General features: G+C 40.3%; 11 protein-coding genes and 2 long non-coding RNA genes across 31 annotated transcripts in view; 6 read left to right on the top strand and 7 right to left on the bottom strand.

Annotated features, from left to right (window-relative positions):
- Nucleotides 1-2,803, top strand: part of LOC307031982 (ecto-NOX disulfide-thiol exchanger 2-like) — a 193,265-nt gene extending 190,462 nt beyond the window's left edge. For 8 of the 11 annotated variants that reach the window (XM_079669625.1, XM_079669632.1, XM_079669630.1 and 5 more), the window contains 3 exons: nt 1-1,829; nt 2,216-2,276; nt 2,359-2,803. The exon at nt 1-1,829 is cut by the window's left edge and continues 2,562 nt beyond it. The gene's annotated coding sequence lies outside the window, so the exon portion shown is untranslated. The remainder of the gene's footprint in view (nt 1,830-2,215; nt 2,277-2,358) is intronic. The other 3 variants (XM_079669629.1, XM_079669628.1, XM_079669627.1) reach the window with 3 other exon arrangements.
- The window catches only part of LOC307031983, a 5,767-nt gene extending 2,416 nt beyond the window's left edge, over nt 1-3,351 (bottom strand). Inside the window, exon 1 of the long non-coding RNA XR_013806132.1 lies at nt 2,869-3,351. This is a non-coding gene — a long non-coding RNA (uncharacterized lncRNA). The remainder of the gene's footprint in view (nt 1-2,868) is intronic.
- A 9,992-nt stretch (nt 3,352-13,343) lies between these two features.
- On the top strand, nt 13,344-17,679 carry LOC307031667 (uncharacterized protein). Of its 2 annotated transcripts, none has more exons than XM_079668957.1 (5): nt 13,344-13,493; nt 14,209-14,308; nt 14,849-15,590; nt 16,204-16,388; nt 16,885-17,679. In XM_079668957.1, the coding sequence occupies exons 3-5, from the start codon at nt 15,331-15,333 to the stop codon at nt 17,043-17,045; spliced, it is 606 nt and encodes a 201-aa protein (XP_079525083.1). In that variant the 5' UTR covers nt 13,344-13,493; nt 14,209-14,308; nt 14,849-15,330; the 3' UTR covers nt 17,046-17,679. The 2 variants fall into 2 exon arrangements, with proteins under 2 accessions (XP_079525083.1, XP_079525082.1); XM_079668956.1 differs by having other exon boundaries at nt 13,345-13,493; nt 16,204-16,422.
- A 77-nt stretch (nt 17,680-17,756) lies between these two features.
- Nucleotides 17,757-22,932, bottom strand: LOC307031666 (uncharacterized protein). 3 transcript variants are annotated; one of them, XM_079668954.1, is made up of 12 exons: nt 22,707-22,932; nt 21,697-21,814; nt 21,450-21,562; nt 21,020-21,329; nt 20,803-20,894; nt 20,362-20,403; nt 20,067-20,134; nt 19,891-19,983; nt 19,474-19,784; nt 18,865-19,037; nt 18,518-18,732; nt 17,757-18,406 (listed from the first exon to the last, which is right to left on the bottom strand). In XM_079668954.1, the coding sequence occupies exons 1-10, from the start codon at nt 22,752-22,754 to the stop codon at nt 18,937-18,939; spliced, it is 1,296 nt and encodes a 431-aa protein (XP_079525080.1). In that variant the 5' UTR covers nt 22,755-22,932; the 3' UTR covers nt 17,757-18,406; nt 18,518-18,732; nt 18,865-18,936. The 3 variants fall into 3 exon arrangements, with proteins under 3 accessions (XP_079525080.1, XP_079525079.1, XP_079525081.1); XM_079668953.1 differs by having other exon boundaries at nt 21,441-21,562; nt 22,707-22,931; XM_079668955.1 differs by lacking the exons at nt 17,757-18,406; nt 18,518-18,732 and having other exon boundaries at nt 18,900-19,037; nt 19,187-19,784; nt 21,441-21,562.
- Nucleotides 22,933-37,804: 14,872 nt separating this feature from the next.
- On the bottom strand, nt 37,805-39,712 carry LOC307034084. The gene is made up of 2 exons (XR_013806750.1): nt 39,457-39,712; nt 37,805-38,513 (listed from the first exon to the last, which is right to left on the bottom strand). It is a non-coding gene; the product is annotated as an uncharacterized lncRNA (long non-coding RNA).
- On the top strand, nt 38,509-64,910 carry LOC307034083 (ATP-binding cassette sub-family C member 5). 2 transcript variants are annotated; one of them, XM_079672810.1, is made up of 29 exons: nt 38,509-38,670; nt 40,525-40,713; nt 41,209-41,364; nt 44,628-44,775; nt 46,070-46,303; nt 46,657-46,830; nt 47,557-47,704; nt 49,086-49,234; nt 49,523-49,630; nt 50,283-50,633; nt 50,726-50,797; nt 50,954-51,078; nt 51,167-51,239; nt 51,386-51,589; nt 52,105-52,230; nt 52,547-52,652; nt 52,748-52,932; nt 53,326-53,472; nt 54,380-54,509; nt 55,409-55,562; nt 58,300-58,428; nt 58,629-58,815; nt 60,027-60,116; nt 60,535-60,727; nt 60,851-61,010; nt 61,872-61,950; nt 62,059-62,172; nt 62,535-62,699; nt 63,573-64,910. In XM_079672810.1, the coding sequence occupies exons 2-29, from the start codon at nt 40,535-40,537 to the stop codon at nt 63,663-63,665; spliced, it is 4,179 nt and encodes a 1,392-aa protein (XP_079528936.1). In that variant the 5' UTR covers nt 38,509-38,670; nt 40,525-40,534; the 3' UTR covers nt 63,666-64,910. The 2 variants fall into 2 exon arrangements, with proteins under 2 accessions (XP_079528936.1, XP_079528937.1); XM_079672811.1 differs by lacking the exon at nt 53,326-53,472.
- A 4,669-nt stretch (nt 64,911-69,579) lies between these two features.
- med12 (mediator complex subunit 12) lies at nt 69,580-100,391 on the top strand. Of its 2 annotated transcripts, none has more exons than XM_079672733.1 (43): nt 69,580-69,752; nt 71,125-71,229; nt 71,319-71,510; nt 73,394-73,553; nt 73,692-73,867; nt 74,204-74,314; nt 74,618-74,890; nt 74,983-75,129; nt 75,719-75,818; nt 75,914-76,050; nt 76,218-76,349; nt 78,544-78,670; nt 78,858-79,087; nt 79,189-79,248; nt 79,363-79,536; nt 79,746-79,890; nt 81,202-81,320; nt 82,585-82,728; nt 82,901-83,061; nt 83,664-83,795; nt 84,125-84,352; nt 84,459-84,603; nt 84,875-84,995; nt 85,620-85,730; nt 86,019-86,132; nt 86,771-86,907; nt 87,502-87,681; nt 87,963-88,034; nt 88,129-88,283; nt 88,428-88,589; nt 89,242-89,443; nt 89,593-89,702; nt 89,828-89,963; nt 90,464-90,613; nt 93,788-94,153; nt 96,942-97,083; nt 97,226-97,440; nt 97,626-97,700; nt 98,018-98,247; nt 98,397-98,577; nt 98,890-99,183; nt 99,799-99,880; nt 99,976-100,391. In XM_079672733.1, exons 1-43 carry the CDS (start codon nt 69,651-69,653, stop codon nt 100,011-100,013), a joined length of 6,573 nt encoding a protein of 2,190 aa, XP_079528859.1. In that variant the 5' UTR covers nt 69,580-69,650; the 3' UTR covers nt 100,014-100,391. The 2 variants fall into 2 exon arrangements, with proteins under 2 accessions (XP_079528859.1, XP_079528858.1); XM_079672732.1 differs by having other exon boundaries at nt 76,185-76,349.
- A 1,087-nt stretch (nt 100,392-101,478) lies between these two features.
- On the bottom strand, nt 101,479-104,689 carry mars2 (methionyl-tRNA synthetase 2, mitochondrial). Its single transcript, XM_079672736.1, has 3 exons — nt 104,047-104,689; nt 103,279-103,613; nt 101,479-102,707 (listed from the first exon to the last, which is right to left on the bottom strand). Exons 1-3 carry the CDS (start codon nt 104,330-104,332, stop codon nt 101,535-101,537), a joined length of 1,794 nt encoding a protein of 597 aa, XP_079528862.1. The 5' UTR covers nt 104,333-104,689; the 3' UTR covers nt 101,479-101,534.
- A 664-nt stretch (nt 104,690-105,353) lies between these two features.
- Nucleotides 105,354-108,713, top strand: LOC307034040 (magnesium transporter NIPA2). Of its 3 annotated transcripts, none has more exons than XM_079672740.1 (6): nt 105,354-105,378; nt 105,670-105,802; nt 106,515-106,571; nt 106,885-106,975; nt 107,117-107,277; nt 107,372-108,713. In XM_079672740.1, the coding sequence occupies exons 2-6, from the start codon at nt 105,670-105,672 to the stop codon at nt 108,004-108,006; spliced, it is 1,077 nt and encodes a 358-aa protein (XP_079528866.1). In that variant the 5' UTR covers nt 105,354-105,378; the 3' UTR covers nt 108,007-108,713. The 3 variants fall into 3 exon arrangements, with proteins under 3 accessions (XP_079528866.1, XP_079528865.1, XP_079528864.1); XM_079672739.1 differs by lacking the exon at nt 105,354-105,378 and adding an exon at nt 105,379-105,414; XM_079672738.1 differs by lacking the exon at nt 105,354-105,378 and having other exon boundaries at nt 105,423-105,802.
- Nucleotides 108,714-108,746: 33 nt separating this feature from the next.
- Nucleotides 108,747-110,812, bottom strand: timm8a (translocase of inner mitochondrial membrane 8 homolog A (yeast)). The gene is made up of 2 exons (XM_079672744.1): nt 110,512-110,812; nt 108,747-109,353 (listed from the first exon to the last, which is right to left on the bottom strand). The coding sequence occupies exons 1-2, from the start codon at nt 110,620-110,622 to the stop codon at nt 109,192-109,194; spliced, it is 273 nt and encodes a 90-aa protein (XP_079528870.1). The 5' UTR covers nt 110,623-110,812; the 3' UTR covers nt 108,747-109,191.
- A 145-nt stretch (nt 110,813-110,957) lies between these two features.
- Nucleotides 110,958-122,195, bottom strand: btk (Bruton agammaglobulinemia tyrosine kinase). Of its 2 annotated transcripts, none has more exons than XM_079672734.1 (18): nt 121,828-122,195; nt 118,096-118,254; nt 117,867-117,971; nt 117,249-117,330; nt 116,928-117,053; nt 116,773-116,837; nt 116,256-116,443; nt 114,415-114,477; nt 114,222-114,276; nt 114,044-114,123; nt 113,609-113,736; nt 113,430-113,501; nt 112,997-113,168; nt 112,569-112,788; nt 112,342-112,406; nt 111,829-111,947; nt 111,544-111,701; nt 110,958-111,414 (listed from the first exon to the last, which is right to left on the bottom strand). In XM_079672734.1, exons 2-18 carry the CDS (start codon nt 118,234-118,236, stop codon nt 111,343-111,345), a joined length of 1,911 nt encoding a protein of 636 aa, XP_079528860.1. In that variant the 5' UTR covers nt 118,237-118,254; nt 121,828-122,195; the 3' UTR covers nt 110,958-111,342. The 2 variants fall into 2 exon arrangements, with proteins under 2 accessions (XP_079528860.1, XP_079528861.1); XM_079672735.1 differs by lacking the exon at nt 121,828-122,195 and adding an exon at nt 119,952-120,200.
- Nucleotides 122,196-122,413: 218 nt separating this feature from the next.
- Nucleotides 122,414-125,112, top strand: rpl36a (ribosomal protein L36A). The gene is made up of 5 exons (XM_079672741.1): nt 122,414-122,462; nt 123,262-123,367; nt 123,773-123,840; nt 123,922-124,044; nt 125,031-125,112. Exons 1-5 carry the CDS (start codon nt 122,460-122,462, stop codon nt 125,049-125,051), a joined length of 321 nt encoding a protein of 106 aa, XP_079528867.1. The 5' UTR covers nt 122,414-122,459; the 3' UTR covers nt 125,052-125,112.
- Nucleotides 125,113-125,686: 574 nt separating this feature from the next.
- On the bottom strand, nt 125,687-132,845 carry gla (galactosidase, alpha). The gene is made up of 7 exons (XM_079672737.1): nt 132,586-132,845; nt 130,365-130,539; nt 129,452-129,626; nt 129,116-129,207; nt 128,197-128,358; nt 126,154-126,351; nt 125,687-126,066 (listed from the first exon to the last, which is right to left on the bottom strand). The coding sequence occupies exons 1-7, from the start codon at nt 132,744-132,746 to the stop codon at nt 125,785-125,787; spliced, it is 1,245 nt and encodes a 414-aa protein (XP_079528863.1). The 5' UTR covers nt 132,747-132,845; the 3' UTR covers nt 125,687-125,784.
- Nucleotides 132,846-140,442: the final 7,597 nt, after the last annotated feature.

The following is a 140,442-nucleotide window of genomic DNA, read 5'->3' as shown; positions in this document are numbered from 1 at the left end:
AATTATGTAATTGGAAATGAGGAGATAACCACATTCTTTTGGGTGATATCATGATGCTCGAGATACCCTTAATTACCTTTTCCTCTCATGTTGCTTCCTTAAGGCTTCCTCATCTAACTCATTGTGATTATGGCCTCCCTTGAGTGAGCAGGTGAGAGCATGCTAGCTGTGTGTGGTCCATAATAAGATCACAACAAAAAGTGGATTAGACAGAGGTTCTCAACTGGTCAGGCCTCTGGACCCACTTTTTTCTTTGTCAATAAATCGCATATATCCCTTCACGGAACTAAAGTAAGCTTTTAAAAAAGGTTTAATGAGATGATGGAATCAAAGATGAACTGTATAACATAAAAAGGCCCACATGCCGAAAACCCAACCCCAGAAAAAAGTCTGGAGGGATTCTCCCCGAGGAGATTTTTAGAAATACTAACATATAAACTAGGCATTCTGGTACACTCTGAGAAGAAAATAAATGCATCTATTACTACCCGACATTTTAATAATATTTTATGCCATTGTTTGTGTTTCACTTTGTTCTGACAGCTGAACTTGCTGCTCCACACAGAGAGAAAAGTAAAGAGGAGGTAGTTTGTGTGAATTACTTTAAATTGTGGGTAGGGTAGACAGCCCCCATTGTTCTGTGACCTGTCAATCATCAAACCGGGGTTCATATTTCATTACGTGTTCATTTTTATCTGAAGTTGTACCCATGGATGTATAGAGTGGCGAAGTCACGCCCGCTTACTTCCGCATCATGGGACCTTATTCCGAAAATATAATACATTGAAGTCAATGGAGAGAGAAAACGTATCTTTTGATCCCGTTTGAATTGTGCCATGAATTACACATATATTGTTTGTCAATCTTAAAAAATCATTTCCATGTCAAAAAATTCAAAGTTTGTCTTAAAACTGTTGAAATATAAGACTATGAAAAATACGCAACTAGAAAGACTACAAATCCCAGAGTCGCGTGAGTGCTGTCATAACTGATGTATTCCCTCCAGATAGCTAAAAATACATTTACTTACTGTACTTACTTACTTTAACAAGATGCCTGTGTGCTTTGTACCAGGTTGTTATCATACCAGTAATACTACCTCTTGCTCGTTCTCGAAGAGCAACTAAAACAAAACACGAGAGTGTACCTTGTTAGCTAATGTTAGCTAGCTGACATTCACGTTACACATTACACTCGTGTTACTCACCGAAACCTTGTAAAGCCGGTCCCGCATGCTGGCTCTTACGGAACCGACTAACTCCCCTTGTGTGTATGTACAGCTCTCAACATGCCCAGACTTGTAGTGATTTTCACCTCTTTTAATACTTTTCGCCTCATTCTGAAAGAAAGAGGTGAAATGTACCAACGTGACGGCCATTTTGGTGTTGGTGACGTGTGCAAGACCAGAGTTGTAGTTCATTGAGCGCTTCACACAAAGAAATGTTAAACTTCACAGTTTTACGACACATTTTAATTTTTTTGACTATCTTTTAAATTGACAAACATCATATGTGTAATTCGTGGCACAATTCAAACGGGATCGAAAGATAATCTTTCTCTCCCCATTGACTTCAATACATTATTTTTCCGATATAAGGTCCCATGGAGGTCCACCGGAAGGGGAGGGACTTCGCCACTCTATAAAGAATAGTTCTACCCAGCGCCGTATAGACTGAGAGTTATGTCATCTCCGTTCACTCCAATGGACCACTTTTTTACAGCAATGGCGGATCGTGGAGCCTCTCAATCGTTCCCCGGAAGTTAGCGCCAAGGCTAGCAGCGCAGTAGAGTTGCAGCATAATAGACCGTTCGTGACGGACTTTTGAAAGGTAAGAAGAAGTTTAAAGATTTATATTGCGGATATTATCAGTACATCTGATTCAAATTAACATGTGTATTAAAGGATGTCAGTGGGTTATCCCTAAATTAGTAGATTTAGGGAACGTTTACAGATAACAGATAAAGCTACCAGATCAAGTTAGCAGCACACGTTGAACAGCCTTTTAATTGTAAATTCTGTTCTCTTAATGTCATTTCGTCCAACATTGTTGAATTAGAGAAGAGGGGCTTATAAACGGGATTGTATGCGGGGGTGGAGGGAGTTAAATATTAGATAAATATAAAGTTTGGTGCGAGTAAGAGTGAGTGTTTTTAGCAGAGCCATATTGTGTCCTTGTGATTATGTTGATTATTACCTGTCTGTATAATGTTGCAGCTCAGCTGATTTTGGATTGATGGCAAAGGGAGAGGGACTTAAGTGAGAATGAAAACACAAGGTAAGTTTAATTCTACTGTTTTATATAAGTAAGCACACTAAACATGTATTCTATCACTGTATTATATAAGTAATCTTGTTAGTAACCTACTGTATGGCAGGTGGAGGGGCAGTGATGTTACAGGTGGAGGAGCAAGACTGCAAACTCACAAGACAGAGAAATCAAAGTTTGTTCTCCAGAGAAGAGGTTGATTTCACTTCAATTTTTTATTTCATATTTTCTAAAGATGTATGATGCCATTTGTCATACTTTGTTAAACTCACAAATAATAAAGTTCCATAACTTCAGTTGGGAACAAAGACCACACCTTATCTCCCCAAGGCAATTTCCCATCCAATAGGTGTGCTATATAGGTGTGTATAACCCTTTCTCCTGTCTGTTACTCCCTCTTTCAGCACAAGAACCAGAGGGGGATTCAATGGAGCCTGAATACCTGCACTGAGACCCTCACCCTGCACCCTGAGTCTCAGCTCTGTGTTTTTCAAGCCTTTCCCTTTTTTTTTGTATTAAACAAAACATTAAGCTTTCCCAATGGTGTGGTTTTCGTTTTGTGAAAAAGTGCAAATGCAGTGTTTGTATACAATAACCTAACCTCACATATTTTTTTGCTGTTGGTCATGAAATTGCTCCTGCTGACTTGAGCCAGCCATTTTTTCCTCCGCTCTGTGTCAGTGGGGAAGCCGTACATTCGTACTCCTTTCTCGGAGCGATTTGAGCATCCCCAGGCAGCACAGCAAACCATGGTGGCGACTAGGAGGCAGCACAGCAAACCAGGACAACACGGAGGAAAAGGCACAGACAAACTGCATGATATGCTATTCAATTTTTATTGAATTCCATGTATTTGCAATGCATGTTCCTAAAACAACACATTTAACATCATCATCATGCTGCTGCTGCTAGTCCTTTGATAGTCACCTGTCGGTCTCCTGTCCTTTCTGAAAGCCATAAAGATGACATTAGTCATTTCGATAACTTGTGTCCTCAATTACCATGGGATTACTGAAACTACCATGAATTTAAGAAAATTGTAGAAATTAATCTAATCTGAATTTTGAAGCATTCCTTTAGATCCCCTCCCTCTAAATATATCAATAAACATTAGAAAGTGATGCTCCTGACTACCATACAAGTTTAAGAAGATTGGTTCGAAAGAATTCAAAGCTATAAATAAACAGCAACAGGCTCTTTAACCAAGGCACTGTTAGCCTAACATGTAAACTAGTTGTTCACACTAATCCTAATATTATCACTTAATATTAGCAAATTCTATTTTATTTTTTAAAACATATTGATGTAAATACATACACATATCGATTTGTTGTATAAATATTGCAAATCAAAACCTTTATTCACTAATAATTACCAAAAGTCGAAGTTCTATCTCCTGTTATCAATGCATTCACATTGCCCGCCATGAACTTCCGGGGAACGATTCTCGTCTGCATGAACCACGTGACGATAACCGTTTTTGGACTTCCGCTGTCGTAACTCTTCTATCTATACGGCGCTGGTTCTACCACAAAGTTATTCTCCGTGGGGACTTCCGGCAACAATCTTGATTCTGATTGGCCAGAAGACTCGAAAAAACATCAGCAAAGATGTTTTATTGAGAAGATGATCACTCGTGACAAAAGTTTTCAAAACCGTTTATGGTCTCCGGTACTTCCAGTCTAACGCCTACTGCATGCACAGCGTTAGAAAATCGGACCTTCAAAATAAAAGTTTGACTTTTTTTTCTTTTAATTTTTTTTTTCACTCACATCTGCGACCCACTTCAAACAGGTCCGCGACCCACCAGTTGAGAACCACTGGATTAGAGGAATACAGATCTCTTCCACTCTGGTCATGAGCCACAGGTTTTCAGTTGTAGAGTCTCTGACACTGCCCTTCTCTCAAAAGCGCGATTTTCTTTGTCTGTCCCCAGATAAACACCAAATATCTAAGTCTCAACTAGATAACAATCCAAAAGCTCATTGACATAAAGAACTTAGTCAACAGCTCCTCCTATTGAGCTCAACAGCAGCTACACCTTCCCCTGCAATCAGTCATCCAGAGGGCCAGCCCGGGGGGGGATTTGCATTGACAGCGGGTGTATGGCCGCGGCGCTAGGAGACATGTTCCAGAGGGTTTCTTTCCCAATAAAAAGCTCCACGGTCCTCATTAATTCATGTATGCATTAAAGCTCCTAAAATCCACTCTTTTTCCAGGGTGCCAGTGCGGCAGCAGCTCCAGAAACATTTGCCTGCAGGCACTTGGAAGGACATCTAAGGAACTAGAAACTATGGAATGTGAAAAACTAGAACTAAAGAGATTTCTATTTCTTTGAGGATTATTAGTTTGGCAGGTAGCAAATCACGTTTCATACAAAACATTTTTGTTTACTGCCATTCGGTATGCTCAGAGCATTGCATGCACTTTCAGCCTGAATGAATGGCAAGTGTTGGAATAATTGCTTTACACTGCTCTCTGGGGTGTCTGGGCAGTGAATATTAAGCTGTGGATTTCAGTGGAGTATGACACACAGTGCATCTCACTGTTTAATTAAATGTCTCTCCTTCCTCCTCTCTCCTATACTGTACATAGATCTCCTTATTAAGAAGGGACGCACAGCAGTGAATGCCCGTAAGGTATTTGCACGCAGTAAGCAGGCTCTGCTCTGCCACATCAAATATTAAGAGCTCACAGGTGAGAGGAAGGGTAAAGAGGGGAAGTCTTCCTGGGGAATTGGGTTCTTCTAAAAAAAAAAATAGTGCAGTTAAATTCTGTTCACTATAATAAATTGTCTTGGCCATCCTTCTGCCGCCGGGTCCAGCAGAGATATATTTCTGGGCGGTGAGCTGGTGAAACAGCAGGACCGGTCGGTGTGTCTGATCTGAGGAGCCAGATCACTGCAGCTCATGCCAGGTTAGATGGGATGGTAAAACTCTCCTAATGAGCGATGGCCACTTCACGCTGCTGTGAATCCTGTGACCTTTTACCGAAGAAGAATTGCTTTGCATCGAAAGCAATTATCTGCACAGTGGAAAGTTATTAAAGAAACGTTTAATTGTAGGTGTAATAATAGAACGAAATCAGAGAATAAAAGTGAACTGGTTAACTGTTACAGTTTATACATGGCACAAGAGGCATGTTATTGAACGCAGGAGTTTATACATGTGTTGTTGTTATGCCCCTAATATGGGGAAAATATAAGACAAAGGAAACAGAGACGATGTTAGCTTGCTTCAAGTCTTATGTATTATGCCCGCCAACAACATGGTACACATAGCACGCTGTATAATACAGAACATGGATTCTTGATATAAAACAACCACTAACAATGCGCGTACTGCAAACATACATCCAATTTAACACACAAGATGTCACTTTTTAAATGCACAGTACAAACATACATATCCAAATTAACACCCAAACTCCCCTTCTTGGAGCTAAACTACACTATCATAGCTAGCTGCGCTAGCATAGCTAACGGCGCTCGCAAAGCTAGCATACACAGCTACAACAATTACAGAACCTAGAGAAACCCTCCAAAAATACCTCTAACAACTATCACTATTCACATTAATATTATACACAGTCAGTCTACATATATAACGTTTCTCACGGATGAACTCACCTAATATGGGGAAAATATAAGACAAAGGAAACAGAGACGATGTTAGCTTGCTTCAAGTCTTATGTATTATGCACCCGCGGCAAGCAACACGCGCCCTCTGCTGGACAGACCCGGAAGGTCATCAACCATGACTTATATCTATTACACACTCCCCTTCAAAACAGATGTCGTCCCGACATTCTAATCCACAATATTATGCCTACATGTCAGCAACATCTATAACATTTATTAAACACATACCACGCTCACTGTTCAGTCTGGCAAAAGTGCACACACTCAATTTACACATTTAAGCCCTTGGCTTAGTAGAAAGTCCATCATTGTATGACAAACATATGTTCACAAGCTCTCCGTTTGTTTTTGTTTTTTTTACAGTCCCTGAATGTATGTTGTGTGTGTGAGTGCTCTACTTCTTGCTGCATATGTGGCCAGAAGAAACGGTCTCCAATATGCATTATTTCAGGCTAAACATGTTTAGTACATTTACCTATAAAGTGCAATGTTACAGTCTGGAACTCTTTTCATACATTTGTTTTTGACCTCCTTTGTCAAACATAGTTTCAACATAGTCCGTTGCTACCTTGTTAACAGTTCTGCCTGTGCAGCATGTCCAAGTGAACTACACTCCTTTAAAACAGGTGAGTGAGATATGATTGACTGTAACAGTGTCATGTAATGATATATTGTGTGAAAACACAGCCCATAAATGTATCTCATGTCAACAATCACTTTGAATGTGACCTCTGCCGTCCATTTTCCTTTTTATGTGTTCTTTGAGTGTAATGTATGTGCATTTACTCAGTTCAATGGTGTGCAATGTCACTACCCTCATATCCATAGTACTGCTGAAAGTGGTATGGCGGTACAGTGTGTGTCCATGGCACCTTTAAGTTTGTATGCAGAGGTGGTGCTTTTATGTTGTAGCAGGCTGGTGAGCCAAGCCTATCATATGTGAAGACCTTTGGTCGTCTGCATTGTCGTCGATGCCCTTGAAGCTCCTTACTACTGGGGTCACTTTGAGCAGGTGATGGGACAGCATTCTCCACAGGTAGATCCTCAACGTAGCTGTCATTCTCCACAGGTAGATCCTCAACGTAGCTGTTTTCAACGTAGCTGTCATTCTCCACAGGTAGATCCTCAACGTAGCTGTTTTCAACGTAGCTGTCATTCTCCACAGGTAGATCCTCAACATAGCTGTCCTCAACGTAGCTGTCCTCCCCCTCCGGCAAGTACCCAACTTCGTGTGCCATTTCTTGTTCTTTCTCTGGCTCAGCTGACAGGTTTTCCTCAGAGTGTATGCATTCAAGCTCCACAGGTGTACTAGTGCACGCAGGATTCACTGTCTCAGGTGGGCATGGATTTGATTGCTGCTTAAGTGGTGCTAGATAATACTCATCATCCTCTTCCTCCTCCCCTGTTTGCTCCGCTTCCTCATTTCTCTCCACACTCTTTCTCTTTGCACGTGGCTGTACTTGAGTTTCCAGCGGCAGGTTGTCACATGGGAGGAGAAGATTACGATGTAAAACCCTTGATCTCCCTGTCCCTCTCTCAGGTCTGAGTTCATAAACAGGGATATCTTGACTCACTTGACGCACAACTGTGTGAATAGCATCTTCCCAGTGATTTCTCAGTTTGCCAGGACCACCGCGAGGTGTCATGTTCCTGATTAATACACGATCACCAGGCTGTAATACTGAGCTTCTCACCTTACTGCCATAATGTGTCTTGCTTCTCATAGCAGCTTTGTGAGCATTTTCTCTTGTGATCTCGTATGCCTCCTCCATGCCCTGCCTCCACTTTTCCATGTAACGATGATGATTACTGTCCCCTTGCTCCACGGTCAAGTCGAACAGCATATCAACTGGCAACCGTGGAGAGCGTCCGTACAACAGGTTGAAGGGTGAGAAACCTGTTACATCACTACGAGTACAGTTGTAGGAGTAAATCAGTTTATTTAGTGAGTCTTTCCAGTTAGTCTTTTGTCTCTCTGTGAGGGTCTTTAACATCTGGAGTAATGTTCGGTTAAACCGCTCGACCTGTCCGTTTCCTTGTGGGTGGTAGGGAGTGGTTCTCGACCCAGCAACTCCACAGTACTTTTTCAATTGTGTGAACAATTGGTTTTCAAATTCACCACCCTGATCATGGTGTATTCTTGTCGGAAAGCCGAATCTCAGCACATAGTCGTTAAAGATTTTTTCTGCAACTGTTTTTCCTGATTTGGAAGTCGTGGCGTAGGCCTGGGCAAAACGTGTAAAGTGGTCAACAATTACAAGAATATATTCATAACCACCCTTACATTTGTCAAGGTGCAAGAAATCAATTGAGACAAGCTCAAACGGTTGAGTGGTGACAATGTTCGTCAGTGGCGCTCTTGTCTGACGGCTTGGTTTCTTGTGCTTGAGGCACACACATCTCCTCATGACATAATCTTCGATTTCTCGTTGCATGTAGGGCCAGTAAAACCGGTCCCGTACCAAAGATGTAGTCCTGTCTGCACCTTGATGGCCCATTTCATCATGGAGCTCCTTTAATACTGTACTTTTGTGCTTTTCTGGAAGCACAAGCTGTGTTCTGTTTGAAGTTTTCCTGTACAACACTCCACTCTCATTCATCTCCAACTTGTCCCACTCTCTTAGCAGACATAAGATTTGTGAACTGAGTTGTTTGAGTTCTGAGCCTGATGGCTTCTTTTCTGCCAGCTTGTACTGAATCACTGCTCCAACATTGGGATCATTTCTTTGGTCATGTTTGATCTGTCCTATTGTCAATGGAATGATGGATGCGTCTACAGTTAATGCTGCACAACTTAATGAGACACCCATGGACCATGACACACTGGATTCATTCTGGTTCTCCACTGCTTGTGTAGCTGCTCCAATCACATCATATGACATTTCCTCTGTACACTCATCCATGAATACTTCCACGTCCAAAGGCATTCTGGACAGACTGTCAGCATCAATGTTTTCCTTACCAGGACGGTATTTAATTATGAAATGGAAGTCTGCCAGTTCTGCTACCCATCGACAACCTGTTGCATTCAGTTTGGCAGTGGACAGTACATATGTAAGTGGGTTATTGTCACTGTAGACGGTGAAGAATGGTGCATAGTATAGGTAATCACGGAATTTTTCTGTGATTGCCCATTTGAGGGCAAGAAACTCTAATTTGCCTGAGTGTAGATTGTAATTTTTCTCTGCTGTTGTTAAAGTACGTGAACCATAAGCAATCACACGAAGCTTTCCATTTTGCTTTTGGTACAATACTGCCCCCAATCCCTGGTTGGAAGCATCGGTATGGAGGACAAATGGCTGTGAAAACTCTGGGAAACCTAGAACAGGAGGCTGCGAGAGACAGTCTATCAACTGTTCCAATATTAACTGATGCATGTCAGTCCATTTGATGGGTGTGTTGGATGAAACTCCTCTACTGTTTCTTTTTGTTTTCGTTTTTTTCAGCATTTCAGTTTCTGTAGGTGCTTTAAGCAGGTCATACAAGGGACAGGCAATACGTGAAAAATCTTTGATATACTGCCTGTAATAACTTAATAGTCCCATTATTGCTCTTAACTCACCGATAGTTCCTGGGTGTTTGTTTTTCAGGGCCGTTACTGCAGCAGTATCGGCAGGGTCCACTCTATTTCCCTCAGCAGACACAATTCTTCCAAGGTAACGTACTTGTGTTTTAAACAGGTCACACTTTCTGGGCTTTAGTTTTATCCCATGCTCCCTCAGCCGTTGCAGCACCCTTCTGACAGCATTGATATGATCCTCAAATGTCCTGCTAAACACAAGAACATCATCAAGATATGGCACACATATTTCATCCCTTAAGCCCTCCAAGCACTCTTCCATGCAGCGCTGGAATGCTGCAGGGGCATTCATGAGTCCAAACGGGATTCGTACCCACTCATAAAGGCCCCAGGGGGTCACAAAGGCTGTTAGGTGTCTACTGTCTTTGGCCATGAAACCCTGGTGGTATGCCTTACCCTGGTCCAGCAGTGAAAAGAGTGTGTTTCCTCCCAGGTTATCCATAATGTCCTGTACTCTGGGGATGGGATGGCGATCTGAGTGGGTTTTCCTGTTGAGCTCCCTGTAGTCAATACATAAACGTAGAGTTCCGTCCTTTTTTCTTACGCAGACGATTGGAGAGGAGTAGGAAGACATGGACTTTTCAACCCACCCTTGTGCTATCAAGTCCAGTAAGTAATCTTTCATCTCCTTGTATAAGGGTTTTGGAACAGAGCGGTAGGCTCTTGACACTGGCTCAGCATCTTGTAGTGAAATCTTCATTTGCAAGTTTTCCACACAGCCTATGTCGTCATCAGACTTGGAAAATGAGTCTGATTCTTCTCTTAGCATCTGACTGACTATTTGTCTCTGGTGTTCATCAAGGTGAGTCAAATCCACAGGAGGATCCCACTGCTCATGCACAGGGGGGCTTTCACTGGAGATCTGGGCGTTGACATGGTGGATTGATGCAGCAGGTTTTTGGTCTGTTTTAAATATGTTTGCAGGATATACTGATCTGACTGACTGTACAGTTCCAATAATAGTTCTTGCTGCCATCGTAATGTCATGATTTGTTGTGTTTTGCACACTAACAATAATTCTTGGGACTGTATCTGCCTTCACGGACACAAGAGTATCACAAAACTCTAATCCTTCAGGCCATTGTGGGTTCTCATTTGGCTCAAAAACCAGAGTTTTATCCTCTTTGAAAAATGGAGCCTGTACTCGACACTCGAGTTGAATGGAGTTACGTTTAGGCACACTAACTCTCTCATTTGCTGTTCTTACGTTATAGTCACATGTCTGTCCTACACTCACAGCATTAATAAAGGCTTTTGCTTTGTTTTTTCGAAGATGAGGAAAGGCAATTTTTACTGCCTGTACAAGCTTCTCTTTATCCCCATGTCTTTTCTGGCCTGGCTGACTGGCTATCACAAGGTGCTCAATGACATTAAAGCCAATAATGGGACACTGCTGTTGGTTACCTTTTAGCACTAGCATGGGTATTAGCAACTCGGTATCACTTGCAGTAAGTTTAAAGGACACTTCAAGCCAACCAACATATGGCATTTCTGTACCATTGGCCGCTTCAATTTGTAAAGAGTCTATAGGGTCAATTAGCTCTGCTACATCTCTTAGCGGTACATCAGTTAGATGGCTTTCTTTCCATACCTCATCTATAGCACAAATTTGTGAGCCTGTATCCCAGAGGGCCTGAGTTTTCTGTTCGTGTAGGAAACACCTGATGAGGCACTTTTTCCCTACTAACTCTCTCACAGTAGCTGTTTTTTCTTTTGCAATATTTTGTTTGTGCTTGGATTTGTCATGTGACTGTGTCGCTTTCTTAATACCTGAACATGTGTATGTCTTACAATGCCTTTTGTGTGCAGGCCAATGGTTCTCCTGACATTCTTTAGAACAATACAGTGTAATTTTGCAAGTTGAACAGTATTGTAGTTCCCTACTCTTTTTCTCTTCATTGCAATTTGCACAAGATTGGGACTTATCTGTGTGGCCGGTTGCTGCATGTCCCATGGGAGCAACCCCTCTTAGTTTAAAGGGCTCCGCCTAGTGGGTCCCTCTACCCTCTGTGCCTTACAACCTGCTCTGAAATGTTCACTGCTTCCACACCTAAAGCAATGCTGACAGTACTCTTCGCCTGCATGAGTACAGGAAACACACCTAAGTCGGGGGCGTGGTGCTGGGTAGTATCGCTGCGGTGCATACCCTTGTTGAAACTGAGCCGTTTCTCTTACTCGTGCCGGGTGGAAGGCCGGTCGGTACTCCTGCACTGCTGCTGGTGGCTGCTGGTGGTACACGCTGTTGGCATTGAATTCAGCCCTATAGGGAGAGGGTTGTTGGGGTGAAAACACAGGATAAGGGGCGGAAATATTAGCTGGTTCTCTGCTTGGTGAGGGATGCTGTGGGGGTGCAGATGTGGCCGTTTGGATCGTTTCTCTGATTTGGGAGACCTCAGCTCTCAGGGCTTGCAACAGCACCATGTCAGAGCGCATTCCTTTGATTTCTGACAGCAGATCAGTGGGCAGAGTAACTGTGTTTTGCTGGCTGGTGCTTTTCATTTCCACCGGAACTTGACTTGACTGTATTCACATTTGTTACTCGTGATGGGGCAGCAAGTTTCTTTTTATCCTGTCTCTCTTTTTCATTGGTGTACGCAATGTTCACTTTCTCCAGCAGCAGCTCATCCGAAGTACTTATCTGCATGAGGAGAGGCTGCAGGTCACTTTTAATATTGTCATTCTGTAGACCAGTCAGGACAGTATGCATGAAGAGACTCTGGACTAGTGCTGGGTCATATTTTAGGTTTGACTCGGCTTCTTGAGAAGCAAACAGGATTTTCTGTCTCATGTCCATAGTTCTAATCAGGAAGTTTTGAGGCGTTTCTTTACTACTCTGAACCTCAGAGGTGAGTTGTTTGTATAACTCTGTGGCACCTTTCTCCTGGTAATGAGACCTGAGAATTCGGCGAAGGGCAGGCAGTGTAAGGTTTTCCTTCCCTTCAAGGTAACTCCGTAACTGCAGGCCTGGTGTGATGGCACGGATTACAGCATCAATGATCTCTGACTCTGGGTAGCCCTTACTAAAGCCATTTTCAATTTGTCTGGCCAGACTAGAAAATGTGAGCCTATCTTTTTGTCCTGGCTCGCCTATTTGGCCTGCGATCTTAAGATCTTTGCGCCACATAGAACTACTGGGGAGTACTTGGGCCAGATTTCTTTCTGGGGGGCTGAACCCGGCAGGGTGGTTCATGCTTGTGTTCATTAGGTCATGCATTGCATTTTCTTTTTCTTGTAATGACAACCTTAGTGCCTCTACCTCCTTCTGGAGATCTTCCCTTTTGACACTGTCATGTACATTTGTTGTAATTTTGGCTTTGTCTATGATATCCTGCACATTAAGAAGTTCGGACATGCCTTCATCCTCTAGCTCGGCCATTTCTTCACGTTCATTATGCTCTGTGACATGAGAAATTAATTGACTGCGAGATTTACCAGTCACATGCACATTATCCGGTCCTGAAATCTCCAGTTCATTGCACACTTTAATCAGTTGTTCTACAGTCAGTGTATACAATGCACCTGTAATGTCCAGCTGCAGCTTCTCCAATTCAGTCTCCATTGTATCAGAGAAGTGGGCAGAAATAGCAAATGAGGGTTTATCTTACTTAATTAGGTTTTTTTGCTGCTCCCTAGTGGTGACTTTTCACACTTCAGGATGCAGGTTACCAACGTTGTCTGAAAACGACCTCGACTGCCTTTCCAAGCTCCTTTCTCCGATGACTGGGTTGTTTAAGGGGATGATTACGGTGGCCCTGAGAGGCCAGGGTGCTGCAAATAAAAGAACGCTGCAAATAAAAAAAACGCTGCAAATAAAAAAAACGCTGCAAATAAAAAACGCCGCGATGCAAATAAAAAAGCCACAACGGAAGGGAATTACCGGGGACTATTATTGCTGATGCACATACGACGGAAGTTAATTACCGGGGACTATTATTGCTGATGCACATGCGTTTTTTTTATGCGAGAGAAGAAGAAGGCTGGGGGATCTCCGGGAAACATCTCATGGGTAAGTTTATAATGTTAAAGTTACACAGGATGTAGATAATATCTGTCGCTGCCGTATTTATGACTTTAAATGACGTTATTTTGTGTGTGGGAGCAGATTATGTGTGTAGTGTATAATGTTAGTAGAACATAGCTACTTTTATCTGCTAACGTTAGCTGTTTTCTAAACAAACGGATCTGAGCCGACCGGGACTTAAAGATGATGCTAAGACACACAAAGTAAGTTGAATATGCCTTTATTCAACAGACGAGCTCGGGTCCTCTCCTCAACATGCTCTGAAGGAACAACTTTTACTGAATTAGGGCTGGGCAAGTTAACGCGTTATAATCGTTGCCCAGCCCTATATTGAATACATACAAGTATAGATCTTCACTAACATCCTGTAGTCAATCTTGACTCCATCAACATGTCATCTAAATGTGCCTGTCTAGAGATAAATGAGGGTCTCTTATCCTGCTTAGAGATAGAGAAGGGTCTCTATCCTATCCAAGACGTGCTTCCTTTGAGAAGTGTACTGGCTTTAAATCTTTCTTTTTTTTTTTTAATGTATTTTGACATTGTAGATGCATGGTTCAGATATTAAGTGATTGCAGCTGATATCTGCTGTTAAATTAGTGTCAGCTGTTTGCAGGTAACATTACCTGCTGCAATAGCTTACCAAGTAGCTGTTACTTAATTGCAAATGAATAACATTCACATTGCTCTTTTTCCACAGGCAATGTATTGTCCATATTGTGGGACTGCTGGGTGTTTTGGGAGGTTTTGCGGCTCCTGTGGCAGCAACATTGAATGTTTGGCTCCCTTTCTCGAAGATGGTAAGCTCCTCCTTAAAAGTCAAGAATTTCACCAGTACAGTGATAATGTCTTATTTGTATATGATTTGTTGCCATTTTAATATATGCTATACACATATTATTGTCAGTCATGGCAATTTCAACATGATTTAGAACTACTGATAAAAAAAAATGCCAACAAGTAAAAAAATCAGGTGAAATACCAAAGTTGACCAATTATGTGCTCCTTCATGTGCTGAGGGTTGAGCCTTCTGATGCGTTTATGCACAAATACAGGCATTAAAAGGGTACCTTTTTGTTTGCTACCTCTAGATTGATATGTATTTTTATCCTTACCAATTATGTAAGTATCCCAATATGTTGTCCTTTGCCTGTTTATTTCTCTTCTTTTTTGCTCCTCATGTCTGGAATTGTTCACGCATTGAACATACTGAAAACATACACTTATGCATCAAACATTTCAGGTATTTTCCTCATTACTGATACATTTTCATTTTTTTCTTAATAGGTTTTTTGTTATTAAGTTTCATTCCTAATGACACTGTTGTCTTTTCCCTTCAGTCACAGCATCTAATGAAGGAATCAAGGCAGGCCTCATCCACAAGTACTTCACGGAGGGACACGCTTATGAAGTGATACTTGATTTTCTAGAAAAAAGACACAACATTTTTCTTAGTCTGAGGACCTTAAAGAGGAGGCTACAGAACGCTGGCTTAACAAGAAGGACAGACTACACTCCCATTGGCACTGTACACCAAACTGTTGCACATGAACTGAGAGGCTCGGGTCGGCTGTTGGGTTACAGAGCTATGTGGCAGACATTGCAACAAAAGTATCACCTGACAGTAAAAAGGGAGGATGTTAGACAGACGATTTCCAGACTAGATCCATCTGGTGTTCAACTTCGTTCCAGGCGAAGGTTTGTCCGAAGGTGATACGTCACAGCAGGACCAAACCAAGTGTGGCACGCTGATGGATATGATAAACTTAAACCCTTTGGTATTGCCATCAGTGGCTGCATCGACGGCTTTTCAAGGAAAGTTATGTGGCTCAGGAGTGGCAGCACTAACAACGATCCGGGCATCATTGCGCAGTACTACCTGCAGTGTGTATCGGAGTTTGGACTACTTCCAGCCCGCCTTCGCACTGACTGTGGAACTGAAAACGGCACTATGGCAGCCATTAACTGCACATTACGATCTCAACACACAGATGATTTTGCAGGAGCCCTCAGTCACATGTATGGTACCTCAACTGCAAACCAGCGCATCGAGAGTTGGTGGTCTTTCTTCAGAAAGCAAAGGTATAGCCTTTTAAGGTCAGGTCCAATAGTGTGTGTGTGAGTGTGTGTGTGTGTGTGTGTGTGTGTGTGTGTGTGTGTGTGTGTGTGTGTGTGTGTGTGTGTGTGTGTGTGTGTGTGTGTGTGTGTGTGTGTGTGTGTGTGTGTGTGTGTGTGTGTGTGTGTGTGTGTGTGTGTGTGTGTGTGTGTGTGTGTGTGTGTGTGTGTGTGTGTGTGTGTGTGTGTGTGTGTGTGTGTGTGTGTGTGTGTGTGTGTGTGTGTGTAAGCAAGCACAATAAATAATATTATTATGAATACATTTGCCTCAGAGTCCTGCATGAACTGTGCATAGACTGTATTTTAACATTGGTCATATGGTGGTACTTGGAGAGCCAACTATTTTCTCAGGTGGTACTTGGTGTGAAAAGGTTGAGAACCACTGATCTGAGGTATTGCGTTTTTTGGATAATACTTGCATACAAATCTATAAATGCCTTCAGGTTTCTAAAATATATAATGTAGCATTTCCCTCCGAATAATGGTCATAGACTTTACTGATCAATTAGAATTTATTTAAACTCCAGAGAAAACGTATAAGAGTTTTAGCCTCTTCGGGGGTTTTGAATTCCACCATTAGGACTCAGTTCTGGATCGAGATCTTCAGTGACCTTAGAGAGAGGCACCTCTTCAATGGGAGCCATGAGCACAAGTGTCTGCTGCGATATGTGTTTTTGGGCATCTTCCAAAAAGACCTCGATGAGTACAGACAGCTGTGGAACAACCACACCATCAGACCTGTTCGCCTGTCTCAGTGTCCATCAGGTAAACCTGATGCCATGTACCACCTGCCTCACAGGTTTGTATTCAAATTGTTTGGTAATATTACTTTAAAATATATCTGACTTCATATAATTTGGTGTATCAGCCCAATATGACAAGTTTGTCACTTGATAAATAACGTGATTCATTTAGTCTGAAAACTCATTATTTCAAAATGATTTCAAGTCTTAAACGACTAAAAATGGATTCCAACACAAAACCTAAATCAGAAGATATCCAAAGCTATTCTGTCGATTTATCTTACTCAATTCCAAAAAGTACCTTGTGTTAGAAAGTGAGTAGAATGACCATATTTGACTGAAAGAGCTGCTGTCAACCTGAGATTAATTTCTCAAGTCAAAGCTCTTTGTTTAGGATTTAATTAACGAAGAACTGACTCAATGGAGTTTTAGTTATAATGCTTATCTAGCATGTTTGGGGGGTTAAATGATCCATTTGTAATCACTTAACTCATGTTTCAATTTATGACTGGTCATAGGTTTGGCGGAAGGGAGTGTGGATTTCCAGTGTCCTGGGAAGCCCTACACCACTTTGATGGCATCATGCAAGCATCATCCCAGTACAATTTGTGTGGTGATGAGAATCTGGAGATGCATTTTGTGGACTTGCAAAGACGGAGTGGGTTGGCTCCACCAGTGAACTGGACAGCTGCTGTTCAGAATTACATTTCCATGAAAAACATGTCTGGAGTGTAGAATACATTGCCCCACCAGCCCCCCAGAACCTTTTTTGTGTGTACAAGTTTCCAATGTAGGTTGAATATTATTTAGAATGCTGCAATTCTGAGTAGATAAGTCCAGTGAAATATTCAGCTTGTATCTTTGCATAAGTCATTAGACTGAAACCTTTCTTTGTTTAAATAAACATACAGCATATTCATGTATTTTGTAAAACATGTTTAGTGTTACATCCGTGTTATCAGTTGAATGGTCGATCGTCAGAAGATTATACACCTAATATTTTGGTAATTGATTTTAATTTTGAATATAAGCAGGTTCCAGCCTCTAAAATGTGAATATTTGCTGGATTAATTTGTTCTCTGTGAGGCTTCACTTTCTGACATTTTAAAGACCAAGGCGTGTCCGAAATCACTCATTCACTACTCCCTACTCCTTATATAGGGAATTCTATATAGGGAGTATTGAGTGATTTCAGACACAGCCCATAACAAATTGATGAATCAACAATAACATTCATTCATTGCATCAGTCACATATGCTACTGTTATTTCTGTTTTCACAGTGGATCTGAGAATAAAATCTTGTGAACCAGCTACAGCTGTGTCATCTTTGTAGCGAGTGTGTAACATATGCTATACGTAGAAAAACAAGTCCTTACGTTAAAATGAAACACTTTTAAACCATTTAATGAAGAGTCATTCAGCTTTACTCTTTCACAAAGTCCATGTAAAAACATGTTGATAAAATGGGCAAAACAAAATTTGCACAACAAGGTGCCTTTTGCAGTCTTTATTTACTGTTTATGTAAATATTTGTAAAACATCTTAACACATGTTCTGAACTCTTGATTTAACCACGGTCTACCTTACCTACCTAACGAGAATACAATAACAATACAATACAAATGTGTGGTGTTGTTCACATGTTAGATATGAAATAGGACAAATCTGCCATGAAAAATACTCACATCTCTCTTACGTCACAACATTTTGGTCTGACAGATCGCAACATGAAAACAACGGACTGTGTAGCTACTGTGTGTGGGAACATTAACTTTTACCACAAGTTATTTAATTGTTTAAAGGCACCCAAAGCCGGGGGAATTATTAATGCCAAAGTTCATGTTGGCTTTGAAGGCACCATAAGTGTCCAAAAGAGGAAGCTTTAAAATGTTGGCACAGGTATTTGTCATTGGGAATGTTGACGTTGTAGAACATAGGAACTGAAGGCGTGGCAGAGGACTCATACCAGCAGGAGGCACACATGGCACACCTGTAGCGAACATTAACACCTCCTCCAAGGTCACTGAGCTGTCATTTTCTAAAAAGTAGAGAACATTGGAATCAATTGACAGTAAATACTATCTACATCAACACCGGAACTCTTTATAATCTGTGTGTATAAAAATCAGACAAGAGCAAATTGACTAACCTTCACAATCGAGAAGATAATCTGCCCAGTAACTCATAGCTTTCTCTTCCTGAGCCCTTCTGTTGCTTCCCTGTTGACTAAATTCAGGCTGGAACAGATTTTCCATCTCTGCAGCAGACAGCTTCACATCGGCATGACAGAGAGCAGGGGTCAGGACCGTCGGATGCTGCTGCAGAGCTGTCAGAAACTGCAAACTTTCAAGTCCAGCCTTGAATCTAAAATACAATTAAAAGATGCATGCAAAGATACATGTGCATCATGTAGAAGTAAGTAAGCAAGAAAATGGGACAACAGCAACACGTTTTTCATAATTATTTTAGCAATAACAATGAAATACAAAAACCTACCTTTCGATTGCAGTGTTGTTCCTGTGGATTATGTACCACTTCAGGTAATCCTCTACTATCATTCTTTTTTCTTCACATGACCTGACATGTCTGAAGCACCCAGCAGTCTGCAACATGGCACTGTTCCGTATCATCAAGTCCTGAAGGATCTCCACTGAGGGTGAATTCTGAATCTAAAAGAAGAGATAACAGAGTCCCACACATTTCAAATATGACACGTAATTATAAAAAATGGTAATGCCAGAAGTATATCTTGAAAGAATGGTTTAAGTGGACAAAACTCTCTCTTTACCTATTCTAGAATTTCACACCCTTCTCATACCTCTTGTAGGACTTTCCCTATCTCCTCATCTGTAATGTCTCCGACAGATGCCTTGAAACTGCTCTGCCCTGAGATGTAGCTGACCAGATCCTCTGACAGAAAATTAGGACCTGGTCCACCATGCACAATGGACACAGCAATCATCTTCCCTGCTAAATAATACTCATCCTCTCTGATAGCTGTCCAAGATAATGCAGAATAAAGAAATATTAAATCAGTTTCTATATTTGAAAACACTGCAAGGTTGAAATATGGGTTCTTTTAAAACATTATACACAAAACAGAACCTGTTGAATTGTAGACCAGGTAGCGGCTCTCCACAGGTCCATCAAATATGGGCCGTTTGTTCAGCTCTGTCATGAGAAGGGAGAGGAATTCTCTCTTGGGGCCACCTGTATCGAGACCTTCCTCAAACCTCCCTTCATCGTCAGAGAATTTCACCAGGATGTCTTTCTTTTCTGAGAATGTTGCCCTTTTGAATCCTCTGACTGCTCCATCCCAGATGTTCGAGCGACAGATGTTAAATCTGCTGACAGCTCGATGGTCAATCTCTAGGGCCAGGTTTGCAGTTATCTCAGAAAGTGATTGCTGGTCCACCCTGTCATCAGATAAATTATGACCATGTTAAATGGTACACCATAGCACACACTTTTGATCAGGAAAAATAACAACCACAGTTGAAGTAAGGGTAACTTTTCTCTTACTTTGTATCCTCTGGAATGTCATGACTGCACTCAACACTGTCTGAGTCATCCTTATCCTCTATTACAATGGGCGCATACAGCTGAGTATATTTGCTGAGAAATTGACATACACAAGTTTACATTGTTGATGTTTTCATATAAAACATACTTGAATTGTAGAAAGGAAAGTATAATACCTATAGCACGCAGTTTCCAGCACACCTCCTGATGTTCCTGGGCCCTCTTGTGAGTCAGAAAATAAGACCTGAATCACAAACCATAACAGGGATAGGACAGGTAAGTTGAAGTATTTTAAATCATGGCTATCTGAAGGCTGATTTAGAAAGAAAAGACTATTCTAATGTACACAAACGTGGATCTCTGGGTCAGTGTGACACGTTATTTCATGTAGTTTAAGACATTAATTGTGTGACAATATTTCCAGACAAGGCTAAATGTGAACAAAAGACAATGTTTTGGAGCCACAATTACCGGAGCTGCTGAATCACTGCCTGACTCTGCAGGTTCCCATACCTGGAAGTAAAAAACAATATATCAGTGTGACACTTCAAATTTGACAGAACTAGAGCTTAACACATTTGAACATAAATATTGAATTCTATTATTCTAACAGAAAGTGTATGTGATTTGCGCCAGGGGGAATGATCCTTCTTACATTATTACTTTCAGTGAAAAACATACACATTATTATGGTGTGATTTTGCAGGGATCTGCACTAAATAAAGTTGTTTTCTTAAGTTTGTATAATATGTGTAAGCCAGGACGCTGCAACATTTACCGCAATTTAAAATGCTATTTTGGGACATGTTTCATCGTAAAAATATGCCGTCTATGTGAAATCTAGAAACATTTTCACTTCCAGATAGAATTTACAATATAAGCGATCTAAGATACAACAAATGTAGTACTCACTAATGTATCAGCTGCATTGAATTCTGCAGAAGTTGGACTCATGATGATCACCTCTGAATCCGATGAGTTGGATTCAGAGCTGGTTTCCTGAGCTGTGAAATACAAGAACAGGTATAAGAGGATTTTAGACTACTCAGAACAACAGAGTGCTTTCCTTGACAAACAAATCAATTTAAAAAGCTCTTCTTGGTTGGTAATTAATTTCACAATTACTTACAAGATGTAAAGAAATCTTCAGCTGTACAAATGTACAGTGTGATACGTTGGTAGGCCTTCCCCACTACCTCTTTGTACTCGTTTAGAGTGAAGGGTACTTCTGTTCCTGGTATATTAGTTATCTTTGTACCGTCAGGGTAGAGCAGTACGTAGGGACCACCATGTAAATTTCTGTCGAAGGTCTTCATTTTTTGCTCAGCAGCTCTCTGCAATTCGTCCGCATCCGACTCTGGTCGCATCAAAAGGGGAAGTACTGTTCCTCTTACAGTCTTCAGTACACCATCTTTCAGCCTCATAAGGCCTACTGAAATCTACAGAGAAACAACGAAATAGGCGACTGTTAACTAGTTCAGTGACACTATAAATACATGACAGAATGGACTGTCGGCAAATTATTAGTCTATCTCAGCAAAAAAATGTACCTTCACAACCTTCAGGTTGTCTTTTGATGGTGTTTTTTTTTTCTTAAGACCTGCTCGTCTCTCCTTCTCTTTTACACTCCGGAAAGTCCGGAATAACTCCAGTGTGCTTTTTCCTGTAGCCTCTGCTTGAAATAAGAGTCCAATCAATCGTCAATGACAAAGAACAGAGAGACATAGAGTGTTCTCACCCATACTCATAAGATATAGAGTGTACATTGCCTAAGCCTAATTCAAAAAATAAAAAAATAAAAATTACCTCCACTTGTGCCTGTTTTATCAACATCACACAGGAATTTGAGGTCCTTGCCACATGAACAGCAAAAGGCTGATTTAGAGTCCTGCTGCTGTCCACAAAAAGGACAATACATTATGACCTGCAAGAAAACAAATAAAGTATCATTAGGTTGCTTTGCGCTTCAATTGCATGAACATCTTTCTATCTATCTATCTATCTATATATAAAGCAAGAAATGTCCGTGTGTGTGTGTCTGTGTGTGTGTCTGTGGCTCGCATATCTCTCTGACTGTTTGTCAGATCGACCTAAGCTTTCGGATATGGCTTGCGGATTGCATGATGATTTGCATCCTTCATTTAGAATTTTTTGGGATTCATTTTTCTAAACCTTTATTTTTGACGAATCTACGCGCTCCGGTACGCCCCCCGGACAACATTGCAAGCAGCAATTATGGGAGCCAAACAATCGGTCCGCTTAGTACAGGCACAAGCTTTGAACGGCCATGCCCCGAACGGGCACTGCACTAGTTTTTAAATAACACTAACACATTTGGAAAGACTAATCAGTACTACTTTCAACGCTGGCTTAATACAAGGAATCTCCCAAAATGGATTGCAAGTGTGTCTTAATCACGACATTCCCCACTGACAAGGGCAAGACAAGTTTCAGGCAGTTAAACACGCAAGAATACTGTGAGTCTGTGAGTGTGTGTGTGTGTGTGTGTGTGTGTGTGTGTGTGTGTGTGTGTGTGTGTGTGTGTGTGTGTGTGTGTGTGTGTGTGTGTGTGTGTGGTCTAGATTTAAAACGGTTCAAGCTGCACGGATAAATCGAGCAGAATCAAACAGTTTTTACAGACAAGCAAACAACTTGAAAATAGCTTTCTGCAGTTTTGATCAAAGCTATGTTCTACTAACATTATACACTACACACATAATCTGCTCCCACACACAAAATAACGTCATTTAAAGTCATAAATACGGCAGCGACAGATATTATCTACATCCTGTGTAACTTTAACATTATAAACTTACCCATGAGATGTTTCCCGGAGATCCCCCAGCCTTCTTCTTCTCTCGCATAAAAAAAACGCATGTGCATCAGCAATAATAGTCCCCGGTAATTAACTTCCGTCGTATGTGCATCAGCAATAATAGTCCCCGGTAATTCACTTCCGTTGTGGCTTTTTTATTTGCATCGCGGCGTTTTTTATTTGCAGCGTTTTTTTTATTTGCAGCGTTTTTTTTATTTGCAGCGTTCTTTTATTTGCAGCACCCTGGCCTCTCAGGGCCACCGTAGATGATTGATCAGAGGATTCCACTAACAACTCAGGGATGGTCCTCAAATCAAATCTCCCAGCAGCGCCTCCAAATGTTATGCCCCTAATATGGGGAAAATATAAGACAAAGGAAACAGAGACGATGTTAGCTTGCTTCAAGTCTTATGTATTATGCCCGCCAACAACATGGTACACATAGCACGCTGTATAATACAGAACATGGATTCTTGATATAAAACAACCACTAACAATGCGCGTACTGCAAACATACATCCAATTTAACACACAAGATGTCACTTTTTAAATGCACAGTACAAACATACATATCCAAATTAACACCCAAACTCCCCTTCTTGGAGCTAAACTACACTATCATAGCTAGCTGCGCTAGCATAGCTAACGGCGCTCGCAAAGCTAGCATACACAGCTACAACAATTACAGAACCTAGAGAAACCCTCCAAAAATACCTCTAACAACTATCACTATTCACATTAATATTATACACAGTCAGTCTACATATATAACGTTTCTCACGGATGAACTCACCTAATATGGGGAAAATATAAGACAAAGGAAACAGAGACGATGTTAGCTTGCTTCAAGTCTTATGTATTATGCACCCGCGGCAAGCAACACGCGCCCTCTGCTGGACAGACCCGGAAGGTCATCAACCATGACTTATATCTATTACACTGTCTGGTACTTTCAGCTCAGGGTCTTTGGCCTGAGAAATGTTGGAGACCCTGCTCTAGCGTACAGGTTCTGTCCTTAGACATTGTATAAAGTATTTCTGTTTTGCAGCGTACTGTATGGTGAATATTTTTCAGTTTCATATTTCACTTTTGTGCTTCAGAGTTGAGGACCTTGCCATTAGTTGACACTACGGTTACTTTAAATTGTGTTAATTAACTTTTATTCATCACATTTTAAGTAATTTATAATCATTACAGAATGATAGAAAAGTAAAGATAAAAACAGTTGTATAGTTTCAGTGTAAAGATACACACAGTATTCGCTGAGGCGACGAGTCTAAATTATTATTATTATTAAATGTGTGGGATATAACTAAGTACATTTACTCAAATCCTGTATTTTACAAATGTAAGGTACTGTTTTGTTTTATGCAACTCTATAACTTCCTCATTATAACTCGAGGAAAACATTGTACTTGTTATGCCACTACAGTTTTCTGATAGCCTTTGTAACTTTTCAGGTTACAAGTATTGATACGATTCCTTGTACCTCAACATTTCTAAAGGATAGATGAGATGAAGGTTGAATGTTTTTCAGAGCAGTAGGAGATGGAAGTAATTCAAACTTCAAAATCTACAGCAATAAAAAAAACGAATGCAGTAGTAATATTAATACAAAACAAAGACTGCCGTGGAACATTTTACTGCAGATGAAGTGCTTTCTGTTGATGAATTTGCTGATAATAGGCTACTTACAAACTACAGTGTGGGATTAGCACTTCACACTAAGGATCTGAATAACATTCCGCAACTGTGAAAAGAAGATGACTTGATGTCTAATAGAAGTTCCTCCTGGAGTTACGTCTTCAGTTCAGAGTGGTTGGAAGAGGCTTTGAGCAGAATATCGGATGAGCTCCTGAATCACAACGAGTGTCTGGATCTGAGGAGCGCTGGAGGTAGAGGGGAGCAGGTGAGGGAGGAGAAGGCTTACATGACAGCTGAAAGGAGCCCAGACATGAACAGTTTAAAAATGTTGACAGCAACAAGATGATTGGATGAAGTGAACAGTGACAGTCAGCTGATTGATTTGACAGCATGGAGATCATTCATATGCATACATCTAACATGTTCAGGGCATTCAAAGTTGGCCTGCTGGGTAAGCTAATTTACATGCAACTTAAAGGTGACCTATCATGCAAATTGCACTTTTGTACGTCTTTTATACATGAATATGTGTCCCCGGTATTCCAGGGAACTCACCAAGTGTCAGAAAACACAACCCTCTCTATTTTCCTCCATACCCAAATCTCAACAAAAAAAAGGGCTGCAACGGATCTGATAAAAACTGATCCAGATGTGAGTACTGTCTTGATGTCAGGACGGTGGCGCTACGGCTATTGGGCCAACTCTCCACCTATCAAGGGAATGTGGGGTTGGGCCACGGCCGGCCATTGCCGCTCAAAAGCGCTGGAGACGCTGTAGTACGTATGCCAGGCCTGTAAGTGGCGCTGTAGTTTGCCACAAAAGCAGCGAAGAAGACTTCCCGCGCATGGTTGCCATCTCTTGCGTCCATTTAGCTTAGGAACCTTCCTAACGGAGTGAAATGACCCGGAAGTACGTCAGTGGCAGCCATGTTAAGTGCCGTTCCAATTCTCCAAATGAAAGGAAAGGAGGTTTCAAACTTCCTTTATAACCTCCTTTAGCTTAGGAACCACTGGACCTCCCTCACCAAAAGGAGAGGAGAAAATGCTGCCCCACAATGCCTTGTAGCCGCAGCATTTGCGTCACACAACAGTCGGCCGTTCACGGAAACAAACGATTATGACGGGGAAATTATATCATGAAAGTTACGGTGCTTATTAAGCATTTTAAAACGTATGTGGTAAGTTGCAAAGTGCTTTGTTTTGAACGTTCATCAGTATTATAATCAAAAAGAGAAATATGAACGTTAGTTTTTACTGAAATGATCAAATAAAGTCAACATTTCACTGAGCTCTGTGGGGTTTGTTCAACTTTTAAAAGATGTTTGAATGGTGATGTAAACAGTGATAGATGTTAAGGACTAACGTTTATAATAAATACATTTGTATTGATTTTAAGATATTTTCATACAATCATACGTATTGGGATCATTTGTATTAATGTGGAGAGGGTGACGAGCATAAATGTCACTTTCCTTTTTTATTTCAATTACAACTTTTGTCATGAAGAATATGTTTCTTTGTTGTCCACGTTCATAAAGCATAAATCAACAACATCAGAGCACGGTGCAGAGTCTCTAGATGAGTCCCTCGTTCTTATTAAACATCCATATATTCCGTTGTATAGAACACTGTAGTTTCCATAGTTTCACCACAGCAGCAGACGCACACAATGACGTCCGCTGCTGTCAGGAATCTGACATATAAAAAAAAAAAAAAAGATTTATTTATTCAAAGGTGGGGTAGGTAATTTTGGAGAAACCAGCTCGAGTGAGCTAGAATTTGAAAATACACAACCGGAAAAAATATGCCACTTCCTTACAGAGCCTTCCACAGATGACATTTTTTTAAGGATTTTTTGTCAAAGCACTTCAGATATTCATTGCTATCGGGATGTTAAGAGCATTCTATGGAATATAACCAAAGTGTAACTTGAGCCGGTTTCTCAAACGTACTTAACCCACCTTTAACCTTTACACATAACACAGACATATAAAATACAGGAAACAGAACTAAGTAAACAAAAAGACGAAAAGCAGTCACTACATTGTGCACATTTGGGACATTAAGGTACACTATTATTACTGCAAGAGCAGCTGATGGTAAGGACCTCAGACAACTTCAATTTAAAACAGGCTATAGGGACAAGTGCCATCAATTTGAGGCTTGATTGAATAACATTAATGACAAAATAAATCATACTATCAAAATACTACAACGAATGAAAATAAGCTTGAGATAATTGAAACTGTGGTTTAAATTAGTTCTAATAGGCTATTGCTGTTTTAAGATTTAGAAACGAAAACATTTTTTTTATTTTATTTCTGGCGTTGCTAATTACGACCTTACTACCCGCTAACGTTGCAAGCAAGCTAAAGAAAGAAGAAAGCTGAATTATGTTAAAAACGTGGCTCAAAACGGGAGGTATTCGGAAGAGAGGTACAGAGGAGAATATTACCAGCGAAAGTGAACAAGTGAATGAGGAGGAGGACAGTCATCAACCGAGCATAAGCGCAGGCTCCGCAAGCAACGCAAAAGTGATATGCACAGCCGCTGTGATGGAGGACAGAAGTGACTCAGGAAGAAGGCATTTGCTCAAATAATGGAGAGAAGGCTGTGACCGATGTCAAACGCTGAAAAAGCACACACTTGTCCTTAAATGTTGTCTTTTTTCTTATCTCTTTTCTTTTTTACTTTGCCACCACAGAAATGGCAATAGCAAACATCAGCAGACTGAAGATGAGCTATTAGCCCTTAGGCTCATCTGTTCCTGGAGGCTTTCATTATTATTGTGGAACTGAATTCCCAATAGGACATTTTCTGTTACGATGTAGGTTGTTGCAGGAGGCCTACATTCACACTTTGGTATAGGTCCAGGAAATGACGTGTGTACAGTTGACATTCGTTGTGTGAGAATAAGTTATTATTTTGTTCTTTACATTCTCACTTGTGGTGAGTGTGAGAGAGAGTGAGAGAGAGAGAGAGAGAGAGTGAGAGAGTGAGAAAAAAATATATACATTTGCCTCCGAGTCCTGCATGGACTGTATTTTAACATTGGTCATATGGTGGTACTTGGAGAGCCAACTATTTTCTCAGGTGGTACTTGGTGTAAAAATGTTGAGAGCCACTGCTTTGAAGTACCGCAGTCTCTTCTCTTAAGTCCTTTTGATTTCTCCTACCCACTATCCCTTAACCCTGTGATATTTCACTCAGAGGTCAAGGACTAGGAGATAGGGTTAGAATTTAGGAGCTGATTTTTGGATTATCGGAACGCAACGCTCTGGTTGCCATCATAGATATGGTTGCCATGGTTGCCCTTCTGTTTATTCTCCGCTGTGGCTCTTTTTCTCCCTCCCCGAGGCAAGCGTTTGCTCCCGCTGCTGTAATTCAATGCAATCTTTCCCCGTCGAGGCAAACACTGTAATTCTCTCCGGTTAGTCCACCAGCAGATGACAAACACCCACCTCTCCGCCTCTTCCAAGGAAGAGGCAGAGTTTCAGTTTTCTTTCGCCGGTCAAGATGTCCGTTAAAGTTTAAATCTTCCGGACAAAATTAGAAAAGTGCCGGTCAAAGGTCTTCTATGTTATTTATTGAGCTTTAAAACAAATGAATAACGACTCTGACTATATAATAAAACAAGGAGGACCGAGATCTATTTTTCTCCCCCTCTTCTGACTTGATCAGAGCACACTCCCCTCTCCTGCAGGGGGGCGTGGTCAGCTGCAGCTCACAGAATCAGCCCCCTGCAAAAACAGGGCTGGAGAACAGCAAATAGAGCAAAATGAGGCATGGCTAAAAATGCATGATCTGTTTGGTATTTTGAAAACAGAAACGTATAAATATACCTTATATAGGTATGGCCCTACAATATATCATTTAAATATAGCATGATAGGTGTCCTTTAAGTGCATTATATATGGTTAACATCGTGTTTTTTTTTATGGTAAATTAGTAGTATAGTACTATACAATTAAAATACTCAAAGAATAAATTATCAGACAAGTAAACTTAAGGTAACAAAATTTAAAGCAGAAAGGCCAAGAATAACATATTTTTTTTTATCAAAATCAGCAAAGTAACTTAAACTGTCAGTGAGTAATATGTAGCCTACAATATTTCATTCTGAAACAAAGAGTAGAAGTATGTTGTTGCAGAAAATACTAAAACTTATATCATAAAATACTTTTTCTACTTGAGACATGTTATTGTTTTATGAATCACTGATTTTATAACATGATTTACACTTTTCAATTCTTCATCTACAAAGTAACTACAGGCTACAGCTGTCAAATAAATAAAATGGAGTAAAAAAAAGGCTTGAATAATTAGCTTTTTCTCATAAATATATAGAAGTAGATGGAAGTAGGCCTACTTAAACATTGGCATACATCAGCAAACCTCAGAAGTGTAGTAGCCTATACCTTTACTTGTGTGCGTAGGCTACCAGTTACATTCCAGCAGTGGACATGACTGGACATATTGATCTTTATCACTTATTTGCTTTATAGTAAACATAGGACTTTGTCTATGTCATCATGATATTATAAGATATAAATAAATGAGGTTATAGTTTGTTCCTAGAAGTTCATTGATAAAAAATAGAGTATTGTTTACACGTACTAGTGCATTATCAGTTTCCATGGTGGTCAACCTCATTTAAAAAGGCGTCGTCTTGTTGTTGTTCGGAGTTATTCTCCCAAAAAACAGCAGGCCATCCCGAAGCATGGTCCCACTGACGGTCTGCGGGATGTGAAGGTAGGGCATTGTTTGCTATAAAGTGATAAATAACATTTTTAAAAGTTATAATGTCGGTGAATTCTAATTAGATCATGGTAGACCGTGTTAACTTTCTTGGACACATGCCCACTGATGACTGGTTTTCAGAACCTCGCAATGTGGAGGTTTTCCAAATAACATGCTGCATTGTTTTTGCCATACACTGCTTTGTTCATATGTTCTAAAAATGTCAACGGACATAGAAGCGACCTTTTCGGTGGTTGTTGTTTGCATGTTTTTTTTAACGGTCCGAATGTGGTAAACATTTCTGGTTAACAGATTATTAAAGCACCACCAGTATTAAAGTGTCGCAACACAATTAATGGATAAACGGCCATCTTGATGTATACCAGAATGTCAGCATATTAGCATTGTCAATTGGTTATGAGCATGTTGACTTACTCTGTTAGCATTGTCATTGTGAGCATGTTAACATACTATACTGTTAGCATTTGCAGAGGTGGAAGAAGTACTCAGAAAGTACTTATTATGCAAATTGGATCAATTTCAGAATCATATGATATGTGTTGACTATAATTATTGATACATTAATGTGTTTATCAAAGCTGGTAAAGGTGCAGCTACTTTTAATGACTGTATAGAAGATAGAATTGGAGGATGAAACCCTCCGATATGTAGTAGGCCTAGCTAAAGGTATACTAAATGTAGTGGAGTAAAAGTACACAATTTACCTCTGAATTGTGTAGAATACAAAGTACCACAAAATGGAAATACTCAAGTAAAGTACAAGTAGGCCTACCTCAAAATTCCCCTACAGTACTTGAGTGTATGTAGTTAGTTACTTACCCACCTCTGTAGCATTTTCACTATAAGTATTTAATTGCTTGGAGCTAGAATACAGCTTTACTTTTGTTGTGTATCCTACATTCAACTGTGGGAAGTAGGCCTACAAATACAAACTAGACCAAAACAAAGTCATTATTAAGGTTTAAATCATTCTTTGAAGCAATCTGAATCATTCTCTAGCATGCTGCATTCACATCTTCTTACAACTATAATGTAATGGTGATTACTGCCCCTGCTATTCATTCACTTGTAATAATGATAGCAATATACATAATATCTGCTTTATCGCTGCAGTTACCCTGAATGAACTATATAGTTGAGGGTGCCATTGTCAATTAAAATACATCAGTCTGCAGTTAATCGCTTTTGATCCTCGCTGCATGGCTTGATCAAGATCCCAGGGAAACATTGTTGGAAATCAGCAGTGACAGCTCACTCAATGCGTGGCTGACCCCTTATTAAACCTAATTGATTGTCAGCTTGTTAGCTCAGTTCCCCAAGTTACTGTCAAGAGTTCTGTCTTTCCTCTAAAGAAGAAGCAGCATCTCAAACATGAAGCATAAAGACACCAAACAACTGAAACTAATATATGTTATTTTCTTCGATGAGGCATGCAGGTGGGTGGTAGGGAGTGGAAGTTTAAAAGTGTGACTGAAAGAAGAAAACTATTATTTAACTAATAAACCCTAATTAGTTAACTGGTACAAAAAAATCATTAGAAAAAACGGTTGGATATTTTAAAACTGCTTTTAACTTCTCAAATGAGGCTGTGACTGTCACACCCCCAGGTTTATATCACGGGTTTTAGTGTTGTCTGTCTAGGTTTGGGTGTTTGCTGTCATGTTTTTCCTCCTGGGTTATTGTCTGGTCCTTTTCCCTGTGTTTTTCATGTCTGTCGTTAGTTCCCTGGTGTGTCTAATTCCCTGATTGTTTTCACCTGTCACTCCTCGTGTGTCTCCTGTGCCAGTGTCAGCCCCGCCCCTGATTGTTCCCACCTGTGCCTTGTTACCCTGTGTTTAAATTCCCCTGTCTCCCAGTGTTCAGTGTCAGTTCGTCTTGTCTCTTGTCATGTTCAGGTCAATGCGTATCGTTTCTTGTCTATTGTCATGTTAGGTCTATGCTCTTGGAACTCTTTGATTTTTGATTCCTCACTGCGTGAGCGTTTTCATTTTTGCTGTTTTGGAAAATAAATGATCCAACAAATACTTTACCTCTGTCTCCCGGGTCTTGCATTTGGGTCCTACATCTTAAGTGTCTGGGATCGTAACAGTGACTGCACTTTATTGTAGTCTTGAGTGTATTTTTTGGCTTCAAATATGGCAACAAAGATCATTCTGTAGCGCAGTGACTTAATTCCCAGTTGTATCTAATGTGGCAAACCTGACAAATCTATGGAAAGTTTACAAATGCAGAAAACAGAAAAAAATCGAATTAAACTGCACACTGAAGCACCGAAAACAACAACTAGAAAATGCATTTTTGGGGAAAATAACCCAGTAATGAGCATAGGCAAACTGAGTTGTCATTTTGGATGTCTTTTACAAATGCAGTACATCTCAGACTCCAATCCAAGTGCCTCAGTCCCTCCCCCCATCACACTGATTACTATAGTGGAGTAACGCATTACCTTCTGCATGATTAATGCGGGTGCCCCCATGTGAGGGGTAAGCAATGTCAATTCTCTTGCACAAACATAAAGCCTACAACTCTCTTCATTATGTAAATAACAAAAACCCTGCATTCTAATAAATGCCAAGTAATTATGATGTGCAATGCTACTGAGTGATTTATGAATATTAATGGCATTTGACACCAAAAGAAACAAACAAGCTGTGCTCTGCATTTATCTGCTGTTACATTTAAATTGTCATCAGGGGAGAAGGAACACAATGCACCGGTAAAGATACTGTGGACAAACAGCTAGCAGTGTATTATGCACATAGTTTGCTGTTTTTTTAATGTATTTTCGTTTATATAACTTTCAAATAGAGACTGTTCATATTGAGATATCCCCACATTAAATACAATAGCTTTAAGGTCTCTCATAATCAGAGCGGAGTCTCACCATGTTGCACCTATGGATAACAATCACTATGGAAGAGGCTGAAAAACATTTTATTTTGGACAGTACCCTCATATTTTTTGCAGCATGGTGAAGGTCCATGTTTACATATGGTGTGAGGACTGTGCAGAAGTGAAGATTGCAAAATTCCAAATGTAGCAGTAACATGTCAAACTCTCAAGTCTACATAGTGTACTTTTCAGGTGTCCTGGGAATCACCGCGCCTCATATCCCTTGTAAAAAAACACTGTGTACAGATAGTTCTTTACCCGAACATGTGGTATGGTTTGAATTTGAACTTCGTTTAATTATATTTCACTTTATGACCGCTTCAAAATTAAAACATTTCATAAACTATAAACCACAATCTGAAACAACATAGTTTACATGATCAAAAAGAAGCAGGGAGAACATTATATCCCACCTGTTTATACTTAATATTCTGTGCTAATAATATTTTAAAAATTAATACTTCATATATATGAGGGCAGAAATCGGAAGAAAGTGTATATTTGGGAAAATGTATCATTTATTTACCTCCTCTGCACCAATCCACCTCAATAAGGGCATTTCTGAACTTATTAACAACTTTAGGCCTACATCCTCATCCTTTATTAGAAGTCAACTTTATCCTGAATTCGCCACCGCATTCCATGTAGTGTAGACTCAGCTGTGGCCAGGCAGTTATCATAAATGTCGCAGGAGTTTGATAGCACGGTGCAGATTCAGAGCGTTGATTGCAGAAGTCCAGCACATTTCCCAGCTCAGTAAAGTGAGACCCTGTCGATGGATTTCTTCACTTTTTCCGCGAAAGGCTATGGCTATTTTCCGTCTGTGAGTGGTGCAGACAAGGCTCGCTGCCAGATGGCATCACAGTATTAAGATATAGGGAATCCAGATACTGCAAGAAAGTAGAGGCTACAAACTTTCTTAGTCTCTTTTTACTTCCAGACAGCATAGCAACTACCCAGGAACGGCTGCATATAACTTAATTATCCTTGTGTCTCTCTTATCAAACCTTACAGTCCTAATTCGATATTGAGTGAACCTGCTTGAACAAAGGCATAGAGCAGGCCGCATGAAATTATCATATTGATAGGAGTTTTCAAACAGCTTCCTAATGTGTAAAGTTTAGTCATATAATTCTCAAAGAGATATTAAACACAGTAAGACATAATTCGATGGCATTGAATTATGCTGTTCACCAGGGGCGGTTCTAGGGGGCGGGCAGGGGAGGCCAGTGCCCCCCTAACACTGACCTCTGACCCCCCTGTGGCCCCCCTAACAATGAAAAGTGAAAAAATGTATGATTTATTACACGATTTATTGAATGAAGGAATAGGCGGAACTAACGTTATTCGTCATTCTAGTCGGACCCATTAGAGCGGTGCACTCACTTTCATTGTCCGGCTGAAGCCCGCGAAAAACAAACACTTTTCATCTCGGATCATCAGAGGCTGTTGCATCCAAGAAAGACTGATTGAAACCTACGTTTCGAGAGACTACCACGATAATTGAAGGTGAGTTAAACTATTGTATCCGTGTAATTGTAGATGTAAAGTAGAGATGTAACTGTTCATTGCCTTTATTTTTATATAAATATGATATGGTGTTAGTGCAAAAATGGTACTATAACTTAAGCTGAAGCTAACAGTAATAACTATAACATATATCTGAAATAAATAAGTGTACTGAAACAAATACCAATAACTGTATTGCATTGTTTTCTTATGCGCAATTACTTCATACTGTCTAGTTCTCTTTTTTGTCCTGCATTTATTGTACCCCCCTCAGAAAATAACTGGCCCCCCAGTGGCCCCCCCAGTCAAATTGGTCTAGAACCGCCACTGCTGTTCACAGAGGATATTGCACATCCCGATGAGGTGTTTGATGGCAAACAGCAGGACCTCTCAACTTAACTACAAGCAGGTGATTTTAATCAGCGCTCAGCTTTTTGTTTAAAGTGAACTCGGTGTATAGACCTAGGTACATGTAGTTCAGTCAGACAACTCACGTGTTCTTAATATGTTTATTATAGCAGCATATAGTTTGAGTTTGGTGTCTAGGCTCGGGCCTCATCACTCCACAGATTTACAAAGAACATGAGTGATGATTAGATAACTATCCCCCGAGCCTACAGGTGGAAGCTGGTGGAAGCTGGGATGGTGGTGGGGCAGGCAAGCAGCAGCAACATGAAACACAGCAGCAGGAACATGAACGCAGCAATAGCAAGTGAACACAGCAGTGGTAGCAGCAGCATAGCGAGGCAGAGGCAGGAAGACCTGGCAGCTTAAAAAGAGCGGCATGTTTAGGAGAATGTGTATGGTTGGTTGTAAGAGGGAGGAGGTGCGTCACATGTTAATGCATCATTGGTGCTCGAGTTGACTGCCTGAACTAGCTCGCAGGCTTCGCCCCATTTCAGTGCAGAGGATGGATTTAGCTGAATTCCCCATACACAGTCTGGACAGATGCTCTACTGCCACGCCTCATGATTCCTCATGATAAGAGCTGTTAATCATTACATTTTAGGATAAAGATTGGTTTAAGGTTAGGTAAGGGTAAGTCTCAAGGAAGCTAATGTAAGTCAATATAATGTCCTCTGAAGCGATATACCCTCCTGCAATTTCATGTTTTTTTGTCACTTTGTCACAAAACAAATATTCTGCTACTTTTTTACCATGGTGTCCATATCCGCTTTATCTTTAGTTTTCTACCTATTGTTTTATTTATAATGCGTGCATACTTTGCCATTTTTTCTTTATTTGTACTATCTGCTATTGTAATCACGTAAATGTCCCCGTTGCCGGACAAATAAAGGATTTCTGATTCAGATTTCTTATTCTTTCTGGGATCATCTTGTACAGTAGATACTCTGTATGTAATTCCTTTTTGTCCAAGTTCATTCCGAGAAATCAATCATTTTCTAAGAATGTAAAGATTTTCTTTGGTTTTCACCAAATGGTTTTCAATCACACAAGAAAAAAAGGCATATTTTGTACTAGCCAAATTTAATTTAATTTGCACTTAAGAGGGAGAAGAAATTGTAGTTTCTCTGACTTATCTGCCCCATTAGGATCAAAACTGCTCAGGAGATGAAGAGTCATATGTTTTAGAGATAGGGCAACAAAAGTCTGTAGTGCCACCATCAGGCCAGTGTTGATTACATGTAACCCAATCTGTGTGCGTTACCAGAATGTATAACTTACATTTTGTCCGATATTTCTTTCAACAAACAGTCTGTATTTCTTATGTTTTGTTCAAAACAAAGTGCATATATAAAGATTTAGTTTGAAAAAAGTTTGTGCATTTGTACCTAAATATTTTGCTGATTCGTAAATGTCAAAATACATATTGTGAGAGTGATGGGTGGATTGGTATTGATAATATCAGATAATCCCTTGTATTATTCTCTTGTATTCTTCTCATATATATTGTAAAATAGAAATGTAAGAGAAGATTGCCGCACGAGGAAGCCCGGTGTGTCATCCAAACAATATAGCTGATAATAATGTAATTTGAGATTTGAGATTCATTTGAATGACAAATAGTAAATCTCGGAGGAAACTTTCGTCCCAAGAGCCTTAGGGAGAAACCAAATCCCTAACACCATGTAGAAAACAAACAAAGAGCTCTGTGTTCATTCATTCATCGCTTCTGCACATTTCTGAATGTATCAGGATTTCTGTCTTGTTGTTGTTGCACCAACCCTGGGAGCTGTAACATTTAAGATAATTGGTCATTTTCATGAATCACAATGCAAGTGTCTTGAAAGATGATGAGTTTCTTATAACAGGGAGGGAACAGCTGAAACGTTCCTGCCGTTGTATCAGGAGCGTCCTTTATTGCAGACCACCTAACTGTGACTGAGTTTGCAGCGAGGACAGAAGCCCATATCTCTACAATTCTATCTCCAATAATGAACATTTGCACAATGTGTAAACAAGCCTCATTTTAAATGTTAGGCTGTATGCATTATTGCCTGCTGATGTTGTAGCTGTTTCCTTTGTGTTCCTGCTGTGGTGTTGTGCTCGGCTGAGGATTATAAATGGCCATTGCTTGGCTGCTTTGGCCCATTAGGAGGTCTCAGTGTGACTGCTATTTGTATAGCAAGCTGAGCTTAAGGTCTTTATCATTAACTTGAAGACAACCTCATGTCCCTGTCGAGGGGGTTTGCTATTTATTTGGCTGCTATGTCTTCAGTCTAACTCCTCCGTGCTTCTGTCAACAGAGTAAACAAAGCTTGGTTAGGATGCTGAAACTCTACCGCCCAGTGACAGTATATTTTTTCAGCACACAGCTTGATAACTCCAGGCTGAGACAACATCTGAAGCCCCTTTGAATGCTTCACTGTTTGTTTTTGTTTATAGTCTCCAGATTGCTGATTTGTTTGTCCTCTGCAGGTTAATCTGCACCATTTAGGGTTTGGTTGACATGGTTAAAACTTTGTATATGGTGTGAATTTATGATGATTTCTTTTTTTACACAGGTACTTTTATTGAATCACAACAAAATACAGACGCTGTGCAATTAATCGTATTTTAATCGCAATTACGATTTTGGCCTACCACAATTACGAAAAAAACCTAATCGGAAAAAATGATTATTTTGCTTTGCTAGGTTGTGACAGAGTGCACCGCAACATATTTGATCTAATTTATTTTAATCTAATTTATTTGTATTTATCATATTTATATATGTTTAGTAGCTCGTTGAAGTGTGCTCCAAAATATTTGTTGATCTTGTTTATTGGTATTTATTATTTTTCATTTATTTTTGTATTATACGTTCAGGGTAATCAACAGTTAAAAAGATACTGTTCAAATTATTATTGGTTTTGAAGTTCAATAAATGGATGTTTTCAAAGTCAATGAATAATCGTATTTAATAATCTTGATATCAATTATTGACCAAAATAATCGTGATTATGACTGTTGCCATAATCGAGCAGCCCTAATGTGGATTGATAGTTGCTATGTGCATATTTAATTATAGTGTCATGCAAATAGAACAACACCCAAACCGTCAGTCACAAAGACCTCTGTGATTTTCTGTAATTTTCGTTATTATACAGAAAATTATAGAAAAAGGCATAATAGAAAGACAAAGACTTGCTGTGAAGCATCATTTTCACTTGGCCAACCTTAGTCAATGACTAGTTACTAATGTCATGAAATCGACAGGAAACAGAGCTGCAGGTGAATATTGCTCCGTTTAGTTTTAATACTGGGACAACTACAAAATAATCATTCATAGTGATGGGAAAGAGTGAAAGCCAGTGTTAGTTCGACAACATTCTAGGAAGAACAACATATACAGACCACACATGACTCTTTTAAAGTAAAGTTAATTTATTCAAACAAACAAAACTAAGTGAGTCAGTGCACCATGAGTGTAGTGTGTGAATATTTAAAAGTGTCAAACAAGAAAGACTAAAAAAGAAACACAGGTGTCAGCCATCTTCAAGAAAGACTGAAAAGCAACACAGGTGTCAGCCATCTTCAAGAAAGACTGAAAAGCAACACAGATGTCAGCCATCTTCAAGAAAGACTGAAAAGCCACAGAGGTGTCAGCCATCTTCAAGAAAGACTGAAAAGCAACAAGGATGTCAGCCATCTTCAAGAAAGACTGAAAAGCCACAGAGGTGTCAGCCATCTTCAAGAAAGACTGAAAAGCAACACAGGAGTCAGCCATCTTTCCTGATTTGGGGGAGTGGCTCATTTGATAATTCAAACATTACCATAGCACACAATCAAAACATTGGCATTCAACGTTGTATGTTTAAATATGATTTGATTCCTTTAATTTTATTTGATCTTTTATTGGACAATTTTACTTTAGATCATTATGATTATATGAAATCATTGCACCTGTTAATATATATATATTATTTTATTTATAAGTATTTTTTATTTCATTCTCAAGTAAAATAACTGTAACCAAATCCAATTTCCCCCTGATGCTGATTCCAAGACTTGTATGAAACATCAGTAGTCTAAATTGAAGCTTATGTATCTGGTCTTACATTATATGTTATGCAAAACATTATAGGGACAACATTTTGCCATCATTGCCACTGTCCCTCTTTAAGGGCTTTTCTCCTTCGGTTGCATCTTCTTCCTGCATCAGTATAGCCAGCAGGCATCTATCCTGAACACATAATACTGTAGAATCTACAGTATTATGTGTTCAGGAGTAGCCAATCAGAGGCCAGTGCGAGCCGGACTCAGACGTGGCCCCGCCCCCTCCAGCTCCTCGCTCCATCGTGTACTTCCTCGTTACTACGGCGACAGTTGAGCGTCGTCACCGGTTGGTGGAGCCGCAAAGTCATCACGGTGATATCGGGAATTCCTCTCCGTGTAGGGCTCCGCGTGTGTGACGGAGAACCGGAGCCTCACTCTCTGCAGGGAGGAAGCAGCACGCACCGAATACACGTGAGGCGTCAACCGTGTACATCTACCATGTTTCCTTCCCGTGTTTTCATCTGAGCCCGGCTCCGCCGCTGGAGGAGGAGAAGGACATGTATCTGTGTGAAAGTGGGAAAGTAGTTGAGGTTTGATGAGAACAAACTTAGAAAAGAGACAACATGGTCAACTGCATCTTCATCTGCATTTCCTGCTCATAAACATCAGATCTGAGATCTGTACTGCTACTAAGGTGACCCCAGCAAGGCCGACTTGAATGTAAGTGTGTTGTGAATTAAAAACTTAAGCTGTAACCCTGACACTACTGGACTGCAACTGCAACTAATTTGCTGCTGCTAGTAATTAAAGTCAGTGGTGCCGTGATTAAGAGATGAACTGATAGAGATATTGGTTAAGTAAACTAACCTGGAAATTAGGCAATATTTCTTGTTGAAAAATGGGCAAGAAGGTACTTGAAGTGATGACCAATTAGCCCTTTGATTTATAAAACTATCTTTAATACAGGAATGTTGGGTAAAACAACAATACATGTTTTTGGTCAATGACCTTTCAAAACTGTTGTGCCTACAGAAGCAGTATTGATTATCTCTTATCATGGCCTTTATGTTTTGGAAACACTTATGGTCAAACAAAAGACTTAGTTTCTGTGTAACTATACACCTTTACTCTACTTATTAACTTTATCTCACGTGTTAGTCCTTTATACATTTTTAGATAAGCTTTTTTCTTTGTACTCGTTATCTGTGTTTTTCCTGATGAAAGTGACCTTAACATGTTCAGAAAACTATGTGATGCTGAAACACCGTATTCGAAAAACACATTACTTGAACAGGGTTTTTCTTAAGGTGTGTATTTATTCCAAGAATATACATTTTGTCGGGAGAAAAACATTGTATGCAAACAAGAATCACCGAAAAGGTGTTGTTACTCTTTAAAATGATAACCCCGGTGATACTCCCTTAACAAATCCCATATAAAACTAAACCCACAAACAGTTTGTGTGTCCATACTGGCAACACTGGGGCCTGTAGTATGTTTACTGACCTTTTGTTGTGCAAGCGAAACCTGTCCAGCAAGTGTTTTGACTATAAAAAAGATAGGTTGTTTATACCTGAACAAAGCTCTGAAATCTTCACAGCCTTATGACAAAATTCACATGATATAGGTATCAAGTTGTGCAGAATAAAAAAAACAAATGTTCATGCTTCTTCTCAACCCCAGCTATTAGTTCCCATCACGCTTGGTTATACACTGACTTTGTTGCTGTATATTTATGAGCCGAACTGATTGTATCCATTTGTATTACCGTATATGACTTTGTTTCTGCTCCTACTTTCTGCTCTCACTATTGACTCTCGTCATAAACCACATTTTCTGGACAGCTATATGCAACCCACTCAGAGTGTCCAACCTGGTCACGAGGCTCTGCGATAGAGGGGATCAGTGACAGTGTAGGGACACACTGGCAGCTCAGATGTCTGCTCCCGAGCTACCGGGGCTGCTGGCAGGTCGTCTTTAAATAGATAAGCACTTTAGTTGTATGCTAGAAAGGGTCCCTGACCTCTGAGCAAGGGGATTTCTCAAGCCTATCTGCGTCTCAAAGAGTGATTCAGCAAAACACTAATTGCTCTCTGGGTTAAATGAGGATGGGACAGGTTTCTTCTGTCTTTCCCAGCTGAGAATCAACTAAAATGTGGTTGTAAATCAAATAAGTGTTCTTCATGAACAAAAAAATAAGCATCTCAGAAAAAAACTGTATGACATTGAAGTAATTTTTGAAGTAAAACTAGCAACGATTAGTGAGTTTGCTTGTTTTATATTGAAGTGCAGATTATATCACTTTGAGCCCGTTTGAAGTGGTGACAACAAAATTCACTATTACTGACCGTTTCTAGCCCAAACTAATAACCGAGGATAGTCTTCAGATTAATCAATAGTGAAACTAATTTCAAGCTGACGCCTAATAATCAATTATGTCTGATCAGATCTCTGAAGTATTAAAATAAGAGCTCTTTCAGTAACAGTATTGATACCAATGGGGATAAACATTTTTACGTGCTGTTGTCACTTGTCTAGAATGTTTTTCTGATAGTTTTGCTTTTCCCTCCCCAGAGATTTTGCCATGTTTTCTGATGCTCTGGACGCTGCTGGGCGGGTGGAGGGCCTGCCACTGTCCTCCCCACCGCCACTACCAGAGCTGGCAGAGGAGGAAGCAGAGGCCTCAGCGGAGAGGGGGCCGAAGAGACGAGGCCGTTACAAGCAGAGTCTGCAGCTTTTAAAGCCCTTCAGGATAACACACAGGTAAACACATTTTAATTTTATTTCTTCGTGTTGCGACTCTGACAGAGAGCCAGATAAAGGCCAACCCAGACAGTTTGAGGCCGGCACATTAACAGGCAGATACCCATTTAAAGACACACTGTCACACACAGTCACAAAAGTTCACATTTGTTGTGTTTGCTGCTTGATGGACTGACTGTGAGGGAGTTGCAGAAGGCCATGATAAGAGATGGGAACTTATCCCCCGCCGGCAGACACATTCATGTTTGAACATTTGTCGACTGATAAACTGCCCTCTGAATTTATTTTTTCGCTGCTCTTTTAAATTTCTGTGAAGACTGTGCAAATGACTGTTCAAACACTGCAGGCATGATTCACCTTTCATTGACTCTGGCAGGCAAAGGCGCCTCTTCTTTCCCAGCGGCCTACGCGGGCCTGCTACCCCAACATAGCACCTCTCTGAATACCTCCCTTTTAGACTTCTCACCCTTTTCAACGTCTTCTCCGCTATTCCAGGCACCAGCACCCAGTCGATAACGCCGGCCTCTTTTCATTTATGACTCTGCACTGGCTCTCCCCACTGGCACTAAAGGCGTTCAGGGCGTCCAGCCTGTCTATAGACGATGTGTGGGGACTGTCTTGCCACGAAGCCTCTGAGATCAACTGCCAAAGGTGAGGTAACTGTGGCCCTTCTGAGGTTTGCCTCATGAAAGTAGCTTGCAATGTTCAAAAAGACTCTATTTGATGCTGCAACACAGTATTGAAATAAGACATTACTCAAATTATTCTTATCCAAGCGGACACATACAAGACCATTTTTTTTTACCTCCAATGTGAATTTTGTGCATTGTGTCCTCTTTTAAAGGATAAGACTGAAACTCTTGACACATACTGATACCACCACAATGAGATGAATCTCGACTAACAAGTTTAGCATGTTTATCTAGACCCTGTGCCAAAGATTTAAATTTTTGTACCAAACATTTTTATTTGTTCCCCTCACTGGGTGTGTCCCTTGGTTACCTTGAACATGGGAAGGTACATAGACAATTCCATGTGCAGTGGCTGGCTTAAATACTAACTAGCGCACCAACATGGAAAACAAAAAACTTTTATAAGAATATGCACTTGTTAATCAAGTTTGAGTTATGTTTGCTAAAAAATAAATGTGCCCAGCTATTCTTTTAAAAAAATGTAGTAATTGTGACACATTTTCCCAGTTTTATGTCCAGTAGTTGTGAGTCTAAACGTGCTACTTACAGGCTGTGGAAGGTGAAAAGACAATACAGTAAAGACAGTACAGTAAATACAGTACAGTATACTGTACAGTAAGACAGTATTAGCTTCTACTATAGGATGTTGCGGGATGCCCAACTAATTTGCAAATAAACAAATGACTCATGAACAGTAGTGAACCAAGGCCTTGTGGGATTGCTGCCTTCTTTGCATGGTAATCCATCATTTGTGGAAATGTCATATTTGCTGAAGTGGGAGAATGGTCAAAATGGTGCTAAAATCCTGTAAAAAAAAGTACCCATGTTTTGTAATGTAGACACGTTATGATACAAAGAGTGATCACTTCAATGTGAACAGTCATGTTTTTTTTGTTTCAAGCACTCAGTGGAGGTTGTTATATCAGGCAGTTTTCAGGTAAACTGATCTATATCACACTGCTCTCACACTGCGATTATTTTTTGAAAAAATATTGAGAAACCTTCTTAGCTTTCCGTACTCTACACGTGAGCAAGTTCAAACTCGGTACAGATCAGATGATTCCCTGCCATGTAAACAACCTTCTGGATTTTGTACGGCTCTCAATCGGTGCCGTGAGACTTAATCGATGAACATCCAGTCTTTCTTTACAAACACAGGATTGTGCTGGGATGGGTGTCTGCTAGGAATAGCTGGGATTAGAGATTACAGTGAGAGTTAGTGCCTGACTTTGGTGGTTATGTCATTATCTCCTGTACCTGTCATGCACTGTCACTTTCATTAGCTGTCATTGACTGGAGCCAGGCTGGAGCACACAATGAAATGAAAAATCCAGATTTTCCTGCCAAACCGCAGCCTGAGAAATGCCCTGTAGTAATGCATTCATTCTATGAATGAACAATAAAGACTCACTATAATCTCATTAGGGGGCATTTAGGGTTTACGACTCACAGAAAATAAAACAAATGTTTTTTCCATCACTTACATGCTGTCGAGTCATGGCGCCGTGACTTGGCGATAAAGAGCACGGGGACTATTTGAGGAAGTTCACTCTTGTGTCTGGTGATGACTGTGTGGGTTGTAAATGACCGGTTCCTTTAAAAGGCTCTGGCTCAGGACCTGGAGGTTTAGTGCTGCCGCTGCTGCTTTGTGTATGCTAAAGAGCACATGAAAGTGAAGCAGCACAGGAGCACAAAGCTATCACATTGGCACGGGTGGGCGATGGTGCGCTGCAGAGCTGCTGGAGATGGGAGGTCTTTATTTGTGTTAACATAGCAAGAACAGTTATGCAACCCCGATGCAAAGCGGAGATGATGATGAGAGAGGGAATGGGAAAAGAACCCTGGGAGAGTTGACACTTGTTGGTGCTCAGTGAGGTGCGAACCTTGAACGCAATGTCCTGGCCAACACACTTGAGAAACATCAGCCTCGCCTGCCATCTGGCAAACTGAGACGATGGCTGTTGGAACATGTCAGCCATCTTTAAAAGCAAATCGCTCCTTTTTTGGATCCCACACTGACGCGCTGATGCGCTCGTTTCCATTCATGTGTGTGACCGTGCACACAATCAGAGGTTGAAGAAGTACTTATACTTAGATTATTTACTTGAGTAAAGGTAGTAACACTACAGTGTGTTACAAGTACATTCAAAGTATACTTTAAGTACCAAATGTAAAAGTAGTCTTTATGCAGAATGACCCATTTAAGCACCATACATTAAACTATTGTATAATAATTAATGATGCAATAACGTGTAGGTTTTATTTTATAGTGGGGTTGGTTGGTTTACTTTTATATAAGACTGGGTTGCATAACATTAATAATAAATGTTAATTCATTATTAGATGTATATTTTGTATTAAAAATCGAAATCTGAACAATAGCTAGTAACTAAATACATAAAATAAATGTATTGGAGTTTAAATATTTGCCGACAAAAGGTAATCGCTTAAAAGTATAAAGTAGCATAATGTATAAGTAGAAGATCCTCAATTTTTTAAATTTACTTGGTTACATTCCACCAGTGGTTGGTATTGTTTTTTTCTTTGCTTAAAAAAAAAAACTATCAATCACATTGGATATAAAGTATATAAAATATTGACCATTTGATACTGTATAGCTGCTCTTTAATACATTGTTCCTTGCTTTGTCCATTGGATTTAGCAACACAAACCACTCACTTAAAAGTCTCATTACGGTGTCTCAAGCTGTGCTCTGTGCAGCTATTAATTTTAATTTCTTAGATTCAACGCCATTTGACTTCAACTAGTAATTATCAGGCTGTGTGAGAGTCTAGTTGGTTTAATGTTCAGTCTATCTCTGATACGTTTTTAATAAAGTCATTAGGGCGTAAATTACTTTCTGCAGCTGCTCTGCTGCTGCTTTATAGCTTGCTTCATTAGCAATGATGCATTTGCCCAACACAATGTTTTACCCTCTTCAAGGGGCATTACACGGCAGTAAAAGTACATAAGCACATCTTCGGTAACATGTTCGGTAGTACCTTTCTCAGTCTAATTATGATCATCATTCAAGATTGTATATTGTAGGTCACCTTTACATTATTACCAACTGAATTTTTCCTTTTGCAATGTTCAAGTGCCATAATGCCTGCAGAACTGCTTATATCTCCCATTGTACTTTCAATAACAAGACATCTTAGTGATGTTTGGTTGAGCTGTGGGTCAATAAATCATTTTGAGCTCCTGGTTTTTTGTTTCCAGGCTTGAATCGTTGTGGCATGACGAGCTGAAGAGTCGAGGGCGTGAGGGTGCATCTCTGACAAGAGTCTTCTGGAGGTTCTGCCAAACCCGTGTATTGGTGGCCATCTTTTCCCTCCTCCTCACAATGGTGGCAGGCTTCATTGGGCCTGTGAGTATCGTCCAAATCCAGCTTTCCCTTTTTATAATCTGCTGATTCAACTAATAGGCCTTTCAGCATGTTCGCTGTCTTGGAATCCCAAGTTGGGGTGTATTTTCTGAAAATCACTTTATCCCGTTTCACGCTGGTGTGGAAATTGAAATGAAAACATACTGAGAGATTACAAAGCTATTGAAACCCATATTAATGCCTTAGATTAGCTGGTTTGTTCCCCGTCACGCTTTGGTGCCACACTTTGGGGTTTAGATTTCCCTCCATGGACGAGCATGAGACCACAGAGAGATTTAAAGATATTTATAAAAATCAGAAATGTCAAAAGTCACCTTAAAATAAAGGCTTATTATGTCTGGAATTCCCAGGTTATAATTTTTCACTATGATTTCGCTAAGCTGTTTATTTTGATGTCAGGTTATGCGAACACTATGTGCTTGCTATTTCCCGCAACTAATAGCATTAACTGGATTTAGTTCTCACACAATGACACGTGCCTCACATTCCTCTGTGATTTATTTAGTACATAGCTCACAAAATGTGTTGTTAAACATTTTTCCTGCAGTTTATAAATGGGTTTGGGTTTATGTATTTGACACATCCAACAATGTTGTTGCTTTTCTTCTGTCATTCCACTCAGGCCTTTTTATTGGCAGCCTATCTCTTGAGCCCCTGTTGTCTATGCTTATGTTACTTATATGTTCTCTCTCCTCTTCTCATTTTTTTCAACTGCCCTTCTTATCTTATCTATGGCATTTTCCTAATTGTACCCTCTCTTATTTGTCTCCTTGTTCTTTCTCCTCCTCCTTGTCCTGTCCTGATTTTAGAGCTCAGTGTCCCTGTTCTGTTTCAAGTTTCAAGGCTTTATTGTCATTTGCACATTAGCTACAGTGTAGATATGGCAGTGAACAAGTTAGGTCATAGGCTCCTCCAACAGTGCAACATATATATATAGGACATAGAACAAATAAAACGGATACAATAGTGCGAGAGAATGTTTGGAGATGTGCAAGTAAATTCAAATAAAATAGAAATAGTGCAAGAAGAGTCTATATACAAGTAAATGGAATGATATATTAGATAAATAATTAGCAAAATAGAATCAGAAGGTTGTTTATGGATGTTCTTTAAAAGGTCCAGGTGTTTAATAGTCTTATGGCCTGTGGAATAAAACTGTCCCTGGGTCTGGTGGTTTTAGACCTGATACTGTACGGTTAGCAATAGTTACTATTTCTCCGCTGATTCTTTTACCTCCGTGTCCACTATTTTGCTTTTCCTCCCTGTGTGTCCCCAGGCTCTCCTGGTGCGAGCTCTGCTGGAGTATTCCCAGAGTCCAGTGAGCTGCGTTCCTTACGGCCTGTCCCTGGTAGCCGGGATCTTCCTCACGGAGCTGATACGCTCCTGGTCCATGGCGCTCATGTGGGCCGTCAACTACCGCACTGCAGCGCGCCTCCGTGGGGCCGCCCTTACTTTTGCTTTCCACAAAATCCTCCGCCTACGCCACACTAAAGACATCACACCGGGCGAGGTAGGTGATATAATCCTGAGGGGGGGGGGGGACTCATCTCCAAAATAAGCGAAATCACCCCTTGCTGCAGGGCGCTACGTGCAGTTGATTGAGATGGATTTAATTTCTGCTCTTACGCCATTTCTGCTTAGATCTCAGTAAATCCCATAGCCTGAGGGAGGGGAGTCTGTCTAAGATTAGTCATTACACAGCTTAAGAGGAATCATTGTCCAACAAGAAAATGTGCGAATAAAGGACAAGTGTTTTTGTACATTTTGATTTTAAGGTTTCAGTGCATCCTGCTTGAAGAGATGTAGGTCCTTGTACATTTTTAAATGTGATTTGTAATCTTCATTCCCTGTCTCTCTCCCTAGCTGATTAACATCTGTTCGAATGACGGCCAGCGGCTGTATGAAGCAGTTTCAATAGGCTGCATGCTGGCTGGGGGGCCCCTGGTGGGAATACTTGGTCTGTCCTACACTGCATACTTCCTGGGCCCCACTGCTCTGCTGGGCTCAGCAATTTTCATCCTCTTCTACCCTACCATGGTACGACTTCAGCCAGAACTTTTGAAACAGTGAGACAAAGGACAGAACGTTTTTTCACCTCAACTTTTGAGGCATTTGCAAAGTGCTGTTGTTACAAAGGAGCCACATTTAGGAGTTTACACACTCACACATTATACTATATTGATACACACACCCAAACACAGACTACTGTCAGAGTTTTTTAGTATAGAGTAAATTGCAGTCAACGACAAAACATAGTTTCATTACAGACTTTTATAAAATGAATACCAAATGATCGCTCTCATTAAAGCAGTGACAAGTGTTTTAATTACAACCATTCCTAAAAAGTTTTACCAAAAGTTATTATCGTAAATTTTACAGCTGAGACAAGCAATTTCATTTAATACATTTCTTAAAGTTTTAACAAAGTTAATCAGATACTCTATTGCTGACTCATTAGTTTCTGAGCAAGGACTTAAAGTAGAGTAAAATCTTTGCTGTAATTCAGGCTGTAGAAGCTTTTTTAAAAGCATCATAACTCTTCGGCTATCAATCTTCTGTCAACTTTGTAGCAGTTACTTTCAAATCACACTCAGTCTGCGTCGGCGCCTGACAGCCGGAGACCCTGGTATTGTTGTGAGAGGCATTTATCACTCTGGTCCCCCGGACAGGCCTGCAGCAGGGCTAATGTGATTGTGTCTGCTTTCATTTCCTCCCCTGCCACTTATTTCTCTTGTCATCATTTCCTCTCTTCCGTCTGGACAGATGCTCGCATCGAGACTGACGGCATATTTCCGCAAAAAGTGTGTGGCAGTGACTGACCGCCGCGTGAGGTTGATGAACGAGATCTTGGGCTGCATGAAGTTCATCAAGATGTACTGTTGGGAAGACATCTTTGCAAAGAATATTCACAGTGAGTGTCTGTCATGTTCCCAAATGACTCGGCTAGATCATAATCACCGTTCTCACAGGTCCTTGAGTCCTCAAATGTGTGTACATTTAGGGACGATGGGGGTGAACATTTAAAGATTTTAAAAATAAACATTATTAGACATGTTTCTCTTGACTGTATATATTTTGTCCAAGAATACAAAGTTATTTGTGATATTTGTTTTAGGAAAGAAGGCCTGAAAAGCCCTTGAATTTGATGTTTAAGAAGGTGTGGGATCCGTTCTTAATACCCTGCTCATTTCACATTTGTGGTCAGGACCCGGGAGCTTTCGAGATGCAAAAACGTATATAATTAAGTTCTTAATTAGGCTTTTTATTCACAACTCGCCTAGATTAAAGAATCACCTCATTTGAACACCTGTCACAGTGGCAAATTAGTAACTAAATGGTCAGTTTATCACATGAAATTAGACTTATACTCTTGGTGAATTGGCAAGATAACCCTGACCCTAAATCTATTTTCATTAACTCATGTTGTTTAAATCGTTCCCGATGCTATCCTCTAATCAGAGGCCAGTCTGAATCCCTTGGCTTCAAGGTTAATTTGCAAGGTTTTTCTGGGCCGTATGATCGCTTGATTGGTTGTCAAGGCTGCTTATCCATGAATTGGCCATGGTCTTTTATCCCTTGCTGTATGTTGTGGACAATATCATTCCCCCATTTTAATCATGCTTCTACAGTAATTAGCCAGGTGGGGCTCGTTTCCATGGCTGTCCTTTGATCACCTGTTATAATGACAATTAATTGCCATGCAGCTTAATGGACAATGAGCTGCTCTTTTATTCCCCTCAATTACTATTGTTGTTAAATTGATGATCCCATTGTTTCTGCCCTGGGCACGTGAACTTCGCTTGGTGATCCTTGCAGAAACACCCATCATATTCAAAGTGAAACCCATGGAGAGTAATGATAATCCTATGGAGTACCAGGAGGAGGGAGTTCTCATATTTCACGCTGTGCTGCAGTGTCTAAATTAAAGAGCACACGCTTTTGGTTCCAGTGAATGCAGCAAATGAACCGGGTGAACAAAGCAGCTAGCAGAGTGCATTTGAGAGATACCAACATGGAGGAGGGGGGGGGGCAGGATTTGGGCATTGCACTCAGTTATCATGGTTCAACAGGTTTTGAAGCCTTCTCCATACCATGTACGGATACAGGGCCCTCACACTTCCTCCTGTTTCTATTTCTGTTTCTACTAGCTGTGTATTGGTTCGTGGCTCTTGAGACGTTGTTGATTGAATTTGAAACAACCATTGGGGGTCAATGAACTCATACTTTATTTCCTCTCTCTTTCTGCCTGTCTTTTCCTCTTCACATCTCCCTCTCTCTCATCTCCTCTACAGAGGTGCGATCAGAGGAGAGGGGAATACTTGAGAAAGCTGGTGTCGTCCACAGCCTCACAGTGGGTGTGGCTCCCATCGTCGTGGTGATAGCAAGCGCATGCACTTTCACCCTACACATGGCTTTGGGCTATGACCTCACTGCAGCTCAGGTATTAAAACATGTTATTCTTTACCCACCATGCTGCATATATCAACTTCCGATTCGTCTTCCTTCACCGGAAACGCTAGATGTGGTTTTCCAGATTATATTTAAAATATGGTTTCCTATTTTTTTGTTATAAAATGAAGATTATTTACATTAAGTGGATATTTTAACAATTTGATTTGATGTTACAAGCCTCTTGCTGTTATGAGCATTTGTACATTTTAAAGTCAGGTATAGCCCCAGGTAACGTGTTTGTGCACAACTGTCTCAATTTCTACACTTCCTACCTCAGGCTTTCACTGTAGTTGCAGTTTTCAACTCCATGACCTTTTCCTTGAAAGTCACACCAATGGCTGTAAGGTCACTGTCGGAGGGTGCCGTCGCAGTTAAAAGATTTCAGGTGAGAACACTTAGACGAGTCTACCTCTCACAGAGCCAACACAAAAATATGTTCCCAAACGCATCACTGATATGTACACAATGTAATTGAACACATCCAGGTATTGTTTAACTTCAAGGTTCAGTCAGTGAGCAAACAGGTTGTACCATTCTTACAGCCAAATGAAAATCTGTCAGTGAGCAAGCAGGTTGTACCATTCTTACAGCCAATGAAAATATGCTGTTGTTGATGCTGAAAGACACCTGCCTACACCCCATGCTGACATAATACTTTCCAAACACATGGTAAAAGTCACATGTTAGTGAGGAAAGGTTTCACTGAGCCAGCTTGGGTTAAGTAAGCAAGAGTTTCTGCCAAGGATGCACTAAAAGCCCTCAGGCATTCTGTGGTTTTAAGTGCAGAATATAATAAAAATAATCACGTAAGCAAGTAGAGAACATGCAAAGCTAAGTAATGTGTATGCACGGTGAACATGTCTCACATAATAGCCAAGGCTCAAGTATGTTGCACCAGGTTTTTCCTTTTTGAATTACGCAATGACAGAAACCTTGAGCTTGTTTTCAATCATTTATTGTACTCATGCATAGAAAAAAAACTGTCCCTTTTTTTTTTTTAAGTCCAATAACATAACCTGTTGTGTCCGTCTCCACAGAGGCTCTTTATGATGGAAGACAGAGAGGTTGTTTTGCTCAAAATGGAGGATCCTAGCAACGCGGTGGAATTTCGGGATGCCACACTGGCTTGGGAAAAGGCTCGCCCTCCTCCTGCTAAACCTAACCCACCTCCGAAGAAACGGGGAGGGATGAAACGCGTGCTGCGCAGGGAGAAGCTCAGCCTGTACATTTCCACAGAGGAAGGCAAAGGGAACAAGGAAGTTCCTAACGCTCAAAGTCTCCTCACTAATATGGAGCAGGAGAGTCCACAAAGCACCATCTCCTCCACACAAAGCATACGGCCTCCACTGCACAAGACCCTGCACCGCATCGACCTGCGCATTAAGAGGGTAACAACACAAGCATATACAACAACAAAGTCGAAGGATATTTATATTTAAACCGGCTGAAAACCTTCAACTGTTTGTATCCCTTTTTGTAGGGCTCACTGGTTGGAATCTGTGGAGGCGTCGGTACAGGAAAGAGCTCTCTTCTGTCCGCTCTACTGGGACAGGTGAGGTTGTTCAGTTCCTGCAAAGACATGAATAGCAGCCCAAAGGATAGTCTTCTTGAACCTTCTGTTTCTTTTCTTACCCAATGCCGCACAATGACCCACAATTTCAAAAAGGAATGTTTCAAGTGTTTTCTCTGCGTCATCCCCTTGTTCCAGATGACCCTGTTAGAGGGGAGCGTAGCGGTTAGCGGCGGCTTTGCTTACGTCGCTCAACAAGCCTGGATCCTCAATGACTCACTGAAGGAAAACATCCTGTTTGGAAACGAGTATGACCCGGAGAAGTAAGATCAACTCCCGTATATTAATGATATGATGAACAAATGCAATAAAGCTTGAGATGAATCCTCATGTAACACATTTCCTCATCAGATATAATGCTGTCCTGGAAGCCTGCTGCCTTCTCCCAGATCTTGCAGAGCTCCCATACGGGGACATGACTGAGGTATCTGCTTGTAAATAATATGATTTTGTGATGAAATCAAATGCTTCTTTTATCGTGCCTGCAGTATTCTTAGTTTATGCAATTGATTGTTTGAAATTCAGTGCAACCACAATGAGAGGATACGTTTAATTACTCTATTTTCCTAGATTGGAGAGAGAGGAGCCAACCTGAGTGGAGGGCAGCGTCAGAGAGTGAGTCTGGCCCGGGCTCTCTACAGCGAGCGGCCCATAATGCTCCTGGATGACCCTCTCAGTGCGGTCGATGCTTGCGTTGGTTCCCATGTCTTCCATAAAGCTATCAAAGCTGCCGGCAAAGACAAGACGGTGCTCTTTGTAACGCACCAGCTGCAAGTAAGCCACCATATACTTCAATAGCTTTAAAGGTCAACTCAACGAATGGTTGAGAAACAAACAGACGTGCAATCACCGCTAAATGCAATTTAATACAGGGCGATCTTCTCTTGCACTTTATATGTCGTTGCTGCTATATTGTATTACCATGTCATAAATACTTGTGTGTGCTGCTCTTGCTATTTAGCACTTTTTGCATATCATTTATTTTGTTATTGCTATGTTTGTAAAATGTAATTTTCTTAAATGTTTTATGTGAGGGACTGCGGATGGAAATGAGCTCAAAGCTAAATCTGGCACTGTTACGCTTGACACATTTTAATGTTTCAAGCGTTCATTACTGTGCATTGTCCCTGCCAAATAAACAATGAAATAAATAAATAAACCATGGGAATTTCAAAAATGTCATTTTTCTCAAATTTATATTTTGTAGTTTCAGCGTTCTTAAAATATTCAATGATTTATTGATGATCAGCTTATTGATATGTGCTTGATTTTTAATCTTATTTTTCTAGTACCTGCCCCAGTGCGACCATGTGATTCTGATGAAGGATGGACAGATTGCAGAGCAGGGCTCCCATGCTCAGTTAATGTGTAGAGAGCGTGACTATGCCAGCCTATTCAACAGCATGCAACAGGAGGTAAGGCCAGAGGCACATGTGGATCCAGGCCAGCTTGTTTTAGTAAGGCATCTTTGCCCCCAATGCACAAAAACATTGAACATTACAAGCTGAATAATTCATAAGACCAGAAAGGCAACCCCAGTAGCTGGAAATGTTAATGCAAACATGGCCTTTCATTATTTATGCGTGCATTGATTTACTGGTGAGAGGCTAAAGACTCTGTCAGCGATATCTCACTTTAAATGACTTGCAGTGTGTTGTTCCTGCTGCTGAGATTTGTTGCGGTGGCATGTTTTAAATCTCACCTCCTTTCCTTTATGTTTCTGTCTCTTAGAATCTGGTGAAAGAGAATTTAAAAAACAAACGGGAAGGTGTAGTAAAGCCTGACAGTGTGGTCGATGTTGCCAAGGCCGTGCCAAAGGCTGAAAGCAAGAAAGGAGGTGAGAGACCCTGACACTTTTCATGCTCCACATGTAGAATAAATTCTTTTTTTTTCTTGAGAATGTTCTACAAGTTATGTTTTTTTTTAATTCAGAGTGTTTGATGAAAGCTGAGGAGAAGGGCTCCGGTGCAGTCGCCTGGTCTGTGTATGCGGCATACATCAAAGCAGCAGGAGGTCCAATAGTCTTCATCATCAACGTATTCCTCTTCCTCTCCACCACAGGCACCATAGCCTTCAGTAACTGGTGGCTGAGTCACTGGATCGGGCAGGGCAGTGGGGTGAGTGTGAAGACGATCCTGCTTTACTACTGTGTAATACACGCCTCTTTTTTTAGTGTGTATCGGCTCCCAAAAGAAAAATAACTACAATGCTCCAGTGAGTTGTGGCAGCACACTGAGCATTAATCTGAATGTGCATGATTACAAAAAGTAACGGCTCCACGGTAAACTTAATTAAACCCAAGCGCAGGCAGTGAAGAAACAGATGTGTGGCAAAGCAGGCGCTGGCTGCTATGAGAAATGTGATTGGAATAGTAAACATCATTGAACTGACTGATTTTCATGTAATTTTTTGTATTCCAAAATGGGCTTTTCACACTCTCATTAGTGGCAAATATCCTTCAATTGGAAGAATTGGATTTGTTGGTAATTTGTTGCTCCATCTGCCCTCAGAACACATCATTAATCTCGGAGAATGAAACGATGGCGAGCAACAGCATGAGACTCAACCCTCACATTCAGTACTATTCCACTGTTTACGTGGCGTCCATGGGAGCTTCTTTGCTGCTGAAGACAATGAGAGGGCTGGTGTTTGTGAAGGTGAGCTTCCTCAGAGACTCCCCTCTTTCCGTCACATGCTTCGTCAGCTGGGATGAACTGCAAAAACAATGGCGGTGTTTGAAAGGAACAAGAGAAAGGTTGATATATTAGCGGTGTACAGTTAAGCAGTGCGCCTCCCTAATTGTCTTTATTGTCCTTTGTTCATGCTCTCATGGTTCTAGTGCTATAATTGAAAATGCCTGTAGGCCAAATCCATTTATCTGTCCACTGCCTTGTCTCACAGCTTAACGTGTTTGTGTGTGTGTGAGAGAGAGAGAGAGAGAGACAAAGGGGCCGAGAGAAAGGAAGGATGTGTGTGCCTGCATGTCAGTGCCCCTTCGGGTGTGCGTCCTCTTTTTCAAGCTAACCCATCCTGACACTGTGTTGCAGAGGTTAGGTCCCCACATTAATGTGTGCCACTTGGAATTGCTAATTCTCCAAAGACGGCTAATCTTTTTCTTACCCCCAGCTGTTAAGAGATCTTTTTGAGTGTTGAATATTCCATTAATAGAATTAATTTGTTCTCTGCTGCCACTTGTAATTTCTGTCTTCTTGGTGAAATGTATCTTGCTCATTAGGTCATGACCTTTGTGTCAGCCTCCCAGAAACTCATTATAAATAAAGATTTGACAGCTTGCCTTGTGCAATAAAAAAAAAAACGACCCACCGCTTTGCACATATTTAGCACACGGTGAAGTAGAGTTTATATCTCTGCAGGCAACATATGAGTGCCACTGTATTTATCCATCGCGTGTGTTGGTGTTTTGAACCAGAGCACATTGACAGGCGATTTCCTTCCAAGCGACTTGTTTATCCGTGCCGTGATGCTTTCCGTATGTCTCCTAAAGTTGTTTGTTTCCATGTGTCAGGTCTCATGTTGAAACATGGCTGTTGTTTGTGTTGACAGTGCACGGTGAAGGCTGCCTCCGTGCTCCATGACAAGCTGTTCCGCCAGCTCCTCCTCAGCCCTATGCACTTCTTTGATACAACCCCCCTGGGTCGTATCCTGACCCGCTTCTCCAGAGACATGGATGAGGGTGAGTCCTGATTTGTCCTGACTGTGAACCGTCCCCCAGGAGAGCTCTCAGTCAGGGAAGTCACGCTGGTTGACAAGGTGTACTGCCAAGAGTCAGTGTAGTTTCTCATAGTAGTATTTTATATTTTATGGGAGCTATGCTTTACTTGTTGATTTTGTGGGTTGATGTTATTTTGGGTGGTTGGATTATTTCTAAGTATAATGTTTTTTAAACTCTTAAAAAAAAACAGCAAAATCCATTTAGGGAGACAGAAAAGTTCTCTTTAAAAATAAGCATTTAGTTGCCATGGGTCTTGCAGGTTGAGCAGATACTAGATGATTGTTCTTTCTCTTACCACCTCCTCTCAAAAAAGTGTAACTACTGAAACTGACATCTGAACAGAGGCCAAAAGATCTGTTTATGCAAACGGATATCTGAAGTAGGACGTCATTTGATATTTATGTAGACTTTAACAAGAGCTTAAATTTGAAAACTTGTACGAATAACAACAACAACTGGCAGGATATTTGTACTTTTTGGTGAACAGCAGGGATCCTAAGGTTGCTGGGAGATGTAAAGAGCTGGAGAGAACCCAGAGGACCTGCATTTTTTTTTTTAATGATAATAGCTTGCAGTTGTGAGTAATAGAGAAAGGTATTCTATGTTTAATTAATTGTTTTATTACATTCGGGGAAGCCAAAAGTAATTTTTTAACAAGGTGCCTTTTTAAAGAATGCCCTTCCTTTGTTTAAGTATTATTTGTTGTACTTGCCTTGTGCCATCATTTTGTTATTATTGTATGTTCGGTTTGAGCTACATGCTATGTGTTGATGGACCTGAGCCAAGTAATGACAGTAATGAGACCGATGGGTCAGACATCATACAGTGTGTCTGATATATAATATGTGTTTTCTCCAAAGTGGATGTGCGTCTCACCATGCAAGCTGAGATGCTGCTGCAGAACCTGACCCTGGTGCTGTTTTGCTTGGGAATGGTGAGCATTGTCTTCCCGTGGTTCCTGATCTCCATCCTGCCCATCGGAGCCTTCCTCTTCGTCATCAACCGTGTGTCCAGGTCAGACTCTCATCACTCCTGCTGTTATCTTTGCTATTGGCTATAAGCCTGGGATTCAAACACACCTTTATATACACCTTTGCACATTATACTTCATCTCCCTGCAGACTTAGCAGTGTAATGTCTTGATAAAGTACTATAGTTACTTTAAAGGTCCCCTATTATACTGTTTTTCATCAATATATTATTGGTCTCAGATATATACAAAACATGTCTCTGAAGTGTTTGGCTCCAAACACCAAACAGATCATTGCAGCATCCCATAATCCCCTCTGTTTCAGCCCTGTTTCCAAAGTGCTGATTCTCTGTCCGTTACTTTAGATGAAAATAAGGAGCCCCTCCCCACGCCCCTCTGAGAGAGATTTGGTTAAAAAGAACACAATGGTGCTCTAGGAGGAGATTCAGGTGATAAGGTGGGGGGGGGGGGGGGTTACCTTGTTTGGTGATTGGCTAATGATTACACAAGTCAAACAATCGTTATGACATCATAAAGTGGCCAAAACCTGATCAGCTCATTTTCAGTTTCTATATAAATGGATCAGGACGAAAAGTGAGTGAATCTTTTTTCCTGAAACTTTCAGAATCTCTTTACACAGAGGGGACACATGTTCATGTGTAAAAGACATGAAAAAGTGGATTTAGCAAGATAGGTGACCTGACCTTTAAGTGATAACTTGTAACTGCGAGCTCCATTAAACACAAGGGGCAGAAAAACATCCAAATAAGACAACAGATACAAACTGACATATAAAGCTAATCGTTAAGTGTTGACAATCAATTGCTGGCAGACACATTTTACATTTGTTTAGTTTACCTTTAGCTTAGTTTAGATCTCTACCATATCCTTAGATAAATATCAAGGTTTAAGCTGCTAGCTAAAGACAGTTCATTACATTATAAATGTACTTAAAAAGAGCTTCCTGTATGTGGTCTATTTAATGAGGTGTCTACTGCTGTGTACGACAACATTTATGGCATCACAACCCATAATGATTATTAATTACATGAAGAGGGGTTATTGGAGGGTACTGAAGGTAAATAACTGTGAAAGAACTGCAGTGATAATCGTTATCTGCGAGGGTGAGGAGGGTTATCAGTCATTGATAACATTTTTTCACAGCTTCTGTTTTGTGTTAAATGTTGCATGAGCGCCCCGGATGATCTGATGACTCCGCTTTAGTCATTATTTATGGTTTTACAGCAATTGTGCAATAAAGGTGAATCCACTGAGGGGAACAGCTCGCTGGTGTCTTGGGAAATAATCACAGTATCTTGTTATTTCCTGTATCTGAGAGAACATAGACATGACTCTGTTGTTGTTGTTGTTGTTGTTGTTGTTGTTGTTGTTGGGCTGGTGTAAAGACAAAATGTAATAGCATGTACGATCAAGTTGAATGTTTTGGGGGAGACCCGCTCACAGTCAGACCCATCTGCGATTTACCCCTCGATATCTTGTCCCCACATGAACTGTAATTCTTGACTTCTTTAATCAGATCTGACACCAGCTTGTCTCTTGAGGGATCCATCCATTTAATTATAAAATATCTTCATGTATATTTTAAGAGAAGCGTAATTTGTAGGCAATGCAAGTGGAATTAATGTGTAACTTTGCTAGATTATTAACCAAACAAGATCTAAGAGGAGAAGATGATCCCCAGCTGGCAACACTTTTAAATTTAGAAAAAGACTATCTTGCAAGTCACGATATACGTATAGATGTTGCATCAAACTGGATCTCCTATGGAAATTACCCACTTTTAAAGCAGCCCTTTTTTTATTGAATTCTGAAATTAAACTGCCCAGGGCATAAACATGTTTGTCTGGATCACCGCCTCCAAGCGGGAAAGTGTCATGTTCCTTTTCCTTCTTTCTTTTGGGCTTTTATGAGAACCAAATGATTCATGGGAGACCCGTAATTCACATGCACCATCCATTTTATCTTGGTGTCTCAAAGTAGAAAGAGAACCCACCTTTATCAACAAACCTCTCTCGCTCACACTACCCTGTTGACGGTGAGGCAGGGGCTCATGCTTCAGATGGTGGGAAACGACCTGGGCTTTCTTAGAAAAATGGGTGCTGTGGACCGTGTTCCTCTCTGTGTCATCATTACCTGCCCCACATACTGTAGCACTGCATCATTAGAGCATTTCTCCAGACGTCATTCTTCAGTCAGATTTCAGCATGCAGGTGTAATGTCTGTGCTTTTTTTAGAATCTTACTAAATAACAAAAGTGGTTGGTGCCAACAATCTCAGTTTGATCAAAATGTGACATGTTAGATTTTGAAATCAGGCCAAGGCACTGAAGAATACCAAAGTTTAGTTTTTTATATTTCACACAGGATTCAACAGTCCTTTATGGGGCTAAAAGAACAGTATTTCTCATGAGTCTTTCCAACTAATTATTATTGTCATTTGTTTGAAGGATTCGCTAATCACATGCCTTATCCTATCTGCACATAATACCCTAGCATTTTCATTCAAATGAGGCAAACTGTATTAGGATTTATTTTCACAACTGCTTAGGGTTACTAATCAAAACAAACAGCATTTCTGGAGTTAGTTAATACCTGCCCCTAAAGAAGCATGCATTTTGAAGACAATATAACTTTCAATCAATCATATGATGTTGACACTTTGCATTAGCACACGATTAATTACATATTTGCAAAATATTGAGAAATAAAAAGAAATTCCTATAGCAGTTACGTTAAATGTTAAATATCTTTCATTGTCCAGGGTTCTGATTCGCGAGCTGAAGCGGCTGGAGAACATCAGCCAATCACCATTCACCTCTCACATCACCAGCAGCCTTCAGGGACTCTCCACAATCCACGCCTTTGGAAGAGGGCACGACTTCCTCCAAAGGTGAGTAAAATAACGATGCCTGTCAGAGAAGGATATGATTCAATTTCAATTTTCTCTCATCTCGTTTTAGTTTTCAGTTTAAGCTGCATTGGGTAAAATTTGCAAACCTCAAACAAGAAAATGTCCTCTCAGAAAAGGCATTGAAATTGGAGGGTTGAGTTGTTCTTTTGGTTGATATGGGTTTATCTCTTTTTTTCCAGATATCAGGAACTACTGGACACCAACCAGGCCTCCAACTACCTCTTTAGCTGCGCCATGCGTTGGCTGGCTGTTCGCCTGGACCTCATCAGCATCACTCTCACCACTGGTGTAGCTCTTTTCATTGTCTTCATGCACAAACAGATACCTCCAGCCTACGCAGGCCTCGCCATATCGTACGCAGTGCAGGTTTGTAAATAAACTCATGCAGTAGCACAGAGTGAATGGAAACAATGGCAGCCCTAGTAGACTTAAAGGGCTTATGAGAGGCTAGTTTCAAGCTCCAGACAGGATTAGAAATGCAGCAGAGTAAAGCCTCCCCAGTTTCTAAAAGCTACTATAAAAGCCTTGTTATAGTATTATAGCCTTTAGCTCAACAGCAGTATAGAATTGTTTACTATTTTCAAGTGGCTTTTGTTTTGCAAAAGTATCATGAACTCGCTTTAAATAATCAACATGGGATGCATCAAAGTAACTGCTATCTTAAAGGAATCTTTTTCTCATTGTTAAGCATTTACATTTTTTGTCTCATCATTATTTACTTAAATACTCAGTAAATCAGTGCATGTGATTATCAGCAGAGCTATTTCAGAATATTATGTAGGAGCTGTATCAGCATATCTGTTTACCTGGTTGTAGATCATTTGACAGTTGTACTGCCTGATGTCGAAGGGCAGAAGTGTTTCATGGTAATTGGTGCGACAGTGTTAATGTCATGCTTTTCTGGTTAGTACCCGTCCCCTTGTGTGTTATGTAGGTTTTTCTGCATGTAAACGGTCTGCAGAGTCACAAACCCTCAAAGCACACCCTGTAGCGAGTAAAACTCTAACACAGAAAATACCTGTCTATGCTGCCCCAGAACGCTTCGTTCGAGATTTATCTGTTTCCATTGTTTACATTTTGGGTATAGTGACGTATTTCGGGTATAGTGACATAACGGCCGCGGACTACCTCACACGCACACACTCGGCGGGAGGTTGCGAGGCTCGCTGCTGCCAGGAGCGGGACACTGTGAGCTGGCTCATTGGTGTGGGGTCGGCGAGACAGCGAGACACCGCAGAACTCAGCCTGGGCACACACACAAACTCCCAGCCAGGCTGCGGGTGTGTGTGTTCGGGCTGGTTTCTGGCTGGGCTTCGCTGTGTCTCGCTGTCTCGCTGACGGCCACTGGGCTCATAGGGAGGGGGGGGGGGCGGGAGCTCCAACAAGCCGTTTAGGAAAGAGAGTGAATACACATACTATACAGAGATGCTGTATGAGAAACCAACGTGAGTTTGGAGAATTGCACAATATACATGTATTTTAGTAGACCTCAACAATGGAATTATGATCAGTAGAAATGGCCATGACATGGGACCTTTAACCATTAACCTCCCACCTCTCTTTTCTCTCACCCCCAGCTGAACGGCCTGTTACAGTTCACCGTGCGGCTGCTCACAGAGACCGAAGCTCGCTTTACATCAGTGGAGAGGATCGATCATTATATAAATGTAAGAGCATCGATGAGTAAGGTGGAGTATTTAGTATATGTTCACAGAGACTGGTATACTGTCTTGAATCCCAGTCGGCTCAGAATAGCTCAGAATAACAGACCATGTTAGCTGGCATGTCTTCACGTCTGTGTGTGTGTATTCTTGTGTGCACTTGATTGTGTATGTGTAATAAACACAGCAGGAGGCAGATAGAAACCCAGAGTGAGGTCTTAACACACTCCAGAGCACATGACAGGGCTTGTTTCACACCACAGTCATCAAACGACAAAGACACGAATATCAAGTCTCCTTTTTTTTTCTTTTCTTCATTTCAAGTGCAGACAAAAGCTCCTTGAGATCAAATCAGTTAGGGAGCTTGCACCTCAACAGAGATTTAGAGATTAATACCAGATACCATCTCCGTTCCTTATCTCAGACTCTCGAGAGTGAAGCCCCCCGACAAAGTCCCTCAGCAGATGCTCCTGCCCCCTCCTGGCCTCAGCAGGGGAACATCACCTTCCAGGATGTAGAGATGCGTTATCGTGACGATCTGCCGCTGGTGCTGAAAAATCTGTCCTTCACCCTCGGGTCGGAAGAGACCATCGGCATTGTGGGCCGTACGGGATCAGGTATGATCCCAAGTGACCTTTTCTGTCCCCCAACCAGCAGAATTTGCAGCTCGTCGTTACATGTATTTTTTCAACGTGAACACACATTCCTTCTCACTGTAGCTTTTCTCTGTGTGTTTGCAGGAAAGTCGTCTCTGGGCGTGGCTCTCTTCAGACTCGTGGAGCTGACTGGAGGCTCGATTATCATTGACGGAATCAATATTGCACAGATTGGTCTGGATGATCTGCGAAGCAAGCTAGCCATCATTCCTCAAGAGCCGGTACTCTTCATCGGGACAGTCAGGTAATCCAAAGACAGTCACTTATATCAACAAGCTGTTTTACTGATGCACTAATCCTGCTTTGAAAAATATAAAAAGCAGAGCCGAGGGAATAATTAGATTAAATAAAGATGTCGTCTCCTAGAGTGTTTTTTTCACAGCCAGCACACGAGATATACACGTAGCAACCTGGTAGCAACGCAGCAAAAGATAGCAACTCAACATATTGATAGCAACATATATACGTGTTGCATCATATAGATATTGACAGTAATTAAAAACGTAATGTATGTATTCATGTTTTCCCAGCTTTTGTTTTGATTGAGAGACCGTACTTCCGTTGAGATTCAAAACATCTTTTAAAAAGCAGTCCTAACAAAGATATCAGCAACAGTTTCACCTCAAAGATCAAACCACAGCAAAGAAATGCTTTTCGTACGTCAATAAGCAGAATATATTGCTCGTCAGTGCCTGTGATCCTGTTTGAATACATTACCCATATGACTACTATTTGCCTGAAAATAGCTTTTCTAGAGATGTTTGTTTTTTACTGGATACCATTTAACTGAGTATGAGTCTAGCAGGGATTTGGGACTATAATGATATGGACGATGTATCTATTAGCGTGAATGTAAAGCCGCACCACCGGGAAATCACTGCAGAAACAAAAATGGTGCTAGGCATGGGAAATGAAAAAAGAGATACGCTAAATTTGACAGCAAGACAAACAAAACATCAACACTGCTTTTATAACCTCTGCGTTAAGTGATCTGAGGGGAAGGAGTGCAGCCTCATCAGTTTATTGCATCGCAGCTCTTAATGGGAATTTGTCATCATGTTTAATCCAGTTAATGACCATCACAACGATATCTTCTTTCCATTAGGACCAATTTAGACCCATGGGATCAGTACTCCGATTCGCAGATATGGGAAGCTCTAGAGAAGACGCATATTAAAGAGATGGTAAGTGACAAGATGGCTGAACATTGTCACGTTACAACAAATGATGCATTACTTTAATAAAATAAGCCCCTAACATTTGCTTTCACACCACCTTTCGGCCTTCCTCAGATCAGCCAACTGCCTCACGCGCTCCACTCAGAGGTGACGGAGAACGGAGAGAACTTCTCAGTGGGGGAACGACAGCTACTCTGTGTGGCCAGAGCCCTGCTGCGCAACAGCAAGGTGCTGATTATATAATGCTGCTTTAATACCACTAGCTCACATTAACGTGGGACACTGTTTGACACGGATGATTATGGCAGCTCCAGTAAGATGTTACCCTCAGTTTATACCAAGAAAAAACAACTTCCCTGTATGGTGTGCATGTGTCAGTGCATGGGTTAACACTGTCACCTAGTGGTCGACACCAGAACTGCACCTCATACACTGGTAAAGCATGGAAAGGCATACAGAATATAACTTGTTGTATTATGAATACAGCAAACACAGGCACCAACACCACGTCTCTAGTTGGATAATGTAACCTCCTCTTTTTTTGTTTATTAATGTAACATTTGCTGTTTTTCCGTTTTTGTTTTTTTTAGGTCCTTATCTTAGACGAGGCAACAGCAGCCATCGACACTGAGACGGACCGCCTCATCCAGCAGACCATTCGCTGTGCGTTTGGCAGCTGCACCACCCTCATCATCGCCCATCGTCTGAACACTGTGATGAGCTGCAGCAGGGTCATGGTCCTGGACAACGGCCAGGTGTGTATAAATGCAACATGATTGGATGATTGCACTGTAGGGCCCCTCGGTTGAAACTCATTCCCAAGTTGAAACACACTTGATTTACTGTGTGGATTGCCCCCTGCGAGGTGATGGATTGGATCAGGCAGCGCACATTTTATCCAGACGTTGTGTATGAAAGCTGACATTTGATGCAAACATGAGATGCACGCAAATGATTACAGCTTCAGTGACACCCTTTAACCCTGTTAATAGGCTGAGTGAGCCTCTCTCAGGCTTCATCAATGTGAAGGGTTTAAAGTGATGGATGCATCCCCATAGACAAGGCTCAGGCTGTAATGAACCACTAATTTGTGACATGAAGCTCTACGGTCTCTATGTGCCAGTAAAAAGGCTGTTTTTACACAGACTTTAATGAAGTTGACTTATTTTATTTATCTTGAGATTGCCCTAAATGGTCTTATTTCTGTAATCGATTGCATTAAGCAGCATTTATTCAGCTTTAATGGCTGCAGCTCAGTTTGCTATGGTGTTAACCATGTAGCCATGACAACTTAGTTTTTAATTCAAGCTCTAAATGTGTTGCTCATCAACTTATCCTTGTTTGTCTGTATTGTGAGATGTAAAAGAATAAACAGTTGAGTGTAAAGTACCTTTTTAAAAATCATTTGGACACTTGCGTCATACACCAAGCATAACAAAGCTGTCTGCAGTCAATATTTTCCAGACATTTGAATTATTTTCATACGCTACCTGCAGTATCCTTAGAGAAACGAATATACCGTGATTTTTGTTCTCTGTTAAAACTTCATGGAATGAGCTAGCTGAACTTCTGATTTGACTTTTGATATGCTGGCACTGATGGCGTTTTATCCTTTTTCATCGTCATAGATTTTGGAGTTCGACAGCCCCACTTCTTTGTTGGCAGACGAAAACTCAAGATTCAGAGCCATGATAGAAGCATCGGAAAACCAAAGCAGATAAAAGACACTGGAGCTGAACTGTGACGTGAGAGGTGACGCTAGTAAATATTCAGTGGAAAACCCAAAATGCACAAAAAACATCACTCAGTCCTGCAGCAGTGGGAGAGTGAGGTGTCGATAAAAACAGCGTCTCTAACAACGGCTTCTTTGTGTAGCAATGTCTGTTTATTTTCAAACCAAAGACCCAGGGACCACATTTTGTGAAGGACGAAGCAGAACCGCTTCCTGCTCTTTGTGGACGCCAAATAATCATCTGCAAGTGAAACAGAGCAACGTCTCCGACAATAGCACTTTATAATTCATGTGGACACTGGTGCTTCCTTTTCCTTATGGAGGTCAGCTGATCAGTAAGGCTTCAAATTAGTTTTAGTCTTTTTATTTCTGTAGCTAAGACCTCACGGTGCAAGAATGTACTGTTAAGGATGTATTAGTTAGTAATGACTTTTCAATACAGTATATCCAGACAAAAAATCCTCTATTCATTAACCATTCCTATATGTCACTTTTTATGTTTATTTTTCAGTTTGATGCATTCTGTTATAATGGAATTTCAGTAAATTATGGCGGATTTGATTTGTGCCTACGCTGTAAAAATTTTCAGGTCATATAATGGAGTTAGCCATGTAAGCATGCCTCTTACACACTGCATGCAATACTGTGTGATGGAGGTTTCCTCTAAATCCAAATGCTGCTTCGTATCGGTCATATTGCAATCTGTGGGGGGGGTGATAAGTATGTGTTTGGGTCATTCGGGATGCAATATTACCAATGATAACAATTTATTTTAGCAGATATTTCTTTCCTTTTCAAACTCATTTAAAGAAATTTGAATTCCGTAACATGTTGAAATATCAACAGTCCTTTATGCAAACCCTTCCTCCTTCAGTAAAGATAAAGATATATAATTATATCTATTTAAAGAGACTAGAGAAATATTCAAAATGCTGGTATTTAAAATCTGCACATTTTAAACTGATGCTCAGGTTTTTAAGAGGATAATACAGTATATAATGTGCAACAAAGCTGAAACTGCTCAACAAATGATGTGTCTTTTTAAATGTGTTCAAAAAGCTGTAGATTGAAATTCTGCCTTATAATCAAGTATATGCTATACAATCATTGATAAAGTGCAATTAGTTTATTTTGCATCGATACGTTTCACGATTGCCTTTTGTAAATTTGAGATTTTAATCTTGTTTTGTTATTAAGGTTCTTGTTTTTTAAATAAAAATATTTTTATATATGATGATGTCCAATTGTCTAAGCTGTTTTACATGTCAAAAGGTAACCCTGATTGCACACATCAGACTGTAGGCAGGGATCAGTGAGTACTTCTGCATTTGATGGAAATAAGTAGTATAAAGCCTTTGGGCACTTCTACAACATTCATTCCTTAACATGGTAGAAGATAGTTGAAAAAAAGATACTTGTTTATTGATTTCTTAACTAAACTGGAGGACTGAACAACACAAAAATTAGAGTTTGTGTGAGAGAGAGAAATAAACAACGGTGTTCACAAACATCTGGACTCAGTCAGTACTTATTTACATATGACCTATTTAGACACTTTAGTGATGAGTAGTAAGCAGCTCTAAGCCTTTGTTTTTCTTCTCCAGGGTTCATCTCAATCGTTTTTGCTACACAACATGACAGTATCTTATTGAATAAGCCCACCGTTACCTTTTGTCTAAGGATGTGTGTGTGGAGACAGTGTTTGTGTTGGCTTGTTTGTGAGGAGACTATTTGGTATATTGACTGCTCATTGTTTTGTTTTGTTTGTTTTTGTTTTTACCTTTATTTAACCATGATAGGTCTCATTGAGATTACAAATCTATTTTTCAAGAGAGTCCTGGCCCAAGAATGGTAACGGCACAGTTACAGACTATTTTAAAATACACAATCACAGCAAAGTCATACAACAAGTTAGCCAAAGCACTTACAGACTCAGCGGCCTGCTTCAAGGTCAGAGTAGCTTGTTTAATTATAATCATTTGTCACTCAAGTTTATTGAACATAATACAGTACATGCGGGAAAATAAGCTGTTAAATCACCTTTCACTTTTGCTGTACTGCCTCCATTTAAAAAAAGCCAAAAGCGATTTGTTCTTATCCCTGGCCACAGACAGTTTAAGCGATCCTAGGAGATTTTGGCACACCATAAAATCCCTCTCAGCTCTCGCTCCTTAGAGCTGCCTCCTAACATTGTTGTTGACTCCACCCCTGTGTCAAATAAGACAGAGATGCTTAATTTTTTTAATACACATTTTATTGCCTCCAGTTCCTTGTTTGACACATTATCTTTTGGTAATTCACCCCCCTCCATCATCAGCAGTCCAGTAGCCACAATTTCTCCTTCAAACCCTTCTCTGTTGGGGAGGTTTGTAAGGCTCTAAAGGGCCTAGACCCCAAAAAATCAGCAGGCCCAGACGATCTCCCCCCTTATTTCTTACGTCTAGCTGCAGATATTATAGCCGAACCACTGTGTCATGTTTTTAATCTTTCTATAACACACAATGTCATTCCAGATGTTTGGAAAACTGCAAATGTTCTCCCCTTATTGAAAGGTGGTGATCCAATGGTGATCAATAATTACAGACCAATTTCCAAGCTCTCTATTTTAGCTAAAGTACTTGAAAGGCTGCTGAATGATCAAATCAAAGAATATTTAAGCTTGAACAACATTCTATCTCCTCACCAGTCAGGCTTTAAGAAGCAGCACAGTACAGAAACGGCTGCTTTGAAAGTATTGATAGACATTGTTGAAAGCTTGGACGCAAAGAGCTACTGTGGACCATGGCATTCTATGCCAGAAGTTATCCCATAGGCCTGTCCAACCAAGCTGTTGGTTGGTTTTCAAACTATCTGTCAAATTTAAACTAATGTGTACAATTCAGCGGTCTCTCTTCAAGCTTTCTTAATGTGCCCAGAGGTGTTCCTCAAGGTTCGGTCTTGGGACAATAAACAATCATTTACAATTTATATAAATGATGTGGGTCAAAGTATTGATGCCTCTGTACATCTACATGCAGATGATACTGTTCTATACTGTTGTGCTAGCACTGTTGCCCTTGCATTTGAACGTCTGCAGTCTGCTTTTGACACTTTTCAGTCACATCTGTTCCACCTCAGGTTGGTGTTAAATTCAGACAAGACAAAAGTCATGTTGTTTTCAAATAAGAAAAAGTTAACAACTGTTCTTCCCTGCATCATGTCTGCACAGCATAAGCCATTGAAGCTGTTAAAACCTTAAAACCTACAGATACTTAGGCATCACTATAGATGAAAACCTCTGCTTTAAACCTCATATTGACAATCTGTTAAGGAAACTGAAATTAAAACGGGGCTTCTTTTTTAGAATCAAGGCCTGCTTCTCCACAAGTGTGAGGAAACGGCTTGTAGCAGCCACATTTTTGCCGCTCTTGGACTACGGGGATGTTGTGTACATGAACGCCTCAGCTCACTCCCTTCATCTGCTGGACGCTTTTTACCATGGGGCTCTGAGGTTCATAACCAACTGTAAACCCCTCACACACCATTGCACGCTGTACTCTTTAGTCAACTGGACATCACTATCAATGCGCAGATCACTGCACTGGTAAAAAAAACTCATCTATACCGCTATGCTTGGACTGCTGCCCCTCTACATATCCACTCACACAAACAGTACAGCTATAGCCTACGATCTAAAAAAACCATCACTCTGTCCATCCCCTCAGTACGCACTGTGCTTGGGAAAAAAGCCATATCATACTCTGCCCCCTCGACCTACAACACACTTCAGCAGGATCTTAAGCTGACCAGTTTGATACCCATCACAGATTTTAAACTCATTTTAAAAAAGCTGGAGAAATCATCTGTGGGTGTTTGCACTTGCAATATCTGACTACTTTTTACGACGTTTTATTTGATTGTTGCCTCTGTGTTTAGTGTCCTGTCTGTATGTAACTTTGTGTGGTAGTGTTACCACTGAACAGGTCTCTCTTGAGAATGAGACATTGTGTCTCAATGAGATTCACCTGTATAAAAAGAAAACACCTTTTGCAGTGTGTATTCTGATTACACATGTTAATATAGGTAAATGCTAAACCAAATGTTGACCCAGAATACTTTAAAACTGGACGTCAAAGGAAATAAAGCAACCAGGACCCACCTAAAAGGGAATTATGATTTCATATGATGTTGTTCATTTTCCAATCGCACATTTTTAAATAAATGTTTACAATGCTGCCAACACTCTTACACTTAGCCTAGAGCTTTCAGCGCCCCTTACATCTGTTTGTTATTCCAGCCTTCCCTCTACTCTGCATGCTGTAAGCAAACCCATCAACCCAGAGCAAAGTTCAAGGCTTGCACTACGGTCTCCTCCATCGACTCAAATGTCCATGAATTTCATCTTTTAAAATGATGTTAAAACTTTACATTAGAAAGGCTTTTTTTTTAACGTGTAGAAATGTTTCACCTTAACAATGACACACATATTTTAGCCTGTGGAAAGAAAAAAAAGAATGTGTACTTGTAACACACAGGATGGCACATCAAATCATCATCTTTGAATCTGTTCCTCACTATTGATATCATATATGCACATTGCACAAACTAACTTTTAACATCAGCGATTGGATGGACTACTACATCCATTTAATAAATAACAAATACAAACATGGAATTATCTTGTCGTTTTTTCAAAGGTTATTCAGCTTGACAAATAAAACATCAGGCTTTGCAATGTCCCTATTTATGCCTGATTAAATGTTAAAGAAGCTGCTTTTTTTGCATAGATAGAAATGTGTGTTAATTGATTGTCGATGTCTTTTGCAGATATTAGTTTAAGCACAAAACAATTAAAAACCATTTAAATACGGCTGGGCAACATTGAGGTTATATTGAACACTGATTTAAGACTAGAGTTTCAGAAATCGGATATTGTAATAATATCACAAATGTTGTCTTTTCTCTTGTTTTGAAGGCTGCATTTCATGAGCGTCACTTTGTTAGGAAAGTGGTGGGGCCAATTTCTCCAGATATAACATCAGCATTGTAGAAGACTAAAGATGTCCCTCCCCTGGTTATTGAACCTCGAGCACCTGCATGAAAAACAAATGCATAGACCTCTGGACCACCACAGTGTTTTCAACAATTATAGGTCTTGCTGTGAGGTCATTTGGAGTGAACTTGTACCTTTATGCACACAACGAGCTCACAATGAATGGAGGACAGAACATGAAATAAGTAAAATAATTGATTAATTCATAAATACAGGAATACAAAAAATACAAGAATAAATAAATGTGTAAAAAAACAGAAAGAAATACATTTGGAAATAAAAATAGGAATAAATAAACACGTGAAAAAATTGGACAAATTGGAAAAATTGGACATTTCTGCATTTCATATACCAGAATATTCCCATTTATTCGCCTGTTTGCCCATTTAGTAATTATTATCCATATCACTTGTCATTATTTATTAAAATTACCATTGAGTAATTATTTTGTAAAAGCAAACTTTTGTAACCCTACTATAGCCGTCACTATATCGATATATATAGATATGTGCTCTTGGTATTTGGCAGTGGTGTAAATGACATACTCGAGTACTGTACTTAAGTACAATTTGATACATCAAAGCATACATAATTATAATTAAAACATGTAATTTATATATTATTCTGGAATGGGAGAATCTGAATAGTTGGTACTTTAAGTGTATTCTGATGCTAATGCTTTTCTACTTTACTTCAGTATAATTTTGCTTGTAACGGAGTATTCCTGTACTCTGGGACTTCTACTTTTACTGAAGTATAATATATGAGCACTTCTTCCATCTCTGGTATGTTGCGTTTCTTTGTATCCCCCAGTTCTACATGTATTTTCCGTGGCTCTTATTTTGAAGTTCGGGGACGAAGCCTCGCAGGAAGTGAGCTCCGTTGTTGTAGCTCTGCTCAGGCTGCTGGGGAGGAGGAAAGCTCTGGCTGTGATGCCGCTGGATGATGGCTGCTTTCGGGATCCTAAGTTACGAACACCGGCCATTGAAGCGGCCCCGACTCGGCCCTCCGGATGTTTATCCACAAGATCCAAAGCAGAAAGAGGTCAGAATTTACGATTTGCGGTCTAAAAACTACAATAACAAGGATTTTTGGAGAAAAAATTCCAGCCAAGAAGCTGCTCAAGCTAACAGAAGCTAGCCTGTGTAGCTAACAGCTATAGACGATTTGGGCCTAGCAATAACAATGAACAGCACCTAGTTGTCAGTTTGTTAGCTAGCTCGCCACTTGGAAAACAACCGGTTCGTTGGACAACATCGTTTGCTAAGCTAGCTCTTGTTTGGTAGATGCTATTCGGTTTGATACAAATTGCAACCAGCATTTAGCTTTGTGATGGAGAAACAATTTTCCTTCTTGATTGTGCGTGACTGGTTAATTGTTTGTTCGCTTGATGTTTTGATCCAACCAGTTGACGTTAGCTTAACCTGCACAGCTAACCATATGACCTGCGAGCTGTACATTAATTTAAGATAATGTCTTATCTGTGCTCAGTTTAAGATTGGAGTTTGGCCTAGCTGTGAAGAACTGCTAGCTCCTGGTCTATAATTAACCTTATCCAGGTCACACTCCAGGTTTTTCCTTCTCAAAAAGACAAATTCTCTCATTTGTATATATCTCTCATTTCTCAATTAAAAACTGTAAACTCAAATGTACATTTTATATTGTATTCAGTGTTTACATTTTGTGAGATTGATAGGCTGGCCTTTAATAATGTACACTGCCTTCAGTCCTGTATATTTATATCGTGTAATCAATAGATATGCTCTATAGATATATATCCTTCCCTATTGATATATATGTTCCCTTTTTTGTTTATCTTTAACTGCTGCTATATGTATCTTTACTGTTTTTTTATTGTATTATATTTTGTATTTATTTATTATTTTATTGGGCATTGGCTTATCTACTTGCTGCTGCAACAAAAAAAATAGTTGGATCAATAAAGTATATCTAATCTAGATGATAGTCTGTTGATGTAGAAGGAACACTTGCTTTACCTTTTGGGGTTTTGACAACGGTGATGCAAAACTCTCTAATGATGACATGTCATTAGAACTGCGTCCTTTTGACACCAGCAGTCTGCAGACCAAATAAGGCACATATGCTGATTTTCTCCAGCTAACACTATTCTGGCCTCAGAGATTATGAGATAATGTACATCAACAATATTAACTTTGAATAAAGTGATTTATTTTTCAAATGGGCATGGCTTTATTTTATATTTTAGCAACAAAGCAATTCAAATGTTTTCTCATAAAAAGGCTTTCATTTACAATAAAAATGGTTAGTAAAGGGTTGAATGGAATAAGAAAAATCGTAGGGTAAACATTAGACAGGTTAAAAATGCAAGAATTTGTATGAATTCAGTTCATAATACATAGATTTTAATGTGCACTAAAATATGTTTTACTTTCAGGATGAGTTGACTGCACTAAATGTGAAACAAGGATTCAATAACCAGCCAGCTGTCTCTGGTGATGAACATGGCAGTGCCAAAAATGTCAACTTTAACCCTTCAAAGGTAAGGCCTTTAGCTCAAGACCTACACTTTACGCCACTTCTAGTTATTTATTTATATTTGATTTAACAATCATTTATGTTTCCCTACAGATTAGTTCAAACTTCAGCAGCATCATCGCAGAGAAGCTGCGGTACAACACATTTCCAGACACAGGGAAACGTAAACCACAGGTCAACCAGAAAGATAATTTCTGGCTCGTCACAGCAAGGTCACAAAGCTCCATCAATAATTGGTTCACGGATTTAGCGGGGACTAAACCTCTGACACAGCTGGCTAAAAAGGTAAGATCCATGCATAAGTCTATAAAGCCTTTTTTGCTATATTATGCATTTTCTTTGTGTTAAACTGCCTGTATACTTTGCAATACGCTGGCCTCCTCTCTGCTGTGCTTTGTTTGGCTGGTCAATCGATGTGATTCTCTTCACATCAGTCTGTTTGCTCTGATTTCCTACTATTTACATTTGGAAGGGGCTGGGATTTCACCGAAACCAAAAATCTTCCAACCATGTCAATGACAAAGGAAATAAACGTAATGTAACTGGTTAGAGTACATAAATAAAAAAAACATTTTAGCTACATGATCACAATCACTGATAAGATCACATCCTACAAAACAAATGAAAATATGTTTAATTTTGGGTTTTTCTGTCATGAGTTAGTTTAGTGGCTGCCAAACCAAGATTAATACGATAATAAGATGCTAACATGTTGAGTGTTAGCATGTTGGATTCAAAGCTAAAGGTAGCATGTTACCGTTCCTAACTGTTGCTACTTTAAGTAAAAGATGCTACAATGCTATCCTGCTGTTGTCACAAGGCTAATAGCATACAGTTTCGCATTAAAAGTGTCTTTATACTGAAGAAAGCTATCCAAGACTAACGATGTGAACATTTGTCCTACCCTAATCAATCGTATAGAAAACATGATTTAGTGTTTGGACGTGTAATGAGCATCACAGCCTCAGGAGGGCCGCTAATGTTACTGTATACTTATATACACACTATACCTATAAATAATGCAGATATATCAGTACACATTCATTGTACAAACACCTCTTTTTTTTGCAACGTCTGCTATAAATCCCTTATTGTCTCTGAGCAAGGCTCAATAAATGTTTGCTGCAGGGACAGCCTGGGCAGATGTTGCTAACAGATTAGGTGAGGAGGGTCCTGAAGTGTATATCACCGCTTTCCGTGTAATTACTGAGAAAGCCAAAAATAGACAATGAACGTATGCGGTGATAAAAATGAAGAATTGCCCCGGACGGATCAATTTTACCATCACAAAAGAGAACAATGCAGAAAGGGTAAGTAATGCAGCGTTTGTTTACTTCTCGTTAAAACAAGTCTATTGTTTGTCTTGTTTGGGTGTATTGACCCAAAATACAATGAATGCTGTTGTTTGTTAGTGGAAACACGTTTTTATAGCTGTGTTGTTTATTTTTTGACTTGGAAGTCTCTTATTAGATTGAGGTATTTAATGTTCTAACAACAAATGTTTACTCTGTAAGTTTTCTTAAGTGACAACAAATAGGTGTTTAATTGTTACTACATCAGTTTAAATTAGAGGTGAGCTTTCTATTCATAAATGTATGAAAGCTCTGTATCATTTACAACTATGCAGTAGTTCATGTATTTTCTGTTGTTCCTGCTTGCGTTTGTACATACATGATGTATACATATTTGAATGTTTTCTCAGTACAATTAACAATGTCCTTTCTTTGTTTATTAATTACTTTGACGGATCACTTCCAGATTTCTCCTACTGGAACTACTCTATTCAGACCAAAGAAGAAGTAACATCAGGAAGTCAAAGCAGATGTGTTTGATTGATTTGTGGACTCCAGATTTTTTTTTTTAAATGGAAACAGGCAATGTTGGAAAGGAAATAAAATAGCAGACAATAACAGAATTGAGACAATTTAGAAGTAACATACACCAAATGTATTTGGTTTATTTCATTTTTTGATTTTCCCCTTTCCCTTTTAGACCTGTCTATTACACTGTCAGCTGTTTGGATGTTGTCTGTATTTTGATCTTCAAACTTCTAAATAAAGGACTTGACCTCGTGTTCTTTGCAGTTATTTTTTCCTGATGTTTGTGTTGACGAATTCCTTGTGTGATCACTCAACATTACTGATGTACATGAAATGTCTTTGTCCCAGGTTCCAATCTTTAGCAAAAAGGAGGAGGTTTTTGGATACTTGGCCAAGTACTCGGTCCCTGTCATGCGCTCGGCATGGATGATCAAAATGACCTGTGCTTATCACGCAGCCATCACAGAAACTAAAGTCAAGAAGAGGCATGTGATCGATCCCTGTATAGGTAAGCAAGAGAACATAATCGCCTGTTTTGAATAAGTGTTTTGAGATGTTTATCACCCTTTCTGCTCCCCTTCTATGGGATATTAGTTATTCAAGTTCTGCTTTTTAAGATGCTTTTTTGTGCTTTTTTCTGGTGTAGAATGGACTCAGATTATCACCAAGTATCTGTGGGAGCAACTTCAGAAGGTGGCCGAGTTTTACCGACAGTTTCCCAGTCAAGGCTGCAGCTCCCCCCTCCCCGCCACCCCTGCTGACGTGGAGACGGCCATGAAGCAGTGGGAATACAACGAGAAGCTCGCCATGTTCATGTTTCAGGTCCGTTCACATGTTTCAGCTGATGCATAGCTTGAATCAGAACGTTTTTTTCCTCCAGTGAAACATGCTCTTGTTGAAAGTTATTGCTGTGCTGAAAATATTGCTAGGGGCATTTCGAGACTTGGTAAGTAATATTATTATTTCTCTATGAGTTACATTACATTTAGCGAGAGTAGTGAAGGAAAAAATGCATAAAGGATAACATTATGTTTCTGATTTATGTTGTCTAACTCTGCCTCTGCATTTTTGACCTTCCTGCTCCCTTCATCCCTGTAGAGTAGACACATGTTCATCTACTTGACATTAAGATGCACTTGTGTTGATTTCTATCTTCAGGACGGTATGTTGGACAGACATGAGTTCCTCACGTGGGTGCTGGAGTGTTTCGAAAAGGTCCGACCTGGTGAAGATGAGCTTCTCAGACTTCTCCTTCCGCTTTTACTACAGGTATTACTCCCTCTCACCATTTAACCCTAACCCTAATTGCTTTTGGGAAACATGCCCTGCTGCTTACCATTCAAGCAGCTAGTCACACACTTGGTGCTGTGACAGACTTCTACAGCTGTCAACACTTCATCATGCACCAGTTGCGTGTGTTCGTCCACGGCACTTTAGTGGTGTTGACCTTTGCTGACAGATGCCCACTGGGGCCATAGCCGCTCATCTTGTTTCTCCCTCCAAAGTTGAGTGATGTTAATGGACACTGAGTGCTGGGGGTAATGCTGTGAATCTCTCTCTCGCCCCCCGCAGTACTCAGGGGAATTTGTACAGTCGGCTTACTTGTCACGGAGGCTGGCTTACTTCTGTACACGCCGCCTCAACCTGTTGCTAAGCGACGGGAGCCTAGGTCCCGGCACAGGAGGGCATCCAACCCATGGCATGTTGACGCAGCAAGGCAACGCCCTGCCCCCAACGCCCACCTCGCAGCCGACCGGAGGAAACCAGCTTCAGACGGCCTTCACAGACTTCTACATCTGCCCGCAGCACCGGCCCCTGGTGTTCGGCCTCAGCTGCATGCTGCAGGTATTCATTGTGACTCATGTAGGAAATATAAAAATAAAACCTTAGTTCATTCACCTATTTAATATTTCCCCCCCCTGTTTTTGTCCGATCAGAGCATAGTGCTGTGCTGTCCCAGTGCTCTGGTCTGGCACTACTCCCTCACAGACAGCAGGAACAAAACTGGTTCCCCCCTGGACCTGCTGCCAATCGCTCCGTCCAGTTTACCCATGCCCGGGGGCAACACTGCCTTCACACAGCAGGTACCTCCATCTCCGCTCACTGTACATCTCACTGTACATCTCACTGTACATTTGTATTTCTTTGTTTTTTTGGAAATGTTCTCAAAGAAGCAGTACAGAGTAATAGATTTTTCCCACCACACTCCATATACACATACTGTACTGTCCTTCCTACTTTCACAAATCTATGTATATATTGACATAAAAGTGATTAAAAGAAAATGGGTACATGTATAATAATGTCCGTATTCTTCCCTTAAGCGTTGCAGGAAATGACAGCTAATGACTGTTGAGTAGTTTAGAAATCAAAAGGAATTTGTCATACTAAAATATTCTCCCTACGGGATTTCCAGCTGTTTTTAAACCCTTCCAGTTTGTTCAGGGAATAATTGCACCGTTGCAAAAATATGAATTTCATTATGAAAACTGAAGTTAAAAATAAGAAACTAGTCAGACTGTTTTTGATTTGCTATGACCAAGTTTTCCTTCCTAAAATAACTTTGTCCTTGTCCCTCTTCTGCCAAATGCATTGTTGACTTCCCATTACAAAGGTGGGGTTTTTCTTGAGGGGTCAGGATAACGATTTCCAACCCTTTTTATTTGAACACAGGTTCGAACAAAGTTGAGAGAAATCGAGGAGCAAGTGAAGGAGCGAGGCCAGGCCGTGGAGTTCAGGTGGTCGTTTGACAAGTGCCAGGAGACCACCGCGGGTTAGAAACCGTTCCTATGTCTACCGCTCATGAGAACAGGTGTGTGAGGACAACAAGGTCAGTGTTGGAAATAACTCTTTGTTATCTGTTGCCAGGGTTCACCATCGGGAGGGTTCTCCACACCCTGGAGGTTTTAGACAACCACAGCTTTGAGAAGTCTGACTTTAACAACTCGCTGGATTCCCTGTACAACCAAATCTTTGGCTCGGGTCAGAGTAAAGAAGGACATGAGGTAAATATTGATTCTTTTTACCCTTTTCATATTTTCGACAACTGTAAATCCTGAGATATGTATATGCGTTTTTTTTTGTCCTGCTGTGATCAACAGATAATGAAATGTGGCTACAAACCTCTCCGTTTTTGCAGGATTGTCTTATAATAACACACGTTTCTGTCCAGATGTCGCCAGATGATGACGCCGTGGTGACCTTGCTGTGTGAATGGGCCGTGTGCTGTAAGCGTTCGGGCCGACACAGAGCCATGGTGGTGGCCAAGCTGCTGGAGAAGAGACAGGCTGAAATAGAAGCAGAGGTAAGAGAACCATTAACCTCTGTGTGACTCCGAAAAAACTGTTATCTCAGTGATTAACTAAATTACATTTCCTATGCTCTGGTAACAATGTAGCTAGTTGAACTCAGATTTCTTTTCTTCAGTGGATCTGTCCTACTATATACAGGGATGCAAACTTGTCACCTTTCGGCGAAATTTGCCGTTTTGAATCCATAATAGGTCGTTTGCGTGATTCATGTAGATTTGCAATAAAAATATTTTTGGGGTATGGGGGGGTCTGGGACCCGTAGTAATCTGCGGCCGTGAGCTGTCATGACACGCATGGTGTTCTTTTTTATATATATTATAATGAAGTGCGAGCTGTGTGCTCGAGTCTTCCTGCCTGTCGGCTCTGCTCATGGATGTATAATAAGCCTCTGCTGCTCCGAGATGATGGTCTAGCTTCAGCAGCTACATTACCTACGGGTGCGTTCGTTAATATTAACTGTGCGTCCGGAGTCACTGTGGCACAGACTGGACCGCTGGTGAACAGCTGTTAGAACGGGCGTTCAGGTGTTCAGAGCAGAGCTCCCTGTCGGAGCGGCAGAGCGTGATGTGAACTGAAAAGTTTTTCTGTGGCAATATTATTTAAGGAATCGTTGAGCTAGCTAGCTAGCATACATTGTCACTATCTGCTAACGTTAGCTTTAGCCTTCTATTTCGAATAGTTTTTTTCATAGGCTATAAACAGAGGTGGTATAAGTATATATATTGTACTTGAGTAAAAGTAGAAGCACTCAGATCTTGTACTAGAGTAAAAGTAGAAGCACACAGATCTTGTACTTGAGTAAAAGTAGAAGTACTCAGATCTTGTACTAGAGTAAAAGTAGAAGTACTCAGGTCTTGTACTTGAGTAAAAGTAGAAGTACTCAGATCTTGTACTTGAGTAAAAGTAATAATACCAGAGTGTAGGAATACTCTGTTACAGTAAAAGTCCTGCATTCAAAATGTTCCTCAAGTAAAAGTAGAAAAGTATTATCATCAAAATATAGTGAAAGTAGCGACAGTAAAAGTAGTCATTGTGCAGATTGGCCCATTTCAGAATAACATATATGATATGTTTTATAATGATTGATCATGAAAGTGTTCTCAAAGCTGGTAAAGGTGCAGCTAGTTTGAATGACTTTGTATACTGCAGGGTAGCTTGTGAATTCACTCCAGGTGGAACTAAAGTCTGATTTAACACTTGATTATATTTCACTTAATTCATCCACATCTGTGAAGTAACTAAAGGTATTAAATACATGGAGTGGAGTAGAAGTACACCATGTACCTCTGAACTGTAGTGGAGTAGAAGAACAAAGTAGCAAAACATTGAAATACTTAAGTAAAGTACAAGTATCTCAAAATTGTGCCCAAGTATAGTACTTGTTGAGTTTATGAACTTAGTTACTTTACACCATGTGGCTATAAAGATAGAAAGACCTAAGCCTTGCACAGAGGCCTGAAAATACATTTTCTAAATGCTCAACAGTGCTGCCAAAATGATAAACTGACTGCTAAACAATTAAAATACATGCTTTTATATATTTCTATTAGATGTGACTCTTTGGCGTTTCTGTTATTCTTAATACTGCTGCTTTAGTTGTTCTGACTGCTAAAATCCTCTATTATTCCTCATTTTAAAGCCGATATTCCGTGGGGTCGGGGGGCTCGGATCCTTGTCACCTTTTTCATACCTGATGAGTTTGCATCCCTGTATATAAGTCTATAACCAGTCATTTTTTTTGATGTAATGTCTACATGTTGTGCAATGGGTCAATGACCTAATTACAACGGGACTTGCTGTAGACGACTCTAAATCTGAATAAGAGAACTGTGATAATGTGTTTTCTACATTGAGCTAGGGCTACTCAATTAATCATATTTTAATCCCAATTACGATTTTGGCTTGCAACGATTATGAAAACAACATAATTGAAATAAAACGATTTTTTATTTTTTTATTTTGTTTTGTTGGTTTTTCAGTTGAATTATACTTAAAGTTCAGGGTAATCAACTGCTAAAAACCTACTGTTCAAATGTTTCTTTTTCAAAGTAAATGGATAATCGTTTTTAATAATCCAGATATCAATTATTGACCCAAATAATCGAGATTATGATTCTTGCCATAATCAAGCAGCCGTACATTGAGCACTCACCGGCTGTTTTCTGTGCGTTATGTGTATGTTTGCAGAGGTGTGGTGAGTCGGAGGTGGTGGATGAGAAAGGCTCCGTGTCATCCGGCTCCCTCTCAGCGGCCACAATGCCAGTGTTTCAGGATGTTCTGCTGCAGTTCCTCGACACTCAGGCCCCCACTCTCAGTGAGTCCTTTTTCCTACATTTCCTGTGGTTGTGATTCTCAAATGTGTCATCTTGATCTGATATTAAAGGACTTTCATATCCCTTTGTCTTCACCTCTTATTTCATTACCCAGGGCATATTTATTATAAATGATTTGGCTGTGGGAACCTGGTATTCAATTATTCAAATCCCTTTTCCCCTCTGCAGCGGAGCCTGGAAATGAAAGTGAGCGTGTGGAGTTCTCCAACCTGGTGCTGCTCTTCTGCGAGCTCATCCGTCACGACGTCTTTTCCCACAACATCTACATGTGCACGCTCATTTCCCGCGGCGACCTGGCTTCTGACTCGCACCTGCCGCGCCCGCGCTCCCCCAGCGACGAGCCCTCCGATGAGTCAGAGCGCAAGGAGCAGGACCCAGGCAGCAACGTCAAGATGGAGGCAAGCATCTGCTGTTAGAGTGTCGTGAGTCATTTGTGCAACAGTACTACAGTCACAGCGTGGTGTAAGAGGCTAACATGAGGTCGTTGCTTGTTCAACAGGATACCGGTCTGTCGGAGTCCATGGAAATCGATGCCAACTCCAGTGCTAATTTTGACGAGGTACACAAATCAGTTAACGTTTCATATTTCTTGGTTTCGTTTCAAATTAAAGTTTTTTTTAATTTTTTTATATATATATATGGAATTCCTCAAGTTATTAAATTTGCCTTGCAGATGTTCTCTCCTCCGATGCACTGTGAGTCTAAGGGGAGCCCCTCCCCCGAGAAGCCCGCTCCAGAGCAGGACAGCAAAGTCGGCATTAAGGACAAAGGCTTGGACCCGGCCTTCCCTCAACTGTATGAACAACCTCGCCACATTCAGTATGCCACTCACTTCCCCATTCCTCAGGTAAGAGAGCTCACTGCGTGGAAATAAAAAAAGAAATGACAAAACAAACTCCTACATATTTGTATGTTTTCTTGAGATAGCAAGGTTGTGGCTGCATTCCAAGTAAATGTCACAATTCTGTTGAATGTATTCCTCAGACCTTCTGTTTGTCCTGCTCTGCTGCATCCAGATAATGAGGATCTTCTCTGTCTTTTTGTCATTGCTCTCAGGAGGAGAGTGCCAGCCACGAGTGCAACCAGCGGTTAGTGGTCCTGTACGGCGTCGGCAAACAGAGAGATGAGGCCCGACACACTATCAAGAAAATTACCAAAGACATCTTGAAGGTGCTGAACCGCAAAAGCACAGCAGAAACAGGTAAATGTTCAAATATATGTTATCAGCTTTGACTGATAGTGTAATCTCTTTTATTTATCATTTACTCCTGTTTTACATGACCTTAGTTCTAGGCATGCAGTTTGGCTCCTAACTGCAATTTAAGATTAATATTCAGTTTCTTCTCCGCTACTTTTCATGTTTAATGATAACAATGTTATCAGTTAAATAGCGTTGACATTTTTAAATATGTTCCCTGGATTTTTTTGGATGCATAAAGTCTCATGAAAGAGATAATGTGTTACCCAGGGTTCTTACGGTCATTAACAACCTGGAAAAGTCATGGAAATTCAAAATGCTAATTCCAGGCCCTGGAAAAGTTATGGAAAACAATAGTTTTCCCAAAGTCATGGAAATGTAACTAAAGTTGCATCAAATATAATTTATATTTTAAATAGTAATACTATAATGATAATACATACTGTATCGCAGTGGTTCCCAACCTGGGGGGTGCCGAAGATCGCAGGGGGGGCGCCAGGCCTCAGATGATTTGGGGCCAAATATCATGTTTAGACTTTTTTTTTTTTTTTTACATATAATTGTAAAGCAATACATGATTGCCACTAAAAGCCTTGTCTCTACATTACAATAAAATATAAAAGAATAATTGATTAATTCATTTAAATAAAAATTCAATTGTGAGCTGATGACTTTCAACAATTCTCTTAACCCTTAGATGCACGAGTGAGTGGACCCTACACTCTTCAATAAGTGGGTCAAAAGGGACCCGTATAATATGTGTTTTTATGCCATTTTTGTCCTTTTGGTTAAGAAAAATCACTTGCATAATTAGTATTATATTTTGGTTCACACTAGAAATATTTTTATATTACATTTTTCACTATTTATAATTTTAGAAAAAAAAATTGCATTTTGAAAAAAAAACGAAATCCCATAGAATTACCCACTAGGAAGCTTGGGGTAGTAATACAAAAACTACCATTTCTTAAAATGTATACAATTTTTAAAATTTGAATGGCATGATATCCATAACATGTTTTTTGAGGAATAGCTGGAATATGAAATGATAAAAAAAAAAAATTACAAAGATACTCAAAAAAGACCCACGTATGGATCTAAGGGTTCAATGAAAAGCACCATTTTCCTTTACTTTAGATGCTTTTACAGCATTGTCTTTTATCAGCGAAGCTTCAAATCAAAGGAGGCTGGGAATAAGATAACAGACTCCATTTCACAGCTGGCCTGCTCGACAGACTGGAAAAAATACCGCTGACCAGTTATGAGTGGTTGCGCCCTCTTATTTTTATTGTCCTCTCTTTCCTTTATACGCAGGAGGGGAGGAAGGACAAAAGCGGAAAAGGAGTAAGCCCGAGGCCTTTCCCACTGCTGAAGATATCTTCGCCAAATTCCAGCACCTCTCCCACTTTGACCAGCACCAGGTCACCTCCCAGGTCAGATCAGGGAAACCCTTTCTCTCGTGACCTCGTGTGTCTCATGTTTAAGAGTATGTGGGAATATGTTAATTATTTAGGGACTAACCACAGGGTTGATTAATGCAAATAACTTTAGCAGCCTAATATAAAAGAGCTCCCAAGGTGACTCATTTGAATTTAAATGTGATTTGAATATATTTGGATTTCTCTTGAGATGCCTGAATACAATTTGAATATATAATGCACTTGGGTGACTGTCAATTAAAAATGCAGCAGGCTGTAACGGAGAATGTCGTTGATCCTTATATCAACACTGTCAAAATTACCCATGGATTATATAATAAGAATTACTTTGCAATTTAAAGTAATGCGCAATTAAATTTGCATGTTTAAGTTCCTTTAATTCAAGTTTAGCTAACAGCCATCCAGTCTCTACGGAGCAATACACATTTAAACATAGTTGCCATGTTTCGTCTTTAAATATTTTATGTATAAGATCAACTTTTCAATAGCACTAAAGTTAGGGCTGTCACTTATATGTTTATTTAGTGAATAGTTTGTCATTTGTTTCCTTTCTTGCATGAGAAGAGTAAAACCACTCTCCTAAGACTGTTAACTTTGAAGCTACAGCAAAAGGACTGTTAGCTTAGCATAAATACTGAAAACAAAGCAAACCGCTTGCCTGGGACTGTCCAAAGGTTACAAATCTGTAACCTTGGAAAAACTGCACAAACTTCAAAATGTTAAACTGAGAATAATTGCTTTTTCCAGGGTTTTCTGCTGTATTTTTTTTTTTTGGAGAGCTTTGTTGATGCGCAATTAATTCACTCTACCTGGCTAGCGGATTCCCCCTGTTTCCTGTCTTCATGCTAAGCTACGCTAATGTGCTAGTGGCGTAAACTTCATTGACATGGGTGTTTTCTCATCTAAGTCGCCAAGAAAGCAATTTGTGTAATTTGTATGTTAACATAACATTTAAATTGATATGTAGTCAATACACTCTGTTATTTAATCAGTTATTGTTGGTTTATAATAAACAATTCTGAGTGGAAATGAACTTGTTAAAAGTCCTTTTTGGTTCTTTCCGTTTGTTTTGCTCAAACAACATCATTCCAGTGGCTGACAAAATATGTTGGCATCGCTTAAATACTCCTGCCAAATGGAGTCAGTGTTGGAGCTCGGCTGAATGGCAGCATATGGTTCCGTCGCAGCCCAGTGTCGGAACAAGGACTGAAATATTGTTTTGCATTTTGCATGCTAATGATGTTTTGTGTGTGTGCAGGTGTCCCGAAATGTGCTGGAACAGATCAACAGCTTTGCCTTAGGGATGTCCTATCACCTGCCTCTCGTCCAGCACATCCAGTTCATCTTTGACCTCATGGAGTACTCTCTCAACATTAGTGGCCTCATAGACTTTGCTATTCAGGTATTTCATCACATAAATCTCTGTGTTGCACTGTTGCAGAAGCCTGTGACCTAAGAGTTTCATCGACATAACTACTCTGTAGCTATGTTCGTTTGACAAATAAAGAACCTTGAACCTTGTTTTATTCACAGTTGTTTATACAATCCACTGACTGTTTGTGTGTTTTTTGTAGCTTGTGAATGAATTGAGTCTGGTGGAAGCCGAGCTGCTGCTGAAGTCCTCCAGCCTGGTGGGCAGCTACACCACCAGCCTGTGTCTGTGTATCGTAGCTGTGCTGAGGAGGTACCACTCCTGCCTCATTCTCAACCCTGAGCAGACCGCACAGTGTGATGGGTACGTGACTTACACGCTTTGATGTTTGGCAACAGTATAGCTCAAAACCAGACGTGCTAGATATTAGTTTATGCCTTAATCTGGGATTTTTTTTAACTAACTGTGATTGAATTCGAACCCTAAAGGGATGTTTACAACAGTAAAGTTCTAATTCAATTAGTAAAAATGAAGTTTCAGGTTGTTCCGGCAAATTAACTAATTGTTAGTGGTTTGCTTTCTCTGAGCCTCATTCAAGTGTCTTGAATTAGTATTTTGATTGTCACAGGATTGCTGACATGGCACTTCCTGCACCAGCAGTTGTTTGAAATGCTGGTAATTTAGAAACTAAAGCTGATTCTGGCTTAAGCGTTAGCTAAATGCCTACGGTGTTAAAGAGAAAGAAAGCTCATATAAAGACTCTAATTAAAGTCATCGCAATTAAAAATGAAAGAAGTGCTAATAAAGAAACACTTAATGCTAAGCTATGTTAGTCACTGATGGCTGTAGCTTCATACTTACAGATATGAGAGTCGTTTCAGTCTTCTCCACTAACTCTGAGCAAGAAGGCAAAAAAGCCACACATGACTGACTTTACCTTTAAAACACGTGTTTGCTGTTCTCAGGTTGCGCATCGTGGTGAAAACAGGCGTGAACCCGGCTGACTGTTCCTCTGCTGAGCGCTGTATCTTGGCGTACCTGTACGACCTCTACACCTCCTGCAGCCACCTCAAGAACAAGCTTGGCGAGATCTTCAGGTACAAATACATTTTCACCTATATGAATATACAGGATATATGTATTTTTTGGAGAATGTCTGTAATGTCTGTAAAACCTTTAATTTTTCATTTAAATGTATTTTTGTTTTCAAATGTATATGCAATTTACATCTACACATTTGTATAATATTTGCAACCACTGGTCCAGGTTTCCTTATAATTGCTTCTATGGATCAGTTGTGTACAGTTAATATACTCTCTCCAAACGTAATTTGGTTGTCTGTGTTTAACTTTCTGCGATGTATTGTTGATTCTTCTCTGTTGTCAGTTTGATAAAAGCCCTTGTTCTCCCCTTTGTGTTCCCTCAGTGAGTTCTGCTCCAAAGTGAAGAACTCCATCTACTGCAACATCGACCCTTCAGACTCCAACATGCTTTGGGATCCTGTGTTCATGATGGAGGCCATCGCCAACCCCTCGGCTCACAACTTTAACCACTCCATGGTGGGGAAGATCCTCAACACCAGCCCGGCCAACCGCTACAGCTTTGTGTGTAACGTGCTGATGGATGTGTGTGTGGACCACAGAGACCCGGAGAGGTGCGTGCTATGAATGTCATTATGTTGCATGTGTTTATGGCTCTGACCGCTTCACGTTTCCTCTCGTGTGTGGACTGTCCTTATATGTCATGTATTGATCTTTCAGGGTGAACGATATTGGGATCCTGTGTGCAGAGCTGACGGCGTACTGCCGCTCTCTGAGTGCAGAGTGGCTCGGGATCCTCAAGGCTCTCTGCTGCTCCTCCAACAATGGCAACTGTGGCTTCAATGACTTGCTGTGTAACGTAGATGTAAGTTGTGGTTTCATAACTCTCTAGATTGGATTTGTGACGCAAAGGTTTAATAGGAGTCCCAACAGAGTAATTCTTGCACCTATTCTTTATAAACTATGGCTGTTACTATTATTTGCGCTAACGTGGCTGAAAATCAGTTCAGTTGTATTTTTTGTAACTCATTTCGAAGTCGGCCAAATATGTTTCCCGTATTTAGTAGTTCTCTGATTACAGCAGATGTATTAATCCTGCATCATCATTTATAAATCCCCTCTCTGTTCTCCTTCAGGTTAGCGATTTGTCCTTCCATGATTCCCTGGCAACCTTCGTAGCCATTCTCATTGCGAGACAGTGCCTGCTCCTAGAAGACTTGGTTCGCTGTGTGGCCATTCCTTCTCTCCTCAATGCAGGTACGGATATTTTAATCTCCTCTCATTACACTACACATTGTCTCCTTGGGTTCATCGGATAAACGGTTGCGCAGAAAAAAGAAGGACATGCAAACATACATACATACAGAGACTTCCATTTTACCCGAGTGCATCAGCTTGGCCTGTAGGCAGGAACCCCCGGCTGTATAGTGCATTACTTCTGTCAGAGAGGAGAGTTAACGCAGCGTATTTGATCTGGATCCATGAAGCCTCGTTGCGTTTTGTGCGCTTGCCAGAGAAGTGCCTCCCTCTCCCCACTGTTAATCTTTTCCCTCCCAGCTTGGAGACAAAGCCCCATTCAGCCGTGCTGTTTGGTTGGGTTTGGCTCATTTTATAACACAACTACACATGCCAAATGCCAACAGCTCTCTCTCAACAGCTTGTGGTAAACGCTTTGTTCTCACTTCCTCTTTCACAACAACAGCTCTATGAATATTCCACTTTATCCTCACTGATGATAGGTCTTATATCTAGAACAAGGTTTAAATGTAGTCTTACTCTAATATGTAGATTGTGTTGCACCTCTAGAAATGTGACCCCAAGATATGTGATGTTAAATCATTCAGCGCTAATTAATACATTTGTGTTCCAAATCTCCCTCAGCCTGCAGTGAGCAAGACTCTGAGCCGGGAGCCCGACTCACCTGCAGGATCCTGCTGCACCTCTTCAAGACGCCGCAGCGCAACCCCGTGCCCCAAGATGGTGTGAAGTCAGGTAGGAAACACAACCAGAATAGTTTCCTATTATTTCAACACGTCTTATGTTCCTACCTTGTTAAAGTTTTATCTTACACTGGTGTTAGGCGTGTGGTGCAGTGGGTTGTGCGTTGGTGTTGGGATCAGGGGGTCACAGGTTCAAACCCCACTGCAGTCAGCATGTCGTTGTGACCCTGGGCAAGACACTTCACCCCAAATTGCTCCTGTGGGGATTGCCCATTGCCCAGTATTGAGTCTAAAAGATTCTATCAAGTGACATGTAATGTAATGTGCTATGTCTTTTCAGATAAATCCTCCGTTGGTATCCGGTCGTCGTGTGATCGCCACCTTCTCGCTGCTTCTCAGAACAGCATAGTTGTTGGAGCAGTATTTGCTGTCCTTAAAGCTGTCTTTATGCTGGGTAAGAGTCTATGTAGTGCTGTCACTCCAACAAGTTTAAGGTCAGAACCTGTTGTATGAAAAACGACGATGATAAGTTAGATGTTCTGCTGTCCGGTTTTCAGAGGCCTCATGTCAGGATTTAATCGAAATATTGAAGGGTTTGGATGGTATGCGATTTTTATCGCGTTAAATTGATCGGGGATTGAATACGCTGTAAAAGCATACCACTATTGTAGTAAAAAAAAAAAAAAAACCTGATAAAAAAAAAAAAAAAAAACATAAAGAAATTAACATGAACATACAAATACCAGACTCACATGATGTTGCTATATAAGATTTATGAAGACCTTTTTTATTTATTTTAAAGTTTATTTTTCACTAAAAGGATGTTCGAAAATGTGTCTACCTTTTTGATTCGAAAACACACATGTATAAACAACCAACATGTAAGGATGAGTGATCCTGTATGTTTAACTGCCATGAAATCCTATTAGGCATATTTCATTTCATTACAGAAAAAATATCTTGAATGACAATTATGTGACCTGATGATTGTGACATTTCATATCACCCCGTGTCTAATTAACACAGTGTGAAAACCCTGTATGCTCTATGACATACCGGCTGGTGACAGTGATCCTCCTCCGTGTTGTTTAGGTGATGCTGAGCTGCGAGGCTCAGGACTGTCGCACCCGGCTGGCCTCGACGACATATCTGAAGGGCGCAATGTCTCCATAGAAACGGCCAGCTTGGATGTTTATGCAAAATATGTTCTGAAGACGATCTGCCAGCAGGTGAGAATATAAGCACCATTTATAGAACAAGACATGATTATGAAAATAACATCGTTAACATTTTAAATAGAAAATGAATTAATCAGAAACAAATGTCTTTTTACCCGCACTGAGCTAAGCGCGTCTCTCGTGCCAGAAATGTTGTTCTCTCCGTCTAAAGGATTTTGTGGGAACATGAACAATGAACTTTCTATTTCTGCTCACATAAGCACTCCTGCTCTTCTGTGCTATTTGTATATGCAGCTAGCCATATAAGCATAAAAAGTGTGAATGAGATCATTTCTGCACCAGATGTCACTTATGGCACATAGATACGAAGGCCAAAAAGAGAACTGGCAGCAGTTCTGACGTCTGGACTTACTCTGAGACCTCAAGAGACTTCAAACACATTTCCTACCCAGAAGAAACTCTGGCAGTTCTATTCCTGAGAAATGTGCCCTGTTTTGTTTTCATCATCACCCGTCCAGCTTACGTAAAGCCTGTTTTGCATGACTCATGAGTTATGAGTTACTTAAGCTGGAGGGTCATTGAAGTTTTTGACCTTTGTCACATTTCTCACTCTGACACATATTTCTCCCTCGTTGTGTCTTGCAGGAGTGGGTTGGAGAGCGCTGCCTGAAGTCTCTGTCTGAGGACAGCAGTGCCCTCCAGGACCCGGTTCTGGTGAACATTCAGGCCCAAAGGCTCCTGCAGCTCATCTGCTATCCACACCGCCAGCTGGACAGCGACGAGGGTGACAACCCACAGAGGCAGCGAATCAAACGCATCCTACAGGTCAGGAATAATCTCTCATGCAATAAAGATGATTTAGTTGCGAGAGACGTGTTGGTTTTAAAAACAAAAGGGTAAGCCTTGACCTTGGTTATTCTCTTAAAATAAAAATAACTTGAATCTGCTATGAAGTTGCCCCTTTTGATGTTTTGCTGCCCTCTCCTGGCTGACTCAGGGATTGAGGAAATGTTTTCACCAGTGCAATAAACTATGAATACTTATAACTGGATGTTGAGAAGAAAAAGGCAGAAACGTTCATGATGAACACTACTTTTATTTCGTAGAATATGGACCAATGGACGATGAGACAGTCGTCCCTGGAGCTGCAGCTGATGATCAAACAGAGCACAAACAACGTAAGTAGCTGTTTTCTATTCATCTTTTGAAGAAGAAAAAACTACACGTCTTCTTCAAATGGAAATGAAAAACCCCTCGTTTCTTTTCCGATAGGAGCTCTACTCACTCTTGGAGAACATAGCCAAGGCCACCATAGAGGTGTTTCAGAAATCAGCAGAGATGAACAGTAACCCCTCAGGGAACGGAGCAGCGGCACAAGGTGGCTCCGGATCCAACAGCACCGCGAGCAAGATGAAGCCAATTTTAAGGTATGTTGGTTGAATTAGTCATTTCGACGCCATTTATAATCTCATACATCTTTGGCAATAGATCACATTTTAAGCTTAACACTTCTTTGGCTTGAAACTAAGCAATGTTGGAATCTAACATGTGGTGTTTGCACTGTGCCGCAGCTCCTCTGAGCGGTCAGGTGTGTGGCTGGTGGCTCCGTTGATAGCCAAGCTGCCCACCTCAGTCCAGGGTCACGTACTGAAGGCAGCAGGAGAGGAGCTGGAGAAAGGACAGCACCTCGGCTCTTCATCTCGCAAGGAGAGGGACAGGCAGAAACAGAAAAGGTTGGTGGCACATTTCTGTAACGCTGTAATAAATTAGATTATATTTATTCTGGTACAAGAGGAAATGTTTATGCAAATAGAGAGGCTATTAGAGGTTGCAAAAAAACTACCTTTGGGTATTCAGGGTTTCCGCGGGGTCTTAAAAAAGTTAAGGCTATTCAAAAGTATTAAACGGCATTTTCCAAGGTATTACATTTTGTAGCTTGTTTTCAATAAGTATATAAATGGTCCAAAGAGGTTGTATTCTACAGTCTGCCTGAATGTAATCATTGCGTAGGTGTGTAGTGTGATTCTGTGGAGTTTATTTATGGCATCCCGTTGGATTTTACGTCATCTGTACAGGACATCGCACGCTCACTGCTTGATAGCGAGCGAAGGTCCGTTTACGCCGGTTGCTAAGCAACATCGTTATGGGGAAATGCAAGTTTGCGTCCAAATGGTTGGAAGATAAGGAGGAAGGACAATCAATACTGTATATAGTGAATGTGAGGTTAAGTGCGTCGCCAATGTAACCGGTTAAAACTCAAAGTGGCGATGAGGTCTTAAAATGTTTGGAAAGGGTCTTTAAAAAGGTCTTAAAAGGTTTTACATTTGACTTCAGGATTCCCTCATATACCCTGTTATTATTTACATTATGTATTTCCCTTTTCAGTATGTCTCTGCTGAGCCAGCAGCCATTCTTGTCCTTGGTGCTGACCTGCTTGAAGGGGCAGGACGAACAGAGGGAAGGCCTTCTCACCTCCCTGTATAGCCAAGTGCAGCAGATAGTGACCAACTGGAGAGAAGACCAGTACCAGGACGACTGCAAGGCGAAGCAGATGATGCACGAGGCTCTGAAACTGCGACTCAATCTTGTAAGAACTTCTTCCTCACCACGACCAGCTTTACTGCTAACATCCCTGGCTATATAGAATGTTACACGAAGTTGTCATTATTGTGTACCAAACATTAGATTTGATTAAACATGTAAGGTGACTGACAGTACTGTTTCTCTCCTATCAAGGTGGGGGGCATGTTCGACACGGTGCAGCGCAGCACCCAGCAGACCACTGAGTGGGCGGTCCTACTTCTTGACATCATCAGCAGCGGCACGGTGGACATGCAGTCCAATAAGTGAGTGTTGACAAAAGAGACACTTCACACATTATTTCCCTGATTGGACACTTTGGTTATTATTTTCCAGTTGAATGATCCGTCACTTGATCTGCATGGCTCTGATGTTTGCGTCTCTCCAACAGTGAGCTCTTCACCACAGTGTTGGACATGTTGAGTGTTCTGATTAACGGCACGCTGGCTGCTGACATGTCCAGCATCTCTCAGGGCAGCATGGAGGAGAACAAGAGAGCCTATATGAACCTGGTCAAGAAGCTCAGGGTAAGAACTGCACAACCTTTTTTTTAACCCATAGCCAAGTTGTGTAAAGATACGGTCCTATTTCGAAAGATGTAGTGCTTATATTGTATTTACAGTTGTTGCTGTGCAGTTTTTTGCACGTCTATTCATTCTGTTTTGAGGCAGGTATTCCTTCATAGTTGCAGATAAATATTAGGGTACTATAAGTAATATACTACTTGTAGAATCATTTCAGTGGTAGGTTGTTTCTGACTCATGTGATTTAAACATTTACAACAACTCCAAAACATTGTAAAGTCCAAGAGGAAAAATATAGATAGAAGTTCAAAATAAAAAATGTCTAACAAAAGTAAGACATCTTTGAACTACATATGTCTTGATCATGCGATTAACCTGCATGCCAGCACGTTTCTTAAATAATATGCTAATGTCTAAATGAGACGAAAACATAACTTGGTCATTGTTGAGTCCTTTTCATGAACATTTTACATAAACATCCTGTTCTTACTTTATTCTTACAGAAAGAGCTTGGGGATCGGCAGTCGGAAAGTTTGGAAAAGGTTCGCCAGCTCTTGCCACTGCCCAAGCAAACCCGTGATGTCATCACCTGTGAACCTCAGGGCTCACTGATCGACACCAAGGGGAACAAGATCGCTGGATTTGAGAAGGAGGTACGTGGTTCCTCACACGCTGATGTGACTTTACATCTACTTGCAAAGTGACACACATCAATGACATCACTATGATTTGTACTTTACAGTGAAACTAGAATGTTATTTATCTTGTAAACCGTATTATGTTGCATTGCTCACTGTTCAAAATGATTAAGTAAATGGTTAAGTAACAGGAAAACAATATCAACTGTTTCCCTTATTCCTACGGTGGCTGAGAGGTGCAATAGATAATTACAAAGTGTGAAACACTTTAACAAAGCTTGAGACAAATTTACATTTTATAAAACAAAATTACATTAGCAAAAAACTTTTACCAAAGAAGAAACTAATTAACAAGATGTGAAACACTTTTACAAAGCTAGAGGCACATTTACAAGTGCCGAAAAACTTTAACATTTGCCGAAACACACTCTAACAAACAAGAGCATCAAACCGGAAAGGGAATGCCCATCATACCAGTTGTGACGTGCAAGTGATTGACACAAACTTAAGTTTGTTTTGGCGGATAAACCGCCGGTACCTATGGACGGTACGAGTGTGTTTATGGTTGTTAAACATGTTTTGTCTGTTCTGTGGAAACCACCTGGGCCTGGTGACATGCTTTTGCTCATCACGATATATTCTCTCTTGCGTAAGAGATACGCTCTCGTGCACACGAGAAAGTTACAGGTTCGCCAAGTAGGAAGTGGAGCTGTGCCTTATTACGCACAGCTGTTCGCTGGGTTTACCTTCATTAGACAGCTAAAGAGCGACTGCAGGCTGCTTCGTTATAACCACACACACACACACACACACACACACACACACACACACACACACACACACACGAATAATTGTGTGTGTGTGTGTGTGTGTGTGTGTGTGTGTGTGTGTGTGTGTGTGTGTGTGTGTGTGTGTGTGTGTGTGTGTGTGTGTGTGTGTGTGTGTGTGTGTGTGTGTGTGTGTGTGTGTGTGTGTGTGTGTGTGTGTGTGTGTGTGTGTGTGTGTGTGTGTGTGTGTGTGTGTGTGTGTGTGTGTGTGTGTGTGTGTGTGTGTGTGTGTGTGTGTGTGTGTGTGTGTGTGGCATTTGTTTTCAGAAGATATTCATTGCTATCGGGATGTTAAGAGCATTCCATGGAATATAACAAAAAGTGTATCTGGAGCCGGTTTCTCAAACTTACCTACCCCACCTTTAAGTATTCACAATGTCTGCAGACTGTTAATCATGTACCAACTGGTTGAATGGCTGTGGTTGAGTATAGTTCCATATTTAAAGAGGTATAGGCAGAGGGTGTGCGGAAGGGGCTTATGGGATGTGAGAATATTGTTGAGCCATTTAGATTCCTCATGTAATCAAACATTTGATGCAAGAAGAGACTCCTCGTTGATCCGCAGTGACGTTCCTTTCCTTAACCTCTCCTCTTTGCTGTAACATTAAAGCTAGTAAAGCTTGGCCTGGAAAATCTTGAGAGATCCACTTGATCTGGAGTGTTGCTAATTTGTTTGTAGATAGATGTGATGCCTTTTTATTCAAATACTCCGATAACCTGCTAATCGACCACTTAACAACCACCATTCCCGTCTATATTTCAGAGAAAAGGTCAATTATTTCTGAACTTCACTTACATTTTAAAGTGCTTGGACCAACTTTTATTTCATTGTCATATTCACACTAACTTGTAATGTGTTTGAATAAAGAAATAAACGTATGGCTAAACAAAATTAATTGAGATAAGTCAGTTGAGTCATTTTTGCTTAAATGCAACACAATTTCTGGGATGTATCAAAATCTTTCTCTTAAAGCTGTTCACAGAACTGCAGAAAAATATGATCTCATTGTCTGGAAATATTGTGATGTTCTGCATCGTTGTCTGCAAGTTTGGTCACTCCCATCTGTTTGTTGTCCTAATAGCTCTGATTAATGAATAAAATAGTAAACACAGAGAAAGAAAGAGGCGACTTTAATGTATATTTTTCTGACAAACCTATGTATTCTATCTAATATATTTAAAGTTGTGTTATTTATGTTTCATGTTATGCCTCAGCCAATGCAATGAAAATCTGAATCGCCATAGGTGATCAGATACAACTAATGATCATCCAGATTGTCTATTAATAATGCAGCTGCAGGGATCCATGTATTATGAGGCCGTGCCTTTAAACAAACAGGAACACTTAGGGATTCACAAGATAACACCTTGATTCAATATCTGCTGCTGTGATACATCATCATTCATGCAAGCCATCTGACGGACGTGTGTGTGTGACTGTGTGTTTTGGACGCACAGCATCTGCAGAACCTGCATTAGATGAATATAAACCTTCCCAAGCTGCTAGATATGTAAAGAAGCTAAGTAATGTTTGTGTGTGTGTTTGATGCATTTGCCCCACTCTTTGGTGTGTGTGTGTGTGTGTGTGTGTGTGTGTGTGTGTGTGTGTGTGTGTGTGTGTGTGTGTGTGTGTGTGTGTGTGTGTGTGTGTGTGTGTGTGTGTGTGTGTGTGTGTGTGTGTGTGTGTGTGTGTGTGTGTGTGTGTGTGTGTGTGTGTGTGTGTGTGTGTGTGTGTGTGTGTGTGTGTGTGTGTGTGTGTGTGTGTGTGTGTGTGTGTGTGTGTGTGTGTGTGTGTGTGTGTGTGTGTGTGTGTCTCTGTCTCTCTGTCAGTCAAAGCAGCCTGCAGTCACTCTTTATCTGTCTAATGAAGGTAAACACAGCGAAGGCTGTGTGTAAAAGGCACAGCTCCACTTCCTACTTGTCGAACCTGTAACTTTCTTGTGTACACAAGAACGTATCTCTTGCGCAAGAGAAAGTATATTGTGATGAGCAAAAGCATGTCACTTGGCCCAGGTGGACAAAACATGTTTAACGACGATAAACACACTCGTACCGTCCATAGGTACCGGCGGTCTATCCGCCAAAACAAACTTAAGTTTGTGTCAATCACAAGCACGTCACTTCTGGTATGATGGGCATTCCCTTTCCGGTTTGTTAAAGTGTTTTGGGAAATGTTAAAGTGTTTCGACACTTTGTAATTGTCGATTGCGCCTCTCAGCCACCGTACATTTAAGAGTGGACAAACAATAAACTCCGCACTATTAACGTTTTTATTTTCTTTATCAAACTTGCTATAAATGAAGCATTATCTGCACATGTTGATCTTGAGTTAAATAACAGTTATCTGTCCCTGTGCTATCAGGGTCTCCAAGTCTCAACAAAACAGAAGATTTCTCCATGGGACGTCTTTGAGGGTCTCAAACACTCAGCCCCCCTCTCCTGGGGATGGTTCGGCACGGTGCGCGTAGATCGCAAAGTCACCAAATTTGAGGAGCAGCAGCGTTTCCTGCTCTACCACACCCACCTGAAGCCCAAACCTCGCAGCTACTACCTGGAGCCGCTCCCCCTGCCCCCTGAAGAGGAGGAGCCCCTGACACCCGTCTCCCAAGAACCAGAGAAGAAGATGATGGAGGCAGTGAAGCCGGAGAAGAGTGTGCCCGCTGTGCCCCCTGACTCTAATAAGAAGAAATCCAACAAGAAGAAGAAAACTCCCTCTGCTAAAACAGAGGTCAGTTGTGTTTAGATTTGAGGGATTAAAGGGACAGTTGCCTGTAATGCTTTGTATCAATCTAGATCGTTATAGGGCGAGTTGCAAAATGTTTGTGTCCTAGAGATGTCAGCTTTCTCTTGAATATAATTGAACTACATCAGTGCTTCTCACGGACCACATTGAAATAAATGTATTATGTATTTATTTAGTTTATTTATATAGTTTTCCGCACTCTCGCGGGAATATCTCCGCAATGGAGTGAGCTTAAGTTTTGCTTTCGATTGCATGATATAGCCCAGTGCAACACCTTCGTCACACATGTTGCCAACTGTTTGTACCATTTTCAGGCGATTTGTGATCTGTTCTAGAAAAACGATGTGTTTTAAAACGTATAAAACAAACAATTGATGTCTTTTATGAACATTTACCCATGCTGGAAGTAGATTTAGATGTGTTAGAAGTTAGATAGAGATTATTATCTAATATGTGACCCGCTCTATCGAAATTAGTTGGAAGTCGCAACGGCTCATTTCAAGAATAAACGTGGATTTGCGTAAAAAAATAGTTTTTCGGAGTTCGGGTGTTTTGTTTGATTTTAAATAAAAAAAGTCTTGGCTTTCAGAATATGAAACTTTTATTTCCAAAATCTCACGATAAATACATGTTTGAAGCTTGTAAAGGGAAGATGACAGGCACCTCCCACTCGCACTCTGCTTCAGGGGGACCGCGGGGCCTTCAAAAGTATCAAAAGTTGATAAATCAATTTAGCGAAAATTAAGGCTATTAAAAAGTATTAAACGGCATTTTCCAAGGTCTTACATTTTGTAGCTTGTTTTCAATAAGTATATACATTGTCCAAAGAGGTTGTATTCTACAGTGTGCCTGAATGTAATCATTGCGTAGGTGTGTAGTGTGATTCTGTGGAGTTTATTTATGGCATCCCGTTGGATTTGACGTCATCTGAACAGGACATCGCACGCTCACTGACTGACTGCTGCTTGGTCCGTGTACGCCGGTTGTTAAAGAACATCGTTATGGGGAAATGCAAGTCTGCGTCCAAATGGTTGGAAGATAAGGAGGAAGGACAATCAATACTGTATATAGTCAATGTGAGGTAAAGTGTGTCGCCAAGGTAACCGGTTAAAACTCGAAGTGGCGATGAGGTAATAAAATGTATGGAAAGGGTCTTAAAAAAGGTCTTACATTTGACCCTGTGCTCTTCTGCAGCACCGCTCCCACTCCCTCCGGCTGAAATTATGAATGTAAGGCGTATAGTAATCATAGATAACATGGCAGGGTCCGTTACAGTTTGTTTTCATCTGATTTCAAATAAACAAAGTATTGGCTTTCAGAATATTAAACTTGTTTCGGCAAATTCAGATGATAAATACAACTTTGAGGCTTGTAACGGCATAATTACAAGCGGAGAACGGTGTAACTTGACGCCACAGCAGGCATAACAACAGCCGGTGTTTCTCGTGAGTGTTTTCCCCGGGAAACAAACACAATATACACACACGCACACACACGCACACGCACACGCACACACACACACACACACACACACACACACACAGACACACAGACACAGACACAGACACACACACACACACACACACACACACACACACACACACACACACACACACACACACACACGCACACGAGCTTCCCCCAGACCAGTAATCCAAACAAAAATATTTTCCCTCCGTACTATTTTGATCATTTGCTAATAATCAATCAGATCGATGGATTCCAGAGAAGAGGAAACTTTGAAGGCCTTTTTCTCAAAATGATGACTTGGTAACAGTCATTATATAATGACATATTTTGCTTAATATTTGGAGTACAACAACAATCCTGATATCATTAGAAAGCTAGGAATCTCCTCTTTCCAACTGTGTATACAAGTCAAAATGTGTCTTCAGGTCAATGCAAAGCAGGTCACACATGCATCCAATGAAGCATTGCATGAAGTCTGTTGATGATCAGAGTTCGTTGTTGGGGCTCCAAAAACGTTTTTTTATTTTTGTTTTGTAGGCAGCCCATGCAGGCCAGCCCAATGGTCACCAAGGTTCATGTTTTATTAGCATTTTTACCAAAAAAAAGCCCAGGCGAGCCTAACATGTGAAAAAATGGCTGAGACCTCAGAGTGTTAAACGTGGGCATAGCTTTACTGTATTTTGTTTTGAAAATCCACAGCGGAGGTTTGTGTCGTACTACATGCGGTGTATTTTGCATAGCTCTCAGTAGCCAATGATCTGTGAGTCTGTTAGCTCGGACATAAACTCCGTAATAAATGTAGTCTACATTTCATAAGAGGTGTAAAACCTGAGCATTTGAATGAAATGCTTATATAATCTGTATTTGTAGTTGTATTGTTGATTTAATGTGTGAACGAGGCGATATAGAGAAGGTTAAGCTGTCATTATTAGGCTGTAATTTGTTATATACTGTTGGAGCGGTAAGCCTATTGCTTTTGGATATTTGTGGAGTTAGGTGGTCCGCGAGTGTTTTTTTATTGGTTAAGTGGTCCTTGGTATGAAAAAGTTGAGAAACACTGAACTAGATGGAACTTAGCTTGGGGTATTAAATGCCAAAATAAAACATTAAAAAAGCTCAACTGCAATATCTCTCTCCAGAAATTATGACCCGGTTACTCAAAATAATCCATAGACCTTGTGAGCAATGTAATGTAGTAACCTGAGCTCGTCTATGCTAGCCTATTCGTGAGCACTAGCCTTTTAGGAGTAATGTGATTTTTATGCGTTGAAAAATATTGAAATGTTCTCCTTCTTCTCACTAGGACTATGTCAACCGTGCACCGGGTGGTGTGGCTTATGGGACTAATATGCAACCTGAGATGATGCAGAACCATCCATATGGCCGGATGCCGTACGGCCAGCAGAGCATGAACATGTACACACAGAACCAGCCTCTACCTCCCGGTCAGTTAATGGCATATTCTCTCATCATTATGGTCTTTGTTAGTAACAGGATGAGACACTGTTGAGCACTCATCAAGAGCTTTCCTTTTAAACAACAAAATGCCATCTGGGATTGTTGTTAACGTTGTTTGTTTTTCCACAGGAGGTCCAGGTTTAGAGCCTCCATACCGACCTGCCCGCAACCCACAGATGAACAAAATGATGCCCAACCGGCCCAGCTACCCAGGCATGATTCCCGGTATGCCGGGGGTTATGCCTGGCATGATGGGCATGGACAAGCAATACCCGATGGGTTATAAGCCCCAGCCCACCATGCCTCAGGGCCAGATACTGCGGCAGCAGCTACAGGTCAGACTGGTGAGTCGGTCCACACCCATTATAGCTGGATAGAGTTGACCATGAAGAGTAGTTATACACATATACAACATTATGATATGTTGTATATGTGTTTTTAAGTGAAAACATTGCCACCAAATACTCTTCCACTCCTGGTAGAAGCATTGAATCTTTGCTGTTCACTGACTTGCTGTTTCTCTTTTCAGAATCAAAGCATGATCGGGCAGCAGATCAGACAAATAGCCCCTAACCAACCATATACTTCGATGCAGGCATCTCAAGTAAGCCTATTTTGGTCGCCCTTTGTTCTTCCTAAGAATTGCATTTACTATCTTACACCCCTTTTTCAGATGTATGTATATATATTGTCTGACACCTTTATTTATTGAAGAATTATAAAAAGCTTTTTGAACATGTTTGTGTTCACCGTGCCACCATTTTCTAAATGTTTGCCATTTACACATTCAGTGCCGTAGTATACGCTTGGACAAGCCTTTCAGTTTTCTTTTTTACTACAATGATATCCTGATGTTAACACTTAAAAAAATGGTCTCCTTTGTCTTGCTTTTAATCATGATCATTTTCTCTGTTTGCTCAGAACATATCTCAGGGCTATACCACATACGGATCACATATGGGGATGCAGCAGCATCCGTCCCAGGTTGGTGGTATAGTTCCCTCCTCCTATGGAAACCAGAACTTCCAGGGCACTCATCCTGGAGCCAACCCGGCTGTGGTGGATCCTCTTCGGCAAATGCAGCAAAGGCCAAGTGGTTATGTTCACCAGCAGGCTCCAGGCTACGCAAACAATATGCAGAACACACAGAGGTCAGTATTGTTTTCAAGTTAGGCTGCTGCTTTCTTAGCTGCTTAGTAGAACTTAAGGTACAACTAAGTGTTGAGTTTACATTATAAGTGTTTGTCCTTGATTTTATGTAGACTACAAAGCTCACTTCTTCCTGTCCTGTGATCCTCAGGTTTGCCCACCAGCCAATCCAGCCGAATCCCATCATGCACGGTCTCAGTCATATGGGAGGCCAGGGTGTCCATCCAGGCATGAGGCCCAATCAGATGCTGGCAGAACAACAGCAGCAACAACAGCAGCAGCAGCAACAGGCAGTGCAACAGCAGCAGTACCTCAGACAACAAGCACTCAGAGTATGTTTGTTGATTATTCGTTTATCCAGGTGTTAAGCAAGCGGCAACCTATTGGCATGAAAACTGAAGCCCATGCAGAAATGCCTTAAACCTGCAGTTTTTGCATAGCCCACAAACCAATGGGTTACTTAAGGGAGGCTACATTAGGTTATTCATTTTATAGGGAACATGCAAAGTGAAAAGGAGGCCGTGTGTGTGTACAACTTTTTGAATTGTCTCCCTGAGGCTACCAAGTGTTTTACTAGGTACGAAGGTACAAAAAGAAAGTCTTTATCTCAGAAACTAACAATTGATTGTTTCCTGTTTTTACAGCAGCAGCAAGCCCAACAAGCTCAACAACAGCAACAGCAGCAGCAGCAGCAGCAGCAGCAGCAACAACAACAACAACAACAACAGCAACAACAACAACAGCAACAACAACAACAACAGCAGCAACAGGTCCAGCCCCAGCAGGTTCCTCCTCAACAGCAGGTTGCTCAGCAGCAGCAGCAGCAGCAGCAACAACAACAACAACAACAGCAGCAGCAGGTGGCAGCGGGACCACCTCCAAGCCAGCAGCAGAACCCGGGCCTGGGCATGCAGCCTCTGCCCCCCCAACAACCCATGGTAGGTCCAATCTGGAGGACGGGACTTTCATTAGTGCAGTTGTTGGTAGTATGATAGTATAAGGAGTTTTGTGATCCTTGTGAAAATGTTTCGTATTGTCTGGCACAGAATGTTCTTACTACACTGTTATTGTAGAAATCAGTTGGTTGTTTTGCATGTTTTAGTCAATTAACAAATGTGTAATAATCAATGTGTACCTTTTTTCTTTTTGTGTGGGTTTAGCTTAGGTTTCTTGTGTCCAGGGAACAACCATACTGTATATATTGTTCTACTTTTTAAAAGATCAACTTGATATAACAAAGCACAATATTATGCTTTAATCTCTGTGGGGAAAAATAGTACATTTACCATTTTGGGATCATTCTGGAGGCTTCCTGGTTCATTGAAGACATTTTAACATCTGACACCGCTATGGCTTGTAGACATGATTTTTTTAAAAGCCAGCTGTTAAAAATGTACCATTAGATGTTTGATGAAAACTGCAAGTTGTTGAAGATAGTGTGCTACAAAACTTTGGAAATCGTTTAGCACAACTTGTGTATATGTGCAACTAGTAGGTAATGAGAGAAAATGTCAGAAATGGCCTCTATAACAATGTGTGTATCTCTCTTTCAGTTCCCACGACAGGGAATGCAGCAGACTCAGCAGCAGCAGCAGACTGCCGCTCTGGTCCGACAGCTGCAACAGCAACTTTCAAGTAAGTCAGAAACGTTCAAATCTCATTGTCTCCATCGCTGTGTAATATGAGCAACAGATTTAAGGTTTATAATAAAACCTTTCCTCTCTTTTCAGATACAACACCAGGACAGGGCGCCAATTCATATTACTGATCGTGCGTGTTCCTAGTAGTATGTGAAGAATAGGCCCTTATTATGTGAAGAGGCCCTGCTCGTAGATTGGCAGATGAATGTGTCCAGTCCCGTGTAGGTTGTTAGGCGGGGAGACTGTTTGAGGCACAAAGGACCATGAAACCACATCCCTTCTCCACAAGTGATGTCAGCGATCAGAAAATATCTTGACTTCAGTCGTGTAATTATGGATTATCAAAGGAGGGATCCTGCTCTGAAGTAAACAGATAATGGTAATAATGGAAAAGTCTATGTAAAAAAGTACCAGAAATTATAAGAATAATGCAATTTTTTTATTTTATTTCAATTTGTACAATTTTTTCAGTTTCGTGTATTTCTCATTAAAAAATCATGTCAGTTTTTATGTCCTATACTTGTGTTAGCTGCCTGTTTACTCTATATAAAAACAGTCAATGGACTCTTGCAGGATAAAGTTGGGATGAAAGGATTTGTTCTGATAAGTATCTTGAAAGGAAAAATACTTGAATAACTTACATTTTTTGTTGAGACATTGATCCCATAACTTAAAGGTCCCATGTCATTCTTTTCCAGTTATTACCCGTCCCCTTGTGTGTTATGTAGCTTTTTATGCATGTAAACGGTCTGCAGAGTCACAAACCCTCAAAGTACACCCTGTAGCGAGTAAAACTCTAACACAGAAAATACCTGTCTATGCTGCCTCAGAATGCCTCGTTGGAGATTTCTCTTTTTCTTCCTGGGTACAGTGACGTGCCCATACCCAAATGGACCAATCCGTGGAGCCGTTATGTTAAGTCCGTGGATTGGTAAATCTGGACCAATCCATGGACTTAACATAACGGCTCCATGGATTGGTCCATTTGGCGGACTTCCTCACACACACTCAATCTTTTCTCAGCTGCAGCTCCGATGATTTCTCCTCCCTGAGACGGCGGGACGCGGCGAGGCTGTGAGTCGGTGTGTGTGAGCACACACACAAAATCCCAGCCAGGCTGTGGGTGTGTGTTCGGTCCCGGTTTCGCTGTGTCTCGCAGACAGCCACTGAGCTCATAGGGAGGGGGGGTGCAGAAGCTCCAACAAGACGTTTAGGACAGAGAGTGAATACACATACTATACAGAGATGCTGTATGAGAAACCAATGTGAGTTTGAAACATTGAACAATGTAAATCTGAGTATACCTCAACAATGGAATTATGATCAGTAGGAATGGCCATGACATGGGACCTTTAAATTAAGGTTATAAACCGGCAACTGAAGAGTCTTGGGAAAAAGAAGTTTATATCTTTTTAGGTTTAGGTTTACTTATATCCTTTGCAGACATTTGACTTGACATAAAGAAGTCATAAGCACAGGTGTCATTTATAACATTAACAATGGTGCAAATTTTTTTTAAGTGTCCCACAACTGCCCGCATGCACAATACCAGGGCCCAGAAAACGAAGTAGATATATACTATCAACAGCCACAGAAGTTGTATTTCTTTATTGATTAAATCCGTACAGGAAATAAAACTGTTCCTCATTTCACTTTTTAGCCTTCTTTGTTTTCTTAGGGTTTTGTTTATCTATATCCAGATTTTCCAAGCGAGTAAAAAGCACTCCAGTGTCAGATCCTAGCACTCTCCCTTCAAACGGACAGTTCATTCCCCTAATCTTTGGCAGGAAGTTCACATCAGCCAAGCCCCTCTCGTCTGGTTGCACCCCGAGTCTGGAGAGCAGTTTGTCAGAAATCTCCGGCACTACAGGCTGGAGGAGTGTGCCATACATCCTCAGGCATTCGAGGGAGACATGGATGATGGTGTCGAGCCAGCGCTGGTCTGTAATGTCACTCCTCTCCAGCTTCCAAGGTGCATGGCGCTGAACAAACCCGTTGGTCTGCCTCACACAGGCACTGATAGCCTCCAGAGCTTTGTAAACATGTATGCTCTCATAGTGCTGCTCCACCACAGCAGGGAGGTTTTTCACAGCCTCCAACATGTGGTAGTCTTCACCCACAGCCCTGCCTCCCTGTTCACTTGGAAAGGACTGAGGGCAGAAGGCAGTGTAGACCTGAGCTGGGTTTAGAGCTGGAGCTGTGCAGCGGTTCAGAAGACCGCCCAGAGAATCAGCCAGCTCTGCGTTTAGCAACTTGAAAGCTTTGTCATCTGTGTAGTCACTGTCCGAGTCTGGGACACCCTGACGCAGAAGAAAGTAACGCATACCATCAGTTGTGAACTGTTTTGAGCGCTCAAGAGGGTCCACCACATTACCCAAACTTTTAGACATCTTCTTTCCTCCTACGGTCCAGTGAGAGTGCACGTAGATTGTTTGTGGCAGCGGCAGTCCAGCTCCGAGAAGAAAAGCTGGCCAGTAGACTGCATGGAATTTTAAGATGTCTTTTCCAACTATGTGGTGGGCCACGTTCCACCATTGGTTGTGTTTATCTGGATAGCCAGCCACAGTGAGGTAGTTCACAAGAGCATCTAGCCACACATAGATGGTTTGTTCAGCATCACCTGGGACCGGGATGCCCCACTGAAGGCGGCTTCTCTGGCGGGACACTGAAAGGTCAGGAAGGTCCTCCTGCAGCCACTTGAGGACAACCTGGTAGAAAAGCTCAGGCTGTATGGCCCGGGGATTTCCTTTGAGCCAGTCGAGCAGCTGAGAGCGAAACGCAGACAGACGGAACATGTAGTTCTCCTCTTTCATCCACTCCACCTGCAAAATAATGGAGATTTGGTTGAAGTTCTCTTGATGGAGTAAAACTGACCATTTTCTGGAGGTGTGATTTGATTTCTACCTAAATAAATACGTCCACATTTGAGTTATTATACTTTTTATTTTACCAAGATAAAGATACCGTGCCACGCTACATAGTGGGTTCTGAGGTGCTGGTAGGCAGATTTAGCTTTGTATAGAGGCAAGCTAGTTTATACTTCTTCCAAGTTTATGACACAGAGGAAAGATTGTAAAACAAGAACGCTCAAAATCATTATACCAGAGTCTGAGGAGTTTAATTCCCTTTAACAAAATAGAAAAAAATATAAACATGGGAATTCGACTTATTAAATAGCAATAGATGTTTTTGTCTTAGCCAACACTCAAAGCACTTTTCTGTAAGACCCTGCCTGCCTGGTTAACACCGTAATATTTCAACGCCATGCCCATATTCTGTTTATTGCAGTCTTAAAGCCAAGACCTAAGTGTGTTAGATCTGCAGAGCTCTCCTTTTCATTCATCTCCACTAAAATCACACTCATGCCATCATCCCAATTTAGCTCCAAACTACCTTGTGGCCACTCTCCAGCGATACTTTGATCTCATTCCCTGATGAGTCCACAGCGTCCCCGACCTGCAACGCCGTGAGGAAGCTTTCATCTTGGGTGGAGTACCAGCCTTCATAACTGCCCTTGTAGATGAGCCCTTTGTTCCAGAGCACTGACCAGAAGTGTTTCACAGCCTGATGGTGTCTCTGCTCAGTGGTTCTTATGTAGTCTGTATACGATATGTTGCAGCTGTTGAAGAGATGTTTGAATCTCTCAGACACATCGGTGCAAAATGTCAGGGGATCCTTTCCTGCAGCTTCAGCAGCTTGTTGGATTTTCAAGCCGTGTTCATCTGTGCCTAAAATGCAAAATAATGGGGAATATTATTATTGATTGCTTGGTAAATCATTAAGACTATGAAATGTCAAGAAGATGTGTGCCCATTTGAATGTCCCAGAGTACAAGAGGATGTCTTCAAATTGTCTGCTTTTTCAGACAAACAGTCGCAAACCCCAAATAATATTTTTGGGAAAAATCGAACTAAAAAAATCACTTTCTTTTAGGATAAATCAAAATACTATATATTCTCTACAAGGTGCAAACTAATCTTCACTAAGGAATAAGAAATGGCATAAATGCACATACATAATAGTGCACAGACATTAAATATACGTTTTAGTATAATGTAGAGATGTATAAAACAGGACCTGTTATCAATAGCATCAACGGTTAAATACCAGTCCAATAAATACTGTTAAATAATCATTTATTTTGGACAATGGAGGATTTACCTGTTGCAAACTTTGAGTTGAAGCCCTGCAGTAGCTTGTACCTGTGTAAGCAGTCAGCTATCACAGCTGAATACAAGTGTCCTAAATGAGGAGAGGCATTGACATAGAAGATGGGGGTCGTTATGTAGTAACTCCTGTCGTCTTTGCAGGAAACAGTGCTTGAATTTCTCAACACAGAGATCGTCTGATGCCTGTATAGAGCTGAAACCGATGAGACAAATGCACTTCGTTGCAGTCTGTGAATAGCCTTACAGCTTCTAGTGACAAGCAGAAAAGGGGTCCTCATCTTTGGAAAGCATGCGATTTTCACGTGTAGAAAACGAGTGAAGAAATTATTTGGTATGTGCTAGCCATTCGTTTAGCTAGCTACAATGTGACGTTTTTCGCACTAAAACAGATCATCTGAGAAACACAACAACTGCCGGGACAAATACTGGTAGTCCTAGTTAATGTTACCGATTCATTTTTACAGGAATCATTCAATGCAAGGCTTCATACCAAAAGCATAAGAGTTTTGCTCGCTTGTCAAGGTTAGCTCTTCTTCCGGTTTCTATAAACGAAAATCCCTCGCCCAATCAAAACACGTTATAGTGCGCAACGATCACCAACCACCAATCAGATGGCGAGGGCTCACTTTGCATCATTCTGCTGATTGCTCAACCTTACTTTTTCAGATGTTACATTAGATATATAGATAGAATCGGAGGGATGAAACCCTCTTTAATGGTCACACATGCAGAACACACAGTGACATTTGATTTCACATTCAGCCAACCTACAGCAGTTTTAGGAGACAATCATTAAGACAGAATTAAGCCCATGGGTGCGCACATTTGAAGGAACAGGGGAAGGTCCTTTTCTTAAAATAAATGTATAGGAATAGTACAACAATTGTAGAACAGTGACATAATGAATATCCCACTGTTATGTTTGCTGGGTGAGCAAATACTTCTCCATATTCGCCAAGGGTAGTATCAGGCACCAATTACTTTATGATAGGGTAAGGCAGGGCAACAGACTAGTTGACTAGTGCAAAAAGTGAAAATTCCAAAAAAAGGCAATTTATTGTCATCCTCTGCTATAGCAGACTAAATACACACATGGGTAGTGTATATAACAGCAGTAACAGTAACGGCAGTAACTTATATTATGTCTACAAAACTAACGTAAACCTCCATCATAATACAAATGGATGGAATGTGCATGGAGACGCTAACGGGGCTCTTAGGGGCACGCAGCTCTGCAAGACACAAAGCCACGCCCATCTTCATGGAAGTTTTGAGGAAGTCCCGTGACGGCCAGCCAATCAGCTGCTCCACCTCCTGATGTCAGGTAAGGACGACGAATGGGGTTGAAGCGACAACAGCGGTAAAACATTAAACAAACTGTCATTTTAAGCGGCATTTTAATATCGTATTAAAGTTAATAAGTAAAACAATAAGTCAGGTTAGTCGCTCGTTATAATTGTCATGGTATCTCTCGCCGTCTTCAGTTTTAACATCGTTGAAAGTCAGTGAGACTGAGTCAGCCCATCATGTGATGTTAACCATCGGGTGCCTTCCGTTGCTCCTCTACTAAATGAAAACAGTTATTTACGAAAGCAACACTGTATTCTTTTTTCAGATGGACGGGAACCGTAAGGATTTTTACATCGGTCTCTCTCTGGCCGCGGGCTCCAGTTTTTTCATCGGTACAAGTTTCATCCTAAAGAAGAAAGGCCTGCTGCGATTGGCCAGCAAGGGTTCAATGCGAGCAGGTACTGTGATCTTTATCAAAATTCAACACAACTTTATTTATAAATGTTTTGGGTGAGAGTACCATTATGGTGGTTTGATAACTAATTGTATGCAGTGCGGAAGTGCCACGGTGAAAAGTAAAAATGATCAGAGAAGTAGTACAAACCATGTCCAAAACTTCTCTATAACTAGACTCAACTAACTCATGACTGTTGAAAGTTGCTCTGACTGATAAAGGGCAACTCATGTAACTCTTGCAAAAACTACGATTAGCCTATGAGAAACTGTTGTTCAGGCTCTTACATTGGTTGTGAAATTATATTAATATCAAAAGTGCTATTTGTTTAAGATTTGTTTTGTTTTATATTTGTGTTGATATATATTGTTGTATATACTTTGCTATCCAAATGATGGTCACCCGCAAGGAAAAGGGTGTAGGAGGGTTACAATTATGTGTTATCTATTCAAACATTCAAATGTCTGTATTCTTGTGATGTAAAACTTAACTAAATGTGTTGTTTTTTAAGTAAAATTAAAGCAATAATAATGTCGAAGAACTGCCCCTGTCAGTGTCACTAGCCTTAAGGGTTGACTTTCCTTGAGATATGAAGTGTGTTTATTGTTTAGGAAGCTAATTACCCTCTAACATTGAATCAGTTAGAATATATTTTATGTAAGAAACTTACACTTTGATACGAAATGTACTTCAGCTTTGTTGTCTGTATCTCACAGGTCAAGGGGGGTATGCTTACCTGAAGGAATGGCTATGGTGGGCAGGACTTATTTCACGTAAGTGAACAATTGACAAACTTAGCTCTGCAAAATGTGTGATAGTGTCAGCTGCTATATGTCGCTTGCTAGTTAACACCAGCCATGGCCAGAAACATTGCGGTCTTTGTCTTTCAAAGTGGAAATGAGGCTGTTGTGGGTTTGGTATTTTTGCTGGCGACGTTGCTGTTGATGCAGCGCCCACACTATCTTTGAAGCACACATTCCTACAAAGAGCACATTTGCACGTGGGTTGAAAGACAATACTCTTTTCAACCTTAAACCACCATCGGCTATAAATGTGTTAACACTGATGGTCATGTTTATATTCTAGTGGGAACTGGAGAGGCGGCCAACTTTGCTGCATATGCATTTGCTCCGGCCACACTGGTGACTCCTCTTGGAGCATTGAGTGTACTTGTAAGGTGATTGTTTTTTTCTTGTTGCAATTTTTAATGGCACTGATGAATCAGATACTTCTATTTATCCCTGGACTGATCTTTTTAATGTGTAGTTTCAAATGTGTGTTAACTCTCAGTGTCTTCATCATTTGTTTTCCCTTACAGTGCGGTGCTCTCCTCTTACTTTCTGAATGAGAGGTTGAATGTCCATGGGAAGATCGGCTGTTTGCTGTGCATCTTGGGCTCCACAGTGATGGTGATCCATGCCCCACAGGAAGAGGAGGTTGTCTCCCTCAGTGCTATGGCTGAGAAGCTCAAAGACCCAGGTAGGCCCAGCCCTTCATGGGCGTGATCTCATTAACCATGGTGTGACAGATTGTCTTTTCAGGGTACTAACTCATTCTTGAATGCTCCCACTAGGATTCATTGCGTTTGCTGTGTGCGTTGTTGGAAGCAGCCTGGTTCTTATCTTTGCTGTGGCTCCGCGGTTTGGACAGAAGAATGTGCTGGTCTACATCCTGATCTGCTCTGTGATTGGCTCCCTGTCTGTGTCTTGTGTCAAGGGCCTGGGCATTGGCATTAAGGAGCTGTTTGCTGGGACAGCAGTGCTGAAGGAACCCCTGTTCTGGTCCTTACTCATCTGCCTGGTAATCTGTGTCAGCGTTCAAATCAGTTACCTGAACAAAGCCCTCGACATCTTCAACACCTCCCTTGTCATTCCCATCTACTACGTCTTCTTTACCACCTCCGTCATGGCCTGCTCAGCCATTCTCTTCAAGGAGTGGTTGAGAATGACCACTGACGGAGCAGTTGGAACAATCAGTGGGTTCCTCACAATCATTTTTGGGATCTTCCTCCTCCATGCCTTTAAAGACATTGTATTTAGTTTTGATTCCCTCCCACTCTTCCTGAGGAAGGGTCCTCAGGGCTGTCCATGGGGGCCCCAGCCTTATGTGGCTCTTCCCAGCCACGACACACAAGCAGAGGATGAGGTAACACTGCCCAGAGAGGGAAGCTCTAAGGGGGGGTGGGGTACGCACCAGAGAGCTCCTTAAGGAGGATAGTCTTTCCACTATTGATAAAAAATGCTTATAACAATCCTAAAGCTTTACTGCACATCACAGCCACACAATGTGAGAGATGAGTTACTAATAGTCATGTTATAGTTTTACATAATGCAGTATGCACTGGATGAACATAGTTGCCTTAAGTGAGAATATTACTCTTGTCAGCACACTGGATTTTATATTTAATGTGTCTTAGTTGAACATGGTACATTCACATCTTTAGTAAAAAAAAAAAAGCCACATAGAATTATGATCTGAAGTATAATGTAGGTTTTAGCTAATTTGTTGCACTGCTCTGTACATTTTTTATTGTTTATAGTATATTAAGTTTAAAAAGAATGAACATTGAATAGCCTGCATAAACCAAGTGTGCCTTGCTACCGTAAACAATAACCGTATTCATAGGTTAACACTTTTAAATAAGCATATATTGCTTACACATTTTTTATTTGTAGACAATGCAAAAGCAGGAACCAAAACTACCCTGAATGCATTTCAATCATCCGTTGATGAAGTTTGAGTAATACTTTGACCTGTTACTGTAATACCTCATTATTGTACAAACTGGACCAAAGAATGTTTTTTTCCCCTGTGTGGATTAACTTCCAGCATGTGCCAAGCTTTTACATATCTATGATGTAAGAGAACTTTGTGTGTGTTTCATAATGCAGATTAAAAACACAGCTACAACATGACTTGACTCAGTGTTTCCAAAAGATAAGACAAGATGATTTGGCATTATGTTTATTGCATATGTACAATCCAGAACCTCATGCCTTTAGGGTCAAGACATCTGTTACTTCTCTTAAATTACAGCAGGTTGTGTGTTGAGTCCTTGTGGTTTTCAAAATCAGACAGGTGAGTCTGAATATCCTCGTGATGCGTCCGACTATCTACAGTCGCCCACATTCAAGCTCAGTATCCCAGTTTAACCAGAGGCCTGGAAAACAGAACATGAGGTCACTGCTAGCAATAGATCACAATCTGATCATGTTGCCTTAAACTCTAAACTTCTGCATCCATACGTTTTGTTAATCTGAGGCACTTGTAAGAAATGTAACATTTATTGTTTTTCCTTTTTCCAGTTGAACAATAATTTCATTTCAGACGGCGGTGTCAGCCTCTTCATGGAGCCGGGGTCACGTGCATGTGTCTCATCATTCCAGACAGTTTTTATTCCAACATGCTCTCAGAGTATGAGCCCTTGCTCTTTTGAGTCTGTTCAAGCCTATTTAGGATGAACTGGCTGGTGTCTATAAACCGCTCCACGCAGTTAACGAAGCACATTTCTGTCCTGGAGTCCAGTTTTGGACCGGGCTTATCCATACATTTGTCCTGGAGACAGAGAGACAAATTAAAGAAATGTGCAACAAATGATGCAAGGTTTATCACAAATAGTATACATCACAGTTATCAGAAGTGGTGTAACACACTTAACATTAAGAAGGGATTATCTTGCATTAGTGCATTTCCCCAGCACCTATCTCTGTCCATTTTTTATTGTACCAAAACGCTCCAACTACTAACAAGGGGGAGTTCAAACATACACAGGCAAAAAACAAGGCTTTTTCTTATAGGTTTTGCATCAAACAACGTTAGAGACATACATCTTATGATATTCACAAAATACATCCCACAAACATGTAAATATCTATGGGTAAGATTGGAGAAATTATGATTTGTCTGTTTTATCATTGCCTATTATGTATAACATTTTGGAAAGACTGGTCTTGATTTAAGCTTAATAGAAATTAAAAGTTTACATACAAAAAGCTGAATTTCTTAATTCAACACCATATTTGAAGTGGTTTTTCACTTAAACTGAATGATATTTAGGTCTTTTAAAATTTGAAACAAATAACGAAAGCATGTCGGTCATTGGCAACAAATATTCAGATCTTTATCTGAAGAAGTTTTTCACCCTTGTAGGTTTTTCTCTTGTATTTTTATAACGTTCTCAAGCAGCTAACTTTTGTTTCTTTATTACCTGAACTGACTGCCTGTTTACTTTCAGTCCAGTATCATAACATGTTTACAATGGACGTAGAAAACGTTTAAATTCAACTTGTCCACACTTCTCCTTCTCCGTTGCACTGACGTTAGCTACAGCAGGCCGGGGGAGTGACCGTGGCTCTCCAGGGTAATGTTATTCAATATTGTTGTCTAACTAATATTTATTAGTTACACACAAATAGTACACACTTCTAAGATCACGGCGACATTTGAAGATAAAACCTGCAGCATCGTAAAAAGTTAGAAATGCTTATGTTTCACATGCTGTGCAGGGAGAGCTATTTGACCGAAACCCGGGGAGACATGGAGTGCACTGGGTCACAAATGTGGCATGAAGTACATTTCAGGACAATATTGACAAAACTAATAAAACACATACTTTAATGTCGACATTAGACAGGCTATCTAACAGTTGTAGCTACAGACAATATGTAAAAAGTTAATTGCAGAGCTGCACTGCTAGCTTAAAGCTGATCTTACCCAGCAAACCTCAGTCATCTGATGCACCAGCTGCTGAAATCTTTGTTTCTGAGTCTCGATTTCGATGAAATGCTGAAGCTGAGGGTCCGCTGTAGCTCCCTGGCTGTTCATATTTCCCTAAAAACGGGCCGTAAGAGCAATATTTATCCAAATATGTAAGCGTTGTGGCTCTATTGCTGACCTTCACGTGTATGTATGGACGACAGGATGTAAGATTTATTTCAACCAATCACAGAGCACGTTCTTCAGGTGATTGTCGTCATCATTCAAGCGTCATTTTTCATAACGGCCATTTTCAATAAATTACCCTTTGGTTTATTAAACAAATAATACCACTTTATCTGACAGTATTATTGCTATTTTGGATTATAATGTTTGATAAACAGCTCTATAAGATGTGTTGATGTTTTGTCATTTGTATTTCACATGATAATTTAATTTCAAAGCCCTGAATACTTGGCTTTTATTTGTGCAATTAGATATGCTCTAACAAATCTTGTTTCCACATGCAGAAGTGTCTACAATTCACACTGATTTCACGGAATACAATACACAGAGTACAATAAAGAAAGAACACCTTCAATAAAATATACACATCTATATGTAGGACTGTACTTCTAGTATTGTAATAGGAAGGCTTAAGTAATCAGTGATTAAAAGAAACACTCATATTTCCCATAATTCACATTACAGAGGACCTCAGTGTGGCTGTGCGGTCCCATGTTCAAGCTGTAAACTGGTTCAATGCTTGTGTTTCAGGGACAGACGGAGATGCTGGTGTGGCGGGATCAACTGTCTGTTTGTGTTGATGTCTTTTGACTTTTCTGAAATCTACTGGAGCTCGTACAGCAAATCCTGAACAGTCAGCGCAAGCTCCTGGAAGGTGGGTCTTTCATCTGCTTTCTGAGAACAAAAAAGAACAAAAAAAGAGGGTGTGAGGTTGCTATTCAGAATCTCTTTTTTGTATGATATGCAATCCTCAGTCTGGACTAAACCCTCTGAGGCCTACAACCCAATACAAAATCCACTTACATCCATCCAACAGCTTGTCATAATGTTGTAGACCTTCTCATTGGCCAGCTGGGGGCGGAAGAGGCGCAGGCCCCGGGACACCTGATCCACTATTTCCGTGTTGTTGAGGCGCTCATACGGAAGTCGTCCTAAAGTGTACACCTCCCACATAAGAATCCCTAAATATGAATAGAAATAGTTAATCTGGTGGAAAAAAATGAATGTTTCTTTAATACAGATGTGACTTCATAGTTTACACTTGACCTGAAAAGCAGTGGGGAATTCAAAAACACATACTTTACTCACCATATGCCCATATGTCTGACTTGCTGCTGAATTTGCAGAAGAGGAGGACCTCCGGAGGCGACCAACGCACAGGGAACTTGGATCCTGCTGAGCTTGTGTACTCATCATCTAAGACATACCTAAAGCAGTGGTGGAAAAGTATTGTCCGAAATGTATTATCTGAGGATAAACTGCTAAAATAATATACATCTGAAAAAAGTACAAAAGGAATATCAAATAAAGTTATCAAAGAAACAATACTCATTGTGTTTGTATGTAGCATGTTGCTGTATTTGGTTGAGGTTAAATTAATTTGAATGTTTTATATTTAAGTTGATCATATTTTTTGTATGATATCTTATTATACAAACCAACCAGTCTCTTTAAAATAAATGTAGTGTAGTTGTATCATACAATTATAATACTCAAGTAGCCTACGTCAATGGTCTACAAAACAGTAACTCTTCAACACTAACCTTTCTAGTTGGCACTAATATGCCTCTGTGTGTCCTTAATTCATGGGAAATGTTTTACCTTGACAGTCCAAAGTCAGTCACTTTGATGGAGCCATTCCCATCCACTAAACAGTTTCTGGCAGCCTGTGGACAAAACAAACAACCATCTTGATCTAAGATTAATCATTTAATCATTAACTGTTATTCACACATACCTAATCCCAGTACATATCAACATAGCATGATGCAATAATCCAGAAATGTACAGAGATATGTGTCGCTCAGTTGTAAATGTATGTCTCTCACCAGGTCTCTGTGGATGTACTGCTGCGACTCCAGATAGGCCATGCCTTCGGAGATGTCTTTACACATCTCCAGGAGCTGCACAGCAGTGGGGTGCTGCATCAGGCCCTCCCTGAGGTACGTCAGCAGGCAGCCATTAGAAAGGAACTCAGTCACTATATAAATGGGTCTTTGTTTGGTGCACACGCCATACAGCTGTACCAGGTTTTCATGCCGTAGCTTCCTGGTTTAATCAAAAGGAGAAGGAAGTTAGGTATTATGTGTTAGTTTTTCTCAAAGTTATAAACGCTTCCCATGACACATCACAACGTTTCATGAGTCTTGTGCACGAAAGCGTCACTATTATTTTTAAACACAGACCACTAAACTGTAGCAGCTGAATGACCAAATAAAATAATATAAGCTCCATAATCAGACTTAAATTTGCTTACATCATGATTTTGGCTTCTTCTATGAAATCATCTTCAGACATGGAGCCTTCTTTAATCATCTTAATGGCAACATCATGCTGGCCCTGCCACTTTCCATACTTCACCACTCCAAACTGACCGCTGCCCAGCTCCTTGATGAAGGTGAGGTTATGGGGATCAATCTCCCACTCACCTGGAGCAAAAAAGACAAGACTGAAGAGCACTTCTATACTTTCAGCTTCTACATTAAAGACATTTCACAAAATACACCTTTTTGCTTTTTTGCAACAGGCTTACAGAAAACTGCTTTTTTAAACGTATGTAAAGGTGTTGGTGGAAGTTTGCGCCCTCCCAGTGTCCTTTTAGTTAATATATAACGGGGGGCGGTAATACAAATCTTAATAACAAAAAATGCATTTATTCATAATGTCAATTTATATAGTATTCATCTTACCATAGCCAAATCCTGCTGTTGATGGAGGCAGCGCCCGGTTGGATACAATGTATTTCAGCCTGCTAACCATACCTAGTGAGAGAGATTACAAAATCTGTATGGTACATTTCTGGGATATGCAGATTTAGACTGCTTCTATGGTATTTGAAAATGATACAATAGTTTGCAACTGTATAAACCTGCTGCATTGTGTTGGTGGTAGTTGATGAGCTCTGGGATGGTGCTGAAGAAATGCCTCTCTGCCAGGTAGAACTGGCCCTCGGCAGTGGTGCAGATGTTGTAATGTCTGCAGCTTCCACCCGTTTCCCTATGAAGAGAAAGAGAAGAGTAACTTAAAGTAGATATAGTCACCGTTTATCTTGTGTGCATGATTGGGTAACATCTTGTCAGCCGTCACCATAAGGTAATTCATTATAATAGAGCAATGTCATAAAAAAGTTCAGCAGGCAGATTAGTCCAGGTTTTGCATGAATAATTTACATCTGTCTCCCTCAGTGGGCCACTGTTTCCGCTTTCATTACAAACAGTTCTTCTTTTGATAAGTTCACACATGACTGGAGCCAGTGGATACAGTAGCCTATTGCAGCAGAGTTCAACACCACCAGCTGACTCACCCGCCACTCTTAGTGAACAAAGACACGGTGTATTTCCCGGCCTTGCTTGAGTCCCGTACCAGGAAGCCTCCGTCTTTGTTCTGGGACAAAACACACAAGCATATCATTTGGTTTCCAGTTGAATTCAGTCCAGCTAAATTTGACTTTTACCATTGTGTATGTCAGTCATTGACTTTACCTCAGTCTTTAACAGGTTTTCTGCCTGGCTACGATTCATATTCTTGGAATACCAGCTGTGAAAATAAATATCATTATAATTCGTTTTTCTAAACATTTATTGCTTCACAAATGAAAAATACATTTATGTACAGACGAGGAATCTAACATAATAATGATAAATTAGGAAATTATAATCTAGTTCCCATACTCACTCAAATCTTTCCAGCCCATTTTCGGCTTCCACAACATAATTACAAGGTATATATCCTTCTTTTCTGCAGAAGAAAAGAAAACACATTGTATTTAAAAATAATAAAAACAATTCTGGAACTGAAGTGCTCACAGACATTAGTACAGTAGCAGCTCATACAATAATTCTTGCTCCTAAAACCCTAAATGCAAATCTATATTTGAATATGTTGTTACTGATTATGAAATAAAATATAATTTATGTTATACTTGTCAGGCACGATGGAATGGAGTACCTAGATAAATTGACTTGGTCAAAACTGTTAAATTGCGACCATTCAAAAAGATATCATCTGCATGTTTACTCTAGTTTCATCTCTTGCTCCTCTTCATTTATTTTACCTATGAAACTCTAAAGGCCCTGACACACCAAGCAGTCGCCAGAGAACTCGCCGACGCTGACGCCGACTGTTGCGTCGGCGTGTTCTCCTGCGTCTTGGCCATGTGTCGCACTAGAACACACCGCAAAGACTTCAACCGAGCACGTACGAACTGCGCATGCGTGAGTGGCAATAACTCTCCTTACCAGCAGGCGGCGGTAGTGTGTATTCGTCATTCAAAAGAGGCAACAACCGGAAGACAGAGAAGAAGAACAGACTGTGATATAAACAAACAACAAATAGAGTGTGCGTTCCATTTTCACTCTCGTCCATCAAAAACATGTTTCGTGCAGTACTGGAGCTATCAGCCATTGGAGTGTTGCTTGTGGAAGACATTCTCAAGCAACCGTTTTGCTTCTCATGCACTGATTCGCTAGCTGAACAGCCAATCAGAGTGATTTCTTTGGCCGACTGCCTGTGGCCGACGCACGGCCAATTCAACATGTTGAATCGGCCGTGCGTCGGCCATGAAAGGCCAAATAAGGCGTGTCACGGCCGACGGTGCGGGACACACCAAATTGAGTTTGGGCGACAGGGCACGCTTCGTCGTCCGACTAACGAAAACGTCCGATTTCTGACACCGAAACTGACACCAAAGAACACGTCCCGACGGAACACGACTGTTGTGTCTCCTGCTTCTTGGCCAATAGTCGCACTGGAACACACCGCAAAGACTTTAGCCGACGGCCAAGTAGCACGTACGAACTGCGCATGCGTGAGTGGCAATAACTCTCCTTACCAGCAGGCAGCGGTAGTGTGTATTTGTCATTCTAAAGAGGCAACAACCGGAAGACAGAGAAAAAGAACAGACTATGTGATATAAACAAACAACAAATAGCGTGTGCATTCCATTTTCACTCTCGTCCATCGAAAACATGTCTCGTGCGGTACTGGAGCTATCAGCCATTGGAGTGTTGCTTGCGGAAGATATTCTTCGTGCCTTCTTAAAGTGTTTCTTTACGTCCCTCACTTCCGTTTCGCTTCTCATGCACTGATTCACTAGCTGAACAGCCAATCAGAGTGATTTATTTGGCCCGACTGCCCGACCCGACGCATGGCCGATTCAACATGTTGAATCCATGGTTGAATCGGCCAAGCGTCGGCCATGAAAGGCCAAATAAGGCGTGTCACGGCCGACGGTGCGGGACCATGTGCGGGACACACCAAATTGAGTTTGGGCGACAGGGCGCGCTTCGTTGTCCGACTAACGAAAACGGCCGATTTCGGCCTGGTGTGTCAGGGCCTTAAGATCTCATTAAAGATTTCTCCATTTAGGAGCAAGGAACTTGTGATCACTGTTTGAACATCACTTTAACCACATGTTTCCTCAGAAAGTCATTAGATTAATTGTAGACATTTCTTTGGAAAACTCTTGTGTATTATATTTTTCTGGTGAAAGTTTGAGCAGGCCTCTTTTTCCTCACCCATATTTGTCTCTTGCTTTCCACCAGTTCTGATCAGACATCTCCAGGATGGTGTACTCTTCATCCTTCCTCAGCTCCAGGTCTTGGGGTGTCACGGGTGCAAAGTTATACTCTGCGATGACAGTCATGCCCACTGAGGGGGAGGGAGTCTCAGGAGGCTGTGGGGGTAAAGGTCGTACACACTTCTCCTGCAAAAACAGAAGAGTAGTGGATGTATTAATAACATTCACTGTGTCAAAGTTGATAGACAACGTTTCCCTCATGATTTTATCTGTTAAAGGTCTTGGCTATTTTGTCTACCTAGAGAATTCATTTGTCTTTGTTGCTGATACTTACATACCTCCTGAAGTATGCACTACAGGAGTGCAACACTGTTTTTGTTTTGTTTAGTTTTCATTCTGTAGCATAATGGAATAGGCTAATACAGCAATTTGGTGGGCAACCCTGTGTTGCATCATGAAAATGATCCTTGAATCCTTAAATACTATAATGATCAGTTAATATTATTTGTGTGCACCTCCGTTGGGGTTGGAGGAAGAGGTTTCCTGGATCCCCTTCGCCGAGATGCATTAGATGAAAAGCCTATTAAAGACATGATTAAATACATGAATTAAACCATTTACACTAAAGTTCAGTTACTGATTTCAATGCTTTAGGGAATCTCGTCCTCACCGTTCTTACTATCCAGCACTTTGCAGCCCATAGCTTGTTTTACTTCCTGCTTGCAGCACAGCCACACCCCGTCCAACCAGAAACAAGGATGGTACTTCTGCATGATATCCTTGTTGAAGCGCACCACTATGCACAGGTATGGATACACAAGCGGTACATTTACATTAAATCAACACTTCATTTGCATATGCTCCCAGCTCTTTTGTTGTGCAGCCAGTCGTGATGTTAGGATACGGTCTAATATTGCAAATATTGTATGAATTGATGCGACTGATGGATAAATAAACATCAAACTTTGTACATTTCAATTCATATACTGACTTTCTTTCAGCTTTTTTATCCACTGAGTCCGAATATCTTCACTTTTAGCAAAAACGTACAGCGGTCCCTCATCATAAACGATCTGTGGAAAAATAAATAAGAAAGTAGCTATCAGCTGTTTTTGTAAAAGTTAGAATTTTTTTTTTTTTTTTATCACTAGCACAGTAGATACATGAAAGACCAGTGTCACAAGGGTGAAAAAAGCTTAAGGGGGTTTTATAAATTATTTTGTGTCATCATGTTAACTGCAACTTAATTCACACACTCAACTGTATGAGTTAACATACTGTGCAAAGGCAACACCTGCACAGTCACTGAAAGCCCCTACTTAATTTGAGTGGGAGAGGGGGTTTCCCTTCTTAACAATAGACTTAGACATTCTTAACTATTGAAGGATAAAACTGTTTTTTACTGCTTACTGCAGCATGTACGTCGGTTGGACAGTTACTGATAAAAAGGGCAGAAAATTCTTCTTAACAATGTCCTTTATCTCCAAAATCAACACGTAGTGGTAGTTTACACATTTGTGCAGCGTTCTCTGTAACTTTTATGAATGTCATTGGGAAGTTCCTTAAGAGACCCTTTCTGTTGAAGGAGTAAATTGACAGAAATGTCTACCTGGAAAGCAAACAGGCGCTCTGGCGGTGTATTGGGCTCTGATTGGACCGTCTCTACACACTTGATCTTCTCGAGGTCCACTGATCCTTTCATACCTTTTCGCTTCTGCTTAACAGAGGAGGCGACAGTCAAGTAACTCAGATGTAAATGCACAGTTACCAGCAAACATTAACCTGAGACAGATTTGATGCAATACTAATCAAGTTTTTCTGTAGTTCCATATACGTACCCCTTTGTCAGAATCAAAATCATAGTAGGCTACTTTCTCCTGGCTGAGAACAAACCATCTCTCCTTGTAGTTCAGAGGCGAGGTCTTCTTCTTCTGCTGGGATCGCTTCGTGAAGATGTCTTCCAGTATGGTCTCTGACATGATTCAGCCAGGATTAATCTACATGGGAACAAGGAGGTGAATACTTTTGTGAAGCGTAACGGCAGTACAACACTTGGCTTTTTTCATTTTCTTTGTGGCACTGAAGAGCTTCCACACCGCCTGAGCCAGTAACCTCTTGTTAGACAGCTGTGACACACACACACACACACACACACACACACACACACACACACACACACACACACACACACACACACACACACACACACACACACACACACACACACACACACACACACACACACACACACACACACACACACACACACACACACACACACACACACCCCTTATCTCTGTGCTGTTTAGCTTACCACTATATGAGGCAACCTTTTGGGTTAAGTTGCTCTTCACTCTTATTGAATTATTTCACCAGAATCGTTCTCAATATGCGCCCCTACATTCATAGATTCAGAGCAATGCCACAGTATCAGGTGAGAACATATAGATCTGGCACGAGATGAGGAGACATGCAGCATGAATGCGAGCACATATCAGCGTGTGATTAGCTCTAGTTTGCATAAGCCCTGATTTTCCTGCCAGCTACATCCTTTTCACTCCAACATTCCCACCGTCTCAAACCTGTTTACCTAAGCTACTGTTTCGTGTTCATCCTCACACAAACTCAGTGACCTGGTGTTTTTGTGCTGGGAAACGGTGAAAGGAGAATTTGCCGTGTCCACCAAATCCCTTGCCTACTATATCTCCTTAACATGACTGGTTGGCATTGTTCCGTAACTGTTTAGACTTCCTAAATTGTTGTGATATAGTCACAATGAATTGCATTTCAATGTGTTGGGTGATTGATTTTAATGTAACATACATTTAAAATGCTTGATAGGGAAACGTTGCTCTCTTTAAATGCAGACAAAAATACACAGACATATATACGACCACTTTTTTTTTTCCTGGTTGGTTTTGAATTCTTATTTTAGGATCCAGCAACCCAGTTGTTAACGCGGTAACTTTTTTTTGTTTGCTTGTTTTCAAAAACAACATATTTTGAAATGAATTTACTTGCAACTCATCATAAAAGAGGTCAAACTATTTCACAAGACTACCTTCCTCACTTATCTTCAAAACTACATATTTCCTGCATCATAGCTGTGACTCGTTTTAGCTTTAGACATCTTATTTTGTCTTGTTCTCAGAACCTACTGACCACTAGTGCTGAACCGAAACTTGCACCTCTATGCCACCTTATCTAAAATAGATTGACGAGGCTCAGAGAAAAAAAAAACAATACTAATTGAGGAATGAGGATAAGGGAGACTTTGTGAAAGCACTCAAACATGGCCTCATTCCAAAAATGCTCTGAATACTTAATGTTTGGAAAAACAAGGTAACAATATTAAAAACACTATCACTGTAAATGAGTGTTAAACTAACTGGCAGTACTGCAAGAAAAGGACCACAAATCCTAGTGAGAAGTTCCATGAGATAGTTAATAGTTTATCCCAATGTGTGGGTCAATAGATATACTAGTCGTGTTATCACTTACAGACCCAGTAACGTCATCTTTAGTTGTAAGCAATGCTGCTGAACTCAAATCAACCAGAAAGCAATTCTCATAGTTGTATGTCATTCAGCAAACACTGTCTAAAGATTATTCTAAAATACTACAAGAAAACACAGTGCACTACAGGTAGGAAGTTATATTGCCAGGTGAAACAAGGATCAACTGCTCAACTCACCCTTTGGCACACAGCTGAAGAATAATTGTGTGATGGTGTTTGTCAGAAGTGTTTTCACTGCAGCTCAGCCTATTTTCAGCTTGTGAGCACTTCCTTCTATGATCTGAACTGTAACTCTAACACCACCAGAAGCTTCTGTCCCTCCCAGCTAACCAGGACTGTGACATTTATTCACAACAGACTGACGATACCTATTGGTTTTGGTTGTGCCGTCATAAACAGACGGCTGTGTTCCCTATTCTGTGAAACATTGTTTACTCATTCCTCATTCTGGAACACCAAATGTCTTTTCACATCACTAACTTCATTATAGAGGTCAACAAACTCTGATGTGAGATGATCAACATGCTAATGTATTTCTTTCTCTCTGATTGACTGAACATGTACATTTACATTTTACTGTAACATGGCAACCAGATATTTGTTGTCCATTTTGAAACGAGTTGACGCATGGTGGCTGACACAGATGAACCGATAGGGAAGTTGCATCAATGTTGTACTGCAATATATAGCAAGAAGAAACCCGGTGTTCTGCAGCACTTAATCCTGACATTATCTTTATCATTTTAATGTAGCTGGAATTCACATATTTGAAATGCATGTTGCATACATGTGTGTAACCCTGTTTCTTTTATTTCTCCTCTGTTTCTACACATCTAACTTACACTCACCCATTGTAAAAAAGACTTTGTAATGCTTGTTTATGTCAATTGCTAGTATATTCTTTGTTGTTGGGAAATGATATGTGTATCCATTTGACTCTATCTGCAATTGGACTCAAAATGCTCTTGTTATTGTACACACAGCAACTTTTGATTCCTTTAAAAGTCAAGAATAGCCTAAATGTACCCTCAAATGCTTTAATCAGCAAAAAAAGAAAGAATCATCTAATCGAGGGATATATATATATTTGTACCCTTACTTACTGGCTGTCAGAGTTATGATCTTTGTAACCCGCAAATATTGTAGTGCAACATGTTCCAAACGAAAAAAGGCCCAAATTAAATATGTTGAATGCATTTTTGTTACATGATGTCCGCTACATATGACACAGCAAAAAACAACCACATCATAAAAGGCTTGGTTTAACAGGAACCTGTTAAGATGCTCTCTTTCCTGACGTTTCCTGACAGATAAGTGATATGTGCAAAGAATGTGTGTGTATGTGAGTTTGTAAGTGTATACAAGAGAGAAAAAGAGAGTGACAAACATGTTCAGTACAAGTTTTAAGAGTTGAACCTAACCTTGAAGCGTATACTCTCTCACACATATAAAGGAACCACATCAATTTAACAGTGTGGTGTTCTGTGTTGGCAAAATACTTAGTTTAGAATTAGCATTTCTTGTAATGCACTTCAATAAAGTTCATTTTAGGGAAGATTATTCAATTCAATATGGTCAGTGATTCACAACAAACAAGACATAGTTCATGGATATTATAAAGGTAACCACATGAAACTACTATCTGATTATAACCCTACCAATCATCTAAACCAATGTAGGGCTGCAAGATGCGGCTTTCCAGAGGTTTAAACATCATGCAAAGATCTGTAGAATACACCAGAACCTCGTCGGTATAACATTAGGAGAACAACATCTTTGCATTTCAGCAGGTTATGTCACTATGGTTTGATATATGTATTTCTAGTTGTGTGGTTTATTCACACCGCATTTAGGATTTGCATACAAACTGAAAGTTAATACCTTTTAATGTAATTAAGGTATAAGTCTGAATTATACTTGTTACTATACTTTTGTTCATTCTTTGAAATGACATGCATTGAAATAGCTGCTTTATCATTGATAATACAGTGAAACAATAGGTTAAATTACTTATTGACCATACAATCTACATTAAAAGAGCTTTGACACTTACCTAGAGACTCAAAAAAGTCAAGCATCAGAAAAACAGCTACAGATGCTTAGGTTTGAAGCGGTGACATTAACTTTTGCCTCAGTCGCCTTCCATAAAATGTGTTTTAGTCTGTGATGCAAGAAGCCTTAAACCTACCCACAGAGAGGAATTGACTCTGCTAACTTCCCCTTTTTCTTCCTGCTCATTTTCATATCAGCCGGTTGGACCGTTTTGGTGATAAGTGCAAGCTGGATAAACATTAACACTGACCCATATGTGCGTAAAGCAGATTATTAAACTTCTTTTCACCTATATTAAATGAGATATTGTAATTAAGTAGGCTACACTGCAAGTTTGGGTATTGCAAGGAGGCTATAAACAACATTGTGACTTACAACTTTTGCCTTCATTAGCTCATTGTGTTCTGCAAAGACTACATTATTTACTCCAAGAATGTATTAAAGTGTTAAAGCCGTTTTGTTTCTGGTTTGTTGGTGTGGAGTTGTGGTCCTCCTGACATGCCCCGCCGCTAGGGAGCAGTGTGCGGCCCGCGGAGAGAGGGGAGGAGGCGGTGTGGGGTCACCGCTCGGCACTACATTAAGAGGTGCTTCCGGCCTCTATCTCTCTCTCTTCCTCTGCATCGGGACGCAGCCATGGTAGGAAACTATTCCACGGATGCATTTTACAGAATCTAACTCAATCTTCACGATTGAACAATATTTATCGTTTGTAGTTTACCCACATCTATTAACAATAGTCTGATACATATAACCATGATAGTATTTGTCACATTGTTTACATTTTGGGCTGTTTGATTGTCATTTAAGTAAGCTAGCTATGTACGTGGTAAAACGTTGCTGCTACACTACTACTAAAACTGGCCTTTCTTCTTCACAGAGAAGCTAATGTTACATGTCAGTCTTAATAGCAAATGGAAAACACTAGCATGTTCACTTTTATATTATTGCACCGTCCCATGTTAACGTAAATATTTCGTTCTTAATTCACGTTGAATAGCTACAATGCTAACATGTTAAGCTCGCTAGCTAACGTCTGCGTTTACACTGACCGGGCGCTAACGGCTAAATGCTAAACACGAGCTTTATGTCTGCGAATGAGAATTTCCTGAATGTGTTAGCTTGACCCGAAAGCTTTATTTTAACTTTATAAGGTCCAGGGGTACTCTTGTTTACCCAGTTAAAATTAGTGATAGGTATTTCAAGCAATGCAATTTGTTTGCATAGCTTAGTTGTGTCATCCATTTAGTGTCTTATACCAAATTGACATTCACTGGTTTTCGTCTGTTAATCTTCCAAATGGAATTATTGGTTGATATATATATACTTATATATGACTTATATATATATATATATACGGACGGACATCATTCAGGGTATATTTGTTTGCTACCGGGGTTTTTTCAAATGTGTTGACCGTTTATTTTGTGTTGTCCAGGTGAACGTCCCGAAGACGCGCAGAACCTACTGCAAAAAGTGCAAGAAGCACCAGCCTCACAAAGTTACCCAGTACAAGAAGGGAAAGGATTCCCTTTACGCACAGGGTAAATTATGCTTTGTGTTGTGATATTTTTTCTTTACAAATGGAGTCCATCATATTGGATAAATCATCCGATGGGATGCATAGAAAACAATGTCGTGTGAAATGAATAACAACATGAGCTAGTAAAAAAATAACTTATCGGTCAAACGAAGCATGTAAGAAAATACTTCAATGGCACAAGTTATTTGGCATCACATGTCCAAATGATTCTTAGAACTGATATCATATCTGCAGAGATATAAGGGTCCACTTTATGTTTTTAATTTGACCCCATGCCATGATATTTCTTCCAACTTGTTGATTCTGAAAGACATCAAGTTATTTTATGTATAGTTTAATCATTTTCATATCTGTATGGTAAATGAGTTGTCATGAGACAAAGCCTAACTGTATGTATGTTTTGCAGGTAAGAGGAGATACGACAGAAAGCAATCCGGTTATGGTGGACAGACCAAGCCCATCTTCCGCAAAAAGGTATGTATAGTGCTCTTTAGGTCTGTCATGTTCTGCACCCCTGTGTGTGTGAATAAGTCTCAATGAATGATGTCTTTTCAGGCCAAGACTACAAAGAAGATTGTGTTGAGGCTGGAGTGCGTCGAGCCCAACTGCAGATCCAAGAGGATGCTCGCCATCAAGAGATGCAAGCACTTTGAGTTGGGTGGTGACAAGAAGAGAAAGGTAGGCATTCTTGCATTGCACAGTCATTTATTGATACTTTTCAATGGGATTCAATGCTTTCTGAAGGGAACAGTTACTTGGTGTGAAGGTCAACTTCATACAGCGCAACCTAAAACTTACTAAGTCCTCTGGCTGATGAGCTCTACCTGTTTATAGGTGATTGTCTCACTTTTGTTGAACAATTTACCTCAATATTTGACATCTTGAGTTGTTAAAATATCCTGCCCACATGACACTAGGTATCATGTGGTTTAGAAAAAGCACATTTTTATTAAACTTGATTTGGCAGCTACTAAACGACCCAGAAAATACACCTGTTAGATCATTTATAAGGCTGGACTCGGCGAACAAAGAATTAATGTAAACATAAAAAGGCCTTGTAAAAAAAAAAGCAGTGAATACAGCATGCTAAAATGCAGTTGGAGAGTTCACGCCATAACATGCACTATAACGTCAAACCCACTGCTGGCTTGCCCCATAACTATTTGACAGGTATTCTGTTTGTAATAAGTCATGTTGTGTAGTCAGTGATTATTGGTCAATTTGCAAAACCTTTTGTGTGTAATAGTTTGGCATTTTACATGAAGTAACTACTTAGTTAACTGATGCGTTCGCTGTAATATTGAGAATTCCTCAGATTGGTTTCACCCTTTTCTCTAAAGTCAGAAAAACAATATATACTTAGTGTTATTTCACCCAGATAAATTTAAAATGTTTATATTACATAAGCCTTTTTGTCAAATTGGTTCATCAAAAAATCCACTTCAAACTGTTCATGAATTATTCGGTTTAAATGCGTAGATGCCAACTCATAGGCATTTTATTTTGAATATGGGTTATGACAACAAATCTTAAACATTTAAAAAAAAGTCATAATTCTCCAGTGAATACTATATTTCATTCCAGACTCGAAAGTGAACCACACGTTTGTTCTACTATGCCTAAGCATCATTTTAACCAACATCTTTGTTTTTGTTCTCTTACAGGGCCAGGTCATCCAGTTTTAAACTGTTGGTTCGTCTGCTGGAGGAAATTGTCACTATTTTCAATAAATGTATGGAAACATGATTTGGAGTTTGGCCTTTTCCTTTGAATCTGTTTCACTTAGCTTATCATGTGTGGCAAGTCCATTGGTGTCTTGAATATAAGCTTCATACAGATGTGCAGGGTGGACTTTCTTGTTGGCAGAACCCAAACTAAACATTGCACTGGTTGCTTGGAAAAAAAGGCAATGGGATTTCTCTTTTTTTTTTGGCCTCCAAACCCACAAATGTTTTAGTCAGTCTTAAATAATATAAGAGGAAGTAAAAGGCTAACCTTGGATTCCTGGACTAGTGTTAACCATGGTGATAAGGTATCTTCAAGATTTAGGAGCATATATTCTACATAAATAGGTGAGTACTGTTTAGGGACAGAATGTGAAACCACCACTGCTATTTCAGTCATTAACCAAAAAATAAATGTACTTTGCATTGAGAAATTGGGTGTGCTAAAATGCCAACTAATTTTAGGGTTGAAGGACTCATTCCTGCACATGAGTCACTCAGGGTTATTCACAGTATGTGCTCAATCTTTCCAGTGATGAAACATATTCGAGGCAAGTGTAAGAGCAGGCTCATATAAGAGGTTCCTGTCAGTAATGTAGACTTCAATCTTTAATACAAAAATACATCCAAAATACCAACATATTTTTACCCCAGACAATCAAGTGAAAGCAGATGAAGTGCATAAACACCAGGTTTACAGGATAAGCCCAGCATAGCCGCTGGTGGGAGTGACAGTCAGTAGAGTGGTGCCTGAGGGGTTGACGGATACAACCAATTTGGTATGTGGCGTCTGAACACCCAGTTCCTTATACTGAGGGAGGATCTGTGTGACGTTACACTGGGGGTCACAGATCTTCCAGCCATGAGCTGCTCTGACGAAAAACCCCCGAGGACCGCCGATCTCCTGAGTGTTCAGCACAGCGATGGCCAGCCGCTTCTTGGACAGAGGCCTCTCCCACACCTCGAAACTGTCCACCTGTCAAACAAGTGATTTAGATAATGGCTAATGCTCCACACAGCTGTCCTTCCAGAAAGTGATAATGCTCCGTCACCCCTCACCCACCTTGATAGTGCATTGTCCTTGCTTGCCCAGCGGGTCCTGGCTGATGGCGATGATGTCTTTGTTCTGAAGAAGCTTCTTGGAGCGAGGGCAGATGTCCCTCAGATCATTAGACATGAGCAGAGGGGCGGCCATGATTGCCCATAATGCCATCTGAGACTCCTGCTGGTCATGACTGAGGCCAAAGTTCCCAATCACGAGCTAGAGGAATAAACCATAAATGTGACAATAACAGGGCCATTTCGGATAACAGACAATATTCAGTACTACAACCTACTATTGAGAAAATTGGCCATAAAAAAAGTACCATCAATTCAGTTGTACTGTTTTATGGGAGTGAATATTCCTACAGTTACGGAAGGTACTACAACTATTTCAAAGCCCTGGCAATAAATCTATAAAAGGATATAAAAACAAATGCAACATGCATATGATACAACTTTTATACGTTTTCTCAGATATAATAGCCAGCTGTTGCAGAGGTGTATCAAACTTCTCATATACAGTGATGCAAATTAGTCGCTTTTCGGCACCTCCCGCTTTTTTAACGCTGATTTGGGTGACTTGTGTAATTCGTGGAGAACCGAAGAGTTTTTGTTTGGGGGGGGGGGGGGGGGGTCCGTCAGTCCGACCGTCAGTCCGACTGACGGATAACTTCTCACTTCAAAAAAGAAGAAGAACTCAAGACCGCAAAATAATTAAACAAGCGAGTGCCTGTTTTTCGTGGCCAAGGACAGGTTCCTTGAACTCAACACGAGCGTACCATGTCTTCACGTGGTTATGTCTCGTCTGAAGGGAGTGTAGACTTGAGTGCTGACGGAGAGCACTGGAACGCCGCTCCAGCTCTTCAAATATTGCAGTACCCATAAGGACCCGTACACCTGCTGCAGTGTTTGCGAGGCTGTGTCTTTAGTTATAAGCACAGTGGCGATCTGTTGTTATTAGCATCTGGTTAGCTAGCTATGCTAACAAATTTAAAGAGCTTTTCTACAACCAGGTGGAAGAGAGCTCTTTCCTGAGAGGCTCAAATAACCTCAGCTCAGTGAGGTTAAGGCACACCTTGATATGATCATTATAGTTATTAATGAGACTAAATGAAAAACAGGTATAAAATACTATATGACAGTAACAAAAAAAAGTTGTTAAAAATAACAAGAATAGAGTTTGAAAGGGGAGTGATTTGTAAAATATCCAAAAAGAAGAATCTGCTTACAGTTCTGTTTCATATGGGTGTTGAAAGATGTATCCATAGATCTCCTGATGTTGCTCTCAAAGTGCACCAGATTGATGCTTTTAACTTCAATATTTAAAAAAAAGTCTTCCCGGGGGAGCATTCCCCCGGACCCCACTAGAGGAGGTTAGGTCCCCTTCCCCTCTTAAATCATGTTCACATGGATAGGATACTAAATACATTTGCACACATCTTGCGTCCATATATTTCTGCCACAACTGTGCACGTGCATGCATGCGCGAGTCATGGTGAGATATCTGGATTCAGAGGTTGCTTTTTCTTTGCACAGCATGAAAGAAAGGCCAAATTAATGGGCTGTGAATTTTTTTTTTTTAAGCAGAGGTTGAGTTCAATCATTTGTACGGCCCTCAGAGGATGTTGTAAAAATTGAAAGGAAAAAGGTTCCCCACCCCTGCTGTAAATAATAATAAAAACCCTTGATTTATAACTTAACAACTCTGTCTCCGATTGATCTGAGTATATTATAAAGAATAGCCAGTTAATTGAAGCATTATAGCACAGGCCTTTGTCAGATGGTATATTACGCTGTTTTTTCCTGCTTCGAACAGTTCTCTCTTTTTTCACCATATTTGTGTTTGCATCACTGCATATATCTGTTTAAGAAAGCAAATAAGCTAAATAAAAAACAATTCAAACTATTTCTTAAAGTGCCAGTGGACCTCCGGATACAAATCTGTCTTCAAAAAATACCAAGTGGTAAACTACATTTTAAAATTGATAATAAATATGCTTAGTACTTGAAGGCCACCGGTTGTAGCTTATTTTGAAGTCAAACTTGAGCTTGAGCAGAGTACCATATCGGGGTCGTTCCAGCCCCCGGGCCCGGCCGAGGGGGCGATGATATCCTGATGAGAAGCAGTCCAGTCCAAGATGGACTTGATGGAGCCCCATGAGTCGTACACGTCATCAAAGTTGCGCCAGTGGTTACACGTCTCACGGATGGCTTTGTAGTCAGGCTGGAAGCACAGAGAGGCTCTTTGATGTCGTACCATGCATGGTGTCATCAAGCAGTGGATAGAGTTATACATTATTATAGTTAGTGGGTAAAGTTTATGAAGAAAAACAAATCCATAATGTATGATAAAGACGTTATAATATTTTAGTAAATAATCTACCAATATTTTTCTCAATTAATTGTGAATTGATTAACACAAGAAAGTAAAACATGATACATTTATAATCTATAAGCACTTTGACTGTAGCACTAAACATTTTACTTATTTGTTTGACCCAATTTGTATCTATATCCTGCTGAGACCCAGAAAGAAAAAGGTTTCAAATGTCCCTTTTTGTTTTGATCACACAAGTCTTTAAGGTGGTATTAACATAATGACTAACAAACTAAAAAAATGATATTTTAATTTTTGTTTTACTGTGTGTCCTTTGTATAGGACATCATCGGGTGTTAGTTATACGAAACATAGTATACAAACAACATTAACATACAAGTGCATTTAGACAACATTAGAGCACAACAACTCAATGCAACAAACATTGAGGACAAAAATGAATGGGTGGGTCTCTGGAGGATATATATATTTCAAGCTGTTGCTTCTACTTGGTTTGAATGCACTTATTGCACTTTGCTTTAGAAGAAAAACAAATCAATGTAATAAAAAGTACTAGATTTTTGCTAAACACAACAAGTATGAACCGCCTTATTGTTTTAGCCTAATTTAAAGTTGGGGAAAGAAAATACAACTTCTCTCTTACCTGTTTGTGAGGCCACTCATACAAAGGCCACTCACAGGAGTAGAGGATGCTTCTTCCTGTTTTGTTCAGTGCTCTTGACATGTTCATGTAGCCTTCAACAGAAAATAAATCATAAAAGGTAAGATTAGGGCACATAATGATGTGTCTTGTGGGTCCATGGATGTCCTGAGTAATGGACCCAGAACATTCATGAAGAAGTAATACAATTCTGTATACCATCTTTTTGAATTACATTTCTACATAGCACTTTTTCCGGGACTACTCTTTGGATTATTTGGGGACCGGCCTTTCCCTGTTCATATAACTATGAATTATATTACACAATAGAAAGCTCACCTTCTCCCAGCAACTTCCAGTCCATGTAGCATCCGTCAAATTTGAGCAGATCCACATCCCAGTCGGCAAAAGTCTGAGCGTCTGCCTCATAGTACCCCAAACTGCCAGGGTATCCAGCACATGTATTCTTCCCAACATCTGCATAGATACCCAGCTTCAAACCTTTAGAATGAACCTTAAAAGAGAAAATTACACTTCAATTAATGATTTAGTTTAAAGAATAGACGTGTTCTTGGCAGATTATGGATATTGACCAATAGGTGGCGATGTTGCATAGCTAAAAACATGACGCCTCTATTCCAAATCAGCTCTGCTCTAATAATAGTGGGACCGAATACTGTATATGTATTTCTGGTGATTATTGCTTTTTGTCTGCCTGTGTCAAAATCCACCTGTCATAGTGGCCTCCAACTCAAGAGAGAAATGTCTTTAGCAAAGAGGGGTAACGGCAGTGTACTGCTACATATTACAATATATGCCTACGTTATCTCCCCTAGCTCTCCAGGTGCTGATTTTCTACCGGTGTGAAATCTGAGACCTGGGTTCTACATCTGGTCCTTACCCCTTCATTATGTAAATACCTGCAGGTTGGCTCAGATGGATGTATAATGAATATGTAATATGACTGTGTAACCACTTTTACTTCTAGAGTTGTTGAACGAGCGATTCCCAAACCTGTTATTTGTCAAATATTAAAAAACTTAGACGCATTGCACCACAGATTTGTTAACACATATACCCTAAGACTGGAAACTATAATATAAGCAGCCATATCCCAGTGCATACTCTCATTTGGATTCTTCCAGCTGTTGAAACAAGTATATCTGAACCTCCTATATCTTTGAGCTCCGTCGAGGAATCATAGGATTAATAATAACTAAATCCCAGTGCCTCTTTTGTACGTAGTACTCACATAGTCTGCCAGTTTCTTGATGCCCCCAGGGAATCTCTTGGGGTCTGCCTGCAGGCGGCCCTTGGCATCCCGCTGGTGGGAGGGCCAGCAGTCATCGATGCAGACGTACTCGTAACCAGCCTCTTTCCATCCCTCCTTCACCATCACATCTGCCATCTGCATGTACAGGCGCTCACTGCCAGGGAAACAGGAGGTGAAAGGCGGGGCTGATAGTATCAGTTCAGATTCAGGGGTTCAATGTCATGTGCCGGGGCAATATGGCAGACACAAATCCACGCTATTCTCATGAAAACAAATGCCAGTTTTTCTGTGTTTCATTGTCAAATCATATTGGGCAATAACAATATATGCAACAGGCTGATATTTGCTGCTCTGAATGCTTTGATGGCTAGCTCTGCCTGGGAGAAACACAATATTCTCTGTGCATAGGAAGTGGGTTTTTCAACATAGAGATCCCAAAAATAAAGGATCTTGTATTCGTTCTGAAGCATTCACAATAAAAGACACTTTACTAACTCATAGCTGCAAATGATCAGTCCTTTTTAAGAAAGTACATTTGAACCTTTTTGATGATAAATAGTTTATTTTGAAGCAAAAATGCCAACCATTTGCTCGTTCCAGTTTCTCATATTTGAGGATTGTTGCTTTTCTTTGTCATTAGTATATAGATGGATCTGGATATGCCACTTTAGACTCTGAAAACATGTGGATTTTTCTGCTTCTTACTTTCTGATTGGTAGACTGAATGTTGTATTAGTTAATCAAGAAAAAGTAATCAGCAGATGAATACATAATGGGAACAATCATTAGTTGTAGCCCTAATTATGAATGATCATCTTATAATGATGAGAAGAGATTAGACCTGTAGGATAACCTGAATCTGAATTGTGCCTTTCCAATGAGTTAAGATGACTGTGCAATAATGTAGTCTTGATTCAGTTAGTTAACACACATTTTCCCGTTTTTATTATATTTTAATTGTCATAATTCTTCAAGCAAAAATGCCAAATATTTGCCGCTTCCAGTTTTTTATATCAAACATTTGCTTTTTTTAAATGTATATAGTAAATTGAACATCATTGGGTTTTGGTACAAAGTCAAACAAAGCATGAATTTTGAGGACGTCACCTTGGATTTTAAGAAATAATGATGGGCAACAATTCATTGATTAATGGAGAACACTTAAAAATATATATATTTAATTTCAGCACTATGTTCACTCTTCATCTGTGTTTTTCTTCTTTATCTTTTTTTCCATTGACCCTGTTCATCCCTGTGTATTCCCATATTACCTTACAGATGTATTGTTTTACTTCACTGGAATGTGTGCAGACTTTTATATTTCATGTTCATAAAGCACTTTCTTTTATTACATTTCACATGACACCGCGATCATCATCTCCCAGTTCGTTCAACCAAATAACAAATAAAGGCAAATTAAATCACATGGTATCATTATATTCTTGCTGTCTTGTCTAATTTCTTTCTATGCCCTTTAACTATCACAGGTCTCTTTTCTCATTAACTATCCATCTGAGACATCGTCTCAATTAGGAAGTAAAGATCCTATAATTACAAGATATGTGTCATAAATATGAAATATTGACTGCATGGGAAATAACGACCATGTTACGAGTTTGTTGTAATAAATCATAATGGCAAACACGTCTTTTCTTATGCAAAACCTGGAGGCTTCTTTTCAATTTTGTTTTATTTCTCCATAGATTTGACTGTTTAGTTCATATATTCACTTCCTGTGTACACAATGGTTTTAGACCCCCCTTGTGTCGTTTATAACAGTGAATGCATTCAGGAGTTTCCCATTTATTCCCATAAATTATACTATTTCTATTGTAGGCTATTTGGTTTTACTGGCAAATATCAAAACATTCTCTTGCACTATTTTATCTGTTTTATTTGTTCTATGTCATATATGTTGCACTGTTGGAGAAACCTGTGACCTAAGTTTTTTACGGCCATATTAGCTAATGTGCAAATGACAATAAAGCCTTGAATCTTGAAAAAACTGTATTCATTGAATAACTATGTGGTGTTAAAAAAGTAATTTAATAAAGATATCTTAAGGATAAGCTGAATTAATGCCATAAGACCATGTTAGTAGGACTTGAGTAACGGTGATATGACAGCTCTCCTTGTGTTTTAGCCTATGGTTTTAGCTCACTCTCATGCAGGCTGTGATGGACCCTCTGATGTCTCTTACCTGATGCAGTTATTGGGGTCTTTGTAACAGTCGGTATTACACATGAATCTCTCCCAATGCAGCCAGCCCATGGTGGGTTTCAGCGCCAGCCCATTGTCCAACGCCTCCGCAGCTGGGCACACTAACACGGTGAGAGCAAGGAGAAACACGGCTCTGCACATTTTGACTCAGAAACTCGACAACTTTCGGTGAACAATGACAATAAAGGACTGTTTTAATTCCATTTCCTTGTGTTAAACGTATAAAGCGCGCCCTCTTGATGACTGACGTAAATCTGGACCAATAGAATCCAAATGCGTGTGTAACTGTCCAATAGCGCTTCACTACAAACCAGGAAGCGCAAAGGTGAAAACAATGAAGTCAGCTGACATGACAAGATAAACATGCATTCTGATTATCTGAATAAGAAAATATGAAAAATCGATGTTAAAGCCCATTTATACAACACTCAATGTCTGTATTGAGAAAATAAACATTAAAGGATTCCATAAGAGGATCCACCTGTTATAGGGGCCTAATGCAAAAATAAGTAGCATTAACCAATCTGTGTAAATGTTTGCTTTGCATGTAGGCACAGCTGAACTACATGTATTTTAAGTTGCATCTTTCATGTTTTGACTGTTGTCCTCACATAGACTTTGGGAAGTTGCTGCAAACACTTATACAGTCAATAAATAACCCTCCTATAAACCACTACTTGTTGTTATTCATACACTTCGTATTTTTTTTGTACGAAACAAACAAACTAGATATTAGATGACCCTAAATAGTGAGATTTAGAGGTGCTGATGCTAGATGTTGACACACTTTGACAGAGATATGTAAAGCTAACCACCCGCTGGCTACATCTTTATATTTAATGCACAAACATGAGAGTGGTATGGATCATTTCATATAACTGTCAGTAGAAAAATATTCCTTTAACCCAATGTGGCCCTTAGGGCAAAAAGGACCTTCTGGGCCCCTACGTCCTACCCTTTTGTTATGAGTACAGTATTCCCATGCCAGACTATGACGAGGTCCAAGGCGCCACATTTGAGACTTTCATTAAACACAAATAAATGTCAGAGAAACCGTCATGTAAGCTAAAAATAATCAAGGTCTTAAATCAAACAATTCAAACATATATTGCTACTCAATTCTTATATAGATACTTGTTCAACACAGATACACACATATATATATATATATATATATATATATATATATATATATATATATATATAAATATATATATAAAATGTCCATAGTAATCCATTATATTATTTTAAAAATGTAGTTAAGACATTTAGGTAGACAGTTTTGCCTTGACAAGCCAATTATCTACACAAAAACCTGTGACTTTTAGTGGCCTCTGGAGGTTCGGGGCCCTATAGCAATTACTTTCTTTGCCTTATTGAGATCCATAGATAAAAAGATCAATAGTGTCATTATATTATTTGTTTTTTCATTAGGGCAACTAACGGTAAATTTAGGGCATGGACCCCCATTTTGTTTAAAAAACAGTCAGGTTTTCATGCAAGATCTGTTAAAAACCAGACAATCTGCTGGATATCTAATCGTATCCGGTTTCCAACAGCCACAAAGAATGAAAGAAAATTGCCCAATTTACCCCACTGTTCCCTGAGGAACATGGCTAATCAAAAAAGCCACACAGACTATCAGCAATAATATAGGACCATGTACATATTGATGCCGCTTCCAGCTGTTTATTAGCTTCGGATCCAAGACACTAATTTGTCTAGTGCAGACGTTAAATGAATCATAGAAAGGTCTCTTAATCTAGCTGTAAATGAACACCCTGCTTTCAAACAAATCAGTCCTGGACGTTTGGAGAAATTGTCAGCAATCTGCTCACACACGCAGAGAGAGTAATGAGTTTCGTATTTATTGTTATACTTTGCCATTTTGTTGAAATTTAAGGAGACAGTGCATATTATACATATGCTAATTAAATCAGCTATTTGAAAAATTGTACAGAAGCCCAAAGGAGGTGAAACTTTACAGAGGTGACACTATTTTGATCAGCAGACGGCCTCAGTGAAACCTCCTTCTGTGATCTTGCTCCTGACAGTCTGTCATTGCTGTGCATGACTCCCTGTGTCCTGATATTGAGAGTCAAAACAAATGAGGCGGCCTTCATGACTTGGCACACATCCAGATCATGACAATAATCCTCATCCCCACTGCTGGCTGTATGTAAAAAGCCAGCATAAATGAACACAAAACCTGACCTTTCAGCGAAATGTCAAGGGTGCCTATTTCAACCCTTACATTATCAGAGGCTTCACCCAGGGACAGGCCTGATACAAACAATTTGTCACTTGCTATAGTTCATATCAGTGCCAGCAAGCAAAGGCGTTGGGGCTCTAAATGTCAGATTTCAATTTGACTCCCCCCCTCCACCTGCTGATGGATGGACCAATCCAGCTATCTTGAATACACAGTTTTCTTTTTGTAAAAATGGGGTCTCGCCCACCGTCGTGACAGAGACCCTTGTTGTTTAAAGAGCAGCATGTCTCTGTCTGTGCAGCGGTTAATTGAGATTGTTGACAGATGGGCGGCCTGAGTTTTCTGGCTGGCTTATGGCTTCCTACAGCTTTGACACCGATCCATTGTGCCTTTCTTCACCAGTGTCACATAATTGAAGAGGCTGTCATGGCTGACTTATGCTGGTTACCTTGTTATAAAGTGTATGGGGATAAAATGAAAGGGAAAGCTGTCGGAGCTACGTTACTGTATTGATATATAAGGATAGGTGGCAGCACGAGTCATCGCTGTATGTCTCACATATACTCAGTGGAAAAACATGTATTTGCTTGTAATTAGCGGCTTAAGTTGTTTATGTGACTGTGACAGTGGAGGGAGCCTCATGTGCTGATGCTGCTACTTTAATTAGGTCCTTGTTGAACTGAGAAACTGAGGAAAGGATTTTGGTACTTTGTTAATTGGTGTTTTTTTTTAATGCAGTTGAATCTACGCATTAAGCATGTGTGTACAGTTCAAGTAATGAGTTTCAGAGTTTCTTTACGTTTTCTGATTTCATGATCTCAGCAGTTGATTTGTAAAAGGTTTCATTTGACAATTTATTACTACATCTTTGACATGTGCAAATGCATTTTTGACTAGACATAATTAAAATGTGATCAGTCAGATATATGGAAATGGTGTGCGATTACAATCTGACTTGAAAAAAATATAGCTTATATGTAATCGGTTTACAGATATTGTAAGACTATTTTGTAATTCATTGTCACATAGGTCAAGGTCACATATACATTTGTCTATCTTTATTTTGGGTTAATCATGTCTTTATTTGACAATGGACAGACAAAAGCTGACACGCTCGACCATCAGACGGCCACATATAGTAATCATTATGTTTTAAAGAAAACAGGTCAAACTATTTGTTGTGTAAAACCAATACAGTGTAGAAAAAAGTAAGAATAAGAAACAGAGATATATAATTTGATGTAGTACATTTTCTTATTGCACGATATCTCTAATTACATTGAACTAGTACGAATGGATCATTAGGGTAAACTGAACTGTAGATATGTTTCATTAGATTCCCAATGGTTCATTCCTCATTGTAAAAATGTAATTATAAAGTCATAAATGTATTGTGCGTAGTGAACACCCTCAATCTTACACTGTGGGAAGGAATGTCTTTGAGTATTCGTAAAGTGTTCACTAATTTACTATTCCTTTTTCCAGCATCTTCTAGATGCTCACAGCTGGGAAGCATATAGTACAAAGATAGATTCTCAGTTGTGAATTAGATGGCATCCCTCGACTAACAGAAGGGGTCCACAGTGTGTGCTCTAATAACTGTGTTCATGTTGCAGTAGCTGCATATCCTGTATTCCATCACATAAAGATGTTAAGTAGAGGGCTGACATGCTTTTTATGATTAAGACATATTTAACAAGCTTATTTGAGGTTCTTCATTTTCTCTCCTTGTAGAGATACTCTGACTGCCTCTGGGGAAACATTTGACATTACATTTGACACATAAAAAGGCAGGGAGATACTTTCAAATATTTAAATCAGGAGAGACTTCATTTTGTTCAAAGAACATTTATTGACCATGTCTTATGATAAAAGTTAAGTCTTTGGCGATTAGACCCCGATCCTGAAATCGTATATCTAAAGGGGGAAATGCAGCCTTGAGCATATAGGGAACCCCCCGGGGTCCGGACACTGGTGGTGATGCTGAAGATCTGGATTTGATGAGGAGATGGGATGAAGAGGGGATGTGATGAGGTCTTTGGATGAACTCTCCTGGCACTGGATGTGATGAAAGGAGGTGGATGGGGAGGAGGCGGGTGGCAGCATGACAACCTGAAATCAAAGCTGACTGCAGGAGAGAGGAGAACCATTTTAAAGTTTGGCTGCAGCACAGTGATTGGCTGCTGGAGAATGAGGTGAATGTAATAGGTTATAGACAACGCCCGTGATGAGCTGATTATATGCAGCTACGGAGTGACTGTATACACCCAGTCTTCCTGAAAGAACTTGCGCTGAACTTCATATGAATTGTCATCACTTTATATTCTGCTACTGTGCAGCTCCCTTGCAGATATTTACAGCCGAATAACTGCGAGTAGGTATATTTGATCAATAAACCTTCGTAATAAATATTTCAGCAAATACATTATTCACTGCCTCATAGCTAAAGGGTTAAATCAAAAGAAGCACCTTTGTTGCTTCTGTTTGTTCTTTATATAATATGTTTGCTACTTAAGTATTCAGATTCTTCGATACACCTGAATATCCTCTGTTCTCATCAGACGTTTGCCACACTTCTGTGCAGGAAAGGATGTACCCAATTCAGAATGTATTCACCTGCCAATTTGAACATGTTGTTCAATGATAGTTTCCTAGTGATTACATTTTAAATATTATTACTATTAATTTTCGGGGCAGCTACCCCGGCAGAGGGATTCACGGCAGATTGTATATTTTGAGAAAACCCATTTGAATAGTGTAATCGATGCATTAGTCAGTTTGTAATCCCTAAAAAGTCAGAGAGTAGGCTACACAAAGACTGACCTTCCTTCTGCCCGCTGTGACAAAAGCAGCGTAGACCTGCCAGAACTAATCCTACCTTTGAGCAGACCTGATGATTCACGTTCTCGTCAATAATTAGATAGAACTGTGTATTGTGGGCTATTGCTGGTAAACAAAGTGCATTACAAAATCAATAACAAGCTAAGAGAGGCAGTACATTTCTGATGAAATCAATGATATGTTCAGCTCAGTATGCAGGACATTTACTCAAGGTTATTTTGAGGCTGTCTACTTGGCGTCTGGTTTGTTCTTGTTCTGTGGCATTTTTCATGTCTTTGCCTATTTAAGTCAAAGCAGACACTTCAGATGCAATTCTGCTAAAAGTCTCATTAAAAAGATTCCTTTAAGTCTTTCCAATGTCCTCTTCCATTGTTTGGATTCCTGCTCATTCTGCCTCTTTATTCCTTTATTCAGCCACATTTCAACTTTTTCAGACTTTCAGTGTGCATTCAAAGGCTCCTTGGATGGTCTCATTGCCTGAGTTTGGAAGACGTTCCAACTTTTGGTTTGAACTTTGAATCCTAATGTGAGAACAACATTAAAGGTGGGGTAGGTAAGTTTGAGAAACCGGCTCGACATACACTTTTTGTTATATTCCATGGAGTGCTCATAACATGCCGATAGCAATGAATATCTTAAGTGCTTTGACAAAAAATCCATTCAGAAATGTCATCTGTGGAAGCCATAGTACTGTAAAAAGCTGGAGGAGGGGCTCTGTAAGGAAGTGGCAGATTTTTTCCGGTTGTGTATTTTCAAATTCTATCGCACTCGAGCTGGTTTCTCCAAAATCACCCCACCTTTAACTACAAAGAAAATGGGTTGTATTCGAACCATTATATTGGTAATTTTGTCCATGACTTGCACATGTAGATTCCCTCAGACCAATATTATATTACTTTACCTGGCTTGTAATCAGGCTTGATTCTTAAAAATAACTTTCTCACTAATCCAGGTCACTCACATGGCCGGCAACCAGAAGTTATAACCTAAAACCACATTGAAAGTTATGTAAAACAATATGCAATCCATAAATTGATAAAACAAAATTGTCTTTCGTTAACATTGTTTTTTTTTTAACGGTCTGTCAACTCAAAGTTGATCAGAAATTCTTTTTTTTTTTTAACTAATTCCAACACCACATGCATTTACATTTACTTCTATAAAACTACCAAATATAAATATCTGGTATAAACTTTGATGGCAGGATGGTGCGAGAAAGTTAACATGAGAGGTAAGCATTTATCTTGTGTAAAGATGATCTCATTTGATTAGAGAAATTGCTTTGAAAGAAATGATATCAGTCCCAATGTGTTAAAAGGTTACATATTATACAAAAGGGTTGTGAAAAACACTTTTCACAACTGACTATTGGGTTGTATGGCAGTTTTTTAGTAGCTGGATGTTACAAAAGAAAATACATTTACACCGAAATATAGCAATCCTGTGAAAAGCTGTTGCTGAAAAGAGTGTTCAGTGCTGTTCAACTGCTGAACAGCTGAGAGCAGGTTGTTTGCCCTGCATCACTGCCCCTCATCGTGCTTTACTTCACCAGTTTTGCTGCCTATGTTCCAGACAGACCTTTGTTGAGTTTTCTCACTTAGAATCAATATCCGCAGGTTATTTATGATTGAAAGCCCTAGTTTAATAGATAGTACAACTGCACTACATGGCATTACACAAATGTCCTCTTGCCATACGTGAAGGGAGGATGAAGTCAACCTTTTTACCAGGTCAAACCAATCTTCCATGGTTCACATGTTGCATCCGTGTATAGATGCAGGCCTGACCTTTTCACATAGAGATAAAACTGTGATGCCTGCAATGCCCACAGGAGCTTTGATAAGCCAAATCAACCGTGTACCAAGCAGTTTGCAGCTTGAAAAGCTTAAACCTGTACATTGGATAAATGTACTTTAGAGTTTTTCTGAAACTAAAGACCTTAGAGTATGAATGTTCTTCACTTTGTAAGCATTGACTCTGAAAGAGTAGAATAAATGTTGTCTTTTTATGTGGCTGTATGTGCTGTTTAATTTTAAATTTTAGGTTGAAAAATGCAGGTTGTGTTTTCTTTGAAACACTGCCTCTGTATAACCCGAAGAAATTATTTTGTATTGGAGTTCAATAAGTCTCAGGCTACAACGAACCTGAAAATTGATTTCTCTGGGTGAGTTTGCGGCCTGGAGCACATTTATTTTCTTTGCTGTGAGAGGAAAAACAAATAATGTCACGCACACCATTCCACTTGTTTGTTATCACATGAAAGTATTGTTATATTGCTTTATTTGGAGATGGAAATAAGCAGTAGCCTAAAGGGAGCAGGTCATCATGTGCTATTACTCCACCTGGTCATGCAGAAGGCGATAGAGCCAAGGAATGGTTTTTAAAAAAGGCAGCGAGGTTGCATTTATCTCTTGAGTTAAACTAGTAACATTATTTAATATGACAGCAAAATTCCACATCTGACCTTAGTGGATTTTTCTATATTGCCTACACAAGCAGCAAGTCTAAAAAGTAAAGCCAATGAGGAAGTACCATAAACTGCATTCTGTCCAATAACCAGCAGGGGTCCACTCCATTGGTTAAAAAAAAAAATCATCTCAGTATCATCTCCATTTTTTTTCGTTTTCAACTTATGACAGTGAATAATAACATTTTGATTGCGTAAAAGTGTCAAAATGTCCGCCCTTTTACATTTACAAAAATGGTATTGGTGACAGCCAACATGCCAAAGTTAAGACTCCAAAACGCTAGTCCACAAACCAAAAGGAGGACGTCACATTATAT

This window comes from Notothenia rossii (genome assembly GCF_949606895.1).
Source record: "Notothenia rossii genome assembly, chromosome: 3".
Taxonomy (NCBI): domain Eukaryota; kingdom Metazoa; phylum Chordata; class Actinopteri; order Perciformes; family Nototheniidae; genus Notothenia; species Notothenia rossii.
This window is presented reverse-complemented; position numbering and strand designations above follow the sequence as displayed.

Coding starts and splice junctions, on each gene's coding strand:
- btk (XM_079672734.1), bottom strand. CDS start 118,236: ATGTCAGAGACCATACTGGAAGACATCTTCACGAAGCGATCCCAGCAG. Junction 117,972..118,095: donor ATTTTGATTCTGACAAAGGG/GTACGTATATGG, acceptor TCTGTTAAGCAG/AAGCGAAAAGGTATGAAAGG. Junction 111,948..112,341: donor ACTGACTTTGGACTGTCAAG/GTAAAACATTTC, acceptor CCACTGCTTTAG/GTATGTCTTAGATGATGAGT.
- LOC307034040 (XM_079672738.1), top strand. CDS start 105,625: ATGAAAACAGTTATTTACGAAAGCAACACTGTATTCTTTTTTCAGATG. Junction 106,976..107,116: donor GCATTGAGTGTACTTGTAAG/GTGATTGTTTTT, acceptor TTTCCCTTACAG/TGCGGTGCTCTCCTCTTACT. Junction 107,278..107,371: donor TGAGAAGCTCAAAGACCCAG/GTAGGCCCAGCC, acceptor TGCTCCCACTAG/GATTCATTGCGTTTGCTGTG.
- gla (XM_079672737.1), bottom strand. CDS start 132,746: ATGTGCAGAGCCGTGTTTCTCCTTGCTCTCACCGTGTTAGTGTGCCCA. Junction 129,627..130,364: donor TCAAGAAACTGGCAGACTAT/GTGAGTACTACG, acceptor TTCTCTTTTAAG/GTTCATTCTAAAGGTTTGAA. Junction 129,208..129,451: donor CTGGAAGTTGCTGGGAGAAG/GTGAGCTTTCTA, acceptor TTTCTGTTGAAG/GCTACATGAACATGTCAAGA.
- rpl36a (XM_079672741.1), top strand. Junction 123,368..123,772: donor GGATTCCCTTTACGCACAGG/GTAAATTATGCT, acceptor TATGTTTTGCAG/GTAAGAGGAGATACGACAGA. Junction 124,045..125,030: donor GTGGTGACAAGAAGAGAAAG/GTAGGCATTCTT, acceptor GTTCTCTTACAG/GGCCAGGTCATCCAGTTTTA.
- LOC307034083 (XM_079672810.1), top strand. CDS start 40,535: ATGTTTTCTGATGCTCTGGACGCTGCTGGGCGGGTGGAGGGCCTGCCA. Junction 51,079..51,166: donor AACGAGTATGACCCGGAGAA/GTAAGATCAACT, acceptor TTTCCTCATCAG/ATATAATGCTGTCCTGGAAG. Junction 51,240..51,385: donor CATACGGGGACATGACTGAG/GTATCTGCTTGT, acceptor CTATTTTCCTAG/ATTGGAGAGAGAGGAGCCAA.
- LOC307031667 (XM_079668956.1), top strand. CDS start 15,331: ATGTGGCTCAGGAGTGGCAGCACTAACAACGATCCGGGCATCATTGCG. Junction 15,591..16,203: donor TCTTTCTTCAGAAAGCAAAG/GTATAGCCTTTT, acceptor TTCCACCATTAG/GACTCAGTTCTGGATCGAGA. Junction 16,423..16,884: donor ATGTACCACCTGCCTCACAG/GTTTGTATTCAA, acceptor GACTGGTCATAG/GTTTGGCGGAAGGGAGTGTG.
- mars2 (XM_079672736.1), bottom strand. CDS start 104,332: ATGAGGACCCCTTTTCTGCTTGTCACTAGAAGCTGTAAGGCTATTCAC. Junction 103,614..104,046: donor CAACTCAAAGTTTGCAACAG/GTAAATCCTCCA, acceptor TTTGCATTTTAG/GCACAGATGAACACGGCTTG. Junction 102,708..103,278: donor CGCTGGAGAGTGGCCACAAG/GTAGTTTGGAGC, acceptor ATTATTTTGCAG/GTGGAGTGGATGAAAGAGGA.
- LOC307031666 (XM_079668953.1), bottom strand. CDS start 22,754: ATGCGAGAGAAGAAGAAGGCTGGGGGATCTCCGGGAAACATCTCATGG. Junction 21,563..21,696: donor TAAAACAGGCACAAGTGGAG/GTAATTTTTATT, acceptor TATTTCAAGCAG/AGGCTACAGGAAAAAGCACA. Junction 20,135..20,361: donor GCAGTGATTCAGCAGCTCCG/GTAATTGTGGCT, acceptor TTTGTGATTCAG/GTCTTATTTTCTGACTCACA.
- med12 (XM_079672732.1), top strand. CDS start 69,651: ATGATGGCTGCTTTCGGGATCCTAAGTTACGAACACCGGCCATTGAAG. Junction 83,062..83,663: donor CAGACCGCACAGTGTGATGG/GTACGTGACTTA, acceptor TGCTGTTCTCAG/GTTGCGCATCGTGGTGAAAA. Junction 97,701..98,017: donor CTTCGATGCAGGCATCTCAA/GTAAGCCTATTT, acceptor CTGTTTGCTCAG/AACATATCTCAGGGCTATAC.
- timm8a (XM_079672744.1), bottom strand. CDS start 110,622: ATGAACAGCCAGGGAGCTACAGCGGACCCTCAGCTTCAGCATTTCATC. Junction 109,354..110,511: donor AGATGACTGAGGTTTGCTGG/GTAAGATCAGCT, acceptor CTCTGTCTCCAG/GACAAATGTATGGATAAGCC.